This window comes from Myiozetetes cayanensis, unplaced genomic scaffold (assembly GCF_022539395.1).
Source record: "Myiozetetes cayanensis isolate MyiCay16 unplaced genomic scaffold, myiCay2020 scf41, whole genome shotgun sequence".
Lineage (NCBI taxonomy): Eukaryota > Metazoa > Chordata > Aves > Passeriformes > Tyrannidae > Myiozetetes > Myiozetetes cayanensis.
Genome location: NW_026087643.1, coordinates 953,766 through 1,081,121, shown reverse-complemented (window position 1 = coordinate 1,081,121; position 127,356 = coordinate 953,766). Strand labels below are relative to the sequence as shown.

Sequence of the window (127,356 nt, the reverse complement as noted above, 5' to 3'; positions counted from 1 at the left end):
TGGGCAGGGCTGTCTGACTGGGTCCTTTCCAGCGTTCACTGCTTTGTTTCTGTCTTTAAATCCATTAAAACTGATGCTGCATTGTATCTTGAGTCTCCTGGACTTCCTTCGATCCTGGGATGTGCAGCCCAGCTGCTCCCTGGGAAATGGGATGCCCCGGAGGGGAATTGGGTGGGTGGTTAAAGGCTGGTGGTGGACCTTTCTCATGCCTGGATGAGCTGAGCAGCCCCAAAGACCACAGGCATTAAAGGAGCCATGGGGTGGTGGAGGGTGTGTAGAACTGTTTGAGGTGACCCTGAGGTGCCCCAGGGAACGTGGGAGCCAGAAGGGAGGTTGGGCACTGACTGCCAGTGGATGAGGCAAAACACTGACCTGGTGAAAGATATTTCTGTGCAGGTTAACACCTCCTTTGAAACTCATTAAAATTTGCACAGCATCATGTCTTGAGTCCCCCTTGGAGTTCCTTCAATCCAGGGATACCCAGCCAAGCTGCTCCCTGGGAAATGGGGCGCCCTGGAGGGGAATTGGGTGGGTGGTTAGAGGCTGGTGGTGGACCTTTCTCATGCCTGGATGAGCTGAGCAACCCCAAAGACCACAGGCATTGGATGAGACATGGGGCAGTGGAGGGTTTGTGGTGGTGTGTCAGTAGGGGCCACGGGTGACCATGAGGTGCCCCAGGGGACATGTGAGCAAGAAGGGAGGTTGGCCACTGGCTTCCAGTTGATGAGCCAAGCCACTGACCCGCTGGAAGATGTTTCTGTGCAAGTTTACACCCACCTGCCCAGGGCTATGTTTGTCTGTTACCACCTGCAATTGGTTGTTGCCCTTCCTTACTCCAAGTGCATCTTCCAAACCCTGGAGACAGAGAGAGTCCCCAGGAGCTGAAGGGATGATGGCAAGGGATGTGTAAAGGGAGAAGTGAGTCCTCTGCTAGGGGAAACTGTGATGAGGAGGGTGGGGGGGACATGAATATGGGAGGGGGGTTGACACACAGGAATCACCCTCCCTCATCCCGAAGGGATGAACAGGGTCAGCAACACTGGGAACTGTTCGTGGGGTTAGAAGGGAGCAGGAAGCATTTTATCCTCCCCCTCCAAGAACAGTCCTGTGGGTAGAAGCATTGATTGTTGAGGAGTCATTCCCTGTGTGTCACTGTGTCCTGAAGGGACATGAGACTGGAGCAGACAGGCAGTAAATGCTCCAGAAATGCCCTCCCAGCTGCTGTGCAGACTGGACCTGCCCTGCAGACCTCCAACCTGGCCCTTCTGTCTCCAGCCTGGGGATCCTGAGGGCCTGGTATCCCACCAGCTCAGGTGTCTGTCCCTCCTTCCCACACAGGCAGTGCTTTGGTGCTGCTGCTGCTCTGGTTGTTCTTCAGGGAGAGCAGGAGGCACCTTTTGTTCCCTGCTCCTCCGTCTGTCCTTGCAAAGACTCACAAGCAGGGCTGGGTGTCCTGTGGAATTCCTGCCAAGGCTCTGGCCCTGTGCCACTGGTCAGGGTGTGCCAAAGCAGAAGCTGTGGCACAACCCCGGGCAGAAAGAAGGACATGGATCCACTGGGCAGGATGTGCCTTGGTCACAGGGGTGGCTCCAAGTCCCTGAGATGCCTTTTCCTTCTTCATCTTTATCCTCTGCCCAGTTTTTGTTCACTCACTGCCTGAAAGACACTGGAGTGTGGCCAGAGAAGGGAAGGGGCTGGAGCAGCAGGAGAAGGGGCTGGAGAACTCCTGAGGGAGCTGGGGGGGGCTCATCTCGGAGAAAAGGAGGCTCAGGGGGACCTTCTGGCTCTCTGCAATTCCCTGACAGGGAGGGGGAGCCGGGGGAGGGTCAAGATCTTCTCCCAGGGAACAAGGGACAGGAGGAGAAGGAACGGCCTCCAGCTGTGCCAGGGGAGGGTCAGGTTGGGCATCAGCAGGAATTTGTTGCTGGAAAGGGTGGTGAGGCCTTGGCAGGGTCTGCCCAAGGAGGTGGGGGAGTCCCCACCCCTGGAGGTGTTGAAGGAGGGACACTGAGTGCTCTGAGCTGGGGGACAAGGTGGAGATGGGACACAGGGTGGATGTGATGACCTCGGAGGTCTTTCCCAACCTCAGGAATTCTGGGATTCTGTGATTCAGCCAAGAGTGTTTAGAGGGGAATTGCTTTGTACCAGGGGTAGTCAGCTGCTTAAGACAGGCTGGGATGAAGGAGAGAAGGAAAAAGACAAAAGAAGCAGCAAACTTGTGCTGAGATCAAAGCTGGGCCTCAAAGAGAGTCTAAAGCCCAAGAGCAGAGGAGCCCTGCCTAGAAAGGTGATGCCTAAATCCAAGTGAGCGCTGGTGCCGACCCTCACAGCTGGATGTCCAGGCTGAAACCTCAGGGGTATGAGCAGCCTGACCCAATTTGTCAGGAAAGAGCTTGAAGTGGGGCCCTGGAGGGCAAGGACTGGCCCCACCTGGTCAAGTGGGACACTCCTCAACACCGGCTGCGTCATCATCCCCTTGGTGCTGACGTGTCGTTTTCCTTGGAAACATTTTGGCCTCTAATAGTGTCACTTGAAAGGAGCCCGGGAGGCTGACTGGGCACGGCCCGGCCAGGGAAATGAAAAGGCAGCGTTGCAGGGCAAAAATAAAAACACTAATTTTTTTTAATTGGGATGTTTTGCATGCGAGATGAGCTTGGGAAACACGTTCCATGTGCAAAGGCGCTTCTGGGCCCGGGGCTGTGCGGGGCTGTATAAAAGCCCGTCCAAGTGAAGGCTCCTCATCCACTTCTCCTGCCTTCTCCTCCTCGGTGAACCAGGTGAGCAGCAAGTGCGTTCCTCTCTGTCTATTCTGTGTCTTTTTTCTCCTTCTCTTCTGGTTTCCTCTGGGTCTTTACCTTGGATATGTTTTGCTGAGACGGTTCGTGCTCATCTCTGCTCTCTTTGCCACACTGGAGGGAATGGGGAGAAGGTCTTGGCTGTGTTTGTAGGGCCCTATTGGGGACTGTAACAGCTAAGGTTCTCTTCTTCCCTATTTAGGCTGTCCCTTCTTCTCAGTCTATGTTCTTTCTCCTGCTGAGCATCATCTCAGGCTGTGCCTCATGCTCTACCCATGCCATCCCTACTCCCTCGTCTCTCTCTCTGCCAGGTCTGCCACCCACAGCCATGTCCTGCTACGACCTGTGCCGTCCCTGCGGGCCCACCCCGCTGGCCAACAGCTGCAACGAGCCCTGCGTGAGGCAGTGCCAGGACTCCCGGGTGGTGATCCAGCCCTCGCCCGTGGTGGTGACCCTGCCCGGGCCCATCCTGAGCTCCTTCCCCCAGAACACCGCCGTGGGCTCCACCACCTCCGCCGCCGTGGGCAGCATCCTGAGCGAGTCCGGTGTCCCCATCAACTCTGGGGGCTACGGCCTGGGTAGCCTCGGTGGCCTTGGTGGCTTTGGTGGGCGCTACTATGGCCGGAGGTGCCTGCCCTGCTAAAGCCGGGCCTGAGTCCAGCGAGTGCCTCGCCCAGGGAGCCCAAAGCCGGACTGAGGATGGAGCTGCTGGCCAGCGCTTCCACAAGGCTGGGAGGCAAACGTGGCCAGCTGATGTTTTGTGCTTGTCCTGCTCTCTTCTGCTCCTCGTGAGCCCCTCGTGTTGTCCCCTGCTGTGCTGTGCCGTGGGTTCCCCCTGACTCCAGCGGAGCGGGGTCCTGCCCGTGGCTGTGGGAGGCACTGTGTGTCCCACTGCTGGGCAGGGCTGTCTCGGTGCCAGCTGCCCCTCTGAGCAGCCTGGGCCGGGTCCCTTCCAACGTCCACTGCTTTTTTTCTGTCTTTAAACCCATTAAAGTTCATGTTGCATTGTATCTCGAGTCTCCTCGTGTTCCTTCCCTCCTGGGACACCCAGCTGAGGGAAATCACAGAATCATGATTTACTGAGGTTGGGGTGGACTTCTGGAGGTCATCTGGCCCAGCCTGCAGCTCAGGTGGGGCCACATAGAGCCCATTGTTGTAGGTGCAGGTGGCTTTTTGGTATCTCCAGGGCTGGAGTCCCCTGTAGGTGGTCCATGTGTTTCAGTCACAGTGTTCCCGTGGTCCACTGTCACTGTCAGCGACATTATCAGTGGAACAGTGCTTCCTGAGGTTCCACTGGAGGATTCTGAGTGCCCTTTTGTGTCCTTTTGCACTTGTCCTTTCAATGGGCAGCACTGACAAGATCCAAACTCCTTCCTCTTTGGATTTAAACCCCTTACTAAGCTCTTCCCCCTGCCCCCCAGCCTACACTTCCCATCTTTCCTCATGGGTGTGATGCTCCAGCCCCCTCATCAGCCACTGGGCCTTTCCTTTGACTTACTCTGGTTTGTCCACATCTCCCTTGCACTGAGGAACCCAGAACTGAAGGGGGAGGAAAAACTTCCCTCAACCCACCAAAGCATCCCAGGAAGGAAAGAAAGGAATTCTGCAGGATGAGAAATCGTGTCTTCCACCCCGAACTGCAGAACCACTGACACGGGAGTGGGGGGGGGAAGCACCATCACTCCTGTGTTAAATTCACAGAATCACAGAACCACAGAGTCACAGAATCACAGAATCAAGAACCACAGAATCACAGTCACAGAATATGCTGATTTGGAAGAGGCCCACAGGGATCAAGCCCAACCCTTAGCCCTGCACAGGGTCACCCCCCCAGGAATCACACCATCAACTTGTCATGCAGTTGGTGATGCAGAAGTGGACTTGTCACTCCTTCCCACAGCTTGCAGTCCCCCAGGGGTGATGATTTGCCCTGTGCCTCCCACTCTTGCTTCAGGTAGAGTGAGGGTCACTTTTGTGCTGCCCCATAACCTGGGGGAGCCCCTACAGTGCTGAAAGGAGATCACTGTCTTTAACTTCCTCAGGGGAGGCAGAGGAGGGGCATCATCAATCTCTGCTCTGTAACCAGTGACAGAACCCCAGGGAATGGTCTGGAGCTGTGTCAGGGCACGGTCAGGTTGGACCTCAGGACAAGGTTCTTCCCCCAGAGGGTGGTTGGCACTGAACAGGCTCCCCAGGGCAGTGGGCACAGCCCCAAGGCTACCAGAGCTCCAGGAGGGTTTGGGGTGTCTGTGCAGGGCCAGGAGTTGGGGTTGGATGATCCTTGTGGATCTCTCCCAGCTCAGCATATCCCAGGATTCCCTGATCAACAGCTGCTGCCAGCAAACCACCCCCTCCCCGTGCAGGGATGCCCTCAGGAAAAGCACCCCCCATCAACATTCAGGAGTTGAACTGGTAGAAGGAGAACTGGGGGGGTTCAAAGACCATTCCAGTGAGGGAATGATGAGAGAATGCAGAGCATGGCAGGGCACTGGAGCCTTCAGGCAGCCCCTCACCATCAGTGCTGACTGTGGGACAGACCAGCTGGGAACTGCATGTCTGAGTGTGCTGAGATGCTTGGAAGTGGAACCAGTGATCTGGAGGTGTCTGCTTGCCTCCAGTGTTTTCCCAGACCTGAGTCCTTCTGAGGAGTTTTGATGTCTCACGGAGAGCTTTGCAAGCTCTTTCCATCGCCTGTTATTGAGTCAGGGTGTAGGCCCAAAGAAGAGTTTTGTAGAGCTAGGGGGTGGAGGAGTGCTGGAAAATTCCAACACTGATATTTGGTGCTGGGTGGAGGAGTTGGAAGGAGACTCAGTGTGGAGAGGACTGTCCCTGCTTTTCAAACATCCTTCTCCTCTTGATTGGAGAATCCTGGGGGGGCTCCAATGAAGGCAAGGAAGGGAGAAGAGCATATGGATTTTTCTTGATGTTGAATTCCTGATTCTGAAACATTACAGTGCCCAAGGTGACAGGGAAGTTTACACCCAGCTCTGCTCGAGGTGGGTATTCGATTAAGCAATGGATATGGTGACTCCTGCCACAGAAAAAACATTTTAAGCCTGGCCTATTATTTTAGGGTTGCCAGAAGCCATGCCCTGTTCGTTATGAGAAGCCTCTCCTGGAGGGCAAAGGGCCTGGAACCACCTGGTGAAATGGGACACTCAGCACCAGCTGCATCATCCGCCTGTGCTGACGTGTCACGGCCCCCGGGAAACATTTTGGCCTCTAATAGTGTCACTTGAAAGGAGCCTGGGAGGCTGACTGGGCATGGCCCGGCCAGGGAAATGAAAAGGCAGCGTTGCAGTGTCCCCATTTCTCTAATTGGGATGTTTTGCATGCAAGATGAGCTTGGTAAACACATTCCATGTGCAAAGGCGCTTCTGGGCCCGGGGCTGTGCGGGGCTGTATAAAAGCCCGTCCAAGTGAAGGCTCCTCATCCACTTCTCCTGCCTTCTCCTCCTCGGTGAACCAGGTGAGCAGCAAAGAGCCTTTGCCTTCTTCTTGTCTCTCTGCTCTTGCTCCTTCTCTTCTGGCCTCAGCTCTGGCCTTGCCACTGGGCAGCCTTTGCTGAGAGCTTTGCCACTCGATCCTGCTCCCGGGCTCTCTGTTCGGTGGGAGGAGGTGGGAGAAGGTGCTGGGTTCTCTTTGTGGCTAAACTGTGGGGATGGGGTTCCTAACCCTTTCCTCCTCCCGAAGCCTGTCCCTTCTTCTCAGTCTCTGCTCTTTCTCCTGCTGAGCATCATCTCAGACCTTGCCTCACGCTCTGCCCGTGCCGTCCCTGCCCTCTCTCTCTCTGCCAGGTCTGCCACCCACAGCCATGTCCTGCTACGACCTGTGCCGTCCCTGTGGCCCCACCCCGCTGGCCAACAGCTGCAACGAGCCCTGCGTGAGGCAGTGCCAGGACTCCCGGGTGATCATTGAACCATCTCCCGTGGTGGTGACCCTGCCCGGGCCCATCCTGAGCTCCTTCCCCCAGAACACCGCCGTGGGCTCCACCACCTCCGCCGCCGTGGGCAGCATCCTGAGCGAGTCCGGTGTCCCCATCAACTCCGGGGGCTACGGCCTGGGTAGCCTTGGTGGCTTTGGTGGCTTTGGTGGGCGCTACTGTGGCAGGAGGTGCCTGCCCTGCTAAAGCCGATCCAGCGAGTGCCTCGACCAAGAAGCCCAAAGCCGGACTGAGGATGGAGCTGCTGGCCAGCGCTTCCACAAGGCTTTCCTCCTCCTGCTGAGGAGGGAGGCAGACGTGGCCAGCTGATGTTTTGTGCTTGTCCTGCTCTCTTCTGCTCCTCGTGAGCCCCTCGTGTTGTCTCCTGCTGTGCTGTGCCGTGGGTTCCCCCTGACTCCAGTGGAGCGGGGTCCTGCTGGTCGCGCTCTGCCCGTGGCTGTGGGAGGCACTGTGTGTCCCACTGCTGGGCAGGGCTGTCTGACTGGGTCCTTTCCAGTGTTCACTGCTTTATTTCACTCTTTACACTCAATAAAGTTCATGTTGCATTGTATTTGGAGTCTCCTTGAGTTCCTTCAATCCTGGGATGTGCAGCCCAGCTGCTCCCGGGAAATGGGATGCCCTGGAGGGGAACTGGGTGGGTGGTTAAAGGCCACTAATGGACATTTGTCACACCTGGATGAGCTGAGCACCTTCAAGGTCTGTGGTCACTGGAGGAGCCATGGGGCGGTGGAGGGTGTGTGGAACAGTTTGAGGTGACCATGAGGTGCCCCAGGGGACATGTGAGCCAGAAGGGAGGTTGGTCATTGTCTCCCAGTTGGTGAGTCAAGCCATTGACCTGCTGGAAGATGTTTCTCTGCAGGTCAACACCCATCTGCCCAGGGCTCTCATTGTGTGTTACCACCTACAACTGGTCCTTTCCCTTTCCTCCTCCAAGCACTTCCTCCAAACCCTGCAACCAGAGGGAGTCACAAACCAGGAGAGGGGATATGTGGCACCCAGTACAACTATGCAAAAGCCAGTATGGGTTCTGATTTTCAATTTTCTTCCCTTTTCCTCCCTTTTATGCTGTGTTTCTCCACGGGGAATGGTTGGTCCCCAGCACTACATTCTTCCTCTGACAGAGTCAAAGCTGCTTTTCTTTGGCTGTGATGGGATTGATATCCACCACATGGCTGCCTTCTTGTCTTCCCTGAAACAACAAAGTGACCCTTCAAAGTTTCTCTTCTGAAAGTGTGTGTTTGCCTGGAGAAACATCTCCTGCCAAACTAAACCTTCCCTTCATCTTTCTTAATAAAGAATTTGGGGCTCTGGAATCAAAGAGTTTCCTGTCTGATGGAATCCTGGCCACCCTTTGCAATGAGGACTGAGTTGGGGTGCCACAGAAGTGCAGGTGGTGCCCCAGGCAGGGCTGTCACTCCTCCTGGGGATGCTCAGCTCTTGTCCTGCCCCAGGAGCTGCAGTGCAGAGCATGGAGTCCTTCCCTGGACGTGCATCTCTAGGGAGATCCTGAGCCCTGATGCTCTCTGGGCTGGGTTTGCTGGCACTGCCAATCCTCAGGAGCCCCTGGTGTGAGTTGTGTGTGCCCTCAGGAGCCCCTGGTGTGAGTTTTGTGTGCCCTCAGGAGCCCCTGGTGTGAGTTTTGTGTGCTCTCAGGAGTGTTGCTGGGTGTTTGGAACTGTGCTGCTCTGTTGGGTTTTTGTGGCCAGGTTCTGGTAGTGGGGGCATTCTGTGAGAAGCTGCCAGAAGGTTCCCCCCTGTCCATGGAGCCAATTCCAGCCAGATCCAGGATGGACCCACCACTGGCTAAGGCTGAGCTCATCAGGAATGGTGGTGACACCTCTGGGATAACACATTCCCATCTCCCTGCACAGCTGGGGGGAGAACTTGGGAAGGAGGGAGGGGTGGGGGAAGGTGTTTTCGAGATTTATTTTACTTCTCATTCTCCTGCTGCGATTCTGTTGGTAATAAATTCAGTTCATATCCCCACTTGGAGCCTGTTCTGGCCATGATAGTGCTTGGTGAGGGATCTCCCCCAGTCCTTATCTCAACCCATGAACCTTTGTTATATTTTCTCTGCTCTGTGCAGTTGCAGAGGGCAGTGACAGAGAGGATTTGGTGTCCAGCCAGGGTCAAACCCCCCACAGCTCTCTGGTCAGATGTAGGGCCAAATTAAAAATGAGAGTATGGCCATAGGGGATGGAAGAAGGAAGAGTTTTGAAGTCAGAAAATGTTCTTCTTAGGGAGTGGTTTCCACAAGATAACGCTGACTGATACTTGCTGGCGGGAAAGCAGCATCATTCCTTCTGGAACATTCTTGTTCTGCTGATTGGAGAACTCCAGGCAACTCAAAAAAAAAAAAAAAAAAAAAAAAGGCAAAAGAGACAGGATAATTGGCTTTAAAGGCAATATGAGATAAAAGTTCAAAACCAAACAGTCTCTCTGATGAAGAAATGATGTCTAACGAGTGGAGTCACAGAGAGCAACACCTATGGCCAGTCCCTGCCAAAGCCTGCCCTTTAATCCTGGCTTTATAATGAAAAAAACCCTGCATTTATTACTACAAAGACCAAAAGGCTGCCTCAGGAGGGGAAGGTGCTGACATCACCTGGAAATGTGGCACCTCTCCACCCAGCCTGCTGAAACACCAGCCTGTTTCTTGCTGAAAAATACCCTAAACAGATTTTGGCCTCTAATGCCGTCGCTTGAAAGGAGCCAGGAAGGCTGACTGGGCACGTCAGGAGCAGGGAAATGAAAAGGCAGCGTTGCAGGGGAGGTAAACAACCAGCAGTTTACTTAATTGGGATGCTTTGCATAAAATATGAGCTTGTTGGTAAATACATTCCGTGTGCAAAGATGCGTCTGGGCCCGGGGCTGTGCAGGGCTCTATAAAAGCCCATCCAGCTGCAGGTCCTTCATCCACTTCTCCTGCCTTCTCCTCCACGGTGAACCAGGTGAGCTGCAAGAGCCTTTGCCTCCCTCTTCCCTTTCCCTTCTTCTCTTTTTCTTCTGGTCTCAACCAAATCTTTGCCTCTGTGCAGCTTTACATTAGAACTTTGGTCTTACTCCCACTGTCTGTGCTGCCCTTGTTCTTCACTGAGGGGATGTTGGGCTTTCCTTGCAGGGAAATCTTTGGGGTCAGGGCTGTTGAATCTTCCCTCCTCCCCATTCAGACTGTCCTTTCTCCCAGTCTGTGTTTCCTTTGGCCGAGCAGGATCTCAGGCCGCGCCTCACGCTCTGCCCGTGCCATCCCTACCCCCTCTCTCTCTCTGCCAGGTCTGCCACCCACAGCCATGTCCTGCTACGATCTGTGCCGTCCCTGTGGCCCCACCCCGCTGGCCAACAGCTGCAACGAGCCCTGCGTGAGGCAGTGCCAGGACTCCCGGGTGGTGATCCAGCCCTCGCCCGTGGTGGTGACCCTGCCCGGGCCCATCCTGAGCTCCTTCCCCCAGAACACCGCCGTGGGCTCCACCACCTCCGCCGCCGTGGGCAGCATCCTGAGCGAGGAGGGAGTGCCCATCAACTCCGGGGGCTACGGCCTGGGTAGCCTTGGTGGCTTTGGTGGCTTTGGTGGGCGCTACTATGGCAGGAGGTGCCTGCCCTGCTAAAGCCGATCCAGCGAGTGCCTCGCCCAGGGAGCCCAAAGCCGGACTGAGGATGGAGCTGCTGGCCAGCGCTTCCACAAGGCTTTCCTCCTCCTGCTGAGGAGGGAGGCAGACGTGGCCAGCTGATGTTTTGTGCTTGTCCTGCTCTCTTCTGCTCCTCGTGAGCCCCTCGTGTTGTCTCCTGCTGTGCTGTGCCGTGGGTTCCCCCTGACTCCAGTGGAGCGGGGTCCTGCTGGTCGCGCTCTGCCCGTGGCTGTGGGAGGCACTGTGTGTCCCACTGCTGGGCAGGGCTGTCTGACTGGGTCCTTTCCAGTGTTCACTGCTTTGTTTCACTCTTTACACTCAATAAAGTTCATGTTGCATTGTATCTGGAGTCTCCTCGAGTTCCTTTGATCCTGGGATGTGCAGCCCAGCTGCTCCCCGGGAAATGGGATGCCCCAGAGGGGAAGAAAGTGGGTGGTGAACCATTTGCATGGCTGGCTGAGTTGAGTAACCTCAGCAAGGACATGGTCATCAGAAGTGAGCATGGGACAGTGGAGGAGGTGTGGTGTTGTGTGAGCACGCAAAGGGTGACCATGAGGTGCCCCAGGGGACATGTGAGCCAGAAGGGAGGTTGGTCATCGGCTCCCAGTTGATGAGGCAAAACATTGACCTGCTGGAAGGTGTTTCTGTGCAGGTCAACACCCACCTGCCCGAAGCTGTCATTGCAAGTTTGCACCTACAACTGGTTGTTTTCCTTTCCCCCATGCAAGCACAACATCCAAACCCAGGAACACAAGGGCCAACCCAAGGAGCTCAAGGGACAGGTCCTTCAGGGCAACTGTGTAAAGGGAGATGTGAGTCCTCTGCTATATTTTGGTACTTTGGGGATTGACAGAGGATGGGCCACTCAACTGAAGGAATCACAGAATCACTGAGGTTGGAAAAGGCCTCCAAGGTCACTGAGTTCCCCCTTGTGCCCCATCCCTACCTTGTCCCCCAACCCAGAGCACTCAGTGCCACAGCCAGTCCTTCCTTGGACACCTCCAGGGCTGGGGACTCCCCCACCTCCTTGGGCAGACCCTGCCAAGGCCTCACCACCCTTTCCATGCAACAAATTCCTGCTGATTCCCAACCTGACCCTCCCCTGGCACAGCCGGAGGCCGTTCCCTCTCCTCCTGTCCCTCATTCCCTGGGAGCAGAGCCCGACCCAACACCCCTGGCTCCCCTGTCCTGTCAGGGAGCTGCAGAGAGCCAGAAGGTCCCCCCTGAGCCTCCTTTTCTCCAGGATGAGCCCCCTCAGCTCCCTTAGGGATTCTCCAGCCCCTTTCTCCTGCTGCTCCAGCCCCTTCCCTTCTCTGGACACTCTCCAGCCCCTCAATGTCTCTCCTGCCATGAGGGGCCCAGCCCTGGACACAGTACTCAGTGACATGTTCTGAGAACCAAACACAAGGCTTGGAAGGGAGCAGGAGAAGCATTTTATCCACCCCCCAAGAAGAGTCCTGTGGGCACAAGCATTGATTGTTGAGGAGTCATTCCCTGTGTGTCACTGTGTCCTGAAGGGATGTGAGCCTGGAGCAGATGGGCAGCAAATGCTCCAGAAATGCTCCCCCAGCTGCTGTGCAGACTGGACCTGGAGAGGTGACCAGCAGTGATCCTTTGGTCCCTCACAACCTGGCCCTTCTGTCATCCAACCTGGGGATCCTGAGGGCCTGGTATCCCACCAGCTCAGGTGTCTGTCCCTCCTTCCCACATAGGCAGTGTTTTGGTGCTGCTGCTGCTCTGGTTGTTCTTCAGGAATAGCAGGAGGCATCTTTTGTTCCCTGCTCCTCCATCTGTCCTTGCAAAGACTCCAGAATCCCAGAATCACTGAGGCTGGAAAAGACCTCCATATGAGGAGGTTGATCCTTTGATCCAAGTTGATCCTTTGACCTACCAACATCATCTCAACCAGACCAGAGCACTGAGTGCCATGTCCAGTTGTTCCTTGAACACCTTCAGGGACAGGGACTCCACCACCTCCCTGTGTCGCTGAGCAGGGCTGGGTGTCCTGTGGAATTCCTGCCAAGGCTTTGACCCTGTGCCACTGGTCAGGGTGTGCCAAAGCAGAAGCTGTGGCACAACCCTGGGCAGAAAGAAGGACATGGATCCACTGGGCAGGATGTGCCTTGGTCACAGGGATGGCTCCAAGTCAAGGAGGTGCCTTCAGCCAAAAGTGCTGGGAGAGGAACCTTCATCCTTAACCACTGATAATTGTCTGCTTGGGGCAGATTGGGATGAAGGAGAGGAGGAAAAAAGGCAAACGAAGCAGCAAAGTTGTGCTGAGATCAAAGCTAGGTCTCAAAGCCCAAGAGCAGAGGAGCCCTGCTTAGAAAGGCGATGCCTAAATCCGAGTGAGGGAGCAGAACATGAGAGCGAGTGAGGGCTGGGGTCAACCCTCACAGCTGGATGTCCAGGCTGAAGCCTCAGGGGTATGAGCAACCTGACCCAATTTGTCAGGGAAGAGTTTAAAGTGGGGCCCTGGAGGGCAAAGGGCCTGGAACCACCTGGTGAAATGGGACACTCAGCACCTGCTGCATCATCCGCCTGTGCTGACGTGTCACTGCCCCCGGGAAACATTTTGGCCTCTAATAGTGTCACTTGAAAGGAGCCTGGGAGGCTGACTGGGCATGGGCCGGCCAAGGAAATGAAAAGGCAGCGTTGCAGTGTCCCCATTTCTCTAATTGGGATGTTTTGCATGCAAGATGAGCTTGGTAAACACATTCCATGTGCAAAGGCGCTTCTGGGCCCGGGGCTGTGCGGGGCTGTATAAAAGCCCGTCCAAGTGAAGGCTCCTCATCCACTTCTCCTGCCTTCTCCTCCTCGGTGAACCAGGTGAGCAGCAGAGAGCCTTCACCTCACTCTTCTTTTTCCCTTGTTCTCCTCTTTCTCTTGGGGCCTTGAGAGAAGCTTTGCTTCTCTGTAGTGGTCGCTGAGAGCCTTGTTCCTTGATCCTGCTCTCATCACTTCTTTGTCCTTGTTCTTTGCTGGGGGGAGGTGGGAGAAGGTGTTGGGTCCTCACTGCAGGGAGAACTCTTGGGACTGGTGTTGTTGAACATCCCTTCCTCCCCGCTCAGGCTGTCCCTTCTTCCCAGTCTGTGTTTCTCCTGCTGAGATCTCACGCTCTGCCCGTGCCATCCCTACCCTCCCTCTCTCTCTCTCTCTGCCAGGTCTGCCACCCACAGCCATGTCCTGCTACGACCTGTGCCGTCCCTGTGGGCCCACCCCGCTGGCCAACAGCTGCAACGAGCCCTGCGTGAGGCAGTGCCAGGACTCCCGGGTGGTCATCCAGCCCTCGCCCGTGGTGGTGACCCTGCCCGGGCCCATCCTGAGCTCCTTCCCCAGAACACCGCCGTGGGCTCCACCACCTCCGCCGCCGTGGGCAGCATCCTGAGCGAGGAGGGAGTGCCCATCAACTCCGGGGGCTACGGCCTGGGTAGCCTTGGTGGCCTTGGTGGCTTTGGTGGGCGCTACTATGGCAGGAGGTGCCTGCCCTGCTAAAGCCGATCCAGCGAGTGCCTCGCCCAGGGAGCCCAAAGCATCAGATGAAGCTGCTGGTCAGCGCTTCCAGAAGGGCTGAGAACCTTCAACACCCTCCTCCAGCCCAGGGAGGGGAGGAAGGGGCTTTCTGGACACGTGGCCAAGCTTGTCTTGTTCTTGAAAAATCCTGCTTTTGATGACTTTTCCTTGTGTCTGGGAGTTGGAATTTCACGCTGACCTGGTGTAAACGCTGTGCTTCTACATGGTCAGTTGGATGGGGTTTTGTTCAGGAATTAAGGAAAAGTGGAGTCTTGCTTGCTGTCTCTCAGCTGAAATGGTTTAAGTGGCTTCTTTTCCCTTTAAAAATATATATATATATTCCTATTGTTTTGCTGAAAACTACTTGACTTTTTTTCATTAAACTGATGTTGCATCTGAATTCGAGTTTCAGTGTGGTTTTCTTCTCCCCTTTCCTCCCTTTGGGGTGGAATGTGTCATTATATGAAAATCTACGCAGAGTGGAAAATGGGAATCCAATAATCACCACAATCCAGCTCAAAATAATAATTTAATTGGTTTTACACTCTTGAGAAGCACCAAACAGGTTCACATATATATTTCTCCTGCTAGTTTTCTTTTTTCCAACATTTTTTCCCACCCCTGTGTGTGTAAAATTGTGATATTTCAGCTTGGGACATTTTTGATCTTGTCCCTTATTTGGCATCTTTGAAACTCTGACAATTTGCAAGTGAATGAGAATATTTTCAGCAGCAATATTTGACTCTGGTTTTGGGTATATTCAACCCTACCAGACCCTGGAAATGTAACCATGACACACTTTGTGTGGTTCTGACTCAAGGCTTGAAAATTGGCAAGTATTGAAACCTTGCCAGAGTAATAAGACTCTTTCTATGATTGGCCATTTATTATGAGCTTTGATATCTCCTCTTTCGGGGCACAAAGGGAATATAAATATTATTTGCAACATAATCCCTACAAGAACTCTCAGAATAGGGGGAAATAAAATAAAGAGTGAATTTCAGGAGCAGGAAATTTCCCTGCAAGGGGGTGGTGGGGGAGAACAAACCCCTGAATTTATCCTCGAGGTTTTAAAATTTAAAAGGGAAAGCCCTGCCCTGGAACCACCTTCAGCCACCAGTGCTTTGTGGAGGGTTTGTGCAGGATGATGAAAACTTTATTAAATGCTGGCGCTTCTTTATATTTCAAGTGACATTTTATGTCTTTAAGGGTCCTGTCCATCATCTGTAAGGCCTGAAGTTATTAGAGGCACAGTTCCTGAAGGAAGTGAAGATTAATTTGAAATCCATGTCCCCTTTGGATGTTCAGACTGGAGAAATGGTGCAATAACTCTGAATTTATGAGACTATTGAGGCCTTTTTTTGTGCATTAATTAGTTCCCACATATATATTTTTTTGCAAATGGAACCTTTTCTTGATAAAGAAATTGCCTTGTTTCGTTTTCCAGTCTGGCTTTAGCCTGTCATTGCATGAGAAGCAGAAGATCTACCCATTAAAAATTCTTTCATCTTCACAATTTATGGGTAGTTTTAATTTCTGGTACTTTTACACTGACTCTATATTAGTGTCAGCATGAAATGACTGCAAGCACATCTAATAAATATGGGTGGGTTTTTTTCAGCTCCTCAGCAATTTTTTAGCTGGTGGCTGCCTTGGGATCTAAGATCCCATTAAGACCTTGACTGAAACTCTCTGTGCTATTCCCAGTCTGACCCACTTAAAACCAGTTATCAGCTGACACATTCACACCCTAAAAAAAAAAAACACCCACTCTGAGGAGGTTTCCAAGCCTGAAGGGGCTACAAGGAATGTGGGGAGAGACTTTGGAGAAGGGATGGAGGGACAGGACAAGGTAGGGGTGGGTTCAGATTGACAGAGAGGAGGTTTGGATGGATATTGGGAAGGAATTCCTCCCTGTGAGGGTGGGGTGTTCCTGGCACAGATTGCCCAGAGAAGCTGTGGCTGCTCCATCCCTGGGAGTGTCCAAGGCCAGGTTGGAGCAACCTGGTCTAGTGGAATGTGTCCCTGCCCATGGCAGGGGGTGGAATGAGATGATTTTTAAGGTCCTTTCCATCCCAAACAATCCCACGATTCATATTCGTGGGCTGGGATGGCACAGAAGGGATTTACAGGTTCCCTTTGAAAAAGAACTGATAAATCGGGTTTATATGTGATATAGTTGTATTTTGTCCCCAAATCCCACACCAAGCTCTGCTTGTTTCTCACTGGATTCTGGGGGATTTCAGGTGTGGATGTGCTGTTTTAGCAGGGCCTTCCCAAAACACAGGATTGAGTCTGGATTGTTCTTACCCCTGGCTGGAGGCAGAGCTTTGTAAACACTGGCGGAGACAGGAATTTATTAAGGATTTAGACTCCTGTTCTTAATAAAAGAACACCTTGGAACGATGAATTATGTATTAAACACATTCTTAGTGTTTTCCTTTATGACTAAAGCGAAACACAGGCTCGGAGTAGAAACTTTGTTGTGACTGAAAGGTGGCACTGGAATAAATTCAGCCCCTAATTCCCCGAGATGAGAGAAACCTGTGTGACTGCAAATGTCTGGCAGGAGATAAGGCAAGGAAAACAAAGTAATAAGCACTGAGGAAAAGGCATTTAATCACTTGGAAGCTTTTTGCATGCGGGACGTACTCGTTGGGAACTAATTTCATGTACAAAGGGTGTCTGTGGTCCCCAGGCCATCTGAGATTTGGTATAAAAACCAACTCCACTCAGCTCCTTCCTGCCACTTCTCTCCCCTCTTTCCTCTTTTGTGAACAAGGTTAGTTCAAATCTCCTTTTCTTTTTCTCTATTTGCTGGGTTCTTGCCTGTTAACAGTCTCGGGGTGTTTTTTTCTGCACAGTTTTTCTGCCTCTTGTTGGATTTGTTGGGGGAAGAGTTTTGCTGTTAAAAAAAGTTTGCTGTTAGAATTGCAGAATTTTCTGGAGCCCTGGCTCGACTATAGAGATCCTTGGAATTGCTGATATACATTTATTCAAATATGGGATTTCAGACATGTTGAGGGACTTAGAAACTACTGCTAATAATAAAGATTAACAAACTTAATGGGGAGAATAACTGTGCAAGGGGCTGGAGCTATCTGATCCTTAAAAATCCCTTTTAACTCCAACTATTCTTTGGAAACAGAATATCCAGTTGTATTTCAAGTAGAATTTAATCATCTTCAAGGGTATTATCCATCCTCTGCAATGCTTGAAATGTCAGCTGGGTTGCCAGATGTTGAAGTTATGTTATAGACAGCAATGACATCTCCTGAAATGTAGAGAAAAGGCATCATAATGTGAAGATAAAAGGGAAAGAAGAGCGAAAACGAGGCAGAGCAGACTGGGATGGGTGGAGGAATCAGTGGGCTTTGATTTTATTGGTGTGGTGGAACCAGGCACAGGGAGCATCCAGGGAATTCCTGGTTCTTTCATAGGTACAACACCTGCAAGAAAAGTGCCTGGGAAAGCTTTCAAAAGACCTCCCCTTCAAGGATGCTCAATTACCTTGAAATTTGTACCTCTTTGTAGGCAAAGTCAGAGCCTTGGGAAATAATTCCTCATTTAATTTCATTTTTCCAGCTACCTGTTGAACTATGGCCATAATTACATTCGTGGGCAGGTGTTTCTCCTAATTATTGCTCCTGCCACGCTCTGAATTCCTGGAGCTGCATCCCAGCAGCCTCTCTCCAAAGAGACAAACTGCTAAAATTAAAGTCACCACACGGGTGCTTTCGCTTCTGTCCCGCTGACACTTCCTCCCACTGCATCACCCAGAGCTGGGAGGATGTCTCGGCCTCTGCCTTCCTCCAACAGGTTGAAGGGTTTGGTTCCTGGAGGGATCCCTGGAGAGGCTGCTGTTCTGATCACTGCTCTGAGCCGATGAGAGTGCAACAAACCCCCTCTGTGCCCCCCTGTCTTTCAGATTCCCCAAACCATGGCCTGCTACGAGCGCTGCTCGTCCACCTCCTGCGGGCCCACCCCGCTGGCCAACAGCTGCAACGAGCCCTGCGTGAGGCAGTGCCAGGACTCCACCGTGGTCATCCAGCCCTCGCCCGTGGTGGTGACGCTGCCCGGGCCCATCCTGAGCTCCTTCCCCCAGAACACCACCGTGGGCTCCTCGGCCTCGGCCGCCGTGGGAAGCGCCCTTTGTGCCGAGGGGGTCCCCATCAACTCGGGCAGCTCCCTGGGATTGGGGAGCTTTGGCTACCCGGGGCTGGGCGGTGGCTACAACCGGCCCTACCGTCGCTACGGCGCCTTCCGCGGCGGCTTCTACGGGCCCTGTTAACGTTTTCTGTGAGAGGGGGAAAGAAATCACCAGGGATTGCTGAGTTCCCACCCAAAGAAGGACTGAGCTCACGGCCACAGCTTCCAGATGTAACTTCAGGCACCCACCACCTCCTCCCCTCCTGAAGCGAAGGGAGCTGTGGGAATCCATCATTCCCAAAAACGAGGCCACCGCTCCCGTTTTACTCTGCATTTCTAGTCCAGTCTGTAGCTCTGCTGCTTCTCAGTGTAATTCGGTGTAAATGTTTAAATTTCGAGAGGAGGGGGGGACTTGATGGTCGAGGTGCAATTCTGCACTGAGAGGAGAGCTCTGCCTCTGGGATGCAACCCACGAGCTGCGCCCTTCTTCCCATGTTGGCCCCTGATGCTTTGCAGTATTTTTAATCCACTAGTTGGTCTTAATAAAGTGTTGCTGTTGTGGTATCTCCAGTCTTCTGGTGTTTTTTTTCCCCATCCCCTCTTATTTTCTTCTGAAACTTTTCCTGGGTGAAGTTTATCACCGAGTGGATCATCACTAGGCTGAGAAATCTGGGGGGCTGGAGAGGAGAAGGTGGTGAAGAGACCTCAGAGCACCTTCCAGGGTCTGAAGGGGCTGCAGGGGAGCTGGAGAGGGATGTTCATCAGGAACTGGGGTGTAGGGACAAGGGGAATGGGTTCAGACTGACAGAGGGGAGATTTAAGTTGGATACTGGGGAGGAATTCCTCCCTGTGAGGGTGGGGAGGCCCTGGCACAGGTTGCGCAGAGAAGCTGTTACTGCCCCTGGATCCCTGGAAGTGTCCAAGGCCAGGTTGGACAGGGTTTGGAGCAACCTGGGCTATTGGGAGGTGTCCCTGCCTGTGGCAGGGGGTGGAAATGGATGAGCTTTAAGATCTTCCAACCCAACCATCCTGTGATTCCATAATCCCTACCAGGCAATGACACCATACAAGGAACACCAGGGTCACTAATTAGAGAAGAGCACATTTAGAGCCCGAGATCCAGAACAGGTTTAATTTTGCAGCTGCAAAATGCAGATTGATTCCACTCTGACTCATCAGAAACCTTGGCTTTTGGCATCTCTGCCAAGAAACTGTTCTCAAGGCTGGAAGCCCTTCGTGACCCACCTGCATGGCAGGGGATCCAACCCGGCACAGAATGATACTTGTTTGAAGCACTCCTGGTGTGATTCATAACTCTGAATAACTGACCTGGAGCTGCAGAGGGCACAGAAACATTTCACAGACTCATGGAATGGTTTGGGTTGGGAGGGAGCTTAAGGATCATCTCATCCCATCCCCTTCAACTAGCCCAGGTTGCTCCAACCCAGCCTTGGACGCTCCCAGGGATGGGGCAGCCAAAGCTTCTCTGGGAAACCTTTTCCATGGCCTCACTCCCCTCACAGTAAATTTTTTTCCCCATTATCCACCTAAACCTCCTCTCTGCCATTTCAAGCCATTCCCTGTTGTCCTGTCACTACGAGCTCCTGCAAACAGTAAATCCCTGTGAGTAAATTGGTTCTGCTAAAATTAAGGACCTGAGACATAAATGAGATGTGCAACAACCACTGAAGCTGCTCAAAGAGTCAGTTGGGGGAAAAAAAATTGGAGAGATTCTCACGTTGGGAAGATTTGGGGCATTCTAATAACTTATGTAAATGATTAAATAATTATTAAAAATATAAATGATCGTAAATTGTATAAATTACGTTGCAGCAGCTTCAGTTGTCCCCAGTAGTTAAATCATTGCCAGCAGTTAAACTGCTCATGGTTTATGTACCAGTCTCCCCCTGGCACCAGATGAAAAACCTTCCTCAAAGCTTCTTTCATCTCCAGGACCTGAGGATGGTTTGAATGCCTTGTCCCATCACACGCCAGACTCCCAGGTCAACGTGATGACACAAATTTCAATTAAAGGAGTTAATTTGTCAGCTCTTGTGGCAATTTGGTGCCTCCAATTTTTTTTTTTTTTTTTTAATATTATCTACCCACCCAGACAAACTGTTTCTGTGCCCAGAGGGAAGAATGAGGAAAAGGAAGCATTCCTTGGTTATCTCAGATGAAAGGGAGTTGAATTCTTGGGGTAAGCGATTTCACCTACCACAAGGAATTAATTTTTTAAAATATCTAAAAAGATATCTGTCTAGATAGTAGAGATTTTGAGGAGAGAGATGAAAAGACTCTTTTTTTTACAGAAAAAACTTTTCCAAAAAAAAAAAGGGAGAGGAGGATTTTCTTGCAGAGAAAATATGAAGATTTAAAGGGTTTTATAGAAAATCAATATTTGGCCTAATTTCTTCAGATAAATTATAAAAACATTTTTAAAAAATAATTCAAGATTTTCAAAGTGTTTACCTTGAATTAGTTTGTGAAGTCCTTTGAGTGATCTTGACCCACATACTTGGGAATTAAGTTATTATCCCGGTGATGGGAGCACCGAGATCTCGTCACGTACCTCCAGCATCAGGGAGCCCCAAAACTTTGCATATTTGAGCCCTTGGTTAGAAGGTGTTGTGAACTTTGAAGTGCTTTGTTCTCTGTTTAAAGCCACTCTGCACTTGGAGTTAATTCCTATCCCGATCCCCGGGTTTTGCATATTTTCCATCTCCGCAGGTAATTCCGGCAGGTTGGATTCCAGCCAGGGCTGGTCACTGCTGTGACCAGCAGCAAACCATGTCCTGAGAAATGGAATGAAGAACTGCTGGGTGTAATTTCTCCTGACGCTGCCGTTTGGCTCAGACAGAGCCTCTAAACCCCAATATTTGAAGTCCGCCTTCAATGCCCACGTTCGTGTTTAATTTGTCGCGATAATTGCTGCACATCCTGGTGGCTTCCTGGGATTGCAGGTGGGAAGGACGGTGACTTTGGCATGGAAATGATATTAAAATGCATGTTTGGGGGTAAAGAATTGCAGGTTTATAAGTGTTTGGATGGGTTGGGTTCGTAAAACTGGGCTCAGCCCGAGTGAGAATGCATTTTACTCTCCTTGCTCAGCAATTCTCCCTGGTTTTAATTTTCTTCCGGCTTTGCAATACTCATGGAAATGTGCTGCCCTTCTCAGCTGTGTGTTTGCGTGGGAAGTGCAAAACTGGGGAATATCTGCTCTGCATCTCGTCTTGTGGTAAGGCTGAGCCCTCGTTTGCGGGCTGAGCCCAGGCCGCCACCTCCGAGCTGATTATTCACCTCCAGCAGTGAAGTCTTGAATAAGGACTAAACATCACACACACACTCCCCTTAAGCAGTGTCCTAATGACTAAAACGAAGCCTAAAATGTCCACTGGCCTCAGGAGGCACCATAATTACTGCCCTAAATCACACGAGTCACCACAGCCTTCCCAAGCAATTAAGTGGGTGCACGGTGATGAAGATGAAAGGCACGGCGATGTCACAAGGGGAGGGGAGAAAACAAGGGCAGTAGCAAGAGAGATTTTGGAACAAACAACAACAAGAGTCGATCAGTTTTGGTGGGTTTTGCATGCAAAACATGGTTCATTAAGGAATCTCATGCATAATAAGTATCTCTGGTCTGCAGGCAGCCGGACCATGGTATAAAAGCCTATAGAACAGAAGCCTCTTCCATCCTCTTCTCTTGCCTTATTCTCCCAGGTGAACAGGTAAGTCTGAACCTCCCCAGTGCCTTTTTAAATGCTAAACTGCCACTTTGATGACTGCTTTTATTTTATTTTATTTTGGTTTTTCTTTATTGTTGTTGTTGGTTGTTCTTGGTTCTTTACAAATATTGCTGGTTTGTTGTTTGTTTTTTTTTTTTTACCTCCAAGGGAAATTTAGAAAGGTTTATTTGTACCAAAAAGAAAGGCTTTATTTACTTGTGGAGCAGAGCGTGATGAGACAGGACTTGGAGGATTCTGGCAATATTATCTCAAAACAAGCAGATTTATGCTGCATTTTAGAGATTTTTAGGACCCCTAAGGGGTTGGATAGCCATGAACCTGGTTGGCTTCTGCAGAGGGACCCGTCCAAAGGATTGGGAACCCCTTTACTGTTTGGTCTTGGACAAACTTCCCATGACTGGCACTACAGTTCAGAGGCCAATCCCTGAGCAGCCTCCCAGAAGAGAAGAGAAACCTCCCAGATGTCAAAAAAATTAGGTGTAAAATGCCACTTCCACCCGTGGGTTTTGGCGTGACGGGCGGTGACCTCCCCCACCACCTCTGTAGGTACCCCATACATCTCTTACCCTCTTAGGCGGCTTCTGTGAACTTACTACGGGTTGTAAACGGTTTTAACTTTCTCCCCTGCATTTCAGCCCTGCCTCTGCCCTGGAAACATGTCCTCCTACGACCTGTGCTGCCCCACCACCACCTCCTGCGGGCCCACCCCGCTGGCCAACAGCTGCAACGAGCCCTGCGTGAGGCAGTGCCAGGACTCCACCTACGTGATCCAACCTCCTCCCGTGGTGGTGACCCTGCCTGGGCCCATCCTGAGCTCCTTCCCCCAGAACACCGCCGTGGGCTCCTCGGCCTCGGCCGCCGTGGGCAGCACCCTGAGCGAGGAGGGGGTTCCCATCAACTCGGGGCTGGGGGGCCTGGGGTACAACCGGCCCTACCGGCGCTACAACACCTACAGGAGCGGCTTGGGTGATCCCTGCTAAAGCAGGAGGGAGCAGCAGGGTTGTTGGAGTCGCGGGAATGTTGGGAGTCACGGGAATGTTGGGAGTCACGGGAATGTTGGGAGTCACGGGAACGTTGGGAGCCGCGGTCGTGGTTTGCAGGACGCGGCACTGAGCGCCCACGACCCCACCTGAGTGGAATGGTCGGGGGGCTTTGCATCTCCTCAAATCAGGCCTTTATTTTTGCTTTGTCTTATTCTTCAATCCTTTGTATTTCTGATGAAACATTTTATGGTTTGTTTTTTTTTTTTGACTGCTGTAAATGGGGCTTGCTTTGTCTCAGTGAGAAAACAAACCCGGGATGAAAAGCCATGTTAGCTCTTGCCTTCAAGCCTAGAAATGTAAACTTACACTTTGTACCTTTCTATTCTGCTTTTTTTTTTTTTTTGGCTCTCATTAAAGTTATGTTGCATCACCACCCGAGTCTCCTGCTGTTGATTTGGAAAACTTTGCAACCTTTCAGCAAAAAAAGCTCATTTTTTTTATTTGCAGAATTTCTTACAGTTCTTCTGGTTTGTACTTGGAAAGGGGGTGGACAGAGGTGCTTTTGGACACTCTGGGGTGGCAGATGTTCAGCCTAGAGAAGAGAAGCTCTGGGGTAACCTAATTGTCACACACTCCTCAGCCTTGGTGGCACCAAGACATTGCTCTCCCAGCAAGGTGGATCTCACACCCAGCACTAATTGCACTCTCCCAATTTGAAATATAATTAAAATCTGCATTTGAAAAAAAAAAAAAAAATCCCTCAAACACATTTGGGAAATAAAGAAAACCCGCCCGTTTTGGGTGTGTTGTTTTGCAGAGGTTCTGGTGACTAAATCACTTCTTCCCTCAAGCATAAATTAATTTTTGGTGTTGTTTTCTACTGTTCCCAGCAGAATTCCAGCACAATGACCACACTACACCTGGTTCTTTGCAGGAATACTCCAGATGTGCATCCATTTAGCGAGCTACATTTATTTTTTGACCAAAAAAAAAAAGGGAAATTGTAAACTAAGATGCCAAACCAAACCTCAAACTTCAGTGATTTTAAAGTTCTTTATATCAGTATTTGAATAACATTAGCAACGAAACAAGCTCCTTTCAGGTACCTTGAGGAGGACATACCTACCTGTGCTGGAACACTTTTGCCTTCAGGGGAGTTATTTGAGCAGCAGGAGTGGTGAAGAGCAAATCACAGGCCCTGCCTACACCAAAACCCCTCTCAGATCACAGGGACAATGTTCACGGGCTGAGAGACAACTTCCAGCCAGTAACCAGCAGTGAGCGCAATAAATCAGCAGTGCCAGGCAGAGAGAGCCAGCCTGGCCCAATCAAACCACCTTCAGCTCCAGGGACACCTGCTGGTTTAGACAATTTGCCACCCAGAGGGATCTGGAGATGGTGAAGTTCAGCAAAGGGAAGTGCAGAGTCCTACGCCTGGGTTGGGGCAGTTCCAGGCACGGGGAGCTCCAGGGAGGGGATTCTCACCCCCTGCTCTGCCCTGGACAGTTCTGGTGCCCCCAGCATAAGGACATGGAAGTGTTGGAGCAAGAGCAGAAGAGCCAGGGCCAGGCTGGATAGGGTTTGGAGCAAGCTGTGCTGATGGGAGATGTCCCTGCCCGTGGCAGGGGGTGGAACGAGATGACCTTTAAGGTCCCTCCCAACCCAATCCATTCCATGATTCCAGGATTCCAAACTGCAGAGCCTTTGAGGGCAGCAGCAGAGTTCTCCTCCAGGGGTCCTGGATTCTTGGGGGAACCATCCCAATAATTGGGGGAACCATCCCAATAATATGTCCCCAATAATGGGAACAATCCTGTCCGTCCCACCCCTGAGCACAGAGAGCCAAGAAAAGCAAGAGCTCCCCGAGTCTGTGAGAGCTGAGAGAAGGGAGGGCTTGAGCTTCCAGGAACTTCCAGAGGCTCAAAGCCTCTGAGGCACCTAATTCTTTGTAATGAGCTAATTAATTACAATTCAGCACGAACTGCAGGTGACGCTCCTGCCAGGGAAGCTCCCACTTTGTCCATATGTGGGTTTTGGGGTCACTTTTGTGCCTGGAGACTTCCCCCAGGGGATTACTGTGAGTAAACTCTTGTTTCAATTTTGATGAAGAATCCCTTCTTTTTTTTTTTTTCAGAAGTTCAGTCACTCTCAGGTGTCTCAGGAGGATGTTCTCACATTATGCAAGAAGCCTTAATTATAATCTGAATATACAGGCCTGTCCTTGATTATAAAAGTCTGTGAACTTCTAATTTGCTCACTTTAATTCATCTCAAAGATCAGGCCATTAAAGTCATTCTGACTGTACAATAAAGTGGCTGGAGTCAGGACAATGTTTATTGTAGCCATTTTTCAAGGGAGGCTGAAGGAATCCCTGAAAATGTCATTTCTGGGTTTTGTTTTTTATTTAAACTCACAGCCAGATTTTAAAGGTGTTTTGTGTTTTCCAAGCAAAGCTTGGGTGAAGGAAGAATCAAAAAAAAAATTGATGACAATACACTGTGGATGCTGTTATGCAAATTAATTCCTCAGATAGCTGCTAGGGTGGAAATTATTTCTGAAAAAGGCTGCTAATCCTTTAAAATATGGAGAAGAACTGAGGAATGGACAGGGCTGGTGAAGCTCAAACCAGCCAGGGAAATTTCTTTGTGAATCTCCTTGAAACAGGAGATGGTTTAAAACACAAACCTTGAGCTTTTTGCACTGAATTTCAAACCAAACAGAACAGCTGTAATTCCTGCAGCCAGGAACAATGACATGAATTCTACAGCCCAACTACTGCCCTGCACTCCCCAATCTTAATAACATGTTAGTAAACAAGTGATACGAGAATTCAGATGTAGGTGACGTATCTTAAATTTGCACATCCTGCCCTTCTTTGCATTCTGCCTCTTTAATAAAGCCTCTGATAAACCTTGAAGTTCTCAGGAACTCCTGACCAAGCCAAACAAGTTTCTGTTCCCAGGGGATCTTTGCAAAGACAGCCCCAATTTCGGGCTGATTTACATGTCTCGGTAGCTGCAAGGAGGGCAAATCCTCAGGACTAATCTCCATGTCTGGAATTGCTCGTGGATTTTACCCCTCTGCCATTTCTCCCCCTTGGAGAAGAGGCTCCATTTCATTTCTTTGTGCTGCTGGAAAGCCATGGAAAAATCAACTCCAAGTGAGGAAATTACTGACACTTTACGGGCTTTTGGCAATTCTCCAGCTGGGTCCATTGGTCTTGAAGTCATCAGTGCCAGGCACCGCTGGGGAAATGGATGTTGCAATAAAATAAGGATTATTTAGGTTGGAAAAGCCCTCCAAGGTCATCAAATCCACCCTGGTCCCCATCCCCACCTTGTCCCCCGGCCCAGAGCACTCAGTGCCATGTCCAGTCGTTCCTTGGACACCTCCAGGGCTGGAGAGACTCTCTAGGAAAGGAAAGATTCTTGGATGGAACTTCTGCCTGCACAGCTGGGTTTGGCAAAGCTTCATCTGCTGCAAAACTCCTCCTTGACAGCAAATCTCACCAAGCAAAGCAACCTATTTATTCAACCTAAACACAGCTGCTGGTATTTTGAGCTCTGAGATGAGAATGAACGTAGATTTGTGGATTTTTTTTTTTCTCCAAAGAGATCAGGCCCAGGATTAGAGACCCAGGAGAGCTTTTTTGGGGGCTGTAGTTGGGTGAAAATCGTGTGTGCTCTTGGCAATTTATCTGTAAAATTCAGTCTCCCTTTTTCCTTTCCTTAAAAGGAGGAATTTTTGTTGCTGGAAAGGGTGGTCAGGTCTTGGCAGGGGCTGCCCAGGGAGGTTTGGAGTCCCCACCCCTGGAGGTGCCCAAGGAAGGACACTGAGTGCTCTGGGCTGGGGGACAAGGGGCACAGGGGGCCTTGGTGACCTTGGAGCTCTTTTCCAACCTCAGGGATCCTGTGAAAAGCTGCTTGAATCCCCCCCCAAAACTCATGGATTGACTTCCAAAAGCAGCAATTCATGTTTTCCACCAGGCTTTGGGTGCCAGGGACTGCATTATGCAAATGATGCTTAATCTCCTTTAATGACCCCAAGCAGACCCAGAAAGGGTTATGAAGGCAGAACAAACCCTTCTGAATTAAGCATTCTGCTGTTCCCAGGAACTAAGCTGGCCCAGAATATTTCAAGATGAAACAATCCTGTGGTCAGATATACATGCCACAAGATAAGGAAGTGAAGGAGTAATAAACACAAATACTGAGGCAAAAAAAACATGTCATCAGTAGTGGCTCATAAATAACTCCATACACAAAGAGTGGCCCAAGTTGTTGGGCAACTTAAGGCTCAGTATAAAAACCTGAAGCAACTTCAGGCTCTGCCAGACATTTCTCTTGCCTTCTTTGCTGTGAATAAGGTAAGTCTGAAGCCATTTATTCTCTCTTTATACACTGAACTATTGCCTTGATGGTTCTGCAGCTTTTCCTCGCTCATTTTGTGGCAAATTCAGCGCTTTTTTTCTCTGGGGGAGGAAGGGGTTTTGATAAAAAAGTGAGTTTTCATATTTCATATGGTGGTGGGGAGTTATAATAATCATTAATATGCCAACGAGCCACATTCACCATTTAGGGCTGTTTTTCAGCTTTGGGATCCAAACAAGTTTCCAGGTCCTGCAGCTGCCCATGAAATATCTCTAGTGAGTTCTTGGGTGTGTTCAGAGCTGTGTGACCAAGTTCCACAAGGACCAAGCGTGGAAGGTTCAGGCAGGGACAGAAGATCAGCAGAACAGAATCACAGAATGTACTGAGTTGGAAGGGACCCACAAGGACCATCGAGTTCAACTCCTGGCCTTGCAAAGACCCATCTCCAAGAGTCCCACCCTGTGCCCCAGAGGATCATCCAAACCCTCCTGGAGCTCTGGCAGCCTTGGGGCTGTGCCCACTGCCCCGGGGAGCCTGTTCAGTGCCAGCCACCCTCTGGGGAAAGAACCTTTCCCTGAGATCCAACCTGAGCCTGCCCTGACACAGCTCCAGCCATTCCCTGGGTGCTGTCCCTGCTCACCCAGAGCAGAGCTCAGTCCTGCCCCTCCTCTGTCCCTGCCCAGGCAGTTGGAACTGCAGGGAGGTCTCCCCTCAGTCTCCTCTTCTTCAGCTGAACACACCCAGTGCCCTCACCAGGCTTCAAATCAAGACCCTTCCCCATCCTCATTGCCCTCTTTTTGGACTCTCTGTAAGGGCTTAATATCTTTCTTATATTCTGGTGCCCATCTAGAATTTGGTTTCCTTCTCAACAGCTCCTGGAGGGATCTCTGGGAAGCCCCTGTTGTGATCCCTCTGAGCCAGTGCAGGAGCAGCACAACTCACCTCTGACCACCCCCCTCCCCTGTTTTTCAGGTTCCCTCCCTCCCACCCCACAGCCATGTCCTGCTACGACCTGTGTGCCCCCACCTCCTGCGGGCCCACCCCGCTGGCCAACAGCTGCAACGAGCCCTGCGTGAGGCAGTGCCAGGACTCCACCGTGGTCATCCAGCCCTCGCCCGTGGTGGTGACGCTGCCCGGGCCCATCCTGAGCTCCTTCCCCCAGAACACCACCGTGGGCTCCTCGGCCTCGGCCGCTGTGGGCAGCGCCCTGAGCGCCGGGGGGGTCCCCATCAACTCGGGCAGCTCCCTGGGATTGGGGAGCTTTGGCTACCCGGGGCTGGGAGGTGGCTACAACCGGCCCTACCGTCGCTACGGCGCCTTCCGCGGCGGCTTCTACGGGCCCTGTTAACGTTTTCTGTGAGAGAGGGAAAAAAAAAGCGGGAAGAAATCACCAGGAATTCTGAAGCACCGCCTGACACCGGACTGAGCTCACGGCCGCGGTTTGCGGACGTGCTGTTGGACACCCACGACTTCACCTGGAGGCCAAGGGAGCTGCGGGAGCTTCGCCTCTCCTCAAATCCAGGCCTCTGCTTGGCTTTTTGTTGGGCTTTACCTGATGTTATCTGATCAAATGTCTGTCTTGTCCTGCTTTTGTGTTTGTATTTGTATTGTTAGAAATTGCCCTGCATGGCTGATTTAGTGCAGTTCACTCAACCAGTGAAGAAGGAAGATTTCAGGTTGCTGAGTGTGTTGTTGTGAGAGGGATGAGTGGGTTCTGTCCTTACTGGACCACAGAAATGTGCTCCTTACCTTTATATTCCATTCCTCAGCCTCATTAAATTTGTGTTGCATCCTACTCCGAGTCTGTCTGTCCTTCTTTCTTCTCCAGCCCTTCACGCCCATCTCCAAAAGACAAAGAATCAGATTTCAGTTGTGGAAAACGATTTTTCTTTTGTCTGTACATTTGAAATCAAGCCTGAGACCACTGACCAAAGGTCAGAAATAGATGGCCTTCACCTGCAAAGGGTTGAGACACAAACAGGTGATTTATGAAGATAAGATGCTTGGGAAGATCCCTCTAAAAGGAGGGAGCTCATCTGGGTTTGGTCAGGGAAAGGGTGGTGGGAGAGCTGGGTAACCCCCTTGAGTTCAGCCTGAGCTTTTTGGTGGGTGCCAGCACCTTTTGGCAGCTGAGCTCAGACCACCCTGGTAAGTCTGGGAGGGGAAGAGAAGAGGGATGTGTCATGTCCTCACAAGGGAATTGGCCTTGGGAATTTCCTGGCCTGGGAAGCACATCTGGGAGAAAGAGATTAAAGGACAAAATTCAGAAGATTTTGAAGCTCTAACCCTTTCTTAATGTGCCTTTATAACCTGTCTCCTATTTGTTGTGTCTGGTAAAGCTGAGCTTTATCAGGCATTGCTTTGTTCCAGCTGGATTGTGCTGGAATAAAGGTTTGGAGACTGGGAGCTTTGCTCCCTGAAGGAAGAAGGTTTGGAAAAGCTTTGCCTGAAGGCTCTGGGTGACTCACCCTCCTGTCAGCCCAAACAACTCCCAGCCTGGTCTCTGTAAAATGTCTTGCTTGGAGTCTTTGTCTGTGTCTGTCCAGACTGATGTTGAGCTGTAATTAAAGCCAGGGAAAGCTGTTGATGAAGGTGCATTGACTGCAGTCATTAGTGGAACGAAATTAAAGGATGTGCAGGAAGACCATGAAAGAATTAATAATTTTAAGGAGTAGGTTTTCTTAATAAACAACAGAAGCAAAGGGAAAGTTGGCAGTTTGATGTTCTAACACAGCACGAGGTCGGTCTGAATTAAATGTGTAATATAATTTTTGCCACCTCAGCTGAAGTTTTTGCTTAATCAAAGATGATGAGCCCCAAAGACGTCAATGGCTGCAAAGAGTTATGATTGAGGCACTGCAGTGAAAGTGTCTTTAATATATTCAGGTGGATATTTCTCATGACCAAGTGCATTTTTCTCCTCTTGCAATTCTCTTCTCACCAACTGAACCAAACCTCTTGCTGGAGTGTAACCCCTGTGAATGCAGATCCCTCCCAAAGTTGGGAATGTTTCATTCAGAAATTGTATCACAGGGGTCTGATTTGCAGCTCACTTCAAAATTACAAGCAAAGACAATCCTCAAGCACCATTTCCCCCCTTCACTCCTGTCCCAGACTGCCTTTTTTAGGTCAAAATTTGGTGTAGCAACCAGTAAAGCACAGTCCCAAAGCAAAAGGTTTCCCTGTTTGGTTTTGTAGTCAACCAGAAAGTGCTTTTTATTCACTACTGCAGAATTTGAGCTGGATTATCACGTTACACAGGAAGTTTTCTAGGCAAGACGAGCTCAGGGGCTGCCTCCCACATTGTTTTTGTGTGTTATGGGGCAGCCACATCTTCTCAGGGCAACCTCTGCCAGGGTCTCCCCACCCTTACAGGGAAGAATTTCTTTCACAGAGCTGGAAAATGTTGGTCCCATAGGAAAAAAAAAATAATAGAAGAGGGTTTTTTTGCAGGACTCTGAAATATTTTCTGCTCCTTGTCAGTGCAAATGTGTTCCCTCCCCTCAAATTCTGCAGAGGGATATAACTGCAAAATATAATCATAACAGTATAAATAAATATATTATAAAAAATACAGTCTAATTGCAAACCACCAGATTCTGCAGGCAGAAATGCAGTGTCTGCTTTGTGCACAGGGATGGGAAAGAGGCAGAAGGCTCAGAAGAGCTTTTTAGAGCTCTCTCAGGCTGCCTGGAGGATCTGAGGCAGCCCTGCACATTTACTAACCAGCCCCTACCTGAATTGTTGCTTTGATTTGCATCTGGGCTCCCAGGAGTGAAATTGGGTTGTTTACTGTTTGTGTTGATTGCCTGGACTCCTCGTGGCTGTGGATGGAATCCACAATCCACGGATTCAAGGCCTCTTTCATCTCCTGCTTTGCATCCACTGAATATTCCTGACTCCCTTCTGCTGACTCCACCTTCCCAAATGGCCGTGAGTCAAAATCCTATTTGCTTAGGAATTTTGTCTGCTCCTTGGCACTTTAGTCAGACACACTTTAGGAGCACCACCTGCTGTCGCAGCAGGAGCTTTAATGGAAGTCCTGAGTGTGCAATTCCAACCCTGATAAGTGACCGTGAGATTCAGGATCACTGACCTCTGTAATATTCCAATGAGCAACATCCCAAAGCTTTCAGCTCCTGGGATGAGAGGATTGGGCCAGCCAGACTAGTTGGACACATAACCACCTTCAGAAAGTGGACTTATGACTCCTTTTATCAGCTCTGTACCTTTTGATGAGTTGCTTTTCAAAGCCACAAGCTTCTCTTATATCAAGAGGTTGTTATTGTTATAAAGGAATGTCAGAGAACCCTGGAATGGTTTGGGTGGGAAGGGACCTTAAAAATCATCTCATTCCACCCCCTGCCAGGTTGCTCCAACCTGGCCTTGGACACTTCCAGGGATACAGGGGCAGTCACAGCTTCTCTGGGCAACCTGTGCCAGGGCCTCCCCACCCTCACAGGGAACAATTTATCCCTAATATCCCACCTAAACCTCCTCTCTGTCAGTCTGAACCCACTCCCTTGTCCTGTCACTCCATCTCTTCTCCAGAGTCTCTCCCCACATTCCTTGTAGCCCCTTCAGGTCCTGGAAGGCCCCAATCAGGTCACCCCAGGCTGAACAATCCCATCTCTCCCAGCCTTTCTGATGGATCAGAGCTGCTCCATCCCCTCTGCTCAGCTCCTCTGGAGTGGCTCCAGCAGCTCCATGTCCTCCCCAGGGCTGGATGCAGCCATCACCCCATGTCAGACGTGGGGGTCATCACATGTCGGGACACCCAGTGACTCATGAGTGGAACTGGTTTTTTTTTTTTTAACAGGTCACTTTGTGCAAGCACCGATTTGTATCTCAAGTAGAAAATGGAGGGACTCGAGTTTCTGGGGAAGTTTGTGACTGTTCATCAGGAATCTTGGTCAGCCATTTGAAAGCTGGTCATGTTCAAAGAGCGTCCCAAAGCTGCAGAGTTGGCTGATAACTCACCATTTGCATGTCTGAGTGGTCGATGGGAAGGGTTTGTGAACTTCTGCAAGACTTTTGTTCTTCAAAAGTGCACAAACCAGCACTTATTTCCCAGGAGATGTTCAGGAAGATACTCCCAGTTCAGGGGTTGTTTTGCATGTCTCTGCCTCGGTGATTTAAACACGAGGAGAGCTTGGAATACTGATCCCTGCCCTGGAGGCTGCTTGGGCATTGCCTGCAATGGCTTTTTAATCTCGGAATTGCCTTTGAAAAGGAAATGGAATTGTTGCACTTTGCGAGGCTCTTTGAAACACGCAAAGGGGAAGCGACAGAATTCGCTTTCAAAGAGGGGAAAAAGAACATTAAAAAAAACTTCTGTAAGTGGCTGCTATTAATTTGGGGAACAACTTTGCCTAAGAGTGCAAGGCCCAGTAGGGGAAAGTAATAATTTAATGGCAAATGTAAAACTCTTTGGCGTCTTTAATGACCCCAAAGCTGAGCTTGTGCAAGACTCTGAGTGTCTCTGACCAGCCTAAAATTCACAGGCATCCCCCATCTGACCTGGATTGTTTTCCTGGGGTTTGATGTAGGAAGAAAGTTAAACTGCAGACTCTCAGATGAAGGACTTGGACACTCATTCCCAAATTGAAGAGCTGTGTCTCAAATTCCTTCACGGAAGTGAAGTGGTTTATTATTAAATGAATAGATCAGATGCTGCTGGTACTTTTTCATCCTGTCTCCTGAGTCAAGAAAATAAAATATGTTCCCTCAAATAATCCATTTCCCAGGAGCTTTGAGACTGGTGAAGTCTAATCAGCTCCAAGTGCTTTGTGTAACTATTTTATTTCCTATTTATTTCTCTGGCTGGCTGAGAGGAATTTGGTAAACCCACAGTCCAATCCTGAGGCAGAAATAGGAATTTCTGGCCCTTTTCAGAGGGAAATGTGTCAAAAACTTCTGCTCTCCATGAAGAGAGAAGGGGGATCTCACAGGGAACTTCCCATTCTGTCTTTCCCAGTGGATTTATTCATCTGTGTCATCGGTCCTTGGGATGCAAAATAATTTCTTCAGTAGCTCAGATGAATCAGCAGGAATTAACTGGGCCCCCAAGATTCAGAGATAAAAGAAACCTCTCGAGAGGAATGCAAACATTGCAGGGAGGAAATTAAACCAAGGCAGGAAATCCAAACAGTGAGGAAAAAGTAAATCACCAGCCAGGGGTATTTTGCATCTGAGAAGTCTTTAGTAATTGGCTGGTAAATAGCACAAATTAGGTCTTAGATCCTCAGGCTCTCTGGGCCAGAGTATAAAAGGCAGCACAGTCAGAGGAGCTTCATCCACTTCTGCTTTATTCTCCTTGGTGGAAAAGGTAAGTCTTGATTTGTTTCCTATTTTTTCCATGTCCTGAATTGTTGCCTTCATTGTATTTTATTTTTACCTTTTCTTTGTAGCAGTCTAAGGTTTGTGCTCTGTGTGTGTGTGTGTGGGGGGGACCATCAAGCAACTTTTTTTTCCAGGAGAAGGTCATTGTTCTGTGAAGGTGGAGGTTGTTGGATGCAGGACTCGAGGCTCGTTTGTCATTTGTGTCACCAAATAATTCCATTCCAAAACGTTCAAATCTCTCCCTGTGGGTTGTTCAGCAACTGGAAGTGGTGAATCTGTGCAGGGATTTTGGCTCTCAGAATAGGACCCCGGAATAACTGGGCTTGGAAAGGAACTCTGGAGATCACCCAGTCCAAGGCAGGGTCACCCAGAGCAGGTGACACAGGGAGACATCCAGGTGGGTTTGGAATGTCTGCTGGGCAACCTGTCCCCACCCTCACAGGGGAGTTCATGCTCCTCACTTTTACTTGCTGAGGAAATCAGATTTTCCTCTCTGTTTTGGGGCAGTGTTTTTCCTTCCCTTTTCTGACGGATCATGAGCCTTGTCCCCCACTTCCCCACCCAGGGCTGGAGGATCCTGGGGGAGCGTGGTGAGAAACGAGCCATCAAAGGCTGCTCATTCTGTGTCGTGCACAGGAGTTTGGGCTTGATTAAAGCCTCCTTCCAAGCCAAGACTAACACGTTATTCCATTCTCCACAGTGTTCTTTCACTCTCCCTCACGTTAGCAGCTTAATTACACGACTCTAATTACAGCTTTCTCCTCTGATTCACTTCCTTGCCAGTGCTCCAGCCTCGGTGACAACCCCCTCCAAACCATGTCCTGCTACGACCTGTGTGCCCCCACCTCCTGCGGGCCCACCCCGCTGGCCAACAGCTGCAACGAGCCCTGCGTGAGGCAGTGCCAGGATTCCACCTACGTGATCCAACCCTCGCCCGTGGTGGTGACCCTGCCCGGGCCCATCCTGAGCTCCTTCCCCCAGAACACCGCCGTGGGCTCCTCGGCCTCGGCCGCCGTGGGCGACGCTCTGAGTGCCGGGGGGGTCCCCATCAACTCAGGTGGCTCCTCAGGGCTGGGGGGCAGCCTCGGGTATTCGGGGCTGGGGGGCCTTTACGGGAGGTCCTACCGCCGTTCCAACCGCTGCGGGCCGTGAGGAGGAGTCGGGGAACAACCCCAAAGGAACCCCCTCCATCCCACCCCGGAGATGAGGAGCGCGACCCAACTGCAGGACTGAGTTGGTGACCCATGGCTTGCTGACATCCTCCCCCCCTCAGCTTTTCCCCCTGAGCTACTGGGACTGCAGGAGCTTGGCATTGCTGATCTGAGGCCTCCCTGTGTTATCAGCGAGGCGGGAAAAATGCGAATTTTGGATGGTTGCCTGTCCAGCTGTAAAGCGCTGCCTGGAAATGGAGAATTAATTTTAGAATTAATTTTAATTTTATCCATAGAAACCCTGCTGCTTTCTTATGCTGTACTTTTTTAATTTTTTTTTTTTTTAAATGCCACTTCTTCCTCATTAAATATATGGTGCATCATAATTGGTGTTTTGCAATGTTCTTTCTCTTCCTCTTCTCTGGGAGAAATTTGCCTGTGCATAAATTGTCAGTAGCAGGCAGAGCTGCATTTAATTCATACCATGCTAATTACTGATGAGTTAATCAGATATAAATATAAGCAATGATCTTTTTCTCATTGGGAATATTTTCCCTTTGTCACATTTCTTGAAGTACAATATGCAATAATCATTCCTGTCTAACAAGCAGTGGGGGGAAGAGGTGGGAAAGCCAAAGCTGCCTTATAATATATATAATTTAATATATAATTTCATTATGGGGTGTTCCAATTCCTCAGAGCTCAGAAAATCCCAGCAACCCCTGGAGTTATTTTCACAGTCATTTTTTACATTGGGAGGAATATTTTGCCATTAATAAAAACTGTGCAGGGAAGAAGTTCCTGGACTCCCTCAACTGCCAAATGTCACGACCCCTGGGTCTTTTTGGTTTCAGAGAAGGATGGAAAGAGACACAACTTGGATGCAGGACAAGTTTATTGTTCAGAGAGGGGCAGGAGAGACTGTGAGAGAGATGGTGGGTGAGACCCAGCCAGGCTGGTTGTCACATCCTGGAGGAGCCCAAGGGATGTTGTCCAGAGCAGCGCTGCTGGAGTGGGGGGAGCAGTGGCAGTGGGGTGTGGGCAGGGTCTAGCAGGGCCCGCAGGTGTCCCAGATCCTCCTGGAGGAGCGGGGCAGGACACAAGGGCTGCAGGCGGGAGCTCTGCCAAAGGTGCAGAGGCCCCCCGAGCCCTGGGTGGCCCCGGCGCCGTAGAGGCCCCCCAGCCCCAGGGAGCCCCCAAAGGCGGGGGCTCCGGCGGAGCCCACCACGGCTTGCTGGGGGAAGGAGCTGAGGATGGGGCCGGGGAAGGTGACGACGACGGGGGGCGGCTGGATGAAGGCCGTGGAGTCGGGGCACTGGCGGGCGCACAGCTCGTTGCAGCTCTCAGCGATGGGCTGGGGCACAGCCACGCTGGTCTTGGGCGGGCACAGGTCGGAGTAGGAGTTCTTGGGTGGGCACAGGTCGTAGCAGGACATCTTGGCGTGAGGGAGGTGAGCCTGAAACACAAGTCCTCAGATTTCAAAATTCTGATATGAATGAAATCACCGTGTTGTGCCTTCCTGTGCTATAATGCGTGTTTTATGTTCACCTTGGTGACCACCAGCTGAGCACCTTGAGCCAAAATGCCTGCTTGTGTAAAGACCACCCCCAGGATGACCAGACCCCACAGACTGATCTTTCTTCTCCCCCTACATGGTTGTGTCTTTCACTTCTGCAAATGCACACCCTGAAGAACAACATAAAAACCTCAGTCCTGCCTCCCACAGGCTCTCCCAAGGTGAGGAAACAGCCCTGTGTTAGACGTGGCTTTGCCTGAGATGGGAGGGATTGTTATGACTCCCACAATGCCACTGAACTCAGCCCAAAATGGCCTCAATTCTTCTCATGAATTTTATAAAACATTAAAATAATTCTCTGAAATAACAGTGTTTTAATCTACGACTTTTTAAAGCTCCTCATTGGCTTAGAACAGCCACATTTCTCTTCATTCACAACCACACTCCTAAATCCTACATTTACATTTATTTGTCTGTAAATACAGACAGAAATGATGGAATGCTGTTCTAAATCTCAGAATTCCTGCAAGAACCTTCCATGAGTGCTCTGCCCCAAACCACGACTAAGCCAATAGAACAGAAATCAAAAATTCATACTCACTAAGCTCAGCAAGGCGAAGAAGCTGGAAGAGGTGTCTGCACAAACTCAGGCACTGGAGCTTATATAGGGCTCCCAGGGGTGGGAATCTTGCTTGGGGTTGGGGGTTCTGCCCAGCTGAAATCGCTGAACAGCTTTTGAGTCATGGAAGTCTGGAGTTCATGGCGGTTCTGATTCCGCTTGGGCACTCGTGTCGTTGTCGTTACGCCATCGCCGTTTCTTTAATCTCAGGTCCAAAGTGGTTCACGCAATTCCTGGGGTCATTACAGTGACCTCACTGGAATTACCACGGGGATTAAGCTGACTCCACGTGTTACTTCTTCCTTTGCAACCTCGTCACGGGCTTGTCTGCTCAGAGGTTTTGTAAGACTCCTCTTTGGCTGACAAGGACATTTTTTCCTTAACAGCCCTTTAAATCCATCTGATAAATTAATTAGAAGCAGAAAACAGCTTATTCTAGAGCTACCCAGGAACATGGCTTTTCCACCCCTAATTTAAAGAGGTCTTGATGACCTGAGATGGGTTTTCAGTGGTCATGAATATCTGCTGAGATCACACAGTGACATGTGGCAACAGCCCAAAGTGGAGAGGAGCAGGCATTGGAATAGCAGCTCAATCCTACATAAACCCCACTTTTTTTAACTACAGGAGTCTAAGTGGGAAATGAAATTCAGCTTTAAAGGTGGTTCTGAATGTTCCAGAAATATATCAAGCCCAGTGATGCACCAAAACCAGCCCAATCTTGAGGAAAAATCAAAGATGCAGATAAAGGTTTTTTGTTGTGGATGTTAATTCTTATCAAATGTGTTCTGGGCCTTGTTGAGAAAAATACTTTGTAATGATTTCACAAACATTCATTAGCTGATGTTCAACCCAGGTAATGTTTGGTGTTGTATTAAATGAGTGATTTAGACACTTCACTGTTACACAATCCCAGTTGCTTTAATGTGCAGGAAACAAGGTGGTGCATGCCATTACTTTAATTAAATCATGATTTGTGCCATTGGAAGTCATGGGTTAATATTAATGTGACTCTGCTTTTCTTTCATTAAAAAAATTCCTTTCAACATTCTCAGTGAGTTTCAGATATCACATTTCCTGTATCAGTCATTATTTCAATCTATACTTTCCAGAAAAAAAAAAAAAATTAAATCTACATATATTTGTGATTATTTACCATTTTCTTGTGATTTTTCAGAGGACATCAAGTATCTTTTATTGGAACTTTGGGGTTTTCACCCATAAAAATGCACTTTACAGACCCTTCCCCTTGTCATTCCCCTAACCCTAATCCCCCTCCAGCCCTGGGGAACAGCCCAGGGAGGACATGGAGCTGCTGGAGCCACTCCAGAGGAGCTGAACAGAGGGATGGAGCAGCTCTGATCCATCAGAAAGGCTGGAGAGTTGGGATTGTTCAACCTGGAGAAGAGAAGCTTTGGGGTGACCTGACTGGGGTCTTCCAGGACCTGAAGGGGCTACAAGGAATGTGGGGAGAGACTTTGGAGAAGGGATGGAGGGACAGGACAAGGGGGTGGGTTCAGACTGACAGAGAGGAGGTTTGGATGGATATTGGGAAGGAATTCCTGGCTATGATGGTGGGGAGGCCCTGGCACAGGTTGCCCAGAGAAGCTGTGACCGCCCCTGGATCCCTGGAAGTGTCCAAGGCCAAGTTGGAGCAACCTGGGCTGGTGGGAGGTGTCCCTGCCCATGGCAAGGGGTGGAATGAGATATTTTTAAGGTCCCTTCCCACCCAAACTACTCCCTGATTTCCTCTTGCCGCTTCTCAGTCACTCTGTGTCCCAAACACTGTGATTTCAACGCTCCCCTGAGCTACAAAATGCACTTTGGGGGTTCCTGTGGGGGGAGAAAGGTGCTGATTGCAGATTTCCTCAAGCCTCTGAGGAACAAGGGGCTAGGAAAGCTCTTCAGAATGGTTTGTGCCTCCTGTTTTTGTTGTTCCAGCAGGACCTGCGTGGCCCAAGGGTGAGGAAGAGCCCTGGTGTGACCAGGGAGGAGCCTCCACACCTCCCTGCCCTCCTCAGATTGTTCGTAGCCGCTGGTCCTGCCCAGACCTGGCCCTGCCCTGCTTTGACTTTCCCTTCTGTGTCATCCAGGGGAGTTTGCTCCATCCATAGGGTGTTCCCAGCCCTCCCAGGCCTTTTCCAGGGTCTCTCTAGACCTTTAAGCAAAGAGAAAGGGCGAGGTTGAAGGGTTGGATGTAAAAGAGAGCAGATGAAAAGAGTTGAAGGGTCATATTTACAATATTTATTATGATTTCTCCATTTTAGGCGAGAGACAGGAGAATTTCACTGGTCTGCAAAGCCACTAATGCCTTAAAGTCCCTTCAAAACTAAGTAAGTGTAACCAAGTAGGGAGAATTTGGAAATGATTTTCATGGAAGCTGCAGAAACTGAAAGTTTTTATACCAGAAGAGTAACAGCATGAACCAGTGGAAATTAATTATATATTTTAAAATATACTGATAATAATATGATAATGAATATCAACTAAGCAGAAGTGATAAAAAAAAGATAAGGGAAAAAGACAAGGGAAAAATGACAAGACAAGAAAAAAACCCATATGGGAATATTGTGCAGGAGAGAATTTTGGAAGAGAAGAACTTGAAGAGAAAGAAAACACATAAAGGTTGGTAACTGATATTTTAAATCTATAAATACAGTGGTCTTTCTATGAGAAGCATGATAAATTGGGCTTCAACAATAATACAGTTTAAAATAATCAGCAGTAAAAATAAATGTAAAAAGAAGGAATAGACCATATCACTGCAAGGAAACAGAAAATATGGGTAAAGACAGAGAATAAGAAAATCATCTGCCTTATGAGCAGGTGAATACTCAGCAGTGCTTGGAATAAAAAAAGAGATGAAAACAACACGGAAGTTTGATGCATAGAAGATTTATTGGGGAAAAATATGAATAAATCACACAGAGGGTACACAAACAAGCATGGGAAAACAGAGGGAACAAAAAATATTGAAAACATGAAGTTAAAAATTGCAAGTCATGCAACTGTCAAGACTGAACTTAAACAAGAGCTAAATAAATGCAATATATGACATGAGGTTCATATAAATGACATGATGCAGATAATGAGAGAGAAAGGACATTGACATTGTCATCTATATGAGCTTTACAACAGAGAACAAGAAGGACTGGAATTTAAACGATTTACAATGGAAAAAGACAAGACTTAAGGAAAAGATTCACGGTTTAAACATTTGGGATGAACAAATTCGAGGTTTCCCCATTCCTGGAAGAAATAAAGGTTCCAGGGACAGGTCTAGTAGGGCCCGCAGAAGTCCCAGATCCTCCTGGAGGAGCGGGGCAGGACACAAGGGCTGCAGGCGGGAGCTCTGCCAAAGGTGCAGAGGCCCCCCGAGCCCTGGGTGGCCCCGGTGCCGTAGAGCCCCCCCAGCCCCAGGGAGCCCCCAAAGGCGGGGGCTCCGGCGGAGCCCACCACGGCTTGCTGGGGGAAGGAGCTGAGGATGGGGCCGGGGAAGGTGACGACGACGGGGGGCGGCTGGATGAAGGCCGTGGAGTCGGGGCACTGGCGGGCGCACAGCTCGTTGCAGCTCTCAGCGATGGGCTGGGGCACAGCCACGCTGGTCTTGGGCGGGCACAGGTCGGAGCAGGAGTTCTTGGGTGGGTACAGGTCGTAGCAGGACATCTTGGTGTGAGGAAGGTGAGGCTGGAAAAGACACACACAAAAAAAGTGTTATGAACGAGCCAGAGATGCCTGGGCTGGGCAGTTCAGTGATCCCTGACTGCCCTAGAACTGAAGTGGTCACAGCCATATGGACTTGACCTCTCTGCCCATGACTTGTCCTTTACCCTGACAACCCCCCTCAGAGCCCTGATCCCCACACAGAGAGAAACACAACATCAGTTCCCAAGTCCTCTGCACAGTCTATCATCCCTCCTCCCTGTTAGTCCATGCCAGGCTGCTGCCAGCACAGCCACTGCCCTGGGAGCTCTCTTGCCCAGGGAGGGCCCTCTCCAGCCCCTGCCCAAGGAGGCCAGAGCCGTGGGCACCCACCTGCCCTTGTGCTGAGCAGAGGGAGGCTGGAGCAGTGGATGCAGCCCTGGTCCAGGGCAGCGCTTTTATGGGTGGCCGGGCAGGCGGGGCAGGAGCTGCCCATGCTGGGGGCACGTGGCGCTGGGGGCCAAGCCCCTGCCTCCTGCTGGGCTGGCACGCGGCTCTTTTGCTGACTGGCTCTCCTGGCCAGCCCCAACCCGCTCTCCCAGCCCCCAAATTACCCCGCTCGGACGCTGCCACCTCATGGGGCAGGTGAGTCCTGTTGGCTTCTCATTATCTCCCAAGTGTCCACTATCTGCAAAAGGGGAAGATTGCGAAACCCCACACCCAGGGCAGCTCCTCTGGGACCTGCCTGTTCAGCACAAGCCATTAGTGGCTGGCACAGCAGAACTGGGCTCGATCCCCTCCAGGCACTGGCCTTGAAGCTCTGCAGGGCTGGGGACCCTTAGATAATAGATGTCCCATAGATGGCAAGCAGTTCCCAAGTGTTCCTGGTTCCTGCCACTCCTGCCCTAGCCACCACACCCCATCCCAGCTGTGGAGCTACACTGCTGAGGGAGATCACAGGATCACACAATGTGCCCAGGATATATTTGACCTTCACAGATCATCAGCTGTTGTCCCTGCACAAGAGTCACCCCATGTACCTCAGAGTACTGTCCAAAGAGCTCTTGCAGTCTGTCAGGCTTGGTGCTGTGAGCACTGCCCTGCTGACAAGTGCCAAAGCAGCAGGAAGGGGCAGAAGCCTCGGGCAGCGGGATGTGCTGGGGTGGCACCCGGGGGGATGCTGACTCAGGGAGGGGCAGGAGCTGCACAGCCCTGGTGTCATCAGCAGCAGGGAGTGTCCCCCGTGCAGATTGGCCTGTCTGGGGCTGAGCACTGGTGGGGCTGCTATAAAAGGCCTGCCTGGGCCAGGCTGTGCCAAGCTGCTCTGGCCACCTTGTCCTCGGGGAGAAGGGTAAGTGTGGCAGCGCTTGTGCTGCTGGCTCCTGCTGCAGCCGCAGCCCCTGTGCTTGGGGCGCTGCCCTCTGCTGCTCTCCTGCCATCCCTGCCTGCCCTCTTGCAGAGCTGCATCGCCTGCCACGCCAAGATGTCCTGCTACGACCTGTACCCACCCAAGAACTCCTGCTACGACCTGTGCCCGCCCAAGACCAGCGTGGCTGTGCCCCAGCCCATCGCTGAGAGCTGCAACGAGCTGTGCGCCCGCCAGTGCCCCGACTCCACGGCCTTCATCCAGCCGCCCCCCGTCGTCGTCACCTTCCCCGGCCCCATCCTCAGCTCCTTCCCCCAGCAAGCCGTGGTGGGCTCCGCCGGAGCCCCCGCCTTTGGGGGCTCCCTGGGGCTGGGGGGCCTCTACGGCGCCGGGGCCACCCAGGGCTCGGGGGGCCTCTGCACCTTTGGCAGAGCTCCCGCCTGCAGCCCTTGTGTCCTGCCCCGCTCCTCCAGGAGGATCTGGGACTCCTGCGGGCCCTGCTAGACCCAGCCCACACCCCACTGCCACTGCTCCCCCCACTCCACCAGCGCTGCTCTGGACAACATCCCTTGGGCTCCTCCAGGATGTGACAACCAGCCTAGCTGGGTCTCGTCCACCATCTCTCTCACAGTCTCTCCTGCCCCTCTCTGCACAATAAACTTGTCCTGCATCCAAGTCATGTCTCCATCCCTATTTTTTCCTGGTTCAGTGTTTGGGAAGACCCTGTGTGTGTGGGAGTGCCAGCTGTGGGAGGGCAAATGCTGTTCCTGGGATGCCCAGGTGACAGTGAGGATTTGCGTTGGTGGGAAAAGGACAGGACACAGGTGGGACACTGGACACACTCCCACAAAGGGCCACACATAGCTGCTAAAGGGACATATACTGTTTCTGATCCTGGGAGAGCCCAAGAGTGCCTTGAATGTTCCCCCTATTCCAGAGGAAACTGAGGGGGATCCCATCCCTGTGCACACAGCAGAGAAGGGAATGGGTGAGGAAGATGGAAGCAGGCTCTGTGCACAGGGGTCAGGGCCAGCAGCAGAGATAATGGGCACCAGCTGAAATACAGCCCCAAAACCCTTTGTCAGAGGGAGGGAGGGGGAGTGAGGCCTGGCACAGGCTGACCTGGCAGGTAATGGAGTGTCTGTCCTTGGAGAGGTGGCAAAGCCACCTGGACACAGTGGTGGGCATTGGGCTCTGGGTGACCCTGCTGGAGGCAAGAACAGGAGGCCAAGATGGCCTGGAAAGGCTGTGGGAAGAAGGATCCAGCTGGGATTTGTGTCACTGTGTGTCTGTGACAGAGCTGAGGGGCAGCAAGGGTGCTGTGTGTGCTGGGGGCAGTAGAATAACTAAAGGGGAATTGGAAAGGGGAAGGGAAGGTAAAATAGAAGAGAGAACAGGACAGTGAAGGCACATGGGTAACAGAAAATGATAGCAAAGATGTAATGGAAGCAGAAGAAGGAGAGGAATGGGGAGGATTAAGAGTGGGAAAAGTAGAAGGAAAAGCAATAGGAGAGAGAGAAGGATGTGGGGAAAGAGAAAGAGAAGGTGCTGTTGATAAGTAAATTTAAGGTAAGGAGCATAGAGATAGGGAAACTTCTTCTTTGCCATCACTCCAAAGACCTTTAGCAGAGCTGTGGAACATCAAATGGGTTGGAGCTCAGGCAGCCCTGGCATCTCCCCAGGGCCACGGCCAGCCACACTGTTACCCAGTAGGGCTGGAGGTCTTCAGAAGCCCATGGGCTCCAAGTACTGCAGAGAGAGGAGCTGCCAGACTCCAGGAAGAGTCCTTGGAGCTCAGCTGTAGGGTCTTGTGGGCTGAGAGTTGCCAGGGCTGGGAGGCCCATGCAAAGGCAGCTCTGCCTGGCTCTGATGGGGAGGAGACACTGCCCAAGCCAGTGGGGTCAGGGCCACGTGCAGGTCAAGGAAAGTGTGCCCCCCTGCAGGTCAAGGAAACTGCCCCCATTCTGAGTAACAAGAGGAAAACAGAGAGGCAGATGTTGGATGCAAGATTATTTTATTGCAAAGGCAGGGAAGCTCTCATTGACAAAGGAAGGGGAGAGGAGTCATGAGGAGAGGGGAGGGAGAGAAGACAGAAGGCTCAATGCTGAAGCACCCAAAGGGCTCGATGGCTGTTGGGTGAGGCTTTAGCAGGGCCCGCAGGTGTCCCAGATCCTCCTGGAGGAGCGGGGCAGGACACAAGGGCTGCAGGCGGGAGCTCTGCCAAAGGTGCAGAGGCCCCCCGAGCCCTGGGTGGCCCCGGCGCCGTAGAGGCCCCCCAGCCCCAGGGAGCCCCCAAAGGCGGGGGCTCCGGCGGAGCCCACCACGGCTTGCTGGGGGAAGGAGCTGAGGATGGGGCCGGGGAAGGTGACGACGACGGGGGGCGGCTGGATGAAGGCCGTGGAGTCGGGGCACTGGCGGGCGCACAGCTCGTTGCAGCTCTCAGCGATGGGCTGGGGCACAGCCACGCTGGTCTTGGGCGGGCACAGGTCGTAGGAGGACATCTTGGCGTGAAGGAGGTGAGGCTGGAAAAGACAAACACAAAAAAGTGTTATGAATGAGCCAGAGATGCCTGGGCTGGGCAGTTCAATGATCCCTGGCTGCCCTAGAACTGAAGTGGTCACAGCCATATGGACTTGACCTCTCTGCCCATGACTTCTCCTTTGCCCTGACAACCCCCCTCAGAGCCCTGATCCCCACAAAGAGAGAAACACAACATCAGTCCCCAAATCCTCTGCACAGTCTATCATCCCTCATCCCTGACACTCCATTCCAGGCTGCTGCCAGCACAGCCACTGCCCTGGGAGCTCTCTTGCCCAGGGAGGGCCCTCCCCATTCCCTGCCCCAAGGAGGCCCAGAGCCGTGGGCACCCACCTGCCCTTGTGCTGAGCAGAGGGAGGCTGGAGCAGTGGATGCAGCCCTGGCCCAGGGCAGCGCTTTTATGGGTGGCTGGGCAGGCGGGGCAGGAGCTGCCCATGCTGGGGGTACGTGGTGCTGGGGGCCAAGCCCCTGCCTCCTGCCGGGCTGGCACGCGGCTCTTTTGCTGACTGGCTCTCCTGGCCAGCCCCAACCCGCTCTCCCAGCCCCGCAAATTACCCCGCTCGGACGCTGCCACCTCATGGGGCAGATGAGTCCTGCTGGCTTCTCATTATCTCCCAAGTGTCCACTATCTGGAAAAGGGGAAGATTGTGAAACCCCACACCCAGGGCAGCTCCTCTGGGACCTGCCTGCTCAGCACAAGCCATTAGTGGCCAGCACAGCAGAACTGGGCTCGATCCCCTCCAGGCACTGGCCATGAAGCTCTGCAGGGCTGGGGACCCTTAGATAATAGATGTGCCATAGATGGCAAGCAGTTCCCAAGTGTTCCTTGTTCCTGCCACTCCTGCCCTATCCACCACAACCCATCCCAGCTGTGGAGCCCCATTGCTGAGGGAGATCACAGGATCACACAATGTGCCCAGAATATATTTGACCTTCACAGATCATCAGCTGCTGTCCCTGCACAAGAGTCACGCCATGTCCCCCAGAGTATTGTCCAAAGAACTCTTGCACTCTGTCAGGCTTGGTGCTGTGAGCACTGCCCTGCTGACAAGTGCCAAAGCAGCAGGAAGGGGCAGAAGCCTCGGGCAGCGGGATGTGCTGGGGTGGCACCCGAGGGGATGCTGACTCAGGGAGGGGCAGGAGCCGCACAGCCCTGGTGTCATCAGCAGCAGGGAGTGTCCCCCGTGCAGATTGGCCTGGCTGGGGCTGAGCACTGGTGGGGCTGCTATAAAAGGCCTGCCTGGGCCAGGCTGTGCCAAGCTGCTCTGGCCACCTTGTCCTCGGGGAGAAGGGTAAGTGTGGCAGCGCTTGTGCTGCTGGCTCCTGCTGCAGCCGCGGCCCCTGTGCCTGGGGCGCTGCCCTCTGCTGCTCTCCTGCCATCCCTGCCTGTCCTCTTGCAGAGCTGCATCACCTGCCACGCCAAGATGTCCTGCTACAACCTGTACCCACCCAAGAACTCCTGCTCCGACCTGTGCCCGCCCAAGACCAGCGTGGCTGTGCCCCAGCCCATCGCTGAGAGCTGCAACGAGCTGTGCGCCCGCCAGTGCCCCGACTCCACGGCCTTCATCCAGCCGCCCCCCGTCGTCGTCACCTTCCCCGGCCCCATCCTCAGCTCCTTCCCCCAGCAAGCCGTGGTGGGCTCCGCCGGAGCCCCCGCCTTTGGGGGCTCCCTGGGGCTGGGGGGCCTCTACGGCGCCGGGGCCACCCAGGGCTCGGGGGGCCTCTGCACCTTTGGCAGAGCTCCCGCCTGCAGCCCTTGTGTCCTGCCCCGCTCCTCCAGGAGGATCTGGGACACCTGTGGGCCCTGCTAGACCCAGCCCACACCCCACTGCCACTGCTCCCCCCACTCCACCAGCGCTGCTCTGGACAACATCCCTTGGGCTCCTCCAAGATGTGACAACCAGCCTGGCTGGGTCTCGCCCACCATCTCTCTCACAGTCTCTCCTGCTCCTCTCTGAACAATAAACTTTTCTTGCATCCAAGTCAAGTCTCCATCCCTGTTTTTTATTAGTGGGGAAGACCCTGTGTGTGTGGGAGTGCCAGCTATGGGAGGGCAAATGCTGTTCCTGGAATGCCCAGGTGACAGTGAGGAGTTGCAGTGGTGGGAAGAGGACAGGACATATGTGGGGCACTGGAGACTCTCCCACAAAGGGACATACACAGATCCTGAAGGGACAGGGACTGTTTCTGCTCCTGGGAGAGCCCAAGAGTGCCTTGAGTGTTCCCACTATTGCAGAGGAAACTGATGGGGATTCCATCCCTATGCACACAGCAGAGAAGGGAAGGGGTGAGGAAGATGGAAGCAGACTCTGTGCACAGGAGTCAGGGCCAGCAGCAGAGGCAATGGGCAGCAGCTGAAATGCAGCCCCAAAACCCTTTGTCAGAGGGAGGGAGGGGGAGTGAGGCCTGGCATAGAATGGCCTGGCAGGTGCTGGAGTGTCTGTCCTTGGAGAGCTGGCAAAGCCACCTGGACACAGTGGTGGGCATTGGGTTCTGGGTGACCTTGCTGGGGGTGACAGCAGGATGCCAAGATGGCCTGGAAAGGCTGTGGGAACAAGGATCCAGCTGGGATTTGTGTCACTGTGTGTCTGTGACAGAGCTGAAGGGCAGCAAGGGTGCTGTGTGTGCTGGGGGCAGTAGAATAACTAAATGGGGAATTGGAAAGGGTAAGGGAAAGTAAAATAGAAGTGTTCATGGGTAAGAGAAAATGATAGCAAAGATGTAATGGAAGCAGAAGAAGGAGAGGAATGGGGAGGATGAAGAGTGGGAAGAAGTAGAAGGAAAAGCAATAGGAGAGAGAGAAGGATGTAGGGAAAGAGAAAGAGAAGGTGCTGTTGATAAGCAAATTTAAGGTAAGGAGCATGGAGATAGGGAAGGTTCTTCTTTGCCATCACTCCAAAGACCTTTAGCAGAGCTGTGGAACATCAAATGGGTTGGAGCTCAGGCAGCCCAGGAAATGTCTGGCATGTCCCCTGGGCCAGGGCCAGCCACACTGTTACCCAGTAGGGCTGGAGGTCTTCAGAAGCCCATGGGCTCCAAGTACTGCAGAGAGAGGAGCTGTCAGACTCCAGGAAGAGTCCTTGGAGCTCAGCTGCAGGGCCTTGTGGGCTGAGAGCTGCCAGGGCTGGGGGCTTTTGCAAAGGCAGCTCTGCCTGGCTCTGATGGGGAGGAGACACTGCCCAAGCCAGTGGGGTCAGGGTCACGTGCAGGTCAAGGAAACTGTGCCCCCCTGCAGGTCAAGGAAACTGCCCCCCATTCTGAGTAACAACAGGAAAACAGAGAGGCAGATGTTGGATGCAAGATTATTTTATTGCAAGGGTAGGGAGGCTGTCATGTACAAGGGAAGGGGAGAGGAGTCCTGAGGAGAGGGGAGGGAGAGAAGACAGAAGGCTCAATGCTGAAGCACCCAAAGGGCTCGATGGCTGCTGGGTGAGGCTTTAGTAGGGCCCGTAGAAGTCCCAGATCCTCCTGGAGGAGCGGGGCAGGACACAAGGGCTGCAGGCGGGAGCTCTGCCAAAGGTGCAGAGGCCCCCCGAGCCCTGGGTGGCCCCGGCGCCGTAGAGGCCCCCCAGCCCCAGGGAGCCCCCAAAGGCGGGGGCTCCGGCGGAGCCCACCACGGCTTGCTGGGGGAAGGAGCTGAGGATGGGGCCGGGGAAGGTGACGACGACGGGGGGCGGCTGGATGAAGGCCGTGGAGTCGGGGCACTGGCGGGCGCACAGCTCGTTGCAGCTCTCAGCGATGGGCTGGGGCACAGCCACGCTGGTCTTGGGTGGGCACAGGTCGTAGCAGGAGTTCTTGGGTGGGCACAGGTCGGAGTAGGAGTTCTTGGGTGGGCACAGGTCGTAGCAGGACATCTTGGCGTGGCAGGCGATGCAGCTCTGCAAGAGGGCAGGCAGGGATGGCAGGAGAGCAGCAGAGGGCAGCGCCCCAGGCACAGGAGTTGCACCTGCAGCAGGAGCCAGCAGCACAAGCGCTGCCACACTTACCCTTCTCCCCGAGGACAAGGTGGCCAGAGCAGCTTGGCACAGCCTGGCCCAGGCAGGCCTTTTATAGCAGCCCCACCAGTGCTCAGCCCCAGCCAGGCCAATCTGCATGGGGGACACTCCCTGCTGCTGATGACACCAGGGCTGTGCGGCTCCTGCCCCTCCCTGAGTCAGCATCCCCCCGGGTGCCACCCCAGCACATCCCGCTGCCTGAGGCTTCTGCCCCTTCCTGCTGCTTTGGCTCTTGTCAGCAGGGCAGTGCTCACAGCACCAAGCCTGACAGAGTGCAAGAGGTCCTTGGACAGTACTCTGGGCGACATGACGTGACTCTTGTGCAGGGACAGCAGCTGATGATCTGTGAAGGTCAAATATATCCTGGGCACATTGTGTGATCCCGTGATCTCCCTCAGCAGTGGGGCTCCACAGCTGGGATGGGTTGTGGTGGCTAGGGTAGGAGTGGCAGGAACAAGGAACACTTGGGAACTGCTTGCCATCTATGGCACATCTATTATCTAAGGGTCCCCAGCCCTACAGAGCTTCAAGGCCAGTGCCTGGAGGGGATCGAGCCCAGTTCTGCTGTGCCAGCCACTAATGGCTTGTGCTGAGCAGGCAGGTCCCAGAGGAGCTGCCCTGGGTGTGGGGTTTCGCAATCTTCCCCTTTTGCAGATAGTGGACACTTGGGAGATAATGAGAAGCCAGCAGGACTCATCTGCCCCATGAGGTGGCAGCGTCCGAGCGGGGTAATTTGCAGGGCTGGGAGAGCGGTTTGGGGTTGGCCAGGAGAGCCAGTCAGCAAAAGAGCCGCGTGCCAGCCCGGCAGGAGGCAGGGGCTTGGCCCCCAGCGCCACGTGCCCCCGCATGGGCAGCTCCTGCCCCGCCTGCCCGGCCACCCATAAAAGGGCTGCCCTGGACCAGGGCTGCATCCACTGCTCCAGCCTCCCTCTGCTCAGCACAAGGGCAGGTGGGTGCTCGCAGCTCTGGGCCTCCTGGAGCAGGGGCTAGGGAGGGCCCTCCCTGGGCACGAGAGCTCCCAGGGCAGCGGCTGTGCTGGCAGCAGCCTGGCATGGACTGGCAGGGAGGAGGGATGATAGACTGTGCAGAGGATTTGGGGACTGATGTTGTGTTTCTCTCTGTGTGGGGATCAGGGCTCTGAGGGGGGTTGTCAGGGTAAAGGACAAGTCATGAGCAGAGAGATCAAGTCCATATGGCTGTGACCACTTCAGTTCTAGGGCAGCCAGGGACCATTGAACTGCTCATCCCAGGCATCTCTGGCTCATTCATAACACTTTTTTTGTGTGTGTCTTTTTCAGTCTCACCTCCTTCACACCAAGATGTCCTGCTACGACCTGTGCCCACCAAAGAACTCCTGCTACGACCTGTGCCCGCCCAAGACCAGCGTGGCTGTGCCCCAGCCCATCGCTGAGAGCTGCAACGAGCTGTGCGCCCGCCAGTGCCCCGACTCCACGGCCTTCATCCAGCCGCCCCCCGTCGTCGTCACCTTCCCCGGCCCCATCCTCAGCTCCTTCCCCCAGCAAGCCGTGGTGGGCTCCGCCGGAGCCCCCGCCTTTGGGGGCTCCCTGGGGCTGGGGGGCCTCTACGGCGCCGGGGCCACCCAGGGCTCGGGGGGCCTCTGCACCTTTGGCAGAGCTCCCGCCTGCAGCCCTTGTGTCCTGCCCCGCTCCTCCAGGAGGATCTGGGACTTCTGCGGGCCCTGCTAAAGCCTCACCCAACAGCCCTTTGGGTGCTTCAGCATTGAGCCTTCTGTCTTCTCTCCCTCCCCTCTCCTCATGACTCCTCTCCCTTTGTCAATGAGAGCCTCCCTGCCCTCTGCAATAAAATAATCTTGCATCCAACATCTGCCTCTCTGTTTTCCTCTTGTTACTCAGAATGGGGGGCAGTTTCCTTGACCTGCAGGGGGGCACAGTTTCCTTGACCTGCATGTAGCCCTGACCCCACTGGCTTGGGCAGTGTCTCCTCCCCATCAGTGCCAGGCAGAGCTGCCTTTGCATAGGCCTCCCAGCCCTGGCAGCTCTCAGCCCACAAGGCCCTGCAGCTGAGCTCCAAGGACTCTTCCTGGAGTCTGGCAGCTCCTCTCTCTGCAGTACATTGAGCCCATGGGCTTCTGAAGACCTCCAGCCCTACTGGGTAACAGTGTGGCTGGCCCTGGGCCTGGGGACATGCCAGGGGTTGCCTGGGCTGCCTCAGCTCCAGCCCATTTGATGCTGCACAGCTCTGCTAAAGGTCTTTGGAGTGATGGCAAAGAAGCTTCCCTATCTCTATGCTCCTTACCATAAATTTGCTTATCAACTGCACCTTCTCTTTCTCTTACCCCACATCTGTGTCTCGCTCCTATTGCTTTTCCTTCTACTTTTCCCACTCTTCATCCTCCCCATTCCTCTCCTTCTTCTGCTTCCATTACATCTTTGCTATCATTTTCTCTTACCCATGAGCCTTCACTGTCCTATTATCTCTTCTATTTTACCTTCCCTTACACTTTCCAATTCCCCATTTAGTTATTCTGCTGCCCCCAGCACACACAGCACCCTTGCTGCCTCTCAGCTCTGTCACAGACACACAGGGACACAAATCCCAGCTGGATCCTTCTTCCCACAGCCTTTCCAGGCCATCTTGGCCTCCTGCTGTCACCCCCAGCAGGGTCACCCAGAGCCCAATGCCCACCACTGTGTCCAGGTGGCTTTACCACCTCTCCAAGGACAGACACTCCAGCACCTGCCACGTCAGCCTGTGCCAGACCTAGCTCCCCCTCCCTCCCTCTGACAAAAGGCTTTGGGGCTGCATTTCAGCTGGTGCCCATTACCTCTGCTGCTGGCCCTGACCCCTGTGCACAGAGCCTGCTTCCATCTTCCTCACCCCTTCCTTTCTCTGCTGTGTGCACGGGGATGGGATCCCCCTGGGTCTCCTCTGCAATAGGGGGAACATTTAAGGCACTCTTGGGGTCTCTCAGGAGCAGAAACAGTCCCTGTCCCTTCAGGATCTGTGTATGGCCCTTTGTGGGAAAGTCTCCAGTGCCCCACACGTGTCCTGTCCTCTTCCCACCACTGCAACTCCTCACTGTCACCTGGGCATTCCAGGAACAGCATTTGCCCTCCCATAGCTGGCACTCCCACACACACAGGGTCTGCCCAACCAGGAAAAAATAGGGATGGAGACATGACTTGGATGCAGGACAAGTTTATTGTTCAGAGAGGGGCAGGAGAGACTGTGAGAGAGATGGTGGGCGAGACCCAGCCAGGCTGGTTGTCACGTGCTGGAGGAGCCCAAGGGATGTTGTCCAGAGCAGCGCTGGTGGAGTGGGGGAGCAGTGGCAGTGGGGTGTGGGCTGGGTCTAGCAGGGCCCGCAGGTGTCCCAGATCCTCCTGGAGGAGCGGGGCAGGACACAAGGGCTGCAGGCGGGAGCTCTGCCAAAGGTGCAGAGGCCCCCCGAGCCCTGGGTGGCCCCGGCGCCGTAGAGGCCCCCCAGCCCCAGGGAGCCCCCAAAGGCGGGGGCTCCGGCGGAGCCCACCACGGCTTGCTGGGGGAAGGAGCTGAGGATGGGGCCGGGGAAGGTGACGACGACGGGGGGCGGCTGGATGAAGGCCGTGGAGTCGGGGCACTGGCGGGCGCACAGCTCGTTGCAGCTCTCAGCGATGGGCTGGGGCACAGCCACGCTGGTCTTGGGTGGGCACAGGTCGGAGTAGAAGTTCTTTGGTGGGTACAGGTCGTAGCAGGACATCTTAGCGTGGCAGGCGATGCAGCTCTGCAAGAGGGCAGGCAGGGATGGCAGGAGAGCAGCAGAGGGCAGCGCCCCAGGCACAGGAGCTGCGGCTGCAGCAGGAGCCAGCAGCACAAGCGCTGCCACACTTACCCTTCTCTCCGAGGACAAGGTGGCCAGAGCAGCTTGGCACAGCCTGGCCCAGGCAGGCCTTTTATAGCAGCCCCACCAGTGCTCAGCCCCAGCCAGGCCAATCTGCACGGGGGACACTCCCTGCTGCTGATGACACCAGGGCTGTGCGGCTCCTGCCCCTCCCTGAGTCAGCATCCCCCCGGGTGCCACCCCAGCACATCTCGCTGCCCGAGGCTTCTGCCCCTTCCTGCTGCTTTGGCACTTGTCAGCAGGGCAGTGCTCACAGCACCAAGCCTGACAGAGTGCAAGAGCTCTTTGGACAGTACTGTGAGGTACATGGGGTGACTCTTGTGCAGGGACAGCAGCTGATGATCTTTGAAGGTCAAATATATCCTGGGCACATTGTGTGATTCTGTGATCTCCCTCAGCAGTGGGGCTCCACAGCTGGGATGGGTTGTGGTGGATAGGGCAGGAGTGGCAGGAACCAGGAACACTTGGGAACTGCTTGCCATCTATGGCACATCTATTATCTAAGGGTCCCCAGCCCTACAGAGCTTCCAGGCCAGTGCCTGGAGGGGATCGAGCCCAGTTCTGCTGTACCAGCCACTAATGGCTTGTGCTGAGCAGGCAGGTCCCAGAGGAGCTGCCCTGGGTGTGGGGTTTTGCAATCTTCCCCTTTTCCAGATAGTGGACACTTGGGAGATAATGAGAAGCCAGCAGGACTCATCTGCCCCATGAGGTGGCAGCGTCCGAGTGGGGTGATTTGCGGGGCTGGGAGAGCGGGTTGGGGCTGGCCAGGAGAGCCAGTCAGCAAAAGAGCCGCGTGCCAGCCCGGCAGGAGGCAGGGGCTTGGCCCCCAGTGCCACGTGCCCCCAGCATGGGCAGCTCCTGCCCCGCCTGCCCGGCCACCCATAAAAGCGCTGCCCTGGGCCAGGGCTGCATCCACTGCTCCAGCCTCGCTCTCCTCAGCACAAGGGCAGGTGGGTGCCCACGGCTCTGGGCCTCCTGGGGAAAGGGCTGGAGAGGGCCCTCCCTGGGCAAGAGAGCTCCCAGGGCAGCAGTTGTGCTGGAAACAGTCTGGCATGGACTGGCAGGGAGGAGGGATGATAGACCGTGCAGAGAATTTGGGGCTTGATGTTGTGTTTCTCTCTGTGTGGGGATCAGGGCTCTGAGCGGGGTTTGTCAGGGCAAAGGACAAGTCATGGGTAGAGAGGTCAAGTCCATATGGCTGTGACCACTTCAGTTCTACGGCAGCCAGGGATCACTGAACTGCTCAGCCTGGGCATCTCTTCCTTGTTCATAACACTTTTTTTGTGTGTGTTTTTCAGCCTCACCTCCCTCACGCCAAGATGTCCTGCTACGACCTGTGCCCACCCAAGAACTCCTGCTCCGACCTGTTCCCGCCCAAGACCAGCGTGGCTGTGCCCCAGCCCATCGCTGAGAGCTGCAACGAGCTGTGCGCCCGCCAGTGCCCCGACTCCACGGCCTTCATCCAGCCGCCCCCCGTCGTCGTCACCTTCCCCGGCCCCATCCTCAGCTCCTTCCCCCAGCAAGCCGTGGTGGGCTCCGCCGGAGCCCCCGCCTTTGGGGGCTCCCTGGGGCTGGGGGGCCTCTACGGCGCCGGGGCCACCCAGGGCTCGGGGGGCCTCTGCACCTTTGGCAGAGCTCCCGCCTGCAGCCCTTGTGTCCTGCCCCGCTCCTCCAGGAGGATCTGGGACTTCTGGGGGTCCTGCTAAAGCCTCACCCAACAGCCATCGAGCCCTTTGGGTGCTTCAGCATTGAGCCTTCTGTCTTTTCTCCCTCCCCTCTCCTCAGGACTCCTCTCCCCTTCCTTTGTCAATGAGAGCCTCCCTGCCCTTGCAATAAAATAATCTTGCATCCAACATCTGCCTCTCTGTTTTCCTCTTGTTACTCAGAATGTAGGGGCAGAGTTTCCTTGACCTGCACGTGGCCCTGACCCCACTGGCTTGGGCAGTGTCCCCTCCCCATCCAAGCCAGGCAGAGCTGCCTTTGCATAGGCCTCCCAGCCCTGGCAGCTCTCTGCCCACAAGGCCCTGCAGCTGAGCTCCAAGGACTCTTCCTGGAGTCTGGCAGCTCTTCTCTCTGCATTACTTTGAGCCCATGGGCTTCTGAAGACCTCCAGCCCTACTGGGTAACAGTGTGGCTGGCCCTGGGCCTGGGGACATGCCAGGGGTTGCCTGGGCTGCCTGAGCTCCAACCCATTTGATGTTCCACAGCTCTGCTAAAGGTCTTTGGAGTGATGGCAAAGAAGAACAAGCTTCCCTATCTCTATGCTCCTTACCTTAAATTTGCATATCAACTGCACCTTCTCTTTCTCTTTCCCCACATGCTTCTCTCCCTCCTACTACTTTTCCTTCTACTTCCAGTCTTAATCCTTCTCATACCTCTCCTTCCCATGTATCCATTACATCTTTGCTATCATTTTCTTCTACCCAGCAACCTCCACTGTCCTCTTTTCTCTTCTATTGACCATCCCTTCCCCTTTTCCATTCTGCTTTAGTTCTGCTCCCCCCAGAACAGACAACACCCTTGCTGCCTTGCAGCTCTCTCCTGCAAACACAGTGACAAAAATCCCAGCTGAATCCTTGTTCCCACAGCCTTTGCAGGCCATCTTGTCCTCCTGCTACCACCTCCCCCAGGGTCATCCAGAGCCCAGTGCCCAGCACCATGTCCAGGTGGCTTTGCCAGCTCTCCAAGGACAGACACTCCAGTACCTGCCAGGCCAGTCTGTGCCAGGCCTCATTCCCCCTCCCTCCTTCTGACAAAGGGCTTTGGGGCTGCATTTCAGCTGGTGCCCATTGCCTCTGCTTCTGGTCCTGACCCCTGTGCACAGAGCCTGCTTCCATCTTCCTCATCGCTTTATCTTCTCTGCTGTATGCACAGGGATGGGATCCCCCTGGGTCTCCTCTGCAATAGGGGGAACATTCAAGGCACTCTTGGGGTCTCTCAGGAGCAGAAACAGTCCCTGTCCCTTCAGGATCTGTGTATGGCCCTTTGTGGGAAAGTCTCCAGTGCCCCATATGTGTCCTGTCCTCTTCCCACCACTGCAACTCCTCACTGTCACCTGGGCTTTCCAGGAACAGCATTTACCCCCCCACACTTGGCACTCCCACACACGCAGGTTCTTCCAACCAGGAAAAAATAGGGATGGAGACATGACTTGGATGCAGGACAAGTTTATTGTTCAGAGAGGAGCAGGAGAGACTGTGAGAGAGATGGTGGGCGAGACCCAGCCAGGCTGGTTGTCACATCCTGGAGGAGCCCAAGGGATGTTGTCCAGAGCAGCGCGGGTGGAGTGGGGGAGCAGTGGCACTGGGGTGTGGGCTGGGTCTAGCAGGGCCCGCAGGTGTCCCAGATCCTCCTGGAGGAGCGGGGCAGGACACAAGGGCTGCAGGCGGGAGCTCTGGCAAAGGTGCAGAGGCCCCCCGAGCCCTGGGTGGCCCCGGCGCCGTAGAGGCCCCCCAGCCCCAGGGAGCCCCCAAAGGCGGGGGCTCCGGCGGAGCCCACCACGGCTTGCTGGGGGAAGGAGCTGAGGATGGGGCCGGGGAAGGTGACGACGACGGGGGGCGGCTGGATGAAGGCCGTGGAGTCGGGGCACTGGCGGGCGCACAGCTCGTTGCAGCTCTCAGCGATGGGCTGGGGCACAGCCACGCTGGTCTTGGGTGGGCACAGGTCGGAGCAGGAGTTCTTGGGTGGGCACAGGTCGTAGCAGGACATCTTGGCGTGTCAGGCGATGCAGCTCTGCAAGAGGGCAGGCAGGGATGGCAGGAGAGCAGCAGAGGGCAGCGCCCCAGGCACAGGGGCCGCGACTGCAGCAGGAGCCAGCAGCACAAGCGCTGCCACACTTACCCTTCTCCCCGAGGACAAGGTGGCCAGAGCAGCTTGGCACAGCCTGGCCCAGGCAGGCCTTTTATAGCAGCCCCACCAGTGCTCAGCCCCAGCCAGGCCAATCTGCACAGGGGACACTCCCTGCTGCTGATGACACCAGGGCTGTGCGGCTCCTGCCCCTCCCTGAGTCAGCATCCCCCCGGGTGCCACCCCAGCACATCCCGCTGCCCGAGGCTTCTGCCCCTTCCTGCTGCTTTGGCACTTGTCAGCAGGGCAGTGCTCACAGCACCAAGCCTGACAGAGTGCAAGAGCTCTTTGGACAATACTCTGAGGGACATGGGGTGACTCTCTGGGATGGTCCTTTCCAGGTCAAGGAGTTGAAATCAATGGTGATTTTGGGTCCCATCCAACTCAGCATATTCTGTCATTCTGGGATCTTGTCCTGCAATGGGCCAACCTTGGAGGGGCAGGGGTGGGAATGGAGCAGGGATGGCAGGAATCAGCCCAACCTGCACTGGGGGTCTGAGCTGCCTTGTATTTGGTGTTTCAGAACCTTCTCCCTCTGCCTACAATAGACACATAGTGCACCTCAGGAGGGCACTGGGGGGTGGGAGGCTTTGGCAAGGTCAGCAGCAGGACCCCGCTCTGCCCTGGGGCTCTGCAGACAAATAATGAGGCAATCCCCAGATCAAGGCTTTGGGCAGAGCCCTGGCACTTGCAGTCAGCCTTTGTCACCAGGAGTGTCCCCTGAAACAGCGAGATCGTGGAACTAATGAAGATAATGAAAGGAAATGAGGAGCCAGCGGGGCTGATTGGAGCCCTGAGGTGGCAGCGTCCGAGCGGGGTGATTTGCGGGGCTGGGAGAGCGGGTTGGGGCTGGCCAGGAGAGCCAGTCAGCAAAAGAGCCGCGTGCCAGCCCGGCAGGAGGCAGGGGCTTGGCCCCCAGTGCCACGTGCCCCCAGCATGGGCAGCTCCTGCCCCGCCTGCCCGGCCACCCATAAAAGCGCTGCCCTGGGACAGGACTGCATCCACTACTCCGGCCTCGCTCTGCTCAGCACAAGGGCAGGTGGGTGCCCACAGCTCTGGGCCTCCTGGGGCAGGGGCTGGGGAGGGCCCTCCCTGGGCACGAGAGCTCCCAGGGCAGTGGCTGTGCTGGCAGCAGCCTGGCATGGACTGGCAGGGAGGAGGGATGATAGACTGTGCAGAGGATTTGGGGACTGATGTTGTGTTTCTCTCTGTGTGGGGATCTGGGCTCTCAGGGGGGTTTTCATGGTAAAGGACAAGTCATGGGCAGAGAGGTCAAGTCCATATGGCTGTGACCCCTTCAGTTCTAGGGCAGCCAGGGACCACTGAACTGCCCAGCCCCGGCATCAGTGGCTCATTCATAACACTCTTTTTGTGTGTGTCTTTTTCAGCCTCACCTCCTCCACGCCAAGATGTCCTGCTACGACCTGTGCCCACCCAAGAACTCCTACTCCGACCTGTGCCCGCCCAAGACCAGCGTGGCTGTGCCCCAGCCCATCGCTGAGAGCTGCAACGAGCTGTGCGCCCGCCAGTGCCCCGACTCCACGGCCTTCATCCAGCCGCCCCCCATCGTCGTCACCTTCCCCGGCCCCATCCTCAGCTCCTTCCCCCAGCAAGCCGTGGTGGGCTCCGCCGGAGCCCCCGCCTTTGGGGGCTCCCTGGGGCTGGGGGGCCTCTACGGCGCCGGGGCCACCCAGGGCTCGGGGGGCCTCTGCACCTTTGGCAGAGCTCCCGCCTGCAGCCCTTGTGTCCTGCCCCGCTCCTCCAGGAGGATCTGGGACACCTGCGGGCCCTGCTAGACCCAGCCCACACCCCACTGCCACTGCTCCCCCCTCTCCACCAGCGCTGCTCTGGACAACATCCCTTGGGCTCCTCTAGCACGTGACAACCAGCCTGGCTGGGTCTCGCCCACCATCTCTCTCACAGTCTCTCCTGCCCTTCTCTGAACAATAAACTTTTCCTGCATCCAAGTCATGTCTCGCAGTCTCTTTGTCTGGAGCTCTTTTCCCAGCAGCTGTGGGAGGGCGAAGTCTGGTCTCTCCATGTTTCACTTTGGGCTCTCATACATTTTTTACCCCTAAGAGACAGGAGTTGATTCCTGCTCTGTGTGCATTGATCTCCAGTTCAGCAGTGCGCTAGGATGAGGTATTTGGAGTACTAAGTCCTCTTCATTAATGTTTGTGTTCATATATATATATATATATATACATAAATCTATCTGTACACTGGTGTGTTTGGGCCATATTATTATTGCACTACAGCTCTGTTAGAGGTGTCTTAGGTACTTTTGATCTTCCAGGAAGAACTTGTGATGCTGCCCTCTCACTCTCCAAATCCTCATCCTGCACAGCTGCTGCTGTACCTCCTTTAGGGAATGTGTAACTCCCTCAGTGTGAACAGAGAGCACAGATAATCTTTTCCTTTGTTTTTCTCAGGATGATATATCCATCAGCACTTTTTTTCATCCCTTTCTGTTGCACCCGTTGGTTTATTTAGGATTAGTCCCATTCATTTTTCCTGGATTCACCCCGTCTGTTGGAGAAGTCAGGACATGTCTGCAGTGAAAGGGAAGCTGGGTGTGCTCTTTCCCTTGTTTTAACAGGCTCTGCCTAAATTACTACGACTCTCTGATATTTTTTATTTGCAATAAAGTCGCTCCAGAGCATGCAAAGGTACAGGACCTGTAGCCCATTCAGGTGACCTGCCACTGGGAGACAGCAGGAGCTGTATGTATATTAATATATATTCATATATATTAATATATATTAAATACATAATTAATACATGTTTAATAGATATTTAATATACCATTAACATATTTTATTTTCAATTAATACCTATTTAAGATATATTTATTGTATAATTAATGCATATTTAATAGCTGATTAAGATCTAATTAATACATATTTAATAGCTATTTAATCTATTAAGGATCCAGAGGTCTGAGACTTTGCTTGGGAAACCCGGAGTCGAGCCAGTGAGGAGACCTTGTGTGAGTGTGGGGTGTGTGAGGAGTCAAACAGGGCCCCCGTGGGATCTCTGGCCCAAACCCCTGTGAAGGAGCTTCAGTCCTGCCTCAGGTGGTGCAAGTGGACGTGGCCCTCAGTGCTCTGATCTCGTTGACAAAGTGGTGATGGTGGTTGGACTTGGTGATCTTGGAGGTGTTTTCCAGCCTCAGTGATTGTGGGATTCTCGGTGTGACTGCTGGAATGGCTCCTGGGTGGTCGGAGGGGACAGTTTCCCTCCCATTACACACCCCTTTCCTCCACAGTCAGCAGGTCCCCGGCTTTGCTCCCTGTTACTGGCAGTCACCCTCTTGCTGTTCCTCCCATCAGTTAAGAACAGCTCGTTTTTCCAGTCTGAGAGTCTGATCCCACCCCGCCCCCGCTCCCCGTTTAGTGCCACTCAGCTTTATGTTATCAGGCCATAAACCAGAGTCTCCCAAAAGATGTGCCAACATCACCAACGTAAAGGAATAATTAGAGCTTTCCCCCGAGACTGAGCCTTGAGTAACGAGTGTAGTGAACTCCCTCCATCCTTACAACTCCCATGTAACATCAGACAACGAGAGAAAGGGCACCTCTTGTGCGGTGTTGTGCAATCAGACATGAGCTCACCCCAGTCAGGCAGCCAGCCCAACGAAAAACAAGGTAACCGTGTTGTCTGGGTGTTAAAGGCTCTCACCACCCGTGTTATCTGGTGCTGAGCACTTTGCTGTCTGACACAACACGCATTTAGTCGGGTGGAGGTGGGTCAAAGGTTGGGCTCCGAGATCTTGGGCGATTCTGGGATTCTTGGTCGAAATATTCTCAAGGAGCGTTTGTTAAGCCCTAAAAATGCAATGTAGTTTTCTTAAAATAAAAGCATGACTGGCATGGCTTCATTTCCATTTAAATTTGTAATCACTTACAGCACAAGGTCAGTCTGAGATATCCAGTCCCATTTGGGGAGGAACACTGAAATTACCTGTGACAAGCCTGACTGGCAGAACTGAGATCAAGAAATGGTCCATTCCTGCTGTGTGTGGGGCTTTCCTTTGAAACAGTCTCGGAGAAAGGGAGAGGTGAATCCTCCCTAATTTATTAGTTCATGTGCTTTGCACTTCACCCAGCTGACAAACAGGCTCTGCCAAACCTTCCCTCAGGCAACTGTTATCATGGCAGTGATGAATAATAAAAAAAAAAAAAAAGGGGTAGTGCTTCATCTTTGCTCACCTGATACCGATCTTCAAAATTGTTCCCCATTGTTCACCTTCCTCCTTTCACTGCTTTTCAGAATAGGCTTTGACAGAACTTCAGGCCACATTTTTTACCTTGTCTTTGAAGGCAGTTTGATGGTTTCTAGCACATGGTCTGGAAGATGTGGAATTAAAAGGAATTCCAGCATTAAATTAACTTGTTAAACATAGAGTCATAGGATACTCTTATTGGAAAGGCATCCACAAGGATCATCAAATCCAACTCCTGACCCTGCACAGGACACCCCAAAATCCCACCATGTCCCTGAGAGAGTTGTCCAAAGGCTCCCTGAACTCTGGCTTGGGGTCATGGCCACTGCCCTGGGGAGTTTGTTCCAGTGCCCAGCTGGATGGAGATAACTGGACTGACTGCTGGAAGTCTGACAGTGGGAATAATTAGTGTAAGGGACAAGATAATTCCAGTTTAGTGACAATGCAGAGGGGATTCTCAGCTATGGGGTCTGACCAAAGGCAGCTCAGCCTGCTTCTGATGGGGGTGAGAGACCACCATGGCCACGTGCAGGACGAGGGACCCCTAAAGCCCATACTGGGCCTCGACAGCAAAAACAGATGCAGGTGTTGGATGCAGGATTGTTTTATTTCAGGGGCAGGACAAAGACACAGAAGGTAAAGACAGTCAGGTTGCCCCTCCACACTTCACAAGGGGTGTTCCCTCAGCCTTGTCTCGGGAGGCAGCAGCTTCAGGGAGAAGCCAGTGGATGGTGGAGTCCCACATTCGACCACAGGCAGGGGCAGGGAGGAGTGGGGGGGAGAAACGAAGGAAGAAGGGAAATAAGGGGGATTTCTAGAGGTATTCTGGCCCCACTGTTTTAAGTGGAGGGTCTGATGCTCTGCCCCTTGCTCAGGAGCTGAGTGGAGGATCCAGGTTGTGTCATTTGCCAGCACTGTTCGGTCCAGGGATGTGCCTGGGGGGCTCAGCAGGACCCGCAGCTGCCGCGGCTGTACCTGCTGTACCTGGAGGAGTAAGGGCTGCAAGAGCCAAAGCCAAAGGATCTGCCATAGCCATACAGACCCCGGGAACCCAGGGAGGAGCCCCCACAGCCCCACAGCCCCCCAGAGCTCAGGGAGGAGCCTCCATAGCCCCACAGACCACCATAACCCAGGGATCCATAACCCCCATAGCCCAGGGAGCCATATCCCCCATAGCCAAGGGATCCATAACCCAGGGATCCATATCCCCCATAGCCCAGGGATCCATAACCCCCATAGCCAAGGGATCCATAACCCCCATAACCCAGGGAGCCCCTAGAGCCTCCGAGGACGGGGGCTCCGGAGGATCCCACGACTGAATCCTGAGGGAAGGAGCTGAGGATGGGCCCAGGGAAGGTGACAACCACGGGGGGTGGCTGGATCACAGTGGTGGAGTCGGGGCACTGCCGCACACAGGGCTCGTTGCCGCTCTCAGCCAGGGGCTGGGGGCGGAGGACGCCGCAGGCAGAGCTGGGGGACAGGTCGTAGCAGGACATCTTGCAGTGGGGGGTGGAGGTCGATCTGCAGGAGTTGATTTGACCAAGAACAAGACAAAATTATTCACCTTCCACAAAAGTGCTGTGGAGTTCCCTCGCCCAAGAGCGCCCCGAAGGCGCCGCAGGTTTCCCCCATGTCTGTTAAACACGAAAATTGGAGCAGAAGAGCAAAATTGTTTGCTCGGATTGCTCCGGTGAGTCAGAGGCTCAGCATGGAGTGGGACTCCCAGTGCGTTGTTGCTCGGGATTTCATGACTAGCTCTCCATTCCCACTGATCTCCTTTGTGCTGATCCTTGTCAAAACAGGGATTAGAACGCATTGTCTGTTCAGATTTGCTCAGGAGCTTGTTTGATGAGACCATTACGAGGGAATTGCAGAGGTGATTGTGCCAAACTTCCAAACATTGAATCAGGGCACTGAGATATTTACAACTCGCTTAACGCCACAGCATTTTGATTTTGGGCTCTGAACTATTTTGAAAAAGTCTCACACCAAACAATTTAACAAGAAAACCCAGCACTTCACCTTTCAGCTCCTTAAATTCCCTCCATGACCCCTTTTTATCCCAAATAAATGTCTCACAGAACATTTTCAACATCTCCCAGTCCCCCTCTGTCCTGCTCTAAACTAGTGCCTGATCTCATGCCCATTTATCTTGAATTAAAAGCATTTTGGATGATTTTTAACAGGATAATCTGGATATAATGGCAGGACGGCTTATAAGCCCTTCAAACCATGAAGATTAATTTTCCAAATAATTTCCAGTCACCCATTTAAACAAACAAGAGAAGATGAATAAATAGTGAACCAGTCTCATTTCATGGATACAACCAGAAGCAGCCCAATATCAAACTACATTTTCTGCCCTACCAAGAAATTAAATGATGGCCCTAAGATGTCCATAAGAACTTTTCAAGCCTTATCACCTTTTCCCCTAAAATTTTGCCTGCTAGTTCTTAATGGAAGAGACCACCCCCAGATAAATCTTTCCCCACACACACACACACACACATAAATTTTTAAGCAAAGAGACATTCCAAGAGTTGGAAACAGCAGCTCCAGACTTACCAGGTCGTTGGGACGAACGAGTGAAGAGAAGACGTTGGGACAACCCCGAGCGGAGGCAGCTTTTATACAGTTCAGAGTGCCCGAGGGGTGAGAGGCTTGATTTAATGAACATGCAGCTAATTAGGTGACACAGCACATTTTTTTTTTGTATTGATAGCCTTGCAAAGTGACGAAATTGCTGCTCTTTCTGTTGGTGTTGATTTCTTGATTCCAGGTCTCCTCTTTACGTCACGCCTTTCATCTGGAAGGCTGATGGGTGAAACGAGCGCATCTTTCATCCTAAAACATGATTCATGCCATTAATATCAGTTTTCTGCCCTCTCTTGCCATTGCACCACGTGTAACCAGAGCTAGTTATACACTGATGTCCTTCTCCTCCTGAGACAACACTCAGATTAATCAGACATTTATCAGAAATCCTAAAATCAGGGGATGGTTTTGGGACACATGTCCAGAAAGCTTTTCTCTGACCCTCAAACTGCGGCTTAAAGCTTGAATTATTGAATTAATAACTGAATTTATGGTTTCCTGAGATGTTTTTGCAGAAGGTGGGGAGGCCCTGGCACAGGTTATTCCATGGTTGCCTCATCCCTGGAAGTGTCCAAGGCCAGGGTTGGACGGGGCTCAGAGCAACTCAGGACAGTGGAAGGTGTCTCAAAACAAGATGATCTTCAAGGTCCCTTCCAACCCAAACCATTCTGTATTAGGAGAACCCCCAAATTCAGCTGCAGCAGAAATAAAAACCCTTTGTTTTTCCAGAGGATCTCGCAGTTAATCCCATCATTGGTGGCATCTTTCAGCAGGGAGCAATTAGGGGGTGGGAATCTGCTGGGAAAGGCAAATGCTGCCTTTTGCTGAGGTTTCTTTCTCTGTTTACACCATTCCTGTAACACTGTCATTATCCTCGTTATCATAATCGCCAACCTGCTTATCTGCACGCCACGTATTATTTATAAATTATGAGCTTTTCCAAATCTGGAGATACGTATGGAGATTTCCCCAGCTATTATCCTGGAAGAAAAAAAAACAAAACAAAACGACCCATGTCAAGGTTTTACAAGGACATTCCAAGGGATTTTCAAATACCACATGAACACCCATCACTAAGTTGTACATACTGTGTCATAGTTCTACACAATGTAGGCCTGGATAATGCATCCACCCCACTATTAGGAGAGATTATCACATTAAATAGGTAAATTGAGGTCACTTGGGGTTTTTCCCGTAATCAGCTCGTGGTTTATAACACTTTTTGACCTTCCTTTGACTTTAAAAATAAAATTGTGCCTTTTTTTTTAATTTAAAGTGCATGTCAGTGTGTCTCAAATATGTAACAGTTGGAGGAGAAAACACAGTAAAGGAAAGCAAAGCTTGGTATAACGACTCAGAAAACTCAGTTTCCACAGATTTTGGGTCCCAGTGGAAATATTTTGCTGTTCCCAGGGACTGGAAGAGAACTAGTTGAGATTTTGAGTTTAACAAGACAAATGCTGGTGCTGAACCTGAGTTGGGGCAACCCCCCAGGATCAATCCAGGATGAGTAGATGGAGAAGGACTTGGGGGGGGCTTGTGGGGGAGAGACTGGACATGACCCAGCCCAGAACCCTCCCTATGGCAGGAGGGCAGGGGGGATTCAGCCCTGGGGAACAGCCCAGGGAGGACATGGAGTTGCTGGAGCAACTCCAGAGGAGCTGAGCAGAGGGGATGGAGCAGCTCTGATCCATCAGAAAGGCTGGGAGAGTTGGGATTGTTCAGCCTGGAGAAGAGAAGCTTTTGGGGTGACCTGACTGGGGCCTTCCAGGACCTGAAGGGGCTACAAGGGATGTGGGGAGAGACTTTGGACGAGGGATGGAGTGACAGGAAAAGGGTGTGGGTTCAGACTGACAGAGGGGAGGTTTAGGTGGGATATTAGGGATAAATTGTTCCCTGTAAGGGTGGGGAGGCCTTGGCACAGCTTGTCCAGAGAAGCTGTGGCTGCTCCATCCCTGGGAGTATCCAAGGCCAGGCTGGAGCAACCAGGGACAGTGGAAGGTGACCCTGCCCATGGCAGGGGGTAAAACGAGATGATCTTTCAGGTCCCTTCCAACCCAACCCATTCCATTCCATGATATGATTCTGTGACGTAAAAGCCATTAACAGATGCTCCTGATGGTTGTGTTTGCCTTGCATTGAGCAGGTGGGGGCAGAAGTGCTGAGCCTGCAGAAACAAATGGGTTTACCCTCTTGTTATTTGTCCCCTCATTTGAGATCCTGAAAGAAATTCCATTTGGCTCCAGGTATCCTGTTGATTACAGTAAAAGAATGAGTGTCCTCCTATCATCCTAATTAAGCAGGACTCTTAAAGAAATCAAGTCAGCTGGAATTGAATAATAAAAATGGAATAATAAAAAATAACTCCACACCTAAAGCCTGGAGACAATAGAGGTCCGGGGTGGAATGTGCATGTCACGCTCTGTGTGGGTTTGAAGTGCCTGCAACGCACAAGCAGTAAGCAAAAACAATTTCAGCACTTTGGGGAATTATGTGCCCTGCAATTTGGGGTTGGGACCTAATTATGAACTCACCCGTCAGGTGCCCAACGTCCTCCAGGCAAGCTCAGGGCTCTATAAAAGCTCTCTGCACCCAAGGTCTTTCCATCCACTTCTCTCAGCTCATCCACCCTTGTGAACCAGGTAAGTCAGACTTTTTTTCTCTCAGACTTCTCTAAACTTGCTGGCAAGAGCTCTGGGTTGTCACTTAGGACCGAGTCCTCTCAGGTTGCCACTGATCTGTAGGATATTTGCTGCTGGAAATGATCTCTGAGTTCTCATCCATCTGCAGGCCTTGTAAAGACAGGCACCAGGAGAGGGGTGCATCAAGTAGTTTTTAATCCCAAATCTGCAGCATTTTAGCCCTTCAAAGAACTCCTTGACTATATTTTAGGAGGCAAAGAATAACTCATACACATTGTTGTGTGTGGCTGCATTTGGTGGAGTATTGCTGGGTTTGTAACAGCAAAGAGCAAACTTAGCAAGTAGAAACCACCTAATGTAATACTGCCAAAATTATCCCAACTGGAAATTCCAAAGATCCAACTGAAAAGTGCAAGAATTTGTTGGATAAAATTGAAGAGAACATGACTTTGTTGCACCAGAGTCAGGACTGGCCTAGGGATTTATGGTGATAGGAAGAAAAGCAATAGGAAATGCTTCCCAGATTTCTCTCTGATACCCTGTTGGGCTGTTCCAGCCCAACCTAATGTTTGATGCCTCTCTAATATTAATAAGTGAACACTTTTCACAGATTCACTCCCATCCCTGCAAGATGTCCTGCTACGACCTGTCCCCCAGCTCTGCCTGCGGCGTCCTCCGCCCCCAGCCCCTGGCTGAGAGCGGCAACGAGCCCTGTGTGCGGCAGTGCCCCGACTCCACCACTGTGATCCAGCCACCCCCCGTGGTTGTCACCTTCCCCGGGCCCATCCTCAGCTCCTTCCCTCAGGATTCAGTCGTGGGATCCTCCGGAGCCCCCGTCCTCGGAGGCTATGGGGGATTTGGATCCCTGGGTTATGGGGGTTATGGATCTCTTGGCTATGGGGGTTATGGATCCCTGGGCTATGGAGGTTATGGATCCCTTGGCTATGGAGGATATGGATCCCTTGGTTATGGGGGATATGGATCCCTTGGCTGTGGGGGTTATGGCTCCCTGGGCTATGGGGGTTATGGATCCCTGGGTTATGGTGGTCTGTGGGGCTATGGGGGCTCCTCCCTGGGTTCCCGGGGTCTGTATGGCTATGGCAGATCCTTTGGCTTTGGCTCTTGCAGCCCTTACTCCTCCAGGTCCAGCAGGTACAGCCGCGGCAGCTGCGGGTCCTGCTGAGCCCCTCAGACACATCCCAAGTGAGGGCTGAGATGTGACGGTCCCACAGGCCAAGAGCTCGGAACCACGGCTGCCCCATCCCAAGGCCTGGGAGCTGCAGCCCTTCGGCCCCTTTTTGGAATTTCTCCCCTTCGTTTCCGCTTCCATTTTCCTGCCTTCCGAACTGCCCGGGGTAAACACGTGACAGAAGTGCTCAAAACAGATCCTGTTTGCTCAAACCAACGGCTGAGCCTCAGAAAAAAACACCCCCAGATCAATCACATGGGGACGTACCTCTGGCTGGGGAACAGTTTCTTAACTTTCCTGGAGACTCTGAAATGGATTCCTTTGCTCGCTATCATTAAAAGCTTTATTGCATCACAAGTTGCCATGTTCTGGTGGTCTTTACTCGTGTTTTCACCCTTGTTATTTGTCCTGGGAGAAGCCTCACCTGGGCAGGTGTGTCAGTAACAGCCTAAACTATCAGAGAATCATAGAATGGTTCGAGTTGGAAAGGACCTTAGAGCTGCTTTAGTTCCAGCCCCTTGCCATGGGCTGGCACACCTTCCACCAGACCAGGCTGCTCAGAGCTTCATCCAACCAGCCCTTAAACTCTGGAGATGAATGTCCTACCCAAAACAGTCAGAGATTTCAAACGTCCAAGAGCAGTGGGAAGCCGCTGGCACAGCAGGAGTTACTGTCCTGCCCTCCTTGTTTTTCATGGGCATTTTGGAGGAATTTGGTTTCTTGGTTGTAGCTCTGCTGGTTACAGTGGGAGAGAAATTAAATAGTGGGTCACTAACTTGAAACTCTTTCCTAAACACATTTGGCTTCAGTAAGAATTTCTTCCAGGTAAATCTTTTCTCTCTTTGAACTTCAGGTTTTCCCTCAAATACTTAAACTCTGCCCTCAGTCATTGTTTCTGCAGAAGTTGAGTCAATTTTCTGTCAAATCCTTAAATAAAGTTTCCTGGGCCGCACAATGGAATTTGGAATCTGAAGTGTGGGGATGGACTGTCTGTGTAATAACGAAATCAAAAGTGTTGGGTGGTTTTAAGCAGAGAAACAGCTGCTCCAAAGGGCTAATTCATCCACACCAGCAGGAATCAGGAGAGAACAGAGTTATGGCTGGAAAACTTTAGGGTAGAAAATGTCTCAGCCTGGATATAAATCCTCCCCCTCTGCTCTGATGAGATCCCACTTGGAACACTGAGTTCTGGTGCTCCAAATATTAGAAGGCTGTGGAATTGTTGGAGCAAACTATTCTAGGACTCTCTGACTCCACAGTGCAATTATTGCAGGCCAGGAGGGTTCCTGCTCCCAAAAAAGTGCTCTGAGTGCACTGATTTCACTCAGAGCTGGGCCATTCCAGCTGTGGTCTCATCCTTACCCTTCACCTGTGCAAGGATGTGAGTTTTCCCCATTTAAAGAGCAGAGCAGTGTGTAACCATTAATGCATAAATTAAAACTCAAAGTTCATTTGTTTGATGCAGAACAGAATCAGTTTAATGAGGAATAAGCGTTCACAGGAAAGCATTGCAGGATATCAAGAACATCAGGTTGCAGGGAACCCCTTCCAGAATTGTTCTCCTTCAGCTGGACAGCGACGTTGCATTTTAGAAGAATATAAATGACGTGTTTTATCCCACTCATTGCACACAGACAGGAAGAAAAAACCCATAAGACCACGAGTAGACAGCGAAAAAATTCAGGATGTGTTGTGTGTTCCCAGCTCCACTGGGCTGGGGCTGGCAGTGGTCACAACACCACCTCTTTGGGGCCACCATTGTGGATTGAGATTGAACCCCTCAGATGGTGATTGTTCCTTAATCAGGGGGTATTTCCACGGGGTTCAGCAGGACCAGCAGCTGCCACGGCCGTACCTGCCGTACCAGGAGTAAGGGCTGCAAGAGCCAAAGGATCTGCCATAGCCATACAGACCCCGGGAGCCCCCACAGCCCCACAGACCCCCATAACCCAGGGAGGAGCCCCCATAGCCCCACAGACCCCCATAACCCAGGGATCCATATCCCCCATAACCCAGGGATCCATATCCCCCATAACCAAAGGATCCATAACCCCCATAGCCCAGGGAGCCCCCAAAGCCTCCGAGAACGGGGGCTCCGGAGGATCCCACGACTGAATCCTGAGGGAAGGAGCTGAGGATGGGCCCGGGGAAGGTGACAACCACGGGGGGTGGCTGGATCACAGTGGTGGAGTCGGGGCACTGCCGCACACAGGGCTCGTTGCCGCTCTCAGCCAGGGGCTGGGGGCGGAGGACGCCGCAGGCAGAGCTGGGGGACAGGTCGTAGCAGGACATCTTGCAGGGATGGGAGCTCCCACACTGGAGGGTTAGGCTGAAGAGAAGACAAGGAGTTCAAAAATCAGCGTTAAAAAATAACCAGCCAGGCGCAGCGTTCTGAGGGAATAAATTGATTTCTCCCGTTGCAACCTTAAGGCTTTCAAAAACCCTCCAAACCTTTCCTGTGCAAAGTGTGTGGGAAATGCCCCCACCTTGCTCAGAAAGCCCCATCCCTCAGAACATCCTGAGAAGAACTGAGAGGTGTTTTTCAGGCACTAAAAACCAAAAACCGAGGAGCAAAGGCAGAGAGAGAACAAAGCGACTTTGCCCAAGGTCGTTTTGATGAGTCAGGAGGAGAACTTGGATTTGGGTTCAGCATGTTTACATGAGATGTAGCTTATGTAGAACTTAATTACAGTAGCTTGATCTTCCCACTTATCCCAGTTTTGATGAGAGCCAAGGGAACAACAGATTATAGGATTGCAAATGCCTGGGTTGTTCTGAAAGCCATTTGACAAGACAATAAAGTTCAAATCTCTCTCTAACTGAGTCCTGAAAGCCCTTAGCAGAGTCTTGAGGAGGAACACGAAAACAAGAAAGTAAAGGGAAGCCAGAAGATTCATGGTAGCAGGTTGCTCCAAGCCCTGCCCAACCTGGCCTTGGACATTTCCAGGGATAAAGGGGCAGCCACAGCTTCTCTGGGCAACCTGTGCCAGGGCCTGCCCACACTCACAGGGAAGAATTTCTCCCCAATATCTCAACTAAACCTCCTCTCTGTCAATCTGAACCCATGCCCCTTGTCCTGTCACCCCAGTTCCTGATGAACATCCCTCTCCAGCTCTCCTGTAGCCCCTTCAGATGCTGGAGGATGCTCTGAAGTGTCCACACCACCTTCTCCTCTCCAGGCTGAACATTCCCAGCTCTCCCAGCCTGTCTCCAGAGGGGAATGGGGAGGGCTCCAGTCATCTCAGCTGACTTAGAGCATTGCCCAGTTGCTCCAAAGTGTTTCTTACACCAAGAACTCCACAGAGCTCCATGCCCCAAACTGGTGTATCTGCCCCCTCCAGAGACAGAAGGGCCTCTTCTTTAAAACCCCTGCCACGAGTCAATGCAGATGCACCAACAGAACGGGGGGACACCAACTCAAGCTGAAACCAACACCAGAGAGACACCCCAAGAGCACCAGGGAAGGATCAGACTTACCCAAGTCACGGAGAAAGTCAAGGGAAGCGTTTGGAGGAGCGAGGAGAGAGAAGAGCTTTTATATCAGAGCTCAGAGGTCCAAGGGCAGCACGGGATGCCCGCCCCAATTTCGAACACGCGTCAACACCACGAGGTGATGAAATTGTTGGGTTCATTACCGGCCTTTATGAGGCCTTTCAGATTTGTTTGTAACAATGATCCAAACACATCCTGAGATTATGGGGAATCCTTTCATCTTGTGACGGACTTAGGGGGGTGAAATTAGTCCTTGGCGTTGTTCCCGTCGCTTCCTTGGAATTGCAGCAGAAATTCCTGAGCCAGCTCCTCTTGGTATTAATTTCACACTTGGAGAATGGCTCAGGGGTTTAAGGGGATTACAAACTGCGGTGTCATGGAGGGGGTATTTGTTTAAGTGGCTGTAATTCCCATTACAAGCTACCCCGACAGAATTTACAACCTGTCCATGTGACTTGCAGGAAGTTTGGGGGCGGTTTCTGCGTGTTTGTCCTCCCCATCTACAGTTGGGAGCCTTGGTTTGTCTCTAGGCCCCAACCTGGGTTGGAAGGTCCAAGGTCAGGTTGGATGGAATTTGGAGCAACCTGTGCAAGGTGTCCCTGCCCGTGGCAGGGGCTGAAATGATCTTCCAGGTCCCTTCCAACCCAAACCATTCCACCATTCTGTGATTCTGTAAAGCACAGTAGGAGAGAGAGCTGTTAGAAAAGTGTGGGTGCTTTCAAAGGATGTTCTATCTCTGCCTTCTGCTCAAAATGTCCCGAAGGACTCCCCAGTGTTTGAGAAAAGGACGGGGAGAGCAACCCATGGCTGAATGCACAACAAAGGAAGCAATTTGGGTGTACAATTAAGCACTGAGCAGCTCTAAAGATCAACGTGACGACCCCAGAGTTGCTCCAAAGAATTTGCTCTCCCAGGTCTGTCCCACCCTGGATTTAATAGGAATAAAACCGCGCATCTCAGGTGAGCAGACGGGTTTCTGCCATCAACAGGGGAGAAGCTAAGGGAGGGCTATTAGGCTAATTCCTGCTGCAACGCCAGGGATGTGAATGGGATGATAACAGGAATAAATATGACATGTCACCACGGGAGATGAAAGGGCTTTTTCCGCCACGAAACGCCCCCATCGCGTTTCACGAGACTCGGAATCCGACAAACAAACAAAGAGTCAGCAAAACTTTGAGGGCCTTACGTGTCGTATTAGTTTTGGGTTGGCCCCAATTAGGCACGTCCACAAATTGCTCCTGAGTTGATCCCTGGGATCTTGGGAACTGTATAAAAGCTCTCCCAAGCCAGGGCTCTTCACTTCACCTTCCTTGCTTTATTCACCTCCGTGAGAAGGGTAAGTGCCATTCTGCGGGAATTCTTTTCCTAAAATTCCAGTATCTCTTTTCTCCTGGCTTAACTAAGGTTGGAATCATCCACGAGTGCTCAAAGGTTCTTAATAATGTTGGATTGTTTTGTCCTGATTTTATTTTTCTTCTCTGGCGTTGGACAGCCACGTGTTTGGGTCTGAAATGGTAAAATCAGGGTTTGCAGATGTTGTTCCTTGTCAGTAGAAATCAGAGCTACCAAAGCAGCTTCCAGAACCTCAGCAGAAGGTTTCTTCAGTTGAAAGGAATTATTTTTTATGGATTATATCCTGTGAGTTCTTGATATGTGTCTATTTATATGTGTGTATTGTTGAGGGGACAAGCTTAAATCCCAACCTGATTGAACTAAGATAACACCAGAAGTGTCTTCCACTTTAATATTTTATTGTTTCTGGTGGTGGGGGGAAAAAAATTCTTCACAGGCAGTATTCCTTGTCCTTCCATGCTGGTATAAAGCAAATATGAAACAACTGCTCACACACAGCCATTGTAAAAGTGGCTAAAAAATGGACAGAGGCTGGATAATGTAAAAACACATCTTAGTTCTTGGCAGGTTGTTACGAGGGACAAGATTTTCAGAGCGAGGCATAACGTTGTGTAGATGTTTAGAGAAGCTTTGAAAATCTGCTTTGTGGGTTAAAAAAAAAAAAAAAAAAGAGCATAAAGATTGCAAATGTTGAATTTGAGTGAGGGGTGATGAGAGAGAGGAGCTTGGAGGGCCAAGATCAGCACTGGTTGCCCTCCCCCATTTCAAACAGTCATCACCACCGAGGTGATGAAACTGTTGGGTTCATTATAAGGCTTTTCAAATTTGTTTGTAATGACAATCCAAACATTGCTTTGGATTATGGGGAATTCCTTCACCTGGTGACGGATTTGGGGAATGAATTAACACCTGGCGTTGCTCCAGGCGCTTCCTTGGAGAGGAATTCTCTTCTTTGCAGCCTGATCATCTCTGTGTGTTGCAGATTCACTCCCATCCCTGCAAGATGTCCTGCTACGACCTGTCCCCCAGCTCTGCCTGCGGCGTCCTCCGCCCCCAGCCCCTGGCTGAGAGCGGCAACGAGCCCTGTGTGCGGCAGTGCCCCGACTCCACCACTGTGATCCAGCCACCCCCCGTGGTTGTCACCTTCCCCGGGCCCATCCTCAGCTCCTTCCCTCAGGATTCAGTCGTGGGATCCTCCGGAGCCCCCGTCCTTGGAGGCTATGGGGGATATGGATCCCTGGGTTATGGGGGATATGGATCCCTTGGCTATGGGGGATATGGATCCCTGGGTTATGGGGGTCTGTGGGGTTATGGGGGTTCCTCCCTGGGTTATGGGGGTCTGTGGGGCTATGGGGGCTCCCGGGGTCTGTATGGCTATGGCAGATCCTTTGGCTCTTGCAGCCCTTACTCCTGGTACGGCAGGTACGGCCGTGGCAGCTGCTGGTCCTGCTGAACAGAGCAGGAAAAGCCACGGAATGATGGAGAAGTGAGAAGCAAAATGCAGCTTCCCCCCGTGGCAGCACTAGCAGAGCCTGTTCAGTGCCCCCTGTGCATGTTCCACACCTCCCCCTCTTTATTTTTGCCCATTTGAATTCTTTCCTGGTGTTTTCCCGGGTTTAGTTCCTTTGTAATCTTCTTTATCCCACCTGTTGACTGAAGGCAGGGAGAGATTCCATGGTGTCTTTCCCGCTGCCTTCGCCTCTGACATCCTGGATTTGCATTCTTGGTGTCACAGTGTGGTTTTGCTCTTTTCCTTCTCATTAAAGCTCTGTTGCATCATTTAAAACATGTGTGTCATGGTTTTGTGTCCTCATCCCCCCCTGAATTTGCCAGCTCTGCTGTGCCTGTGGCTGCACTGATGTGGTGCAAACCCAGTATTCCCTCTAACCCTGCCCTCAGGCAGTTTGAAGCCATCCCCCCTTGTCCTGTCACTCCAGGCCCTTGTCCAAAGTCTCCCCCTCATGTTCCTTTAACCCCCTGCAGGTCCTGGCAGGTCACAATCAGGTCACCCCAAAGCTTCTCTCCTCCACACCGAGCAACCCCAGCTCTCTCAGCCTTTCACAGACTGAGTTCCTGGGTTTGGGACTTCCTTGGTTCTGTTGAAATTGTTCACATATATTAAATATAAACAGAATTGGTGTCAGTATTTTATGAAGAGCCCAAACCCAAACAAAAGCACTGCACCATACATGACATATCTCTTTTAGGTTGTCAGCAAAGCAAAAAAACCAACTCCTGACTCAGGCAGATCTTTATCCCACGAGACACTTTTCTTTAAGTGTCTTAAGCCAAAAGATCTCAGGGCACACATTTTCCTGCAGTGAGAAGAAAGGCTGAACTGAATCATGTCTGGAGTTCATCACCACCAGAAACTGAGGGTAAAATATGAATAAAGAGAGGCAAGAGCTGCCACACGTGCCCAGCCCCACCCTTTGTAACAGGACATTGCACACAACACAAACCTCAGTGTCCATCACAGAAAGAGTCAGCTACAAATCTACCTTTAATTTGGTTTTATTTAATTACCTCTAATTGAACAGCATTCCCAGCAAGACCCACAAGCTTCCCCAGTGGGGAAACAGCCAGAAGGGGTGCTCTACCTCCTGCCAGGACCTGAAAACCTGTAAGACAATCTCTTGTGGTGAGGAGAAGAGTAACAAAAGCCCGTGTGTGACACAAAGAGCCCCGGGTGTTAACGGAGCTCCTGCCCTTCCTCCTTTCCCGGGGGAAGGCACTGAGAGCCTGGGCTGGCAAGGTGATGACAGGGGAGGGTGGCTGAGCCACCACCCTCTCAGGTCAGGGCAACTGGGGCTGCTCAGGAATTGGTCATCAGGAAACACGACTGAGCGTTGATGGAACACAGCAGGAACTTGTGGGGAACAGCAGGAAAAGCTTCAATCTTGTGGAAATGGGAAAGTCCTGTGTCCAGGGCTGGGCCCCTCAGGGGCAAGAGGGACACGGAGGGGCTGGAGCGTGGCCAGAGAAGGGAATGGGGCTGGAGCAGCAGGAGGAGGGGCTGGAGAAACTCCTGAGGGAGCTGGGGGGGGCTCATCCTGGAGAAAAGGAGGCTTGAGGGGACCTTCTGGCTCTGGAATTCCCTTACAGGAGGGGGGAGCCGGGTGAGGGTCAGGATCTGCTCCCAGGTAATGACACAGGACAAGAGGGAACAGCCTCCAGCTGTGCCAGGGGAGGGTCAGGTTGGCCATCAGGAGGAATTTCCCCATGGAAAGGGTGGTGAGGCCTTGGCAAGGGCTGCCCAGGGAGGTGGGGGAGTCCCCACCCCTGGAGGTGCCCAAGGAAGGACACTGAGTGCTCTGGGGTGGGTGACAAGGTGGGGATGGGGCACAGGGGGGACTGGATGACCTTAGAGGGCTTTTCCAACCTCAGGGATTCTGGGATGGGGTTGTGTGAAACTCGAGGCAGTTTTGAGGAGGGATTTATGCATTTCCCCGACCTGCCTGAGGTCTCCCCGTGAACACCAGCCCGCATTTCTCGCTCCTGAGTCGCCTCCAAGTGATGAAAGGGTTTTGCTCAATATTTCTGTTTATTATGAGTTGATTCAAATTCTGACGCTGCACGAAATGCAAATTACCAAACAAATATTTCTTTCATCTTAGCCCTTAATTGGCAAGGTTCATTCCTGGTAACATTCCATCAAATACATTTGGAATGACAGGGGGAATTATGCTGCTTCATTTATTTACCTCTTCCTTTATTGGTTGACATAATGATGGTGGCTCAAGTGTTAATCATAATTATCATCTGCTTTAAGGTGCAGGTTTTCTTCCTTTCTTCCTCACCCATGGCAGATAAAACAGAAGTGATAAAAAACTCACAGTGTCTTTCTTGTGAAATCAGCAACTTTTATATGAAGCTGGAATTCAAAGTTGGACCAGAACACTGGGCACTTTTCAGAGGAAAAATCAAAAGATACGTTACAAAGCACTTTTTAAAACCATCCAGATACATGTTTTTGTCTCTCAAATGTTTAGGCAGATCTTGATATCTTTGTACTGCAGAGAAAATGTGAATTAATACCTCAGCCCTAAAGGAGCTTACACAGAAACCTACAAAAATAAATGAAAACTTCAATTATGCAGGAAAATCAACTGAAACCCTGAGCTTCAAAACCATCAGCTGGTGAAGGGAACAGGAAGAGTTCACGATTTAATAACTGCATTTCAAAACGTTGGGCTGTTTGAACCCAACCACATATTTACCTGACAATAATGACACCTCACTTCATGTGTAAATTATTAAGGAGGGTTTGGGAAGTGCTTAAAAACACACACACAAAAAGTTATTTGGACACTCATTGTGAGTATTATTCTTCCTGTCATCCCTTGGGGACATCTCAAAGTCTGGGAAAAAGGAACCTCCTAATTTTAAGTGGTAGAAATGTGTTGATTTAGAAAACCATTCAGAAATTTTTATTTAGAAATTGTGGTAGAAACATGTTTATTTACCAAACAACCAAACAACCAACCCACCCACAGGTAAATGAGGATTTCTGGGGTGGGACAGTTCTCATCAAACCTCGCCTGTTTACAAGCTGGGGCTTTCAGCTGAGCTGGTTTTGTGTCCCCACAGCCAACAAAAGCAAAATCGGGGTGTTTTTTGGGTGTGTGATGCCAATTCTGGCAAGGTCAGCACCTGAGATGGGGTGAATTGTCTTGCAGAACCTCCTGTCCCTCCCCACTGAGTGCCTGGGGAAGGCTCAGCAATTCCCAGTGGTGGACAAAAAATGGAGAATCTCATAAAATTTGCCCATGTTTCACCTCTCTGAAGGTTGTGGGGAGACCTCAGAGCACCTCCCGGGGTCTGAAGGGGCTGCAGGGAAGCTGGAGAGGGATGTTCATCAGGAACTGGGGTGACAGGACAAGGAGGGGTGGGATCAGACTGACAGAGGGGGAATTTAGGGTGGATATTGGGAAGAAATTGTCCCCTGTGAGGGTGGGAAGGGACTGGAATGGAATTCCCAGAGAAGCTGTGGCTGTCCCATCCCTGGAAGTGTCCAAGGCCAGGTTGGATGGGGCTTGGAGCAACCTGGGCTAGTGGAAGGTGCAATGGGATGATCTTTAGGGTCTTTCCAACCCAAAGCATTCCACGTTTCTGTGATTTTCCTGTCCTCCTTTGGAGCCGTGGGATCCCCACACGGAGTTGTGAGGAACCACCAACGTTTGCATTTGCATCAGGAGGAATTTCCTCCTGGAAAGGGTGGTCAGGGTCTTGGCAGGGGCTGCCCAGGGAGGTTCGGGGAGTTCCCACCCCTGGAGGTGTCCAAGGAAGTGGCACTGAGTGCTCTGGGCTGGGGATGGGGCACAGGGCGGGCTGGATGATCCCGGAGGGCTTTTCCAACTTCAACAATCCTGGGAAAGAAAATACCGATATCCCCTTCAGAGAAAACTTCGCCCTGTGGTTTAAACAGGTTCAGCTACTAAAATATCCTCTCTGCACCAAAGAAAACCCGGGAATTTCCAAATCAAAACCCCCAACTGGCAATGCCCACGGCTGCCAAAACACCGGGGGTTCGTGGCTGCGAGAAGCATCAGGAGGTTTTTGCGCCTCGCCGAGCGTTTCGTTGCAAAATGCGCGAGCTGATGAGATCACAGCGAGATCTGAAAGCGTTTAAACCCCAAACATGTCCACGGCAGCAGCTTCCAGCGCCGATTAAAATCGTTAGGCGAGCTTAATGAGGAAGGAAGTGCTAAGTAAATAGAGGGAGGTTTCATCCCTGCTGCAACGAGCTGGGGCGGGGACGATCGCAGCGAGTGAAAACTGGTCAATTAGGGCTCCGAGATGAAAGGGAAGCGGGAGGTGGAATGTGCAGCTTGTGCTCCGTCAGAGATTTTTGGGTGATTTTGCAAACTGCAAGCAACAAGGGTTGCATCACTCTGGGGAGGTAAATCCTGTGGCTCAGCCCCCCCCCCCTTCTCTTCCCCCCTCAGGCCATCTCAAGTGCTGTATAAAAGCAGCAGCTTCACTGAGTTGTTCCATCTCACTCTCCTGCTTCTCATCTCCACATCAGGTAAGTTTGATGCCATTTGGTTTCCTTCTGGGTACCACGATGCCTGAGTTTTATTCTTTTGAGTCCAGAGCTTGGGATTCTGGTCACTGGCACTGCACTGCTGGGTTTAGGATGAAGGGTTAATTTATTTTTTATTTTATTTCTGGAGTCTCTTGGCAAGTTGTGTCACTTCAGGAGCCAAGATCAGGGCTTGAGGCATTTATTTTAAATAATATGGATTATTATTAAACAGCATATAAGACTCTCATATTTCTTATTATTTCCCTGGAATTCATATTTGGCCATTCCTGTACTGGTAGGAGACTGAAAGTGTAGGATGGAATAAGCTTTAAAATGCAAAATTCTCCTGCCCCACTTCAGTTCACTGACGTGGCTATATCCTAAATTCTTCAATGACCCACCTGAAGAAAGAGCTTATTTTAAACCTACTTACTTTTACCACAGTCAATCTGAAGGCAAGTAAACTGGTGGTCTGATCCAGTGAAGAAAATAAAATTTCCACCTTTTTTTACTGGGAAAAAATGTTAACCCAGCAGCTTCCATGACCAGACATTCAACTGAAATGGTTTGCCAGCTGTATTTTTTTATTATTATTTTTTATTTTATATTTTAATAATTTTTATTTTTATCTGATGAAGGAAATGTGCTCCTTGCGTTTTACCCACCTGCTCCACAGCCTGTATGAAATTATGCTGCTTGTGCCCAGAAATATTTGGATAGAAATATTTTATGGGGTGTCTTTACTGATTATATCAAATACAGGAATTATGTTCAGGCTTAAAGGCTGTGGGGCTTTACCAGAGGGATGACTGAGATCAGGAGAATGTGGGTCTAAAATGGAACCCCAAAGAGCTTGAAAAGAAACAGGGACCAAGAAAGGAGGAGGAAATGTGGGGTTAAATCAGTGCTGGGTTCTTGTTTCCATCCCATCCCACCTCTCCCAAGACAAAACCTGCTTCTGTCCCATTGGGTGGAACAGAATTCCAGAGTACTCTGAGCTGGAAGGGACCCACAAGGATCATCCAACCCAACCCTCAGCCCTGCACAGGATCATCCCCTGTGCCCCAGAGGATCATCCAAACCCTCCTGGAGCTCTGGCAGCCTTGGGGCTGTGCCCACTGCCCTGGGGAGCCTGTTCAGTGCCAACCACCCTCTGGGGGAAGAACCTTTTGCTGAGATCCAACCTGAGCCTGCCCTGACACAGCTCCAGCCATTCCCTGGGGGCTGTCCCTGGTCCCCAAAGAGCAGAGCTCAGTCCTGCCCCTCCTCTGCCCCTTTGGTGGGGGGCGGGCAGCTGGAACTGCAGTGAGGTCTCCCCTCAGCCTCCTCTTCTCCACCTGAACACACCTCAACTCTCCCTCTCTCTCTCTCTCTCTTTTTCAGCACCACCTCCCTCCCCGCAAACCAAGAATGGCCTGCTACGACCTGTGCCCCACCACCCCCGGCATCTCCTGCCCCCAGCCCGTCGCCAACAGCTGCAACGAGCCGTGCGCCCGCCAGTGCCCCGACTCCACCGCGCTCATCCAACCACCCCCCGTCGTCGTCACCTTCCCCGGCCCCATCCTCAGCTCCTTCCCCCAGCAAGCCGTGGTGGGCTCCGCCGGAGCCCCCGCCTTTGGGGGCTCCCTGGGGCTGGGGGGGCTCTACGGGGGCTCCCTGGGATACGGAACCCAGTATGGATATGGGAGTCCAGCCCTGTCCGCGCTCGGCAGCGGCTCCTGCGGCCCCTTCTCGTCCCGCCGCTACAGCCGCGTCTTCCGCAACGTCTGCGGGCCCTGTTAAAAACACGGGGCGGGATTTCCAACAGCCCCAGTGAAGACCCAAATCCCGAGCAGTGAGGGCGAGGGCTCAGCCTTCCTGCAGCCCTGCAACGGAGCTCCCGCCCCTTCGTCTTTCTCGCCTCTCTCCTGCTTTTTAGTCAATCCCTCAGCGCCTTCTTGTCGCTGTTGTCGCCTGTTCCGGCTTTCCCGGTGTTTTTTGAGCCGTTATTGGCTGTGGACGCCACCTGCAGTGACAGGTACCTGCATCAACAGCTGCACAACAGCCAGAAGAAGCCGGCTGAGGACAGGGATATCTCAGAGAAGGACATTTATTGATCGTGCCCTGAAATTGTCTGGAGAGACAACTATTTTTTCTTTCGTGCTCTGTGATATCTCGCTTTGCAAACAAGCACTTCTTGCTCATTAAAACTTGTTGCATCACACAGCAGCCTCTGGTTTTCCATCTTCCCTTCAGCCACAGCCTGTCCTGGGTGGGACCTTCCCGAAAATCAGGGCCAAGCTGCTCCCTGAGCAGTAGAACCCCGAAACCCTTCAGCACTGATTTTACACGGTGTTAAAACGTTCCTGTAATGAAAAACCTGAGTGGCAGCTTTGAAGATATCAAAAGTTTAAAATAACAGAATCCCAGAATCTCTGAGGTTGGAAAAACCCCTCCAGGGTCATCAAGTCCAACCTTTGACCCATCTCCACCTCATCCCCCAGCCCAGAGCACTGAGGGCCACAGTATCTTCACTCATGTCATTTAAACATGATTTCAGTGGGGCCTTGCCAAACAATCTCTGAAAATGAGATAATTTAGTCAAATTGGCATGTTTTCAGGGAGTTCTGATTTTAGGTGGAGGGTGATGTGTGGCATGGGCAGAGTATGGGTTATTTTACAGGTCATGGGATGATGGAATCAAGGAATGCTTTGCATTGGAAGGGGCTTCCAAAGCTCATCTAGTCCAACCCCTCTGCCATGGGCCTGATCTTCCACCAGATCAGGATGCTCAAAAACCAGTTCCAAACAACTTCCAAACATCCCAGAAAGGATTCCAGACACGGTTTTGTTAAATTATTGTTTTCTAAGTTAAAGGGGAGAACGAGCATAAATTTAAAAAAAAAAAAAAAATCCTTTTTTCATTTTCTAAATAACTGCAGAAAAGCACAGAAACACCAGGTTTTATTTCAGAAATAAATAACCAGAAGAGGACAGAATCGCTGCTTTGCATGGATTTAGTGCCATCCTGTGCTGGTTCTGCACCCCTTGGTCTCATTCCAGCTGCGGGAGGCAACTCGTTATTCCAGCTTTAAGGAAGGGCTGAGGCTGAGCAGTGAATGTGTTGCCCAGAGCTATTTGGTGAGGTGGCAGGAGACACAATTCTGACACAAGCCTGATGTTGTTCCTGCTCCTGTTACTCCTCGACCTTTCCATCACCACACTCGGGCTCCCCTGTGGGTTCCCAACAGATAAAAGGCACCAGGGGGGTAAATAGGACAATCAGCAGCCCCTCAGGTTGTGACCCTTTAGCACAGGATTGCACAGCCCTCCTGTCAGCATCATCAGGCTGTGCCAGGGGAGGGTCAGGTGGGAATGTTTTTCTGTCTCCAGTGGTTTTCCAGCAGTGAAAAACGGTGCAGCACAAGGTTTAAAGCAGGGATAGAACCTGGGAGAGCTCGTTGCTGAGCAGGGGGCTGAGAGGGTGGGTGGGTTTGCTCACTCCCCTCTCACTTCAGGGCTGAAACAGGGTGGAAACACCAGCACTCCACCCAGGAGAGTTTCTCAGTTGTGCTATTTCATCAAAGCAAGCCCAGAACACTCAAATTGTGATGCAATCTGATTTTTTTTAATGAGGGAGAGAGGGAGAAAGGTCACAAAAAGTTACAGAAAATGAGGCTTTGAGGCTTTTACAGGGTTGATCTCTGGTTTCAGGAAGCTTCATTCCAAGCAGTGTTCTTTTCTTCTTCTCCAAGTGTCACCCTCCCCCTGCAGTCCAGTTCTCATAACTCTTGGTTGACACCAGGCAGCTTCAAGGGGGAGAAATCACAGGGTACAAACTCCTCCATTGTGCTCCCCTGGATAATGGTATTAGTTGGGATGTAGGAGGAATATTAATGCAGTTGAAATTTGGACCACGAGAAGAACAGAAGAACACATTTCTAGCTAAGAAAGGAGGCACAAGAAACGGGTACAAGCACAAACACAATCAAGTGGTAGCAAGAAATCAGCCCTTTTTTTCTTTTTTTTTTTCATGGCAGGATTTTAAAAAGCCGCTTCAATCTTGAGATTGGATCTTGCATTCGGCATCCTGGCTGCTCCTGCTGGAGAAACAAAACTCCTGCTGGCTTTGGGAGGGCTCACACCTCCTGGATCTGTAGCCACTGACCCTCGGGGAGCAATAAGGAGATGAGAACTTGCTTCCCTGAGACGCCCCATAACAAAAAGAGCCTCTGGAGCTGTAAGATCCCCCAAAACTGAGCGGGGCCCCGAGGGCAGCCGGCGCCGAGGATCCCACCACGCTTTCCTGAGGGCAGGAGCTGAGGATCGGCCCGGGGAAAGTGATGACCACGGGGGGTGGGTAGATCACTGCCCGGGAGTCCCCGCAGGAGGTGACACAGGGCTCGTTCCAGGCGTCGGCGACGGGCTGAGGGCAGGACACGAGTCCAGGCGGGGAGCAGGCGGAGCTGCAGATCTGCCTGTAGGAGGACATGGTGGCCGCAGTGGAAGTGGCTCTGAAAACGCAAGGAACACGAGGCTTTGAGTGGCATTACGGGCTTGAGTTGAAAGGAATGATCCAAGTCCGACCCCTGGACCTGCAAGGACGCCCCACCGGTCCCATCGTGGCCCCCCTCGGGAGGAACCTGCAGACCCCAAGGATCTCCCCCCCGCCCCCAGGATCATTTTAGAGCAACTCAGTGGTAGGGCAGGACTTCCAGAACTTTGTGGACAGTTCAGTGGAAGGACAGGGTTTGTAGAGACACCTTCAAACCTGAGCTTGCCCTCCCACTAAAGCCAAGATGAGGCTGCAACTCGTTCCTGTACCAGCCTTGGGAACTAAGGGCTGGGAATCCTGGAAGGATTCCCTCAGGAAGCTGGAGAATCCCAGCCCTGAGCTCTCTGCAGGATCAGCAAAGGTGCTTTAGCAGCCACTTTAAGTCCCCCAGCAGAGTCTCAGGTAGGGTTCAGTTAATTATCATTAAAAGAGAGTGTAAAAAAAAAAAGGTGCAAAGGATCAAAAACTTACTTGAGTCCCCGAGGAGAAGTGAGGAGAAGCTGTTGGGATGGGTGTGAGTGGCACAGGCTTTTATACTCCTGCTGGGAGTGTCTGGAGCATCTGAGCCACCCCTTTGCACGTGCTTGTTTTGATCAGATTCCGAAAAGCAGCGATTACACACAACCACTCACCTTTCAGAATCACCAGCTGCAATTATTGGGCAATTCCCAGCTTTCCATCACACCTGGATACGTCACCCCCTTTAAATTTGTAGTCACAGCCGGGCTCATCAGATTTTATTCAGCCTCTCCAAACCCCTTCCCCAGGATTTATCCCTCTGCAGTTCAGTAAAACTAAAACCATCTGGTTAAAAAAACTGTGTTGTAGTTTATATCTTTTGTGGTTTAGAACTCACTCATAGATGGGGGAAAGGAATCAATAAATAGTCCTCAACTTTCCCTGGAATCCACTCCAGTACAGGAGACATGCAGAGGGGGGGAAACTCCAGCTTTTTTTGTTATTTTTGCCCTCTCAGAGGATTTTCCAGGGCAAGACCTTGAGTAGCAGCCACCTGATGGCAGCAGGGTTTGATTCCTTGATCAATACACAATCAATCCCATTGGTGGGGGAGATGAAAGGATTCAGGCCCTCAGCAAGTGATTAATTACAGCAATAAATTCCACTGTGGAAGCACAGGATGGTGAAACCAGGTGCCTTAATGCTCCTTAAGGTGGAGAAGGATGTAAAATAATCACAAAAAAGCAAGGAGCTGGATTCATTCCCACTCAAAAGCGGCCCAGGGAGTGGACTGATACCAGGAAGGACCTGGTGAATCCTCAGCTGGGGGTGTTGTGACACACATGAGGAAATGGGGAGCACACCAGAGTCATCAGGGTTAAGTCAGAAAACTTCTTCCCATCAAAGTGAGCTGAATGTGCAACAAAAATCTGTTGGTGCAGCAGAAAATCCTCCTGAGCAAGGGCTTTCCACGGGCTGTTTGTAACCACCTGGGGTCTGTGTGTGTGGGGGAAAGGAGATCTCAGAGAGGCAGAGATGTGATGTTTGATGAGGTTTCATGGGGAAATGGTCAAGGATTGCACAGTGGGGAATGTTGTTTCCTCCTTGGAAGTGTCAGAGGGGTTGAGACCCACTGGAAAAACCTCTCTCAGGTCCTCTGCTGAGCTATATATATGCCTAAAGTATATAAAAGGAAAGTTTAAAGTGTATAAAGTTTTATATAAAAAAATCCTTGTGTAATGTCCAGGGCTATGGAACATTCAGGGTTTATATCAAGGCCTGGGATTTCCTTTTAACACCTTTTTTAATGCAAGAGATGAGTGACTGGGGATTATTTGGGCATCAGTAGGTTTGCAAAGCACACAAATAAGAGCAGAGAACATTGCATTGTGATGCAGAAAGGCTTTTATTGACAAATGGGATTTACCAGACAACAGCAACACTGCAGGGAACAACAGAGAGGATTTAAGTTAAATTTACACAGAGTAATTTGGGAGCAGAGGCAGGAACTGTGAGCAGAGACCAATTCCAAAAAAAAAGGGGGATGCAGAGTCTGGGCTGGTTCCTCGGGATGAAGGAGAGTTCCCAGCCTTCCCTTCCCTCAAAATTTGCGAATTTGCTCTTGTTTCTGCTGGATTTTGTCATCCAGGGAGCCCTTGCCGGGCTTGGCAGGGCGGTACATCCCGGAGTAGCGGGAATAGCAGGGGTAGGAATATCGGCCGTACAGGGAAGCGCCGCAATCCAAGGAGCTCTGAGCCACCCCAGAGCTCCCCCAGCCAAAGGAACCTCCCAGCCCCACGGGCATCGAGGTGCCCACCACGCTCTCCTGGGGGCAGGAGCTCAGGATGGGGCCCGGGAAGACGATGGACACGGGAGGAGGGTAGACCACGGCCCGGGAGTCCCCGCAGGAGGTGACACAGGGCTGGCTCCAGGCGTCGGCCACCGGCTGGGGACAGGTCACCTCGCAGGGAGAGAAGCTGCTGGAAGGGCACAGCTGCCTGTAGAAGGACATCCTGCTGGCTGGGATTGAGTCTGGAACACACACATAGAGGGGGGAGAACAGGGGGGTTGGCAAAGGGGAGCCTTGTGTAGTCAAAGCAAGAAGTTACCCTTGCAATCCCAGCGTGGTTTGGGCTGGAAGGGACCTCAAGGATCCTCTCCTTCCAAGGCCTGCCATGGATTAGGCTGTGCCAGATTAGGTGTTAGAAAGAAATTGCTCCCTGGGAGTGGGGACACCCTGGCACAGGTTAGTCCATGGATGTGCCTTCCCTGGAAGTGTCCAAGGCCAAGCTTGGGTGGGGCTTGGAGCAACCTGGGCTAGTGGAAGGTGTCCCTGCCCATGGCAGGAGGAGGAATGAGATGGGATTTAAGGTCCCTTCCAACACAAACCATTCCATGATTCCATGATTTCTCGAAGTCTGATGCTTCCCCTCTAAATCCCATTCCCTCCAAACTCTGACAGGATGAAAGAACCACCAGAATCCTTTTATTTTAATGAAAAGAAACATTTTACTAGTAACAGGCAAAGCCATGTGAAGTGCTCAGACATAAGCACATTAAACCCACCATTCAATGATTCTGTAAATCTCAATCTTTAAGCTCCCTTCCAACCCAAACCACTCCATGAATCCATAACTCTTATTAAAGTGGCTTTTAAGTCAGACTTACCCAGTTGAGCACCAAGGAGAAGCCAAGAGGAGTGGACTGAAGAGCTCTGTGCTTGGAGCACAGCAGGAGAGAGCTGAGATCCGAAGTGCTTTGAAGGCCCTGGGCTGCAGGTGCTTTTATACAGTTCCTCAGCTTGCCCCGGGGGAAGTGAACCTTTCCTGGCCTCCCTTGTGCCTCCTTGTCCCTCAAATACACTTTTTTTGCTCCTGTCACTCAATCAAGGTAATTGGGATTGTTGTTTCTCCTGAGTTACTCCACCTCAGATGGTTTTAAATCTCCATCACAGCCCGGAGACTCCGTGCCTGTCAAACAGGGAGGGTGATTTCCACCTTTGTTTTGACTCTGACAACTTTGCTGGGAGACAGAGGGAGATGAATCCTCAAATAAACTTTTCAGAATAGGTTGCTGTGTTATAACTTAGACAATATCTCCACCTGGACTGGTCATTTCTTGGTGTTTGCTGGTTTTTTCACAGGGTTATAAATGCCAAGACAGAGCTGGAGATCAACGTTTGCCCAAAGCCATGTTACAGAATCCTGGAATGGTTTGGGTTGGAAGGGACCTGAAAGATCATCTCATTTCACCCCCTGCCATGGGCAGGGACACTTTCCACTAGCCCAGGTTGCTCCAACATGGCCTTAGACACTTCCAGGGATGGGGTAGCCACAGCTTCTCTGGGCAGCCTGTGCCAGGCCCTCCCCACCCTCACAGCCAACAATTCCTTCCCAGTATCCCATCTAACCCTTCCCTCTGTCAGTCTGAACCCATTCCTCCTTTTCCTGTCCCTCCAGCCCTCATCCAAAGTCTCTCCCCACATTCTTTGTAGCCCCTTCAGGTCCTGGAAGACCCCAGTCAGGTCACCCCAAAAGCTTCTCTTCTCCAGGCTGAACAATCCCAAACTCTCCCAGCCTTTCTGATGGATCAGAGCTGCTCCATCCCCTCTGCTCAGCTCCTCTGGAGTGGCTCCAGCAGCTCCACATCCTCCCCTGGGCTGTTCCCCAGGGCTGGAGGGGGGTCTGAGGGGGTCTCAGCTGAGGGGGTAGAGAGGCAGAATCCCCCCGCTGCCCTCCTGCCACAGGGAGGGGGTTCTGGGCTGGGTCATGTCCAGCCTCTCCATCTCCTTTTCTGTTGCTTCCAGCTCTCCAGACAATGGTCCTTGACTCAGTGTCGGCGCAGGAGATGAAAGGATGTGCCAAGGGCTCCTCCCAGCTTTCCCTCTGAATCAACAAGTGCATTATTTTGCCTCAGACTTTTAATAATCCCATTAAGAAATCAACAATAAAAATTGCCCAATTCATTTGGGTGTTGGACAAATGAGTGGTTGTGTATAAAGGGGGTGAAAAAACAAGGATTTTGCATTGTCTTGAGATAAGGAAACACTAAGATTGAGAAATAATAATGGGAGGTATTAAACTGCTGTGATCACAATGCAAATGTGATTTCCAGGGAAGGAGTTACAGAGGATGAGATCATTTTGAGTCTGAGGGGGAAGAAAACTTTTGGGTGAGGACGAAGAAAAGAATGATTCAGAAGTTTGGGGGAAAAGTATTCAGCACAAAGCAGGCACCTGCTGATCCTTGTTTTCCTTTTGGAAGGACCACTCATTGCTCCCAACTCAGGAGAACCTGTGACTGGTACAGACCTTCCCTCTGAAAGGTGCTGAGCCCACAAAAAATGTTCTGGCAACCAGAAAACCCAGGGTTATTAAGCATTAAACCATATTTTTAATATTTAAATAAATTTTAAAATATATTTTATATATTATATATTTTTAATATTTTTATATATTTAAATATTTAAATTTATACCTTTATATATATATATTATATATATATTTATATATAAATACTTTCATATTGAGACATAAAAGCATTTTTTTTTCCCAGCAGGTCAAACCCTGCACTTTTCAAGCCCGTAACACCCACGTGAAACAGGGAATCACTGCTGATGATTTTCTAACAGAGATGATTAAGGCCAAATGATTTACCAACCATCCCTTGGCAATGAAATGAGCCTCTGGGAGGAGATCCCGGGCATGTCTTGTACTTGGGAGTGTTATTATTTATAATTATAATTCTATTATCTCTTGGCTCATGGAAACAGATACCACGAAAACAGAGAGCTCCGAGTCAGCCCTGCCAGGAACCCAAGGAACGAAACCAACTTGGGGTCAGGGATGGTGAAAGGAAGGATTATCAGCCCCACCAAGATGGTGCCTCCTGGGGAGGGTTGTCCTCACCCCAAGGCAGGACAGTGAGGGCACCGAAAAACCTCCCCCCAGATTCTTGGGTAGTGGGAATCTGCTCCAGACCCCCCTGGGCCTTAATCTCCACCTTGCCCCGGGTCTGCACTCTGTGCCATTTTTTGGTTTTCCAGGTTGGGTTTTCCCTGAAGGGTCAAAACTCTCATTCTCAAAGTAGGTTGAGGAGCAACACCAGACAACGTGTGTGTTTATAACAAAAGGCCAGTGGAGACAGAGCATTTCCATCCCACCTGGAGAACCCACAGGAATGCAGATTACAGCCCTCAGCAGGGCAGGGACAGGGCTCCTTCCACGGCTTCTGCTGCCAGGAGGGAACCATCACGTGTAACCCAACTTGGCCCTGCAATTAAAACAAACCCTGTGAGCTACATTTTTGAGTTCAAAGTCCTTTAAGAACATCAAATTCAGGCGCAGGAGTTTGACCCCCTTGCTTTGCTCTGTGTTCTGTTACACCGGGTGAGGAGCTGGCCATAATTCCTCAGTTGTAAATGTATTTAATGCAAAATCCTGTAACTAAAGAAGGGCCCACTGGGATATTTCGGGCCAGAGCAGCACATTTTGGAGTTTTGTGCTTTGAAGCTCGGGCAAGTGGAAGGAGGAAGTTCATTTTTTGTGCTGAGCAGAAAGAAACCACGGAGGGTGAATCCCAACCTTGTTTTGAGCTGAAAGGTTCCCATGGGCTGATACCACTCAGCTCCTGGTTGCCTAAGAGCAAACAATCTGCAAGGATCCCTCCACCCGGTGCCGTGACAAATGCAGGGAAGTTTGGTGTGTAACTGGGAAGGGCTGAATGCCCAAAGGGTGGCTCAGACCCTGGAGAACAGTATAAAAGTGCTCCAAGCCCAGAGCTCTTCAATCCACTCCTCTTGGCTTCTCCTTGGTGCTCAACTGGGTAAGTCTGACTTAAAAGCCACTTTAATAAGAGTTATGGATTCATGGAATGGTTTGGGTTGGAAGGGACTTTAAAGATTGAGATTTACAGAATCATTGAATGGTGGGTTTAATGTGCTTATGTCTGAGCTCTTCACATGGCTTTGCCTGTTATTAGTAGAAGGTTTCTTTTCATTAAATTAAAAGGATTCTGGTGGTTCTTTCATCCTGTCAGAGTTTGGAGGGAAGGGGATTTAGAGGGGAAGCATCAGACTTCAAGAAATCATGGAATGGTTTGGGTTGGAAGGGACCTTAAATCCCATCTCATTCCACCCCCTGCCATGGGCAGGGACACCTTCCACTAACCCAGGTTGCTCCAAGCCCTGTCCAAGCTGGCCTTGGACACTTCCAGGGAAGGGACATCCATGGACTAACCTGTGCCAGGGTGTCCCCACTCCCAGGGAGCAATTTCTTTCTAACACCTAATCTGGCACAGCCTAATCCATGGCAGGCCTTGGAAGGAGAGGATCCTTGAGGTCCCTTCCAGCCCAAACCACGCTGGGATTGCAAGGGTAACTTCTTGCTTTGACTACACAAGGCTCCCCTTTGCCAACCCCCTGTTCTCCCCCCTCTATGTGTGTGTTCCAGACTCAATCCCAGCCAGCAGGATGTCCTTCTACAGGCAGCTGTGCCCTTCCAGCAGCTTCTCTCCCTGCGAGGTGACCTGTCCCCAGCCGGTGGCCGACGCCTGGAGCCAGCCCTGTGTCACCTCCTGCGGGGACTCCCGGGCCGTGGTCTACCCTCCTCCCGTGTCCATCGTCTTCCCGGGCCCCATCCTGAGCTCCTGCCCCCAGGAGAGCGTGGTGGGCACCTCGATGCCCGTGGGGCTGGGAGGTTCCTTTGGCTGGGGGAGCTCTGGGGTCGCTCAGAGCTCCTTGGATTGCGGCGCTTCCCTGTACGGCCGATATTCCTACCCCTCCTATTCCCGCTACTCCGCTTACCGTGGTGGGAGCTGCAGGCCCTGCTAAGCCCTGCAGGGATTCCCTGAGGAATCAGAGAACCAGCAGGGATGGGAGCAAAGTACCAGTCCATGAGGGAGCAGAGGGACGTGGCTTTCCAAGGGGCAGAAGGACTCGGCCCCAGCAAACCCCTCAGGCCTCCTCTGTGCCCTCTGGATGATGTTCTGCTGCCGTGAAGTCCTTGCCCTCCCTCAATTAAAGCTGATGTTGCATCGCAACAGCATTTGTTCTCTGGTTTGTTTCTCTCCTCATCTGAAAACTATTGGCCAGTGGTGCTCAAGTGGTGCCCTCGGTTGATGGGGATGGCCCTAAAATCTTCTGTGAGGATTTTTGGTGAGAGGGGTGGGATAAGGCATCAGGGAGGACCTTCTGGATCTCTGCAGCTCCCTGACAGGAAGGGGAGCCAGGTAAGGGTCAGGATCTTCTCCCAGGTAATTGCACAGGACAAGAGGGAATGGCCTCCAGCTGTGCCAGGGGAGGGTCAGGTTGGGCATGAGGAGGAATTTCCTCCTGGAAAGGGTGGTGAGGCCTTGGCAGGGGCTGCCCAGGGAGGTTTGGAGTCCCCACCCTGGAAGTGTCCAAGGAAGGACTGGAAGTGGCACTGAGTGCTCTGGGTTGGGGGACAAGGTGGGGATGGGGCACAGGGGGGACTCCACGGGTTGGGAGGGCTTTTCCATCCTAAATCATCCTGGAATTCTGCAATTACATAATTGCACTGGCTTGTTGGATCAGAATTCCTCTCCATCCTCTCACCAGCTTACAAAGAGAAAGGAGTGACCTCAATGTTTTTTACTACATTTTTAAAGTGTATTTTCTGCTTAAAGGCATCTGCTAATTGCAAATGCCTGTGCTGGGAATAGATTTCCATTCTATCCTGGGAAAGCCTTGGCTTCAGCTCCTCCATGGAGATGACCCAAACAGGGAGAAGCAGTGCTTTTCTCTGGCTCTTAAGAGCATTTTTTTTAATACAGAAAGGCCAAAACTCTCATTTCTAAAGTATCTGAGTACTTGTGGCTGGAGGGAAACCATCCTTGGTGACTAATGGGAATTAAATGCAGCATCTTGAACAGAAATAAGGGATCTCAGAAGGCAGAGAGGGGTGGAATGAACACAGGTCAAGTGCTGTGCAATAGGGCTTTTAATGGGCACAAGAAGCAAAGCCAACAGTCACAATAACACAGGGAACACACACAGACACTTCAGGACCTTTCCAAATCACAAAGCTGCTGCATTTCCTACATGAATTTCTACTTTCCTTAGCGCTGCCCTCTAATTCCAGCTCCGTATCCATTGGTTTTTCTGCCGCGTTTTCCACATCCTGGCAACCGAACTGCCGGGAATTCTTTAGCAGGGACCGCAACTCCCTCGGCTGCAGGTGCTGTACCGGCGGTAAAGGTACGGGCTGCAACTCCCCCTTCCCAGGACCGAGCAGCCCGAATTGTAGGATCTGCTGGAATTACACGCCCCCATAACCGCTGGCACCTCCAAAGAGGATGGAGCCCCTCAAACCAGCAGGATTTCCGTACCCCCTGTAACCCAGGGAGCCCCCGGAGCCAAAGGAGCGGCCGACGATGCCCGGGGGGCTGCAGCTGCCCACCACGCTTTCCTGCGGGCAGGAGCTGAGGATGGGCCCCGGAAAAGTCAGGACGACGGGTGGGGGGTAAATCACAGCCTTGGAGTCCTCGCAGGAGGTCACACACAGCTCGTTGCAGGCGTTGGCCACGGGCTGAGGGCAGCTCACCTCGCAGGGGTTGCTGCAGGGCAGGCACAGCTCTCCGCAGTAGGACATGGCTCTGGGAAGTGCAGGAGTGGGCTTTTTTATTCCCCAGAGATTGGTCTAAAAGACAGGGAGGAGATCAAAATAACATCGGGTGCCCAGCTCCTTCCGTCCTAAAAAAAACCAACTTACAACGAAGCTCTTCTATAGCGAGGCTGGACGAGCAGAGGAGAGAATTTAAAGCCCTGTGGGCTCAAGGCAAAGTGTCTACAAAGGGATCTTTAAGTCTCTAAGTCTCTGATCACCTCCCCATAATCCACGCCTCTCAAAGCCCGGTTTGCAGCAGAGATCTATTTGAAGCCACCCAGCTTGGCAGAGTAACAAAGCTCAGCCCTGAAAAGCAAAGACCTAACAGTCAAAAGAGGAAGCCCAGACTTACCCGATCCACCGGAGAGGGAAAGTTTGGAGATGCAGGTAAACAGCCCTGAGCTGCGAGTGCTTTTATACAATCCCTCCGAGTGCCTGGAGGGTAAAAGGCCTACTTATAGGTGATTATCTCATTTACTTGCAAATCGGAGGTTGTTCCTTGGCTCGTTCCTCTCCTGCTGTAATTATCTCTCTGAGGGGTGGTTGTTCAGAGCCCCGGAAGGCAGATATCCATCTGACAGGTGATTTAGGCTTCTCCCTGATCACCGGCTTGCAGCGACAACGCAGGAATCGCAAAATCGCTTAGGCTGGAAAAGACCTCCAGGTTCCTCAAGTCCAACCTTTGAACCGTCCCCACGTTCCAAACCGCCAGAGAGGAGGGTTAGGGCAGAAATTAGGAAGGAATTCTTCCCTGTGAGGGTGGGGAGAGGCCCTGACACAGGTTATTCCCCATCCCTGGGAGTGTCCAAGGCCAGGTTGGACGGGGCTTGGAAGCACCCTGGGCTAAGTGGAATGAGATGAGCTCTGAGGTGCCATTCCATGTTCCCTTCTCCAGGCACAAACTCTCCCCGTGATTTTCCTGGTGAACTCCACCCCCAAGGTGGCTGCAAATGCAAACCACCGACCCTCACAAGTGGGGGGATTTACAGCTCTGAGCCTGCACTTTGCCACTGGATGGGGCAGGAGGAAGGAGAACCCATCCCCTGCCACAATTCCTTCCTGCCTCTGCCTGTTTACACCCTTCCCAATTTGAGCCCTGTACTTTAGGCATGGATTAAGTTCTGTGGGATGGTTATGAGGAAGCTCCAGGCAACAATTTAGCCGTTGTTGTTTTAATTTTTTTATTTTTTTTTCGTTGCCACAGAATCAAGGACTTCAAAGCACCTCTGTGTGATTAACATGTTGTAGATACAGAGCTCGAGTGTAATAAAATTAATTACATGTTGTTGCCCTTTTAGGTTCTTGATAGTGAGTAATAGTTTCACCTTAAAACTTGATCTCATCATCCTCCTGAGCAGACCCTTCCTGGCTCTGCAGGTCATGGTTGTTTTATTTGACACAGAAGGCCATTTATTTTCTTTGCTGCACTAAAATCAAAGTGTTAAATGTGCAAACCTTCTGGTCTTTATGTGGTGTAAATCTGCTCTATCAACTGAAAAATACATAAGAGGATTTCCCTGCATAAAATCTGAGCTTAAGCTGTTAAAAAAAAAACCAAATTGAAACAAGCCTTGTAGTGGGATAAACTCAGATCTTCTCATTAAACATATGTAGCACAAATTCCATAAGCCTTCCTTCTCCAGGAATAATTCTGCTTGTTATATCATTGTGTTAAGAATTTTTAATTCACCGTGGAAATTGGGAGCCCACGGATTTATTTACTCTCCAGCTCTGCTTCCAGCTGGAGGATCTGGGTTTCAACACATTGACCAAGGTATTTAACTCGAAGTTTTCAAAATCTAAGGTGGACTTTTGCCCATTTTCTTTGAAAAGAAATGTTGTGTTTCTGGACATTCTGCAGCACCTCAAGATCTTTTTGGCCCCCATGGAAGTGCAATTCCCCCTTGTCCTGTCACTCCAGGAGGGGAAGGGAGAGTTGAGTCTCTGTAAGCCCAAAATGTGCAGTGCAGTAAATTATAAATCAGTAAAAACAATGTCCAGGAGGGAGTGAATTCCTGCCACTCTCCCACACGGTTCAGGTTCCTCCAAGGAATCAGCAGCAGAATTAGGATTAACAATTATGGACTCATTATCTTATTACACAGCCTGTAAATTCCAGTAATTGGTAGAAGCTCCAGTTGTGTTGGACACCCTGAAGGGGCAGATGCTGCACAAACACAGGCCCATGAGATATTTCCTGAGGGCTTTTCTCCCTATAAGCATAAAATAACAACATGTGGAATGGCAGGAGACAGATTTATAGAACCCCTATAAATGCAACCAGTCCAGTTACATCGAACAATTAAGAGGAGCAAGAACAGCAGTGGCTGTTGGGAAACAATGCTAATCCTGATTTTAACAGCATTAGCAGTGCCTTTGTCACCATTTACCTTCCAGTCTTTCCTCCTCTGGTCAGTGGTTTGGTCTCCAGCGCTTCTGAACCGACAGGGAAAACAAATGAATAATTTATAGCGTGAAAATGCAACTTTAGGGAGGAGTTTCCAGTAGCTTTGAGGGTGGTTTGCTGGTTGCTGCCAGGGGGAACTGGTGTTATAATGGGGGAAATTGTGTTGCTCTTCCGAGTCAGCTCCCCATCCGTGACCCCCTGAGCACCTTGGGAAGGACAGGATAGACAAGCTGGGGAGGATTTGGCCCATGGAGTTGAAAAACAAGCTCAGAGACTTCAGGTTTAACTCATGACCCATCAACTGTAAAGCTTTCAGAGCTTCCAGTCACAGCCTCCTTGGGGAAACATCACCAGTGGCACCTTTTAGAGGGGAATTAGTCAACACTGGGATGTCTCACTCCAGCAGTTGGGAGGGTGGCAACCTGCAGAGCCCTGCAGCCAGAGAGCCATCAGTGGGAACATCTCCTGAAATGGCTGTTCTGAGCCAGGCTGCTGCTCCAGGGATCTCCCAGTGACTCACCATCATCTGGAGGTCACTTTGACACACTGGCAGCAGACTGGTCAACAAGGAGAAAAAGAGGCTTTTTTTTTTAAGCACAGAAACACAAATATTCTTTGTGACGGAGGGTGATGAGTAATCCCAATAGTTCAGATTGAAATAGGGAAATTTAGGGTAAATATTAGGAAGAAATCCTTCCCTGAGAGAGTGGGGAGGCCCTGGCACAGGTTACCCAGAGAAGCTGTGGCTGCCCCATCCCTGGAAGTGTCCAAGGCCAGGTTGGAGCAAACTGGAATAGTGGAAGGTGTCCCTGCCCATGGCACGGGGGTGGAGCGAGCTGATCTGTCAGGTCCCTTCCAACCCAAACCAGTCTTTGATTCCATCTACCTTTTATGCAAAACAAAGCCTTTTGGTTCATTAGCAGGTCTTACTGACTCAGGGTTTGGCAACCCAAGGGCACTGCCTGGAATATTTGCAGGGCTGATTCATGTGCAGAGATTAAATCTTGCTGAGGGCCCTGTGAGTGCTGTGCTCGCCCAAATGGTGTGTGGTGGATCATTCCTGAACTGCTTTTGCAAATGTTGCTTGCTCCGAGTGGAATAAATGTTTACACTTGTCAATCTTTTTAATCCACACTCTTGGTATTAGTTTTTGGATCAGGTTGTAGCCAAAGCTGTGTTATTGGATTTGTCTCAGGGCAGCCAAACCTTAGAACTTCTCTGTGGTGTTCAGGAGATCCTGTGATTTATGTCAGGCATTTCAAAAGATACCAAAGCTGAGTCTAACCCAGGCTCCCCCATGGGAGCAGATCAATCCTCTTTAGGGCAGCAATTATCTTTCCTATCAAAAGGGACATAATAACCACCTTCTTTCCATAAAATAGCAGCGATGGCCAAAAGTGATGACAACCAGAAGAGCTGGGAAAGTGATTGGAGCTGCCTTGGGTTGTAAACAGAGACAGGGATGGAGGGGAGGGACCGGCAGGGGCTGATCCATGGGCTGATCTTCAGGAACAGGAGCTGATGAAGACCTTGCAGAGGTTGTGGTTGTACCAGGAGCTCTCCTGAGCGTGTGGTTGGCAGAAAGGGCTCCAGACACCGATCCAGGTCACTCCATGGTTGGTTTGTGGTGACCTCAGCTGGGGGAACGTGCTTAGGCCTGCCTGGAGCAGGGACCTAAGCCAGCCTGGAGCATGGACCTAGACCATCCTGGAGCACAGACCCAGACTTACAGGTAGGTTTTGCAGTCCCTCCCTGCCAGGCTGGGTCTGAGTCAGCCTGAGCTGATTCCACAGGAGGGAGCAGCTCCAGCACAGAACTGGGCCAGCAGAGCAACAGCCCAGTTGGGTCCTTCAGCCCCACCAACCTCACCCCATCCCCTCAGGAGAGACCAGCCTGCCCCCAGAGATTGTCCCTCCAGGCTGGGAAGGGGGCTGGCAAGAAAGAGGAACCTGCAAATCCTCTGACATTTATTAATTGCTCCTCCAGACCTTCCCAGCCACAGGAAGACAAATTCCTGGCTGCTGCCAAGTGTCTTCACAGTGGGAGCTTTGGTGGTTTATCTGCAACTGGTTTGTGGCTCAGGTTTTGCTGCTTATAAAATTATTATTTTATTAATAAATTTATTTTATTTTATGTTAAAAAAAACACCCATCTTGTTTTAAAATGCTGCCACCTGGAGAGTGAACTTCAGGAGTGACTGAAATGAGGGCTCCAAATGTATCTTGTGAGTCCCTCTTTTAAACTCAAGCTTTATGTCTTGATTATGAGCATGAAAGGCATCATAAAACAAAAGAAGAGCAACTTTATAATGAAAATAATCACTTTACTAAAAAAAAAAAAATAAATATCTTGAGAAGATATAGAAATAAACGTGTGTGAAATAATGACCTTTTTCTTCACCAGTTATTACAGAGGCTCGGGGAATGTAACCCAAATAATATATTATTAACATTAAATTAACATACCACGTTACAGGTGTAACACATCAGTGAGTGTCTGGGAAGCAGCCTGGCTCCCTTTGTTCTGAGGAAGTCTTGGGATGTTTCTGGGTGGGTGTAATTGCAGGAATAACATGGTATTCCACAGGCACCCGGAGAGCAAACACGTGTAGGGAGCCATTAGGGAAGAATGGAATTAACATAACCTTTAGGAGGAAAAACACCACCTGGAATTGTCTGGCATGAGCAGGACATACCTGATGTCCTAAACAGCCCAAAGGGCTCCACTGCTGGCACCAGCTGGGAGGTGTTGGAACCTGGGGCTCTGGCCAAGCCAAGAACTGGTGCTGCAGGTCCACCCGTGACCATCACCACTGAGATGTGCAAAAGAGTCCCGTGCAAAAGCAGTTCAGAAAAAAGGTGGGATGCAGAAAAAAAAAAAAAAAGAGCAGCTTGAATTTGGCTCCCTTCAGTTTGTTCACAGAGAAGAAAGTCTCCAAAGAAGGCTGGTTGTGAGTTAGAACAGGGCACTCCAAACCCAGACATTTTGCTGTCATTTGGAGGGTTTAACCAGGTCCCTCTGTGAATTAGACCTTTGCTCACTGCTTTCCTGACTGACATCCCCTCTTGGCACAGAGCAGAACCAACTCCTTAACTTTACCTGGGCGTCAAGCTTTGAGTGGTCAAGAGGAGGAGTCTCACCTGTTCATCTAAACAAAGGCTGAGTGTCACCGAGAGAGCGCTGCAGCCAAGGAGCAGAGGCAAAAGGAGATTCAGAAGGCAAACGGTTTGATGCAGGAGCATTTTAATGTGAATGCAAAGTGGAAGTGAACATTTGCAGAAAGAATAACGCAGGCTAGAAGGAGCATTTCTCTAGAGACAAGAAAAGCTAAACCCAAAATTCCCCAGTTCCTCCAGTGTGACCCCTTTCCTCGCGACGTTCCCTTCCCTCGCCACTTGCTGAGTCCCGTTCCAAGCCCTACCGCTTCCAAACCAAAATCCCTGCCATTTGAAACCAAATCCCTTCCTTCCAAAACCGTGCTCAGTGTCAGACTGGGTAGAAAAAGTTAAAAGCACAGACTTAAGATGCAAAGCCACGAGAATAAAGAAATCTAAGCTAAAGCATTACAAGGAGTTAAACGCAGAGTTCCTGGTTTCCAGCGTCGCTTCCCTCTCCGGTATCCCGTCCATCACGTTCCGTGTTCCTTCACTTCTTTCCTTGTTTTCTTGCCGTGACTGTCGACTTGCAGCCGATTAGACCTTCTTGCAGATGCCCCTCTGGCAAGGGTGCTTCCAGCGGGTGGAGTAGGTGTAGGAGCACTCGGGCACACACTTGGTAGCGCACTGGGGAGCGCAGGGGGTGGCACAGGTCGGCACGCACTTGGTGACGCACTTGGTGGCACACGGGGTGGCACAGGGCGCGGGGCACGGCGCGGGGCACGGCGGGGCGCACTTGGTGGCGCAGGGGGTGGCACAGGGTGCGGGGCACGGTGGGGTGCACTTGGTGGCACAGGGGTGGCACACGGCGCGGGGCACGGTGGGGCGCACTTGGTGGCGCAGGGGGTGGCACAAGGAGTGCACTTGGTAGTGCACGGTGGAGCACAGGGTGGAGCACAGGGTGGAGCACAGGGTGGAGCACATGGAGCACACGGTGGAGCACATGGAGCACAGGGTGGAGGACACGGGGCGCACTGAGGCACGCACACGGGCTCACACTTGGTCGCAAACTTGGGGGCACAGCAGGACTCGAGGCACTCCAGGCCCTTCTGCGACCCCCCGATGGCCACGCCCGACTCCAGCGCTCCCGCCAGCTCGGCCGACTCCGTGGAGCCCACCACGGTCTCCTGCGGGTACGTAGTGAGGATGGGCCCCGGGATGGTCACCACCACGGGAGGGGGGAAGATGATCACCCTGGAGTCGGGGCAGGCGATGACACAGGGCTCGGTGCAGGCGGCCGCGCGCGGGTCGGGGCATTTCAGGTCGCAGGGACGCGGTTCCACGCACGCGCTTTTCTCGCACGACATCCTCGAGCTTGTGCTGCCCACCTGCAAGGAACCCACACGTGTGAGTGAAACCAAGGCAGCTGGAAGGACGGGATCAACATCCAAGCGACAGGAGTTGGTAGATAAAGTGGTCACCACCCTGCCCCGCTTCGCTTTGCTCTTCTCCGCGACCTTTCGGGGCCCAAAACCCTCCCTGCAGACACCAAAGCACCTCTAGGGGGGCTGCTGGAGGAACAATTGTCCTCTCCTCTGTGATTTGGAAGGGGAGGTCAGTGAAATTAGGGGTGACGCAGCACCGGGCGTTGAGGAATGGAAAGCACGAGATGTTTCACCGCATTGGATTTGCATAGTCTGGGTCAAGCAGACAAAAGACAGGAATATCATCCTGTGAGGGAATGGATCCCATCAGGATAGAAATAACTCAGGGTTTAGTGCAGTCACTTTGAACCTTAATACAGAGATTTAGTATCAGGCTCACTTGGAAAATCAAACAAATAAACTTTTGCAAGCTCACAAGGGGAAAAGCTGGAGCACAGCAAAAACCCAGCAGCAGGTACCTGAATTTAAATTCCTGAGGGAGTAAAACCATTCACAAACCTGGGCTGAATTCTGCGCCTTTTTCGGTCTTTTGAAATAAATCGAAGGGTGGGGAGGTGATTTGGAAAATGCAATCAAGCTACATTCCAAGTTGCCATTCAAATGTAACCAAATTCCAACTCGTACTGAATTAAGGAGCCTCTTAATCTGTTGTTCGAGATTAAATGGAATATTTTGGTTTCAGCCAAGGTGATTCTTTATTGTCTTAACTGCTGCATATTGGAAAAGCCTGGGTGGGGCTGAGTCTGACTCAAGCAATTTGTGTTTTCTTTTTCTAGACACAATGCCAAAATATCCATCATTCCCCCAAACTTCTCCTGACCTTTAAACCCCAATCCAGCCACTCTCTTCAGGTTCCACCCTTTCAACCTTCTGCAACAATTAACTCTGTGTTCTTGGCTTGACCCACAGCAGAGACCAAACCAAGGGAAAAGGAGAAGTGAAACCCAGACCCAAACACAAAACCCGGAGTACAAAAATTCCCACTGGATAATCCGTTCCTACGCAGCCTGTGAGGTGTTTTCCATAGGACCACTGCTTTGCATAAATAGAATAAACCCCCCCAAAGCAACTTCCCAAGGAATTTACAGCTCTGAGCCCAAAAGGTGACTGCAGCTGTCTCAGTATTTCTGTAGCCCATGCCAATATTTACACAGCATGTCTGCCCAAAATTAGATAAAGAGTAGAAGCCACAAGGTGAGGACCACCCCACCAGGTGGGTATCACTGGCTGAGATATTTTAAGGCTTTTTAAAGGCTCTATACATTAAATTTTCATAAATTTTGATATAATCTAGAATTCAAATCCAGTTTTACACCTCAAGCCAGCAGCACTTCTGAATGAACAATTGGCAAATGGCTCTTTCAGGAAAATAAACTCCTGAATATTGCCCAGAATCACAGAACACGAATCTGAAATCCAGCCCTGAATGAAACGTTAAATGTTTCCAAAACTATAATTATTTTTTTTTCTTTTAATTTATTTCAGGTAAAAAAAACGATATCAGAATCCAACTTACTCAGTTCACCGAGGAGAGGCCAAGAGAACCTGCTGGAAGGTTTCTGAAGCAGGAATTGCCTTATATACCTGCCTGGACCACCAGGCTGATGCAAGAAAATAACGTCATATTTGGGCATTAGGCTCCATTACTCCCCAAACCCAATTTGGAGGGTAATTACAGTAATTGTTTTGCTTTGCTTACTGTTTGTGTTGATTACCCCGTTCTTGCCAGCACGTGACTTGTCCCTGGATTCCTCTGGTTTCCCAGTTTTCAGCCTCAATCCCGGTTCTGGGGTGTGGAAGAATTAAAGCCCGGCTTAGTGGGAGCTCTGTCTGTGCTGCAGCTGCTCAGAGCTCCCAGGGCTCTCCCTTCCAGTCCTTAAAAAAACAGCACTTTGTTTTCCTGGCTTAACATCAGGGCCTCCAAGAATGCATAAGAGCCTAACCTAACATTAGGCCTGAGTGTGCTGGCTGGTTTAAAGCTTGTTAGGACGTGTTTACAGAGTCACTGCATGACTGGTGTGTTCAAATTGCCTCCCAGAGACAGTCCTGGCTCCTCACCTGACACTCCAAAATACAACAGTCCAAAATGTCCCAGGTTTAGGGGCATAAAATAAAACACAACAAGTTCCATCTTGACGTGAGGAAGGACTTCTTTCCACGGAGGGTGGAGCAGCTGCCCGGGAAAGGTTTGGAATCTCCCTCTCTGGAGGCATCCCAAACCCACCTGGACGTGTCCTTGTGTCACCCCTGCCCTGGGTGATCTCCAGAGGTCCCTTCAGGACTATTCTGGGATATGAAACAGCACCAGGACTTGATGGAGCCCCAGTTTTTAGCACAAGATGCCTCCTCCTCTGCCACGCAATTCCTGGTCATTCCCAGGAAGAAACATAAGAGGAGAAAGCTCATTTTGGTCAAAGTGGGATGGTCAGAGGGATCCTGGTATGGGATAAATCACTCCATCCCCAGCCCAGTTCGTGGTGGTTTTGGTCACAGCTGCACCAGAAAGGCACGTTGTGAGTGTGAGGAAGAGTGTGGGAAACTCAGGGGGAAGGGAGCAGCACCCTGGCAAAGCCACCAAAGCTGCTCATTCCCTGTTTAACACACGGAAAACCAGGGAAAAGAGGAACAACTGATCGATTTAGGGTTTCTCAGGACAACTTCAGATCCAGAAGGACTAAGAGTTACAGCTCCCCAGTCTTGGCCCAACTTGACCTGCTGTGATGAAGCAGCATGTTTGGAGCTCAGCCCCCTCAGGTGAGAGAAGCACAATCCCATTTAAATCCCCAAATATGCCCTGATTTGGAGAGGTGAATACTTGGCCAGCTCGATTTCAATAATATCATTAGGATAACAAACACAGGGCCGGCTTGTAATCCTCAGAACCAAAGGGATCCCAATTCCCAAGGTGTTTATCATGCCCTGACTCACGGAATCACGTGGGTGGCCCTGACACATTTATTTTCAAGCGACGCTATGATTCAATCCTGGGGAGTTTCAATCCCAGCAGCCTGTTATTAAACATCAGAGCGCCACAATACTTTGCATATATAAAATATTACCAGGTGTTTGCAAAACTATCCGAAAGCATTTCCTCAGAACACTTGCAATAAAGCGCTCTCTGCCCAGAGGATCCCCCCCCGAAATCGCTTCGTTTCCAGGAGGTGGGAACAAAGTTCATCATCGCACAGAAATATGTGGTGCATGTGCAGAAAGGAGGGAAATGGCCCCAGAAAGTGTTCAGCGTGTCCAGGTACAGTTTGTTTGGGTGGAAGGTCCCAAAGTCAGGGGGTCAACCAGACCTGCCACCCAACCAGAGCTACAGGTGGAGCTGTGGGGGGGAGGGGGAGATGAGCCACTGATTTGAATAGAATCGTGGAAACGTGGAATGGGTTGGAAGGGACCTTAAAGATCATCCTGTTCCACCCCCTGCCATGGGCAGGGACACTTTCCACTAGCCCAGGTTGCTCCAAACTGACCTTGGACACTTCCAGGGATCCAGGGGCAGCCACAGCTTCTCTGGGTAACCTGTGCCAGGGCCTCCCTACCCTCACAAGGAGGAATTTCTTCCCAATATCCATCCAAACCTCCTCTCTGTTGGTCTTAACCCACCCCTTTGTCCTGTCCCTCCATCCCTTCTCCAAAGTCTCTCCCCACATTCCTTGTAGCCCCTTCAGGTCCTGGAAGGCCCCAGTCAGGTCACCCCAAAAGCTTCTCTTCTCCAGGCTGAACAATCCCAACTCTCCCAGCCTTTCTGACGGATCAGAGCTGCTCCATCCCCCTGCTCAGCTCCTCTGGAGTGGCATTTCCAGCTCCAGATGTTCCTCCTTTGCCCTATTTCTGCCTCAGGCACTTCCCACAAAAGCCCCCCCTTGGCAGGAGCAGGGCTGGAGGAAGAGCCTCTCACACCCTCCTGGCATGAGCTGCCCTCCCCAGAGCAGCTCCAGAGGGAGCTTTTGGTTAAGTCCAACTTTCACAGGCATAAATTAATCTATTCTCCTGCCTCTACTTATTTATTTCCATGTACAAAATCAAGAGATGAGGCAGCAATTGCAGAATCACTGTTGGTAAAGGATTTTTGGGCTTCAAACTGGTGAAGTAACAAACAGTTTTGTGAACAGGTACATGGATATGAGTTGTTGGAGGAGCCTGAGAAGGGGAAGGGTCTGGGGAGTCAGTCCCCAAGTGGGGATGGGGCACAGGGTGATCTTGATGCCCTGGGAGAGCTTTTCCAACCTCAGGGATCCTCTAATTTCTCAAAACCAATGCCAAGGGCTTAAAAAAAAAATTATTATCCTAGAAATTACATTTATTATCTTTGTCTCTCTGCTTTTCTCTGTTCTCTTCTTCCCATTCAGGTCTCACACAGACACTTCCACGTTACTCAGCAGAGCTGTCCAACCACATTCAGAGGGTTGGGTCAGGTTGGCACGGGAAAAGTGTCTTGGTGACAATTAAGAGGTAGAGGGAGCACCGAGCCAAGTGCACACAGCCTGAAATATTCGGTGTTTCTTCCAGAAAAACCTGAAAACCAGAGGCCTTCAGGTGGCAGTACTATGATGTTACAGTTCAAACTGATCCTGTAGGTTCCTGGTTTGGAGTGGAACGTGGCTGACACCGGGTCATGCTTCTAGGAAGGCATCAGATGAGTTACCCATTTGATTCCTTGCCAGGTGACACTAGTGGGAAATACTACTATTTAGTGTTGACTATTTAGAAGGATGTGGTGCAAAATATACTGTCCCCCACTCAAACCCAGTGTTGCAACGTAATAAAGGGGCCTGGATCTTCACCAGGACCCTCCAATCTTTCCCAATTGCTGAATTACCCAAAACAATATCCCTTGAAAACACAAGTTACAAGGACAAAAACTCCAAAGACTGAGTTTGAATGCAACAGGACTTTAATGACAGGGAAGGGGCTGGGGAATACAGTCACACAGCACACACAGGAGGTTTCCAAAGGATCTGGGAAGTGATGCAGCTCCTCGTGGACCAGCAGAGTCCATCCCTTGTGCGTCACCGGGTTGCAGCTTCCCCAGGAGCTCAGCACAGCCCAGGGCTGCTGCGCTGCCAGGTGGGGCGGCCTCAGAAGTAAAAGTAGCCACAGTTTCCTCCCCCAAACCTCCCAGAACCAGAGCTGCCCCCTCCGTAGGAGCTGCCCCCTCCATAGGAACCCCCCCCATAGGAGCTGCCTCCACCGCAGGAGCCCCCGAAGCCCCCGCCAGAGGAGCTGGAGCCAAAGGATCTTCTGCCTCCATAGGAGCCCCCAAAGGACCTCCTGCCTCCATAGGAACCCCCGAAGCCAAAGGATCTACCCCCACCATAGGAGCCCCCAAAGCCCCCCATGGAGCTGCCCCCTCCATAGGATCCACCTATTCCCCCCATGGAGCTGCCCCCATAAGAACCCCCCATGGAGCTACCCCCATAGGAGCCTCCCATGGAGCTGCCCCCATAGGAGCCCCCCATGGAGCTGCCCCCATAGGAGCCCCCCATTCCCCCCATGGAGCTTCCTCCTCCTCCGTAAGAACCCCCAAAGGAGCCCCCCGAGCCCCCGATGGGTGCTGGCAGCGTGGTGCCCACGATGCTCTCCTGGGGGCAGGAGCTCAGGATGGGGCCTGGGAAGGTGATGACCACGGGAGGAGGGTAGACCACGGCCCGGGAGTCCCCGCAGGAGGTGACACAGGGCTGGCTGCAGGCGTCCACGTAGGGCTCGGGGCACGTCACCTCGCAGGGGGACGAGCAGCCACTGCTCAGCAGAGCTCCTGAGGACATCTTTGGGGATGGAGAAGAACCTGCAGCAGAATGGAAATCATGAGTTCAACACCCCCAGAGGCCAGAGGGGACAACAGATCTTGCTCTGGTGTCCTTCACCAGCGGGGAAAAAAGGGGGAAAGGAGAGTTTAGAAAGGTTCAGGTTTGTCCCTCTTCTGCATTTTCCCCAAGTTCCTGCTGCTCTAGCAGTGCTGGGAATGATGGGGAGCAAAGGGAAGCCCCATCTGCCTTTGGAAGCAGCTCATCCTCAAGACTTTGTTGGATCATCATATACATTTACATATAATGGTGGTAAGGGGCAATATTGAACTGGTCCAGGTGAGGAGCATCTATTGCTCCCAAAGCTGTCCTGAAGACACCTTTTGGGATGGAGAGAAACCTGCAGCACAGGCAGAGGAGTAAATTTAAATGCATACACAGCTCTGAGCCTTTACACACTCGCCACGATGATATAATTTATAGTTTCCTGACAGAAGGAATTATTGTCTTATAAACACGAGAGCAACTCTTGAGGAGTTGATCTTTTACTCCAGCTTTTCTCCACTCTGAGTAAAAGCCACGCTGGAAGTCGTTAAGTTGTGACCTCCTCATCAAACAATCAGGATTTAATTGACACTTTCCCTTTGTGGTTTGGGAGAACACAGGCTCGCATTTTAAGACCTGCTCCTGCCAATAATTGCTGTGACTGGCTACAAAAACCTCACCTGCCTAAGAAACAACCCAAAACTGGTGTTAGAGAAGCACAGAATCACCTGGGTCAGAAAAGACCTCCAAGATTATTAAGTCCATGTTGCTGATCATTGCTGAGCATTGACATTAAATTATTTCCCGAATTAAACACCAATAACGACATCCCAACTAATATAAAGGAACATAAACACACAGAACTTACCGAGGGCTCACCGAGGAGATCAAACTGAAGAGAAGCTGTTGGGGATCCTGGAGGAAACTCTGGGTTTTTATACCCTCCCAACAACTCCCAGGACATGCAACACACTTTGGGCCACGACACTTAAGCGGCGACACGTTTTGCTGTATAAGCTCCTTCTAATTGTAATAATTGCTTTGATAAGTGGCAATGATTAGTAAATCAGCTGCACATCATCCAATAGGCGCAACACACCCTCGGTCTTACTTTAATCCTGAAATAGTTTTTGTATGAATTTTGCGACTGGGGCCATTTGCTGACCTCGTTTGACTCTCCAGCTGAGCTCCCTTGGCTTTGGGGAGGCTGAAGGCAACAGGTTTTGCACCTTGAGCAACAGCAAAACACCAGTTTGGCTTGGCCAGGAGAAATGTTTTCTGTTCCGTGGAGGAAAATGGAATTTAGAATTGCGCAGAACGGGGAAAACGGGCAAATTTCCTCTTTGTGTCTCGTTTTTCCTGTTTAACACCCACCCCAGGGAGCTCCTTACAGAAGGGTTTAAACAGGTGAATTTCTTGGATTGTCCACTGCCATCCAAGAAAGCACCAGGAAGCACTGTGTGAGAGCAAGGAGTGATTTTCTCATCATAACTCTCCTGTTGCCACCTCTCAGGAGAGCTGCAATGTTCCAGAGGGACACACAGCTCTTGTCCTGGAGGCACCAGGAAAAATAAAATAAAAAAAAAACACAAATATTTTTGGCTGTGTAAAGGTGCTTTAATCTAAAACAAAATAAAAGAGCCTTAAGAATGGCCAAGGACTGGGTTGTTGGTGTTTTTTTTTCAGGAAAAGCACAGTGGTATTCCTGGATTTAAAACCCCTTGTTTTTTTGGGGAGGAAGAGACACAAATGCATCGACAGGAAGAGAGATCTCTGAGCAACAACCAGAAACATCATGAGAACTTAGAGGTGCTGGCTGGTTTTGTGGGGTTCTAACAGACAGGCCTTGCCCAGGGAGTCCCCACACCTGGAGATTGTCCCCTGGCCGTGGCACTGAGAGCTCTGGGCTGGGGGACAAGGTGGGGATGGGGCACAGGGTGGACTCTGTGGGCTGGGAGGGCTTTTCCATCCTCAGGGATCCTTTGATCATTCCATGCTTCATTTTTTTACCCACTGTAATGGTTTTATTTAATGTTTATATATAACAAACCCCCAGATCCCCGGTGTTCCTGCCCCCAGTCCGAAAGTAGAGCACAGGGAGCTGAGATGGTTAAATGATCTTGCAACAGAACATGAACAAGTCCTGTCAGGTGCCAGTGACAGCCCTTGATTTGACAGCTTTGCCTGTCAGCAGTTCTTCATTGACTCCTCAATTAACGTGAAACTTTCTGGTCTCCTGCAGTTGGGTTGAGAAATCTCAATTTACATGAGGAACCCCAGGCCCTGCTGCTGGTTCTCCCATTCCAGCACCACCAGTGAGTGGCAGCACTTTATCAACCCCCCCCCAAATGATTTCCAAGCTGGATTTGGAAGTGGGAGAGTGAAATATTGTGCATTAAACCTGTTTATCAGATCAATAAAACCCCTGTTAAGCATCTATACTTGTTCCAGCTTCAATTCCAGGGAACGCCGGGGACAACGTCAGCTGTGGGGGTCGGGGTGTGAGATCAAACACAAGGTGTGTAGGGCTTGTAACGTGACTTAGAATTAATTATAAAGTCATCACGTCACTTAAAGAACAATTAGACCGATTAAAGGAATAATCCATACAGCAAAACACGCTTTGGGGAGCGCGTGGGAAGCTCTTGCACAAAGCGTGGCTCCCATCCCACCGGTGGTCTGAGGAGCTATAAAAGAGCTCCCAGAGCTCCTCAGTCCCATCAGCGACAGCTCTTCCTCTCTACTCCTCCAGATCCGGTGAGTTGGACCTCCTTTTGCTTTCCCTGTGAACTATCAGGAAATTCCTTTCTGTCTTTCCCTGCGGGTTCGTTCTCCTGCGGGACTTGTGATGGCCTTTTCCCCGCTTTAAAATTTACAGCCTTTTAAATGCCTGAGTTTTCAGACAGCGCTGATGAATTGTGAGTCTGGATTTCCTCAGGCACTTGGATCAATTCAATATTGTTCCTTGCCACCGTCCTGTGTGTATTATGATCCAACAAAGTCTTGAGGATGAGGTGCTTCCAAAGGCAGATGGGGCTTCCCTTTGCTCCCCATCATTCCCAGCACTGCTAGAGCAGCAGGAACTTGGGGAAAACGCAGAAGAGGGACAACCCTGAACCTTTCTAAACTCTCCTTTCCACCTTTTTTCCCCCGCTGGTGAAGGACACCAGAGCAAGATCTGTTGTCCCCTCTGGCCTCTGGGGGTGTTGAACTCATGATTTCCATTCTGCTGCAGGTTCTTCTCCATCCCCAAAGATGTCCTCAGGAGCTCTGCTGAGCAGTGGCTGCTCGTCCCCCTGCGAGGTGACGTGCCCCGAGCCCTACGTGGACGCCTGCAGCCAGCCCTGTGTCACCTCCTGCGGGGACTCCCGGGCCGTGGTCTACCCTCCTCCCGTGGTCATCACCTTCCCAGGCCCCATCCTGAGCTCCTGCCCCCAGGAGAGCATCGTGGGCACCACGCTGCCAGCACCCATCGGGGGCTCGGGGGGCTCCTTTGGGGGTTCTTATGGAGGAGGAGGAAGCTCCATGGGGGGAATGGGGGGCTCCTATGGGGGCAGCTCCATGGGGGGCTCCTATGGGGGCAGCTCCATGGGAGGTTCTTATGGGGGCAGCTCCATGGGGGGAATAGGTGGATCCTATGGAGGGGGCAGCTCCATGGGGGGCTTTGGGGGCTCCTATGGTGGGGGTAGATCCTTTGGCTTCGGGGGCTCCTATGGAGGAAGGAGGTCCTTTGGGGGCTCCTATGGAGGCAGAAGATCCTTTGGCTCCAGCTCCTCTGGCGGGGGCTTCGGGGGCTCCTGCGGTGGAGGCAGCTCCTATGGGGGGGGTTCCTATGGAGGGGGCAGCTCCTACGGAGGAGGCAGCTCTGGTTCTGGGAGGTTTGGGGGAGGAAACTGTGGCTACTTTTACTTCTGAGGCCGCCCCACCTGGCAGCGCAGCAGCCCTGGGCTGTGCTGAGCTCCTGGGGAAGCTGCAACCCGGTGACGCACAAGGGATGGACTCTGCTGGTCCACGAGGAGCTGCATCACTTCCCAGATCCCTGGGAAACCTCCTGTGTGTGCTGTGTGACTGTATTCCCCAGCCCCTTCCCTGTCATTAAAGTCCTGTTGCATTCAAACTCATTTTTGGCCTAAGGTTTTCTTTTTCACCTTTTCACCTGCAACCTCAGATTGCCCTGAGCTGGCTGAAAACCTTTTGAGGGAGTCTCTGAGAGACCTCCAGAGGCCCTTTTTAGGTGACAGCAGGAATTTGCAGCAGTGGAAAATGTTGCAGCCTGTGACAACATTTCAGGGTTCACGTGGCTGAACTGGAATTCCACCTCCCGACGGTGGAATTTCACCTCCTCCTGGCACTGTGGGATTTTCCCTCCTCGCTGCAAGAGCTTCACAGTGATTTCAAGCAAATTATCTAATTGGTTTCAAATTGAGCCTGTTTCTCCAGCCCTATTAAGGCTTTGCTTGGAGCTGATGAATTTACTGTCCGCTGTCATTAATGACAGATTAAAATCCCTTAATTCCTTAAGCACTGGGAAATCAAGCAGTTACTCAAGTGAGTGTCATCTCCTGTTCTTTCTACCTCCAGAGAAGCTGTCAATTCAAATCTTTGTCACTGCCATTTTCACTTTGGTTTTTTAGGGGGAGGAAAATTAGATTTTTCCAAGTCAGGAATCTGCCACAGGGACACTTTGTGTTCTGGCTCTGCTGACAACCCCTGTGTTTCAGTTTGTCCTTCCCAACTTTCTGAACATCAGCAATTCTGTCGTTCAACAGGAAGCATTAAAAAAAAAAAAAAAATTAAAATTCTTTCTTGGTTTCCTGATCTGCCTCCTGTGTTTTCCAAGGAACATCCAAGGGAGTGGAGCCTGGTTTTAGGACATCTTGAGCTTTCAATAGGCTTGGAGACTCACCCATCGGTCTCTTTGTGTTTCTACTCGCAAGAGTAGCTGCGAAAACAGCGATGCAAGGTGTGATTTCTGCTCTTGTGTCACTCACCCCTTAGGAAATCCTCTCTTGCACACCCTGGTGATGTGAAAGCACATTTTGCTGTGATATAACTGCAGCCCTTTGATGGGACCACGGTCAAAAGCAATTTCTACAAGTATTTGGCACTGCAAGCTCGAGGTGACGAGTCAATTAAAGTTTCTTTGGTGGGTTTTCTTCGGTTCCCGTTCCCCAGCCCTCAAAGAAATGTGGGTTTAAATTGATTTGCATTCTTTAGGCACTTCTGACAACATGTTTGAGTTGTCTAAACCTCAGGCATCTGCAGGGAACCACAATAATTCCAATAAAGTGATTCTAAATGAAATGTGGTGATAGAATGGATGGGGTGTCGGGCTCTGCTCCCAGCGAACAAGGGACAGGACGAGGGGAAACAGCCCCAAGCTGTGCCAGGGGAGGGTCAGGTTGGCCATGAGGAGGAATTTGTTGCTGGAAAGGGTGGTCAGGCCTTGGAAGGGGCTACCTAGAGAGGTGGGGGAGTCCCCACCCCTGGAGGTGTCCAAGGAACGACAGGACATGCCACAAAAACCTCAAGTCACCACCTCCAGAAACCTCCGTGACCCACAAAGAACCACTGAACTCTTTTGTGCGCTTAAATTTGGAACGTTTCCTTCAACCCTCCCTTTACACAACTCCTTGATTACTTCAGCAATTACCATAAAAACCACATAATTGCTGCTCTCAGGCTCCTGAACCAGCTCTAGGAAGTGCAACGAGTTTTAGTGGGAAGGATCAGACCAGAAACAGTCCTGCAGAGAAAGGAAAGCTCGACAAAAGGTGATGATGCAGGAGGATTTTATTGGGATACACCAGGGAAGGAGGTGGCATACGACACAAAGCAGACACTCCTTCAAGCACTGGCTGAGAAAGAGTCCATCTTCCACCCACTGTTCTTCTCCTGTCATGGTTGTATTGACAAACTCCACATCAGGCCTTTCGAGTTGTTCTCTTTTTTCTTTGGGTGGCCCAATTGAAGGAAGTGCAGGATGATCAGAGGAGCAGTCACTGATAACAGACAAAGGCAGAAAAGCAGCAGAGAGGTGTGGGCCCACTTTTCAGAGGTGCTGGGCCAGGCTGGCTCCTGTTGTTGCTTTTACCACCTCTGGAAGCCAGTCCCAGCGGAGGGTCCGGATTGTGCATTGTCATCTCCTGGTTCCTCGAGGGGTCTGGGGGTTTTCAGGTGCCTTGAAAGGAGCCTCAGTTTCCCAGGCGGGACCCACGGCTGCTGCTGGTGTAGAACCTCCTGCTGTAACACCCCCCTATCCCCGAGGAGCCTCCAGATCCACAGGGGCTGCACCAGCCAGAGGAACCCCCCATGCCCGACATGCCCCCAGAGCTGTAGGAGCCCCCAGATCCAGAGGATCCCCCAATCCCTGCCATGCCCCCAGAGCCATAGGAGCCCCCAGAGCCATAGGAGCCCCCAGAGCCATAGGAGCCTCCAGAGCCATAAGAGCCATAAGAGCCTCCCATCCTGGGGGTCAGAGCACCGGAGGACTGGGGGAAGGACGATCCCACGATGGTTTCCTGGGGGCAGCTGCTGAGGATGGGGCCTGGGAAGGTGAGGACCACTGGAGGGGCATAAACGACGGCTGTGGAGTCACCACAGGCTGCAACACAGGAGCCAAGGCCTCTGCTGTAGGCACAGGGCTCGGGGCAGGTCACCTCACAGTTGGCCAGGCACCGGGAGCTGATGCTGCTCATGGTTCTCAGGGTTGGTGGTGGAGCTGGAGAAAGACAAGGTGGGAAGTCAGGAAACCACCACGGCCACCACGGGGCTGATGGGTTCCCATCACACACAGGGCAGAAACGGTGGGCAAAACCCTTGTCCTTCCTAGTCACAGAATCCCAGAATCCCTGAGGTTGGAAAAGCCCTCCCAGCCCATTGAGTGCCCCCTGTGCCCCATCCCCACCTTGTCACTCAGTGCCACAGCCAGGCCTTCCTTGGGCACCTCCAGGGGTTGGGATTCTCCCACCTCCCTGGGCAGTGCCTGTCAAGGTCTGACCACCCTTTCCATGGGGAAATTCCTGCTGATGCCCAACCTGACCCTCCCCTGGCACAGCTGGAGGCCGTTCCCTCTCCTCCTGTCCTTTGTTCCCTGGGAGCAGAGCCCAACACTCCCCGGCTCCCCGCTCCTGTCAGGGAATTCCAGAGCCAGAAGGTCCCCCCTGAGCCTCCTTTTATCCAGGATGAGCCCCCCCAGCTCCCTCAGGACTTGTCCAGCCCCTTCTCCTGCTGCTCCAGCTCCATTCCCTTCTCAGGACACACTCCAGCCCCTCCATGTCCTTTCTGAATTTAAAGCCCTTTAAATCCTCCTGTCCTGTGGTACCTTTTCTTCCTCCCTTCCTGCCTCTGTGGAGGATGCCCAGGACTCTTCTTTATCCAGTAGAGTTAAACTTTATATTCGCCCCCTCAAGTTTTGAAAGCCATAAGAAAAAATGAAGGAACTCTTAAAATCCTCTTTAAATGTCAAATTGGTTTCTACTGCCATCTCCAACTTACTGCAGGGAGTCTCCCATGAAAAGCAGGATTTCACTGCCACAAGTCAAGGCTAAAATCACAAAGTACAGGCCCAGGAAAGAGTCCTCATTTAAACTAAACAGAAACACCCCAGATAGGAAGCATCAGCTTAAATCCAACTTACCTGGAGTAGCAGGAGAAGTCAGGAGAAGGTTTTAGGAGACTCCCGAGATGTTCCTGCTTTTATACCTCTTTGCAGGCATCTCAAGGGATGTGAAACCATCTCATAAAATCTCCACCACTTACCAAATGGTGATTTTTTTTTTCCCCCCCTTTGTGACTCCTCTGATGCTGGTAATTATTTTTCATAGTTTCTAATTAGCAAATCAACCCCAGACATATACAATGCGAGTCTCATATCATAAATTTGAGTGTTTTACTGGGCTGAAATTTTACAGCCCAGTGGCTGTGCAATCTCCCTCTGATGACATCACTGCATTTACAATGGAAACTGACCCCTGCTTATTGTTTTCTGCTAATGGTTTGCCAGGTGGGCCCCAGAAAGATCAGCCTTCCACATCTGCTTTCGGCGTGAGCTGATGCTGAAAAATATGAAATAATTTTGAAGATCCACCTCATTCCTGAAGAATTTCAGGGAGGGTTTTTTTCATGGAAAGGGTTGGAATGGAGGGCTTGCCCAGCTAAAATGGTTCTGTGATTTTTGTGACCCACCCTGATGACTTTTGGGCGTCTCCACCGGCGCCCTCGTGACAAGGCTCTGATCACGACATCCCCAAACGAGTTTTGACGCATAATTGGGTGAAATTACTTCGTGTCACGCATCACCCCAACCCCCTTGATCCGTGTTTTGATGTATCATCCCTTTGGGTCACTGGATTCAGGAAGGGTTACAAAGAATCCTCAACATCCCCCCTAATCCGAGGTGGGGTCGGGCGATTCCATCCGGGAGGGATTATCCCAAAATCCAAGGCTTACACCCCAAATGTGGGACTGACACATCAGCAGCCTCCTTCCTCCAGGTCACTGAAGAGAAGTCAACACCAGAGATCAGCTCCTGTTTGCTTTGGAACCAGAATGATGCCTAAAGGATTGTTCTCCCTGAAGTTCGAGACAAAAGGGACTGTTGGGTGTTGGATTTGTGTCGCTCAAAGCAGGGCTGTAAATGGAGCCCTAAATAGGAGCTGGAATGGAGACAATCACAAGGCTTAAGAAGGGATCTCTTTCTTTGTAAGTGACATGAATTTGGTAAATGATGGATGATCTCACATCCTCCTTATTGTCTCAAAAAACTGTATAAAAAGGGGAGAGAACTGAGATATCTTCTATTCTTCCAGCTCCACTGACTTATTCCTCCAAGACAGCAGGGTAAGTCTGACTTCACTGCACTTCTCTGTAGCTACAAAGCAGTTAAAACTCACCTCTTTATTTTTTATCTTGCAAAATTCTAGCAATTTTTTTAAAAGCTGAGGTAGAGAAGAGTAGATTTAGCAAGAATCCTTGGAAAAGCTGGGGGAATGGAAAGAACAGAGCAAGGAAGATTTTCCTTGGAGACTTTTTGAAGCTGCAGGCAAATCTTCCTGCAAGTCTGCTTGGGAAAGAGAATTAATGGGACTTTTCTGATCAAGGAATTGTAAAAGGGTCAGAGAGGCTTTAGTCCCAGAGAACATTTTTTGGAGAGATTCAGAAGAATAAGAGAAGTGGGTGGTGGGAAGGGAAGAAGACCTGAGAAGCCATAAAACAGGTCAGGAAGGAAAAAGCCAGGAAAAATGGAATCTGTGAGGGAGGGTTGGTCTGTGAGTAGATTGAGGAGAAGGAGAAGGAGCCTGTGGGCACCTGACTGTGGTGGTTTCTTGAACTGCAGGTCGTCTTTCCCAGCTTTGCCTCAGTTTCCCAGGAATGATGCTGAACAGCAGCAGCTCCGAGTGCCTGCCTGGCTGTGAGGTGACGTGTTCCCAGCCCTGTGCCTACAGCAGGAACCTGGAGCCCTGTGTTGCGTCCTGTGGGGACTCCAGAGCCGTGGTGTTCGCCCCTCCAGTTGTCCTCACCTTCCCAGGCCCGACCCTCAGCAGCTGCTCCCAGGAGAGTGTTGTGGGAACATCCTTTCCCCCGCTGTTTGGGGCTCTGACCCCGAACGGCTCCGATGAATCCTGTGGGATGGGGGGCTCCTTTGGGTCTGGAGGCTCCTTTGGGTCTGGAGGCTCCTTTGAATATGCAGGTCCCTCAGGGATTGGGGGTTCCTTTGGATGGGGGGGCTCCTCTGGGTCTGGGGGCATGTCAGGGATTCAGGGCTCCTTTGGCTCTGGGGGTCCCTGTGGGTATGGAGTGAAGGGTTCCTTTGGCTCTGGGGGTTCCTTTGGTCCTGGGGGTTCCTTTGGATACGGAGGTTCCCCAGGGATGGGGGGCCCTCAGGGCAGGAGGTTCTACAGCACCCGCCGAGGGTCCCGCCTGGGAAACTCATCCTAAGACAACCTCACAGCAACTCAGGAGCTGAAAACACCCCATGCAGATGCTCAGCTGGGCCTGGTGTTCAGAGCCCCCTTGCTCAGCACCCTGGAAACCAAGCCCACAGCCCCTTCTGGCCCCTCGTGCCTCACCCTCTACCCGAAGCAGTTCTGTGGGATGGTGTCTCTCCTTGAACCCCCCCCACCCCGTTGTTCCTGCCCTGTGTCCTTTCTGGTGGAGTGGAAATGCTTCAGGAGAATTGCAAGTGGGACTTTGCTGCTGGACCTTGGGACATGCAAGTGGCTTTTGTCACCAGCAAGGGTGGCCAGGCAGCCTTTGGACCATGGAACAGGCCAGCCATGAGTTGCACTGTTCCATTCCACAGCACTTACTTCATTAAAACTCCTGTTGAATTGCATCCATAGCCTGCTGGTTTTCCTTTCCACAGAATCACTGAGGTTGGAAAAGACCTCCAAGACCATCAAGTCCAACCTCTGACTGGTCACCATGCAACGAGGTCACCCCTAAGCCCTCCTATCTCACTGTTCTTTCTGTGTAGGGAAGAACTTCTACAGTTTTAGTGGCTGAGCCTGGCAGGGATCGTTCCCAAGTAGCCATTTCAACCTGGGGACATTGTGGATAATGGATAATTCAGGGGACAATAACAATTATTCTGGATGATGTGGTTTGCAGAGAGTGGGTGGTGAATGCACCTACACTCAGCTTCACACAGTTGGACTCACACAGGACTAGGAGCAGCAACGCTGAGTCTCATCCATATAAACTCTGACTGCAGTGAAGGTGATGCCTCCCAGTTTATCCAGGAGAGTTACACCCCCACACAGGTCTTGCTCAACAGACTGGAGAATGAAAGGTTGAGTAATGAGAGTGAAAATTACTGGGCCATTTGTTGCCTCAACCTTCTCTGCAGTCTAAGCCAGGACTGAAACTGCAGAGTTCTCAACAGCTGGGCAGCAACTTGGGTACTTCCTACAGACCCTTGACAAGGGCCTGGAGAGACAGGACAAGGGGGGATGGCTTCAAAATGACAGAGTGGAGTGTTAGTTTGGATATTGGGAAAAAAATTTTCCCTGTGAGGGTGGGGAGGGCTTGGCACAGGTTGGGCAGAGAAGCTGTGGCTGCCCCTGGATGCCTGGAAGTGTCCAAGGCCAGGTTGGAGCAACCTGGTCCAGTGGAAGGTGTCCCTGCCTGTGACAGGGGGTGGCACTGGATGGTCTTTAAGGTCCCTCCCAACACAACCCATTCCATGGGGAACACACCCCAGATCTGCTGCTCAGGCAGTTCTGGCAAGGGTCATGCACGAAGCACTTTGTGATCCTCAGTTTTTGGGGAGCACCAGGGGCAGCCACGTCGATCCTGAGGGATCCCACGGCGATGCTTAACAGGCTCAGAGCATTTACTGCACTAATGCTCCAATTAAGGTGACAAACCACAAGGATTAAGACAATCAAAGGAAGGAAATTAATGCTGTGCTTGGCACAGCAAGCACTTGCTCAGAGCCCCTGTCATGAAGAGCAGCACAATGGAAAGGGCTCCCAAAAAAAAATATTGATGCAGCTGCTGGGGTAAATTTCTCAGACTTTACAGCACTTTGCAGAGTGCAAGACTTGTGGTCAGACTCTTGATTGCACCTCAAGAACTTCTTTCCCTTTCTTTTGGCTTGGTTTCCCAACAACATTCATATCCAGACTAACCCGCTTATCTGTAATCAGATAAACTATTTTATCATCAAGGCTAGATACAGCAGAGCACATCTTTGTCTTCTGATGGGACTCTTGCAGTTATTTCAACCCCTGCTGAAGGTCAAAACAATTTCCTCTGGGATATTTAAAGGGTGACTGGTAAGGACCTTGCTCCAAAGGTCCTTTGGTTTTGAGTGGGAGCTGCACCAGCCCATCTCCAGAGGCCCTTCCAACCTCAATTATTCTATGATTCTGTTCTATTTATTAGTATGGATATTGTGGCATGGATCAAGAAGGGGGAAAAAATACTTTATTGGAGAATTTCTGACAAATTATGGTCACCATGCAATGGAATTAATTCTCCTCTGATGGTAACACTCAATTACTGCACAAGAATTGATGCACCAGGTTGGCTTCTTTCAGGCTGGTCTGTAACTCTGAAACTGGGGTGGAAATGAAAGCCAGAAGACAGGGCTGTGATGCAACAGGGCTTTTAATACCAACAAAAAGTGAAATACATTCTTGCAGGGTGAGGCAACACAGAGACAAAGAGCATCATTTCCATTTCGTCCTTCAGAGGAGCTCGGTGCTCCCAACACATTCTGTTCACCAGCTGGACACTTCCACAGTCCATCCAGTCCCATGACTTGTTTTACCCTCTTCGGGTTCAGGAAGTACAAAACACAGCATGAGCAAGTGACAAAGGGAGGCAAGAGTGGGATCCCAAGCCTTGGACAAAGCGCAGCGAGACCCAAAGCAACCCCAGCTCCGACCGACACCAGCTGGAGCAGGGGCTGCTTGGCTGGTCTGTGTCATCTACTTAGTCTGTATCCTATTTTTTCCTTTGCACATTTCCTCGCTCTTAAAGGGTTAAAAAGGCCCGTAGTTCCCGTAGCGATACCTGAAATACCCTCTGGAAAAATAGGGGTAAGAATTCCTCCCGAAGCCCGAGAAATAGGAGTTCCGGTAAATGCTCCCCAAACGTGAGAACCCACCGCCACATGAGCCCTCCCCACCATAGGAGCCCCCTCCCATGCCCCCACAGGAGCTGCCAGAGCCCATCCCATAGGAGCCACCTCCACCACAGGAGCCACCATAGCCCATCCCTCCCCCTCCAGAACCCATTCCTCCCCCGCCATAGCCCATCCCTCCCCCTCCAGAACCCATCCCTCCCCCTCCAGAACCCATTCCTCCCCCTCCAGAACCCATTCCCCCACCTCCAGAGCCCATCCCTCCGCCTCCAGAGCCCATCCCTCCCCCTCCAGAGCCCATCCCTCCCTCGATTTCAGGGATGGCCGTCCCAACGATGCTCTCCTGGGGGCAGGTGCTGATGATGGGGCCCGGGAAAGTCACGACCACGGGCGGAGCGTAGACGATGGCCCTGGAATCCCCACAGGAGGCGGCGCAGGGCTCGTTGCAGCAGTTGACGTAGGGCTGGGGGCACGTCACCTCGCAGGGGGAGGCGCAGCGGGCGCTGATGAGCTGCCCGTAGGAGGACATCCCGCCAAGCACCGAGTCAAAACCTGGACGGGCAAAAAAGCCCCCAACCCCGGGTCAAGTCACGGCCAGAACAAGCTGTGCCACCCACCCCCACGTGGGGTGGTCTTTCAGCTGGGCCCTTGCGGGTGTGAATGTTTGAGTTGCCTGAACAATACGAGTCGGAGGTTTAAAAACCAGGAGGGTGAAAAAGGATTGTCATTTCTGAGGCCCAATCTATTCCACTCAGAAGCAGATCAGTGAAGTGAGGTGGATTGCTGGGTAGAGGCTTCTGAGCCTGCTCCCACTCCTCTCTGGTGCCCCGTTGAGTCATGGAATGGTTTGGGGTGGAAGGGACCTTAAAGGCCATCCACTCCCACCTGGGATGGTGGGATGTCCCAGGGACACCTTCCACCAGCCCAGGTTGCTCCAAGCCCTGTCCAGCCTGGCCTTGGACACTTCCAGAGATCCAGGGGCAGCCACAGCTTCTCTGGGAAAATCTGTGCCAGGGCCTCCCCACTCTCCCAGGGAAGGGTTTACTGTAAAGATTTGCCCTGTAAGCTCTTCCCTCTGCCCTTCCCTCACATCCTTCCCTTTGCTGTACCTTTTGCCTGAGAGTCCACCCCACGCAGATCCTGGCTTTGGAGTGACCCGTCCCCATTCACAGATGCTCAATTCCTAGAAATTCCTCATATAAACCCTTTTAAAAATTTCCCATTCCTTTCCACCAACTCCCCCCTCCCCCATGAGGTGATGCCTTTATATTTCATACTTTAATTTACAACTCCCGTTTTGCAAGCAGAACATTTTGAGAGAAAGCAGAAGCTCCCACCCTGCCTCGGGCCCTGCCCCTGTCACCACTGACTCTCCCTTACAAAGCCACGTGCCCAATTATGAGCTGATTCAGTTAAATCTGACTTACCCAGTCACCCAGAAGTACAATCAGCAGGGGCAGCTCCCGGCACCCGAGTGATGAGCACTTTTATAGGCTGTCACGGAGGAGAGAAATGGGGAGAACAACCTTTACGTAACCACCCCGCTACACCTTGGGAAATGGAATGTTTTCCCCCTGCCAGGGCCTTCCTTTGTCGCAACTGTTTTGATCCCGGCTTATGATCATTAGATAATTTCCAATCCCACACAAGGGGGTGGCTTCACCCATCCTGGCCCTTCGCTGAAGCGGCTGTGAGGTCGATTTTTTTGGCTTCGAGGCTCGCGGTGAGGGGGTTGGATTTGCTCCTGAACGCTTTGTGGGTGTCTGTCCGTGGCCCTCCTTGGGTTTTGTGTCTTGGGATTGTCCTGTGGATGGATTTCTCCGTGACTCTTGTCACCAAGTAGAAAATAAGAGACACCAAAGCACTTCCTGGCCAAGGATTCCATTAGAAATTCAGCTGAAGGGAAGCTCCTGCCCAAGGTTTGACAGTTTACCAGCAGTTCCTCATCTCAAAGACTCAGCCCCTTCAGAATAAACGGGAAAAAAATCTTTCCTCTGGGTCCTCTAGCCCTGCAGGTAATTGTTCTTCTCGTATTGGCCTCTAACAAATGTATTCACAAAGGAAAATTTGATTTCTTTTTGGTTGTCAGTACTTTTTGTGTGCTTATTCTCAAGGATCACAAACATATTCACAAAGGAAAATTCATTTTCTTCGTAGTTTTCAGTAATTTTTTTCCCTGTTTATTAAGCAAATTATTTTATTTACATTTCATGACTCTGAAATCCTTTTAATGACCAGAGGAATGTACAGTGGATAGGACAGGAAGCTGCCCAGAACACTGTGACTCACATAATTTGTGGGAATTAAAAGTAACTGCTAATTACAGTGATTGACAGCTGAAACAATTAAAGGAGTTACTAAACCAAATATTTGAGAAAAGTCAGTAAGAACTCGGTTTCATTGTCTTTGAGGCTTTTCCAACGTGGAGAAAAATGGTTGAAATGACAGTTTTTAACACATAAAAAAATATCCCAGTGGTCTGATCATCCCCCCAGTTTGGTTCCTGTAACTGGTGCAGATTTCAGGGCATCCTCAACTTGCCCTTGTTGAATTCCAGGCCCTTGCAGCCCTGAAACCCTTTCGAAAAAAAAAAAGATGAGCTGCCAAAAGCAAACAACTGGCGAAGGTCCAACCCCTCCTTTCACAACAACCTGAACTGACATCAAAGAGCCCTTTCCGAGATAAGACAAGCAGGTCCTCCCTCTGCAGGTGAAAGATAAGCCCTCCTGAAAGCAGGAATTAAAAAAAAAAAAAACACCAGGGGGATTCTGGCCTTTTCCTGAGAAGAATTTACCTGATGCTCTCACAGGAGAGGATCCAAAAACTCACCTCCCATGGAAAAATTCCAGTGGAAAGATTCCTCATCTTGGTTGGGTTTTTTTTTTCCCTGGTGGTGTTGTTGTTGATGATGTTGTTGTTGTTGTTGATGTTGTCAGCAAGCTGATTTTGCGGTTTTGGAAATACCACTGGGTGCTCTGATCCCTCCGAGCTGCTTTGCATACTGAGATTAAATCTCCCAGAGGAAGCTGCTGCTCTTGCTCCTTCCTGGGCCACTCTATAATTTGCTGTAATTGGGCTCCAATCTCAGCTGTCTGAAAGGAAATACTCTGTGTTATTACCACATGTTGGGGAGCAGAACTTTGTCCTTACCCTTCATTTTTTTTTCCCCTAGATTTTTATCGCAGCAATTCCAGGCTTGGGAGGGGAAAAAAAAAAAAACCAACAAAGCAAACAGAGCCGGGTTAAAATAAAAATAAATAAACATTTAAATTAAAAACAAATAAACAATTTAAAAATAAATAAACAATTTAAAAATAAATACAAGGGTAAAATTTGGGAATTGTTGGACAATGGATCCTGGATATCCATATTTTGGACCAAGTTTCCAGTGCGAGCTGTCACCTGGAATCTTATTTCCAAACCCACTCAGAATGGAGGGTCAGTGAGTGTTTTTTTCATTGCTATCTGCAATGAATAAGGATCTAAGTTAGATCCCCATTTATTAGCTGTATATTCAGTGTTACTCCATTGCTCCCACCAGAGCAGGGTCTCAGTTCTGCACTTTAATATTCATTGGAATTTCTGGTTTATATCAACTCAATTCCCTGTAAAAAATAAACTCCTAAACCCCTCTTCCTCCTCTCCCCTGCATTTGGGGCTGTCAGAGATGTCCTTTATTCTTTTTTTAGAACCCAAAACTCCTGCCCATCACCCAGTAAAGCAAAACAAGCCCAAGCTGGATGTGGTTGTGTAACCCTGTGGTTGCCAGAGGAGAAAGGAGGATTTAGGGATGAGATTTAATTCCTGATGTCCTTTGAGGGCACTGGAAGTTTAGAAACCCTGCTGATATTGAGACGCTGTGTTCAGCCACCTCTGCAAGTTCCAGTTTCCATCTTCACAAAGATCCATCTCTTCTGGTTTGTTTTTTTTTTTGTGTTTTCCACACTCCTCATTTAATCCCCTTGAGCAAAAATCACCCTGATCCCAAGGGGAACCTTCATCTACTCATCTCCCATTTTCATACCTCAGCCTCAACTAAAAGCATTTAATGGCAAAACACAGCTCCTGTTCCCTGGATTTCCTCTGCCATGCAGAGATCTGGGGACATTTTTGCAGCTCCAGCTCAACAAAAGGTGGTGATTAAATAATTATGAACCCAAATAACCCTGAAACTGTGGAATTGCTCCCCACCACTAAATGGGATTTGCCTGGAGCTCTGGAATAATGACAGTGCCACAATCTCACCAGGGCATCTTTCATCTTCCAAACAAAACACAGCTAATGCTCTTTAATACCCCCAATAAAACCCGAGGGGATGTGGAACTGCAGCCCAAGGTGGAATTAGGGGCTGGGTGCCTGGGTGTCATTCAGCTCTGTATAAAAGCTGGACAATGTGCCCCTCTCGGGCTTCCCACAACTCAACCATCACCCCAACGCGTTTTCCAGGTCAGAGTCACCTTGACCAGCAGGAAGGTTGGAGGATTCTGAGAGCTACTGGGTCGTCTGAAGCCCCAGGGGTGGGAAAGGGGGATGGAACAGCTTTGATAGGGCTCAATAAATCAGCTCAGCCCCTCCCCATCCTCCCCACCAGATGAACCTTCTGAGCTGCCAGGAAGATGCCAGGAGAGACAGTGAGGGGCTGGAGCATGGCCAGGGAAGGGAATGGAGGTGGGGAAGGGGTTGGAGAAGTCCTGAGGGAGCTGGGGGGGGCTCAGCCTGGAGAAAAGGAGGCTCAGGAGGGACCTTCTGGCTCTGGAATTCCCTGACAGGAGTGGGGAACCAAGGGGGGATTGGGCTCTGCTCTCAGGGAACAAGGGAACAGCCTCAAGCTGTGCCAGGGGAGGGTCAGGTTGGGCATCAGCAGGAATTTGTTGCTGGAAAGGGTGGTCAGGCCTTGGCAGGGGTGGACTTGGTGACCTGGGAGGGCTTTTCCAATGATTCCAGGTGTGGTAGAGATGTCTATAAGTCCGTTTCTTAGGAAGGTGGGTGCTCATGAGTCCAGGTTTTGGGTTACTTGGAGTGTTTTAGAAGTTCCACCCTTGCCCACAATCCACTTTTACACTGGGTTGGTGCCTGTGGCATGTGCAGATCCTGCAGAGTGGATTCCCATTCCTGTCTCACCTCATGGCTCACAGAGGTGTGGTGCTACTATCCCATTTAATAATCCATTAATTCATAAAGATATTAATTAAATCTTCACTTGGCTTCATTGCCTAATTAAACCTGTTAGTCTCAGCAGGAAAAAACTGGCGGCTGACTTTGAGTTCCTTCAAGGCTGTTAAACTAAATGAGTGCTGAGCTGGTGGCACAGAACCCAGTTAAATGAATTTAACAGTTCAACTTGGAGAGAGAGAGAGAGAAGGTTCTTTCTTTTCACAGGAGGGAAAGCAGAGTTCTGTTATCCAGGGGAAATACTGGAAATTATGGTGCAGATATTGGCTTAGCACTGATTTGTCCAGCTCAGGACAACAAGGGTGACAGCTGAGCTTGAGGAAAAAGCTCCTTGCTCCCAGGAACTTCACCAGGAAGTGGAGTAGGAAAAGGGGGAGTGGATTTAACCTGAAATTTTTCTCTGTGGTGGTTGGAAGGACCTGGAATGGAATTCCAAGAGATGTCGTGGCTGCCCCTGTATCCCTAAAAGTGCCCAAGGCCAGGTTGGACAAGGCTTGGAGCAACCTTGGCTAGTGGGAGGTGTCCTTGCCCATGGCAGGGGGTGGAATGGGGTGACCTTTAAGGTCCCTTCCACCCCAAACCATCCTGGAACTCTGTGATTCCAACTTACAAACAACACCTTGATGAGGAATCCGAGCAGCTAAAGCTGCTCCCGAGTCTGTGCCATGCCTTGGTCTCCCTGCCCTCCTCACCAATCCAGCTCCGTGTGCAATATTGGAACTGTAATGACAGGCTCTAAGTATTAAGACTAATAATAATTAGGTGTGTTCCCAAGCCTTAGATCCACCCAGCTGGATGGAGTGTCCTCAGGCAGGAGGGTTGGGTCACTTTTGGGCATCGGTTATCCCGTAAAAAATGATAATTGTCTGTGCCAGGAGGGTGTCAAGGGAAAGCAGGTTAGCAAGGAGATGTGGGCTGTTACACTGGCAGGGAAATAAGGCACCTGGCTGATGTTTGAGGTGCCTGCCACCCCCAAACCACGATTCCATGAGAACCACTGGTGCAGCAGCAGAGGGCAGGGGAACAACCTGGCTCCCAATGCAAGGCAAGAAGAGTGGAAGCATGGAAAAAATGGGAGAGAAAGGGGTGAAAATGTGTTGGTGGGAGGCTGTTAAATGGCAGGTGAAGGAGGGCAGAGCAAGAGCAGAGGCCAAGTTGGCAGGAGGAAGCTGCATTATCTGATGTGCTGTTGGTTTTCTAGGCTGGGGATCAAAACAGTCTCAAGGTTTGGCTCAGGCAGAGAATGTTGAGGGTTGTTTGAAGGTTGTTTGAAGGTTGTTTGAATGTTGAAGGTTGTTGTGACGGGGCAAGAAACGCTGAATGGACTCAAATTACCTGTCTGTGCTTCAGACAGCAGGGCCAGAAGGGATCAGCTTGATCCAGAAGGGATCAGGCTCCAAGTTCTTGGCTCAAAGGCTGATGGCTCTTCTCCAAAAGAAAGCAGCTTCCACCTCAGGAGGAACCAAGGGAGCTGTTTCCAGGCGTGATCCAGGCATGTAAAAACTTGGATGGAATATCCAAACTGCCCTATGAGGAGCAGCTGAGGGAGCTGGGGAGGCTCAGCCTGGAGAAAAGGAGGCTCAGGAGGGACCTTCTGGCTCTGCAATTCCCTGACAGGAGGGGGGAGCTGGGAAGGGTCGGGCTCTGCTCCCAGGGAACAAGGGACAGGAGGAGAGGGAACAACCTCCAGCTGTGCCAGAGGAGGCTCAGGTTGGATATCAGGAGGAATTTCTTGCTGGAAAGGGTGGTCAGGCCTTGGCAGGGGCTGCCCAGGGAGGTGGGGGAGTCCCCACCCCTGGAGATGTCCAAGGACGTGGCACTGAGTGCTCTGGGCTGGGGGACAAGGTGGGGATGGGACACAGGGTGGATCCATGAGCTGGGAGGGCTTTTCCAACCTCAGGGATCCTGGAATTCTGCAATCTCTCTTTAAAAAAAGGATAATTTGCACTTCATCTTCAGCAGGTAGGAAATCCCTTCCTGAACCCCCCTGTGCAAACTGGAAGCTGTGGAGCTCCTGGATCTGCTGGACTGGGATGGGGTGTAGGGAATGAATCCAGCCTGAGCCTTTTTGGGGTGCAGGTCCCTGTGAGCTCCACCCTGCCCATGACCTCATTACCAACCTTTTTTTTTTTCTTTGTATGTGCCAACCAACCCCCAAACCTGCTATCTCCAACCTGCCTCCCATCTTATCAAGCATCTTCCATCTTCCAAGATACAGGAATTACATCACCCCAGTGGATCAGGAAAGTAGGGCGCATGCTGATGAGGGAGGGAGGGACAAACAGGCAGATTTTATAGGAGTTCCCATACTGTAAAGGGAAAGATTTTCCATGAAAACCCAGCAGGTTTTCAGGTGGTGTTTTACAATCCCTTTTCCCTCTGAGGATGCTGGGACAACAAACCCCCAGCTGAATGAGGTGCCCACCCTGGTGTTTGTGAGGGGAAATTGTTGGAAGAGCAGCTCTCAAACCTCACCAGCTCAATCCCAAGGGAGCTGGAGTTCATCCAGCTGCCCCATTTCGGATTCAGGGGATGGGTTTGCCCATAAATTTGATTTTCATTTCTGTTAAACTGGGCTTTGAGCTCACAAGGACTGGCAGAGGTGCCCAGCCAACTGCAGGGATATTCTTGGGAGCAGAAGGACAAATGTTTGCACTCAAAACGTGTGGGAATCTTTTGAGGGAGAGCTTAGAATTGGAAAGGGATTGAGAGAGGGGGGAAACTGGAGGTTTTTCCTGAACTGAATTAAATAATAAGGAAGATTTCTCAGGGTGTGTGATCCCTTTTCCTCTGTTTATTCCTCTTCAGCTGACACATCAAGCCACGAAGGCTCCAAACCACTCAAAACTGAGCCTGAATTTCACCTGCAAATCAAGAGCAGAAGAGAAAGAAAACGAGAAGAGCACCACGATGAGGTGAAATAATTTTAATGGGAAGGGAAAGAACAAAACTCCTAAAATAAATAACAGCACGAAGGGCACAATTTCAAGGAGACAGAGGTGAATCTGCTCCTGAGGGGCAGCAGGAGCCTACAAGGCCTCCGGGGATGGTTTCACTGCGTGGCTCTTCCGAGGCCTCTTTGTCCTCGTTCCCTGCATCCATATTTTCAGTTCCTGGCTCCTCCTTCTCCGGATCTGTGCTCTTCACCCTCGCTCTCAGCCTCCTGGGAGCACCTGGAGCTGGCTCTGCTGCAGGGATGGATCCAGCGGGAAGCGAACACGTAGGAGCAGCGCCGAGGGCTGCGCTTGGGGAGGGACCTCCCTTTTGGGACGGTGGATGACCCCACACGTGGCTCTGGCTGCGGGATCTCCTCTCTCAGGGACGTCAACGGGGCTGGTTGTCCCCCAGCAGGGCCACCCAGCACGGCCTGCTGAGGGCACGTGGTGATGATGGGACCAGGGAAGGTCACCACGACGGGAGGGGGGTAAATGATGACCCTGGAGGTGGCGCAGGACACCACGCAGGGCTCGCTGCGGCCGGTGGCGACAGCCTGGGGACATTGTGGGTGGCAGGAGGGGAAATTCTGCCCCGGGCAGCGCTCCCCTCCCGAGGACATCGGTGGGAGATGGCGGAGAACCTGCGGAGAGCACGGAGAGAACCAGGGGGATGAAGGAAGGATTCACAACCCACGCCCTGCCCGGACACCCCACCCACGGACCCCTCGCACCTCGGGGGGCTCCTCCTGGCAGGGAGGAGGAGGGGCCACAGCTGGTGAGGGGGGGGGAGAAGGTGGAACTCTTCTCCAAAATAAAAAAAAAAAGGTGGGTTATTGAGATATGGTTAAGGCTGCACGTGGTCCAAATGCACAAATATTATTGTGTTGTATAAATAATATATTATATATATATATTATAATATACATATTATATATATTATATACATAATATATATTATATACATAATATACATATTATATATATTATGTATTATATAATATATAATATATGTAATTTATTTACAGGATTTATGTCTAATATATAGAATATAGAATATAGAAAATATATTATACTAGATATAATATATATTTTATACATTATATAATAATATAGTATACAATGTATATCTACCATATATAATATACTATATTATATATAAATTTATATATTATAAAAACATATAATATATAGTATATAATATCTATATATCTATATAAAATATTTTATAATTTATATTTTATAATTTGTATTTTACATATTATATTTTTATATTTTTATAAGAATATGTAAAATACTAAAATATATAAAATATAATACACAATATAGATCTATATATTTTATATAAATAATTATTGATATATATTTTTATATAATATAAAATATTATATTTTTATATATAAAAATATAAATAATAAGACTCACTGGTAGCTTTGGCAAGCACAGAACTGCTGTTAAACCCCAGCTCTTGGCAAAGTGTTTTCCCCCCAACTTCCCCCCAATTAACTGAGGTCAGAGGGACTTACCAGCTGTCCAGGAAGGAATCCAGGGAAATGGCCAGAGGAGCCCTCAACCCTTGGAGTTTTATAGCCTTTCCTGAACTTCCAGGAAGATGAGCCAAGCTTTATACACGAGGTCCTAATTGCTTTCCAAACAAATCTTCCCACACGTGTAATGCTTCTAATGACTGTAATTATTTTCACGTTGTTTACCTGCATTATTCAGTTTTCTGTGGGAAATCCTGTTACCTGCTCTGGGCTTCACTCTGCGTTAGATTTTTGTAGATTTCCCAAGGATTCAGGTGGATTCTCAGAGCTGAGAGCCCCAGAATCACAGAAGGGTTCAGGTTGGAAGTGTCACGACTTGTTTAACTCTCACTTTTGAGCCCCGTTTTGGGGGGCGATCGCTTCGAATGCAGAAAGAAATGTGTTGTTTAATGAACAGGGAAAAACACCTTGAGTTGTCTGGGCTCGAAAACAACATCCTGTTTATGGAAGCAGCCAAAGCACTTCCATCCAAAAGTGCATATTCCAAAGGTGCCCTTAGCCCTGAGCTGTTTGTCTTGGCTAACGTGCTATTTATATTACATACGATAAAACACTTTGCCTGCATGAACTGCTCATGAATATTTTGGGCATGTTTTGACATTCTTTGTCGTGTGGGAACCTCACGATTGGGGTGATTTTCCCCCATGGTGTCACCAAAAACAAGGCCAAGTTCTCAGAGTTATCCCAAAAGTCCAGCCCCAAACTCCCAGTTCTCAACAGGGCTTATTACCCAAACTCTGTTACTGCAGATTGATGGCAGCTGGGGTGACAATTGTATTTCGTGTCCCTTAGTTCTGTGTGGTTCATGGATCTCTTGGAGGCTCCAAAAGCCATTCCTCATTGTAGCTTCTTCCTTAGAAATGACAGAAGTCTCTTGAAAAATCAGCAGTTCCTGTTTCTGTGCAACTAAACCTGCAGAGCATCCGAATACCCCAAAAGTGGGAACTCCTTTCACAGAATTACAGAATGTGCTGAGCTGGAAAGGACCCACAAGGATCATCCAGTCCAACCCTCAGCCCTGCACAGGATCATCCCCAGGAGTGCCACCCTGTGCCCCAGAGGATCATCCAAACCCTCCTGGTATTCTGGCAGCCTTGGGGCTGTGCCCACTGCCCTGGGGAGCCTGTTCAGTGCCAACCACCCTCTGGGGAAAGAACCTTTCCCTGAGATCCAACCTGAGCCTGCCCTGACACAGCTCCAGCCATTCCCTGGGTGCTGTCCC

At 51.2% G+C, this 127,356-nt stretch overlaps 27 protein-coding genes and 2 pseudogenes across 27 annotated transcripts; 18 read left to right on the top strand and 11 right to left on the bottom strand.

The window, feature by feature from the left end:
• The first annotated feature begins 2,647 nt into the window (after positions 1-2,647).
• LOC126647819 (feather beta keratin-like) lies at positions 2,648-3,438 on the top strand (annotated as a pseudogene).
• A 2,696-nt stretch (positions 3,439-6,134) lies between these two features.
• LOC126647816 (feather beta keratin-like) lies at positions 6,135-6,924 on the top strand. Its single transcript, XM_050330347.1, is given in 2 exon segments — positions 6,135-6,264; positions 6,593-6,924. Coding segments are annotated over 2 exon segments (462 nt in total).
• A 2,632-nt stretch (positions 6,925-9,556) lies between these two features.
• On the top strand, positions 9,557-10,343 carry LOC126647817 (feather beta keratin). The gene is made up of 2 exons (XM_050330349.1): positions 9,557-9,689; positions 10,012-10,343. Exons 1-2 carry the CDS (start codon positions 9,557-9,559, stop codon positions 10,341-10,343), a joined length of 465 nt encoding a protein of 154 aa, XP_050186306.1.
• A 2,720-nt stretch (positions 10,344-13,063) lies between these two features.
• Positions 13,064-14,136, top strand: LOC126647818 (feather beta keratin-like; annotated as a pseudogene).
• Positions 14,137-17,814: 3,678 nt separating this feature from the next.
• LOC126647820 (feather beta keratin-like) lies at positions 17,815-18,168 on the top strand. Its single transcript, XM_050330350.1, has one exon. The coding sequence runs from the start codon at positions 17,818-17,820 to the stop codon at positions 18,166-18,168; it is 351 nt and encodes a 116-aa protein (XP_050186307.1). The 5' UTR covers positions 17,815-17,817.
• Positions 18,169-22,431: 4,263 nt separating this feature from the next.
• LOC126647940 (feather keratin B-4-like) lies at positions 22,432-22,755 on the top strand. Its single transcript, XM_050330556.1, has one exon. The coding sequence runs from the start codon at positions 22,432-22,434 to the stop codon at positions 22,753-22,755; it is 324 nt and encodes a 107-aa protein (XP_050186513.1).
• Positions 22,756-28,113: 5,358 nt separating this feature from the next.
• On the top strand, positions 28,114-28,476 carry LOC126647918 (feather beta keratin-like). The gene has a single exon (XM_050330512.1). It carries the CDS (start codon positions 28,126-28,128, stop codon positions 28,474-28,476), a length of 351 nt encoding a protein of 116 aa, XP_050186469.1. The 5' UTR covers positions 28,114-28,125.
• Positions 28,477-33,357: 4,881 nt separating this feature from the next.
• LOC126647823 (feather beta keratin-like) lies at positions 33,358-34,967 on the top strand. Its single transcript, XM_050330353.1, has 2 exons — positions 33,358-33,456; positions 34,254-34,967. The coding sequence occupies exon 2, from the start codon at positions 34,287-34,289 to the stop codon at positions 34,620-34,622; it is 336 nt and encodes a 111-aa protein (XP_050186310.1). The 5' UTR covers positions 33,358-33,456; positions 34,254-34,286; the 3' UTR covers positions 34,623-34,967.
• Positions 34,968-35,669: 702 nt separating this feature from the next.
• On the bottom strand, positions 35,670-36,056 carry LOC126647822 (scale keratin-like). The gene has a single exon (XM_050330352.1). The coding sequence runs from the start codon at positions 36,054-36,056 to the stop codon at positions 35,670-35,672; it is 387 nt and encodes a 128-aa protein (XP_050186309.1).
• A 3,979-nt stretch (positions 36,057-40,035) lies between these two features.
• LOC126647805 (scale keratin-like) lies at positions 40,036-40,422 on the bottom strand. The gene has a single exon (XM_050330336.1). The coding sequence runs from the start codon at positions 40,420-40,422 to the stop codon at positions 40,036-40,038; it is 387 nt and encodes a 128-aa protein (XP_050186293.1).
• A 1,459-nt stretch (positions 40,423-41,881) lies between these two features.
• LOC126647821 (scale keratin-like) lies at positions 41,882-42,268 on the top strand. Its single transcript, XM_050330351.1, has one exon. It carries the CDS (start codon positions 41,882-41,884, stop codon positions 42,266-42,268), a length of 387 nt encoding a protein of 128 aa, XP_050186308.1.
• Positions 42,269-43,907: 1,639 nt separating this feature from the next.
• LOC126647948 (scale keratin-like) lies at positions 43,908-44,272 on the bottom strand. Its single transcript, XM_050330564.1, has one exon. It carries the CDS (start codon positions 44,263-44,265, stop codon positions 43,909-43,911), a length of 357 nt encoding a protein of 118 aa, XP_050186521.1. The 5' UTR covers positions 44,266-44,272; the 3' UTR covers position 43,908.
• A 1,454-nt stretch (positions 44,273-45,726) lies between these two features.
• On the top strand, positions 45,727-46,113 carry LOC126647953 (scale keratin-like). The gene has a single exon (XM_050330569.1). The coding sequence runs from the start codon at positions 45,727-45,729 to the stop codon at positions 46,111-46,113; it is 387 nt and encodes a 128-aa protein (XP_050186526.1).
• A 1,626-nt stretch (positions 46,114-47,739) lies between these two features.
• Positions 47,740-48,156, bottom strand: LOC126647804 (scale keratin-like). Its single transcript, XM_050330335.1, has one exon. It carries the CDS (start codon positions 48,154-48,156, stop codon positions 47,740-47,742), a length of 417 nt encoding a protein of 138 aa, XP_050186292.1.
• A 1,460-nt stretch (positions 48,157-49,616) lies between these two features.
• Positions 49,617-50,003, top strand: LOC126647950 (scale keratin-like). Its single transcript, XM_050330566.1, has one exon. The coding sequence runs from the start codon at positions 49,617-49,619 to the stop codon at positions 50,001-50,003; it is 387 nt and encodes a 128-aa protein (XP_050186523.1).
• Positions 50,004-51,631: 1,628 nt separating this feature from the next.
• LOC126647956 (scale keratin-like) lies at positions 51,632-52,018 on the bottom strand. Its single transcript, XM_050330572.1, has one exon. The coding sequence runs from the start codon at positions 52,016-52,018 to the stop codon at positions 51,632-51,634; it is 387 nt and encodes a 128-aa protein (XP_050186529.1).
• Positions 52,019-53,478: 1,460 nt separating this feature from the next.
• On the top strand, positions 53,479-53,865 carry LOC126647946 (scale keratin-like). The gene has a single exon (XM_050330561.1). The coding sequence runs from the start codon at positions 53,479-53,481 to the stop codon at positions 53,863-53,865; it is 387 nt and encodes a 128-aa protein (XP_050186518.1).
• Positions 53,866-55,480: 1,615 nt separating this feature from the next.
• LOC126647951 (scale keratin-like) lies at positions 55,481-55,867 on the bottom strand. The gene has a single exon (XM_050330567.1). It carries the CDS (start codon positions 55,865-55,867, stop codon positions 55,481-55,483), a length of 387 nt encoding a protein of 128 aa, XP_050186524.1.
• A 1,547-nt stretch (positions 55,868-57,414) lies between these two features.
• Positions 57,415-57,801, top strand: LOC126647952 (scale keratin-like). The gene has a single exon (XM_050330568.1). It carries the CDS (start codon positions 57,415-57,417, stop codon positions 57,799-57,801), a length of 387 nt encoding a protein of 128 aa, XP_050186525.1.
• Positions 57,802-61,174: 3,373 nt separating this feature from the next.
• LOC126647962 (scale keratin-like) lies at positions 61,175-61,729 on the bottom strand. The gene has a single exon (XM_050330581.1). The coding sequence runs from the start codon at positions 61,724-61,726 to the stop codon at positions 61,175-61,177; it is 552 nt and encodes a 183-aa protein (XP_050186538.1). The 5' UTR covers positions 61,727-61,729.
• Positions 61,730-66,092: 4,363 nt separating this feature from the next.
• Positions 66,093-66,650, top strand: LOC126647961 (scale keratin-like). The gene has a single exon (XM_050330580.1). It carries the CDS (start codon positions 66,099-66,101, stop codon positions 66,648-66,650), a length of 552 nt encoding a protein of 183 aa, XP_050186537.1. The 5' UTR covers positions 66,093-66,098.
• Positions 66,651-68,480: 1,830 nt separating this feature from the next.
• On the bottom strand, positions 68,481-68,954 carry LOC126647963 (scale keratin-like). The gene has a single exon (XM_050330582.1). The coding sequence runs from the start codon at positions 68,946-68,948 to the stop codon at positions 68,481-68,483; it is 468 nt and encodes a 155-aa protein (XP_050186539.1). The 5' UTR covers positions 68,949-68,954.
• A 3,547-nt stretch (positions 68,955-72,501) lies between these two features.
• On the top strand, positions 72,502-72,957 carry LOC126647969 (scale keratin-like). Its single transcript, XM_050330589.1, has one exon. The coding sequence runs from the start codon at positions 72,508-72,510 to the stop codon at positions 72,955-72,957; it is 450 nt and encodes a 149-aa protein (XP_050186546.1). The 5' UTR covers positions 72,502-72,507.
• A 4,174-nt stretch (positions 72,958-77,131) lies between these two features.
• Positions 77,132-79,719, top strand: LOC126647968 (scale keratin-like). Its single transcript, XM_050330588.1, has 2 exons — positions 77,132-77,532; positions 78,916-79,719. Exon 2 carries the CDS (start codon positions 78,943-78,945, stop codon positions 79,312-79,314), a length of 372 nt encoding a protein of 123 aa, XP_050186545.1. The 5' UTR covers positions 77,132-77,532; positions 78,916-78,942; the 3' UTR covers positions 79,315-79,719.
• Positions 79,720-88,993: 9,274 nt separating this feature from the next.
• Positions 88,994-89,353, top strand: LOC126647803 (scale keratin-like). The gene has a single exon (XM_050330334.1). The coding sequence runs from the start codon at positions 88,994-88,996 to the stop codon at positions 89,351-89,353; it is 360 nt and encodes a 119-aa protein (XP_050186291.1).
• Positions 89,354-90,800: 1,447 nt separating this feature from the next.
• On the bottom strand, positions 90,801-91,133 carry LOC126647802 (scale keratin-like). The gene has a single exon (XM_050330333.1). It carries the CDS (start codon positions 91,131-91,133, stop codon positions 90,801-90,803), a length of 333 nt encoding a protein of 110 aa, XP_050186290.1.
• Positions 91,134-103,179: 12,046 nt separating this feature from the next.
• LOC126647801 (keratin, type I cytoskeletal 9-like) lies at positions 103,180-103,866 on the bottom strand. Its single transcript, XM_050330332.1, has one exon. It carries the CDS (start codon positions 103,864-103,866, stop codon positions 103,180-103,182), a length of 687 nt encoding a protein of 228 aa, XP_050186289.1.
• Positions 103,867-107,145: 3,279 nt separating this feature from the next.
• LOC126647800 (keratin, type I cytoskeletal 9-like) lies at positions 107,146-107,805 on the top strand. The gene has a single exon (XM_050330331.1). The coding sequence runs from the start codon at positions 107,146-107,148 to the stop codon at positions 107,803-107,805; it is 660 nt and encodes a 219-aa protein (XP_050186288.1).
• Positions 107,806-110,084: 2,279 nt separating this feature from the next.
• On the bottom strand, positions 110,085-117,011 carry LOC126647799 (scale keratin-like). The gene is made up of 2 exons (XM_050330329.1): positions 116,729-117,011; positions 110,085-110,611 (listed from the first exon to the last, which is right to left on the bottom strand). The coding sequence occupies exons 1-2, from the start codon at positions 117,009-117,011 to the stop codon at positions 110,085-110,087; spliced, it is 810 nt and encodes a 269-aa protein (XP_050186286.1).
• Positions 117,012-127,356: the final 10,345 nt, after the last annotated feature.

Bases quoted from the DNA above. Each gene is read 5' to 3' on its own strand.
- LOC126647817 (XM_050330349.1), top strand. From the start codon at position 9,557: ATGAGCTTGTTGGTAAATACATTCCGTGTGCAAAGATGCGTCTGGGCC. The intron at 9,690-10,011 runs GTGAGCTGCAAG...TCTCTCTGCCAG, and splicing joins TCTCCTCCACGGTGAACCAG to GTCTGCCACCCACAGCCATG.
- LOC126647820 (XM_050330350.1), top strand. From the start codon at position 17,818: ATGGCCTGCTACGAGCGCTGCTCGTCCACCTCCTGCGGGCCCACCCCG.
- LOC126647940 (XM_050330556.1), top strand. From the start codon at position 22,432: ATGTCCTCCTACGACCTGTGCTGCCCCACCACCACCTCCTGCGGGCCC.
- LOC126647918 (XM_050330512.1), top strand. From the start codon at position 28,126: ATGTCCTGCTACGACCTGTGTGCCCCCACCTCCTGCGGGCCCACCCCG.
- LOC126647823 (XM_050330353.1), top strand. From the start codon at position 34,287: ATGTCCTGCTACGACCTGTGTGCCCCCACCTCCTGCGGGCCCACCCCG.
- LOC126647822 (XM_050330352.1), bottom strand. From the start codon at position 36,056: ATGTCCTGCTACGACCTGTGCCCACCCAAGAACTCCTACTCCGACCTG.
- LOC126647805 (XM_050330336.1), bottom strand. From the start codon at position 40,422: ATGTCCTGCTACGACCTGTACCCACCCAAGAACTCCTGCTCCGACCTG.
- LOC126647821 (XM_050330351.1), top strand. From the start codon at position 41,882: ATGTCCTGCTACGACCTGTACCCACCCAAGAACTCCTGCTACGACCTG.
- LOC126647948 (XM_050330564.1), bottom strand. From the start codon at position 44,265: ATGTCCTCCTACGACCTGTGCCCGCCCAAGACCAGCGTGGCTGTGCCC.
- LOC126647953 (XM_050330569.1), top strand. From the start codon at position 45,727: ATGTCCTGCTACAACCTGTACCCACCCAAGAACTCCTGCTCCGACCTG.
- LOC126647804 (XM_050330335.1), bottom strand. From the start codon at position 48,156: ATGTCCTGCTACGACCTGTGCCCACCCAAGAACTCCTACTCCGACCTG.
- LOC126647950 (XM_050330566.1), top strand. From the start codon at position 49,617: ATGTCCTGCTACGACCTGTGCCCACCAAAGAACTCCTGCTACGACCTG.
- LOC126647956 (XM_050330572.1), bottom strand. From the start codon at position 52,018: ATGTCCTGCTACGACCTGTACCCACCAAAGAACTTCTACTCCGACCTG.
- LOC126647946 (XM_050330561.1), top strand. From the start codon at position 53,479: ATGTCCTGCTACGACCTGTGCCCACCCAAGAACTCCTGCTCCGACCTG.
- LOC126647951 (XM_050330567.1), bottom strand. From the start codon at position 55,867: ATGTCCTGCTACGACCTGTGCCCACCCAAGAACTCCTGCTCCGACCTG.
- LOC126647952 (XM_050330568.1), top strand. From the start codon at position 57,415: ATGTCCTGCTACGACCTGTGCCCACCCAAGAACTCCTACTCCGACCTG.
- LOC126647962 (XM_050330581.1), bottom strand. From the start codon at position 61,726: ATGTCCTGCTACGACCTGTCCCCCAGCTCTGCCTGCGGCGTCCTCCGC.
- LOC126647961 (XM_050330580.1), top strand. From the start codon at position 66,099: ATGTCCTGCTACGACCTGTCCCCCAGCTCTGCCTGCGGCGTCCTCCGC.
- LOC126647963 (XM_050330582.1), bottom strand. From the start codon at position 68,948: ATGTCCTGCTACGACCTGTCCCCCAGCTCTGCCTGCGGCGTCCTCCGC.
- LOC126647969 (XM_050330589.1), top strand. From the start codon at position 72,508: ATGTCCTGCTACGACCTGTCCCCCAGCTCTGCCTGCGGCGTCCTCCGC.
- LOC126647968 (XM_050330588.1), top strand. From the start codon at position 78,943: ATGGCCTGCTACGACCTGTGCCCCACCACCCCCGGCATCTCCTGCCCC.
- LOC126647803 (XM_050330334.1), top strand. From the start codon at position 88,994: ATGTCCTTCTACAGGCAGCTGTGCCCTTCCAGCAGCTTCTCTCCCTGC.
- LOC126647802 (XM_050330333.1), bottom strand. From the start codon at position 91,133: ATGTCCTACTGCGGAGAGCTGTGCCTGCCCTGCAGCAACCCCTGCGAG.
- LOC126647801 (XM_050330332.1), bottom strand. From the start codon at position 103,866: ATGTCCTCAGGAGCTCTGCTGAGCAGTGGCTGCTCGTCCCCCTGCGAG.
- LOC126647800 (XM_050330331.1), top strand. From the start codon at position 107,146: ATGTCCTCAGGAGCTCTGCTGAGCAGTGGCTGCTCGTCCCCCTGCGAG.
- LOC126647799 (XM_050330329.1), bottom strand. From the start codon at position 117,011: ATGTCCTCCTACGGGCAGCTCATCAGCGCCCGCTGCGCCTCCCCCTGC. The intron at 110,612-116,728 runs GTGGGGGAATGG...GTCTTTCTCCAG, and splicing joins CGGAGGGATGGGCTCTGGAG to CTCCACCACCAACCCTGAGA.